Source organism: Pinus tabuliformis, chromosome 7, assembly GCF_031772625.1.
Source record: "Pinus tabuliformis cultivar Carrire ecotype Pingquan chromosome 7, CPIR1, whole genome shotgun sequence".
In the NCBI taxonomy this organism is placed as follows: domain Eukaryota; kingdom Viridiplantae; phylum Streptophyta; class Pinopsida; order Pinales; family Pinaceae; genus Pinus; species Pinus tabuliformis.
In genome coordinates this window covers 123,592,933-123,737,111 of record NC_142293.1, presented here as the reverse complement: position 1 = coordinate 123,737,111, position 144,179 = coordinate 123,592,933, and the positions used below count along the sequence as shown (strand labels likewise).

The 144,179-nt window shown below is 38.8% G+C and overlaps 5 pseudogenes; 4 read left to right on the top strand and 1 right to left on the bottom strand.

Moving 5' to 3' along the window:
* Nucleotides 1-76,841: 76,841 nt before the first annotated feature.
* On the top strand, nucleotides 76,842-76,960 carry LOC149246101 (5S ribosomal RNA; annotated as a pseudogene).
* Nucleotides 76,961-77,709: 749 nt separating this feature from the next.
* On the top strand, nucleotides 77,710-77,828 carry LOC149246100 (5S ribosomal RNA; annotated as a pseudogene).
* An 896-nt stretch (nucleotides 77,829-78,724) lies between these two features.
* On the top strand, nucleotides 78,725-78,842 carry LOC149246099 (5S ribosomal RNA; annotated as a pseudogene).
* Nucleotides 78,843-79,590: 748 nt separating this feature from the next.
* Nucleotides 79,591-79,709, top strand: LOC149246098 (5S ribosomal RNA; annotated as a pseudogene).
* A 32,285-nt stretch (nucleotides 79,710-111,994) lies between these two features.
* LOC149246097 (5.8S ribosomal RNA) lies at nucleotides 111,995-112,138 on the bottom strand (annotated as a pseudogene).
* Between the last annotated feature and the right edge of the window lie 32,041 nt (nucleotides 112,139-144,179).

Sequence of the window (144,179 nt, the reverse complement as noted above, 5' to 3'; positions counted from 1 at the left end):
CAATGAAAATCCTAGCTACTAAGGAAAAGAAAGACAGAATCTTTTCACAAAGAGCAAAGAGCACACTCTAAATGCACTTTCCTAAATCAAGCCAATCAGACTGTCTATATGAAAATGCACATGCATGTATTTGTTTTCGACCTTCTTAGTATATGAATGCTAAAAATAAAGTTGATGCACAAATCTGAATTTATTTTTCAAGCGACAAATATCAACAAGTTTCTTTTCGAAATCAAAAATGGAGACAATCACAACACCTTACGATTTTAAAATGAATACTTGTTCTTGTCACTAGAAAATTACAAATTCAGACCAAAAGCAATAGTAACAGGATAATCGACCATCAACAGCAATCAAACTCTTTCCTACGATTGAAAACGACACTTGCGACAGTTTCAAATCAAAGGACGATAGTACGATTATGCTACTTTTGCAAAGGAAAACTGTAAATGACTCAACAAACACACAAAAACATCTACAGTTATTTTGTACAAAGGAGGCAGAATAAAAGCAAAGAAAAGGGGTTTCAAACAGACATATACTGATCACAGGCAGCAAAATTCAGGAATAGAACTGGAAGGAATGAATCACAGAAACCAAAACTGCACAGGGCCTAGTCTGATCAGCGCACCTGTAACACAAAGAATTTGAAATGCAACAAAGCTTGTCCACTCGAGAAGTGCGCTGAAGTTCAGATTCTCTGAACAGTACCTGCGCTGGGCCAGAAATGAGACTCTGTTTGGGTTCCGGGTCACAGTTTGCAGTTCAGTTCTTGGGTTTTGGCCGAGAAAAAAGCAATCAGTAATGCAACAATCAAGGGTAGATCTAAGGAGGATCTAAGAGCTATCACAAGGGCAATCAGATAGTTTGTGAATCAGTTGTTTAACTCATAAACAGATCCAGTAGATGGATTGAAATAACAGTTATCTACTTTGCATTTGTTATGGCAAATGCAGTTCGAATGCTACTTGTAATTTTATGAAACAAACAACAAAGAATGATAAACAAACAAACTAATTATTTCCCTAGTGGAGTCGCCGCCATTTTGTTACAGGGAAAAGTGTTTATATAGAACTGCTCTATCCCACTAAGGTGTGACAGCTGCTTTAGAAACAAACAGAGAAAAGCTACTTTCGTTTTTCCTTTATGAATTATAGATAGAGAGGAACAGAAAGACCAACCTCTGTCTTGCGCTAATCTCCTGATTTGATTCCCCTCTTCTTTGATAGTCTTTAGCTACCTGCTCCCTTGCACGCCCAGCTTCACAAAGTACCTGTAAGATCACAGAAGCATAGCACTATACAAAGACATGGATCTATAATCATAAACAATCTAGGATCAGATGTAAATTGACCATACAAATGTAACAAGCATCAATGACACAAGAGCATGGAGGAAAACTTGAATAGCTTTTATTGATAAAACAAGAAAGAGCCAAGAGGAGTTACAACCAGTTGTTCTGACCCAGCATCAACCTCCCAGCAAAGAAGCCCCTCTTCACCTCAAACAAAGCTTAGATCACCCAACAATCTGATGTTTGTCTCAAGAAACCAACAACAATTCCTTACAATATGCAAAATTCCAGCCCCTGGATCTCTGGGATGAGGGATCCATATATAGATGTCTGTAATGGAGATGAGTCAGCTCATGATTTGATTAGTGTCTTCCCTCTGATAGTTCTTGCTTCCACTTGGAGATTGATGGTCTCTTACTCATCCTTGGTCGAATTCAGTGAGGCAAGTGTCACAGGAGAAGATTCTGGAAGCTTCCATTGCCTCTCCACCTCGCGGAATGACACTGCCATTTGTCATTTCTCGCCCATTGCACCCCACAGAAGGGATTTTTGAAATGCAACGCACCCACACAATGTATTTAGGTGAGATGCAACGCACTTGGCCAGTGGAGCAGCTAAAATGATCCCGTTTTGACCAATTCTGAGCAGTTTTTCATGGAGAACTTCTGGGAGAAGTTGTAATCTGTTGACCTTGTTCCTTTAGGGGTTAGAACAACACTTTTAGGGACTTAGGAGCCCTTGGTTTATGGACATTTCATGCTTGGGGTTGTAGGGCCCAAAAATGTCTATAACAATGTGCCAAGCAACGGTCTTAGCTACGTCGAACTTCACAAAAACCTTTATTGTGGAATGTGATGCCTCAAGCAATGGAATTCATGTTGTTTTAATCCAAGAAGAAAGACCCATTGATTTCAAAAGTCCTCCAATAAAAGGAAAGTATTTACACAAAGCTATTTATGAGAAGGAAATGTTGGCAATCCAACATTCACATAAGAAATGGTGACACTACTTAATGGGCAAACACTTCAAGGTAAAAATGGATCATGATAGTCTTAAATACTTTTTATAACAAATATTATCTTTAGAAGAGCAAAAAAAATGGGTCACAAATATATTGGGTTATGACTTTGAAATCATCTACAAAAAAGGGAAGAAAAATGTTGTGGCAGATACACTCCCAAGAAAGGATGAGGATGTGGAAGCATTTCTTTGCGCCATTTCTATTATCCAACCAGATTGGATAAACAAAGCAAGATATGAATGGAAGAACGATGAAGAAGTGTGGGCACTCATTCAAAAGTTACAACAAGATCCCAGTACATCTGATACATTTAGCTAGAAAAATGATTCGTTATTGTACAAAGATCGCTTATACCTATGTAAGAATTCCCAACTCAAACAAAATATTCTTACAGAATTTTGGACTTCTCCCTTAGGAGGGCACTCAGGATTTTTAAAAACTTACCACAGGGTTAAGAAGGAATTTTTTTGGGATGGCCTTAAATCGGATATTCAAAATTTTGTGGTGGAATGTTTGGTTTGCCAACAAAGTAAACTTGAAAGAATTAAGACCCTAGGTCTATTATAACCTTTATCCATTCCAAGCCAATGTTGGGAGGAGGTTTCAATGGATTTTATCATAGGTTTACCCAAGTCCAAAGGAAAGAGTGTCATCATGGTAGTAGTTGACAGACTTATGAAGTATGCACACTTTTGTGCATTATCTCATCCATTTAAAACCAGTATAGTTTCTACTACATTTATGGAAACAATTCAAAAGCTACATGGAAACCCAAAGATTATTGTAAGGGAGAGAGATCCCATTTTCACTAGAAATTTTTGGACAAAATTATTTTCTTGTCTCGATACTCAATTAGCTCATAGCTCATCTTATCATCCTCAATCTGATGGGAAAACTATGATAGTAAACAAATATTTGGAAGGATATCTTTGTTGATTTTCCTTTGATAAATAGACACAATGGGTCAAATGGTTTCCTCTAGCTGAATGGTGGTATAACACTTCCTTCTATACTGCAGTAAAAATGACCACATTTATGGCACTTTATGGATATCATCCACCATCCATCACATCATATTTAATAGAAAACTCTAAGGTTAAAGCAGTGGAAGATAACATCAAGCATCAACAACAAGTTCTCCAACTCTTTAAGGATAACCTCACTTTGGCACAAAATAGAATGAAACAACAAGCAGATCAACATCGCAATAAAAGAAGTTTTGATGTAGGTGACTGGGTATTCCTACAGCTACAACCATATAAACAAGTGTCCCTCAAGCAAGATAAGAAGGATAATAAATTATCACCAAAGTATTATGGTCCATACAAGGTGTTGAAAAATATTGGTACTATGGCATACAAATTGGAGCTTCCTGCAACTTCCCGAGTGCACCCAGTTTTCCATGTTTCATGTTTAAATAAGGTTATAGGTGACAAGCTCCCAGTGCAAACAATATTTCCAGAACTTGACGAGGAAGGAAAAGTCATATTGCAACTTGAAGTAGTCACAGAAAAAAGAACTCAACAGCTACGAAATCGATCAATTTCGGAGTATATCAACAAGTGGAAGAACTTACCTGCTGAAGATTACACATGGGAGGATGAGAATTTTATACAAAATCATCCAGAACTACTCAAGCATTGAGGACAACACTTTTTTGAAGGAGAGGGGCATGTTAGGTCCCTATAATACTAGTGATTCCCCCATTACTGTTGTCATTGTATCCCTTATTGTTATTATTGTGCCCATATTGTCCCATATTGTTATTATTGTGCCCCATAGAAGCCCACTATTGTTATTGTTGTGCCCTTATATTATTATTGTTATGTCAGCTTTGATTATATTGTGACCCCTTAGACTCCTATATATAGAAAGGAGGTTTAGTCATTTGTATCATTGAAGAATTGTTCATTTGAGTAATGTAAAGGAGGTTTACCCCTCGAAGAGGCTGATTTTTAAGTCGTTAACCTATCTTTTCTATCTTTTTGTGAGTTGGCTTCATAACAAATAATAAAATAATATTGACTACATACATGAAGGTGCATGAACTCACTAAGTATTGAGCGGTTGTTGAAAGTGGGCATGCAAAATATTAGCAAGTGTGGATTATTTTCCACATTATACAAATAATAAAAAAGGATAAATGTTTAGGATTGTTAATACACATAAGAATGCGGGAAAGTTACAAGGGAAAAATGTGTTATGCATTCCAAAAGTTGTAAATGGATTTTAAAACATAAGAATATGAGTACATAATGTAATCTAGGGTAAAATCATATAGGTCTATATTCATAAAAAATAAATAAATAAATAAATAAAAACATTGCATCAATCTATATTTTATCTTGATTCTTGGTTGAAGATCTCTCCTAGCTCCTTGTTCCAACTCCTCCTTCACCCTCACACAAAGATAAATGCTTTGATCTCTAAAGGTTACTATAGAAGAGTCTCTCTAAACTTTGGTAGCATAAGCCTATCATAAACTCTTCCTCATTTATCCCTTGGAATACCTTACATATATAGAGTCATGGAGGAGCATAAGGAAAATTTTCAAAAAATGTAGCTTGTGAAGAGCTTCTTGCTTGAAGACAACTTCTAAAGACCACTAAATAAAAGTGGGAAAAAATACCATATTATAATTTCATCTAATACATAAAAGTGAAATTCAAAATTGTTGTATTCTTCTAGTCTTAGAAATATGAATGAAATACTCCAGATATTATAGAAAAGTAGTGAATTATATTTTTTCTAATCTTATCCATAGACCTCATTATCGAGATAAGATTGTTGTTAGGATTAAGGAGACAAGTTGTTAATATATGCGAAACTAGTTTATATTTTTTCTAATCTTATCCATACACCTCGTTATCGAGATAAGATGGTTGTTAGGATTAATGAGACAAGTTGTTAAGATATGGGAAACTAGTTTATGGGATTGAGGAGAATACTTATCTCTCTCAAAGCATAAATTGGACAATATGGGAGAAGTTTAAACACAGATGAGAACATGTTAGATCAAAGATTTTTGTGATCCATAAAGTAGATATAAGTCTTCCGGATTAATCACATAGCTAGGATTTGGTAGATGTTTCAAACCAACTAATGTGGTTTATCCTCCGGACAAGGTGAGAAATCAATCGATCTAAAGCAATAAATAGCAAGAGTGCATCATTACCCAGGGTTAGCAGTTGACAATTGGCTGCTGGAAAATTAGTTAATGGGAAAAGTAATAAAATATATTTAAATTAAAATATATAATTTTAGTTTAATAATAAAATGCTATATATTTAAATTAAAAACTATTTATTATAGAGTATAAAATATTTTATTTCAATATTATTGATTTATATAATATAATTATTTATTAATATTTTTATATTGTTATTTGTCATGGGTTGACTTGCCCCATTTAGTTGAATTAAACTAGTTGTTGGGAATAATTTAATATGATTATTTATTAATATTTTCAATGATAATTTATCAGAGGTTAGCTTATTTCCTTTAAATAGAAATAGAGAAATGTTGAAATATATAAGCCGGAGTTTTAAGTAAAGAATTTTTAATATTAGTAAATTAGAAAGGATGTTACATCAAGATATATTGTTAGGGGTATACATATTTTTGTAGTATCAATACAATTAATAATAATGCAAAAATAATAAAGGAATGGGATGGTCCAAAATTTAGAGAGATGAAAGGTCAAGAGGGGAGATAAAACAAAAATCCAAAAATTTTAAGGGGCAACAAATAAAAAGGGTTGCTAAACGGATAAGCATAATTTAAAGAGAGGAAGTTAAACATACATAATTAAGGAATGTTAGTAAGGATAATAAGGGATAAATGATGAAACCGGACTGAGATAAAATCAGAGTAGGGATAAGAAAGGGTGGAAGAACCATGAAGAGAGAGCCGGAATCCAACTCTTACTCAATTTCCAACCATCGTCCCTATTCTATTTTTGGCATGCCTCTCAATATCAATCACATACCTAAGTTTCCTATGGTGGAAATGATCAAACCTAACAATGACCTTGGAATATTCAATTCAGACATGGTGTTTTGATTTCTCTGCATGCTCGGCTAGGGCTGATGTGCGGGATCGACTGTGTCTAATATCTGCAACATGTTCTTTGGTTCTCTGTTTAATAGACCTATCTGTTACTCCAATATAGGAAATACCACAGGAACAGGGAACAAGGTAAACACCTTTCATGTCCTTAGGGTCAATAGGGTCTTTAATAGACCTAGGATAATTTTTTAAAGGTGTTGAGAGGCTTGAACAAAGAAGAGACATTGATCTTCAAAGGATATGGGAAATCTTATCAGTGGTTCCTTAGATATATGGGAGATAAACCTCAGAGATAGGATCGACATGAACAAGTTTAACTCTTCGTGCTTTCCAGGCCTTGAGGCTTTGAGATCTGCTATATCCATTACTTTTAAAAACATCGAGAAGATGAGATTTCTCCTGCTCGAGGTGTCTATCATTAGAGATTCTTAGAGCACGGGTAGCAAGAGTGTTGAGAACATAGAGTTTATGAGCCGATAAATGATGAGGACTAGCATGGAGATATTGTTTCGTGTGCATTTTCTTTCGAAAAACTTGGTGACTTACGAAACCATCATCCATCCTATAGAGGAGAATGTCAAGAAAGGGAATGTGTCCATTCACCTCAATTTCCATCGTGAACTGGATGGATCCTGATTGATAATTTAGGTGGGTAAGAAACATATCCAACTTCTCACGACCATGAGGCCAAATGAGACAAGTAATATCAACAAACCTCTTCCATTTTTTAGGGTGAAATTGAGGTGTGGCTAAGGCCTTGGTCTTAAAATATTCAATAAATAAGTTAGCGACGATAGGGGAGAGAGGGGAACCCATCACGACACCACAAGTTTTCTCATAGAACTCACCTTGGAAACTGAAGAAAGTCGAGGTGAGGCAGAGGCCAACTAACTTGGTAGTGTCTTTGTTAGTGATGCAATTTATGATATCAATGGAATCTTGGATGGGGATTTTGGTATAAGGATACAATGTCAAAACTGACCAATAAATCTCCAGGTTCCAACTTGATATCTTTCCACTCTTGGAAAAAGGAGGTAGAGTCTTTAACAAAATATTTAGTGCAACCAAAGAGAGGTTTAAGCTTTTGAGCTAAGTATTTAGCAAGAAGATAGGTAGGCTCGCCTATTGTGTTAACAATAGGTCTTAAGGGAACCCTAGATTTATTAATATTCGAGAGGCCATAGATCTTAGGGGTAAGGGGATTTCTCTCAATGAGATTTCAGGAAAGAGGATTAAGAGACGGATTGAATTTAACAACGGCTTCTACTTCCTTAGAAATGGACTTCATGGGATTCTTCTTAAGCTTGATGTAACTCCCACTATTAGATAGATGATCTACCATTTTGTAGAGATAGTCATACTTATCAAGAATGACAATTTCTTTACATTTTTCCGCTCTAAGGACAGCAATGTCAGAGTTGTCCCTAAGGGAGTTAAGGGCACAAAACTCTACCTTGCTTAGGTTTTTCTTATGAGGGTTAGCCTTTCTAAGAAAAACTGCAAAATCTTGCCTAATAGTTTATATTTTATTATTAAATTAAAATTATATATTTTGATTTAAATACATTTTATTACTTTTCCCGTTAACTAATTTACCAACAGCTAATCCTCAACCGCTAACTCTATGTAATGATGCATCTTTGGTATTTATTCTTTTAGATCGACTGATTTCTCACCTTGTCTTGAGGATGAACCACATTAGTTGGTTCGAAACGTCGACCAAATCCTAGCTATGTGATTAATCTGGAAGACTTATATCTACACTATGGATAACAAAAATCTTAGATCTAACATTATTACCCTACACAGAAGGGAAATGGTTGATAAGGTTCGTCAATTTGAACGAGCTCAATTGCAAGTTATTAAGAAGAAATTTGATCTTACATTTCTCAAAAGATGTAGGGATGCATCATTAATTCTAGTGTTTTCTCGTATTTCTCATCCTCTTAATAGTTCTAAGAACAGGCACATTTTTCCTACATATAGTTTAGCTCTGGTTAGGTCTAAGATTGGCTTATTAATAAGGGATTTAGATCGGATGTCCCATAGGCTATTAGCTATCCATTTAAATCTGGGATCTCAGATGTTCTCTAGAAGGTGATTGATGGAAGTTCAGCTGGGAAAGCCCTCCGATTAGAAGAGAACTCCAAGAAAAATAACTCTACTAAATTTGACAAGATATTAAACGTTGGAACACGCATCTTTGGTTTTGAAGCTGACCTCGATTCGACCTTGAATCTATCATCAAGTGTGATTAATGAGGAACATGTTTTGGCATTGAACAACTGGGTTCACAGATAGGTTTCATATGCCATCCGATCTCGGTCCTTAGCACCATCAATCTCTCCCCTTTCACATGTTGCAGACTTCCCCTCTCTCGGTGCTCTTATTGTTCCATGGATTCAAGGTTTGATCTCACAGATTCACCTAACAATGGACCTCTGCACTTGATAGCCTACAACATGCAATCCGCCCTTGACTTCACTGTTGCACACTCCAAAGAATCTCCTCTCAGCTGCTTAAATGCATTACCTCCATCGAACCCCTCAGCATATCCTCTTTCGACCTAGCTTCACATTGCTTTGTCTTCGCATTCTCCTCCCTCTCCCATTATGATGACATCTTCATCCTCTATTGCCATCCCTACCCCTCTCCATTCCCCTATCATTGATTGTTGTATCTTCTCCAACTCCATTTCTCTATTGTCAAACCAGGAGACTATTGTCAAACCATATCTCCTATTTCATCTCGTCGGTGGACTCCAATTTAAATGGTAGTGCTTCCAATAATAATAATAATAATAATAAATCACCCTCGCTAATACTAACAAATATAATAATGATAGTAATATCTTATTTCTCTGGCACCCAATGAATAATATTAGACATTATAACAATATTAAGAATGATTTTAATAATAATAAATATAATAAGAATAATCATAACATAAATTCATCTTCTTTATTTAATAATATTAATAATAATGATGATGATAACAATGACCATAATAATAATAATAATTTTCTAATGTGTTTCAAGAATGTTATTAATCTTTCGAGCAAAAATTTCGATCCCTTTGTCTTTAGTCTTCTTAATAAAGGTCTCAATTTGGCCCTTGCCCCTATTAAGATTCCTACTCACGACATTATTTGTAACACTGAGTATGTTATCAAGGAACTTCCAGATAATGTCAAGGAAACTATTAGGCAATATTGTGCATTTGTTCTTAGAAAGGCTAAGCCTCCTAAGAAAAACCTAAGCAAGGTAGAGTTTCTTGCCCTTAAGACCCTTAAGGACAGCTCGACATCGTCATCCTTAGAGAAAACAGAGGCAGAGAAATTTTCATTCTTGATCAGTTTGATTATGTCTACAAAATGGTAGATCATCTATCTAATAGTGGGAGTTACATCAAGCTTAAGAAGAATCCCAATAAGTCCATTTCTAAGGAAGTAGCAACCGCTATTAAATCAAATTTGTCTCTTAATCCTCTTTCCCGAAAGCTCATTGAGAGCAATCCCCTTACCCGTAAGATCTATGGCCTCCTGAAGATTCATAAATCTGGGGCTCCCTTAAGGCCTATTGTTAGCACAATAGGTGGGCCTACCTATTTTCTTGCTAAATTCTTAGCTCAAAAGCTTAAACCTCTTATTGGTCGCGCTAAATATTTTGTTAAAGACTCTGCCTCCTCTATCCAAGAGTGGAAAGATGTCAAGTTAGAACCTAGAGATTTATTGGTTAGTTTTGACGTTGTATCCTTATACACCAAAATCCCCATCAAAGAGGCCATTGATATCATAAATCACATCACTTTCAAAGACACTTCCAAGTTAGTTTGCCTCTGCCTCACCTTGACTTTCTTCAGTTTCCAAGGTGAGTTCTGTGAGAAAACTTGTGGTGTTGCGATGGGTTCCCCTAAGTCCCCTATCATCGCTAACTTATTTACGGAAGATTTTGAGAACAAGGCCTTAGCCACAACTCAATTTCACCGTAAAAAATGGTAGAGGTTTGTTGATGATACTTGTGTCATCTGGCCTCATGGTTGTGAGAAGATGGATATGTTTCTTATCCACCTAAATTCTCAATCAGAATCCATCAAGTTCACGATGGAAATTGAGGTGAATGGACGCCATCACTTTCTTGACATTCTCCTCTCTATGATGGATGATGGTTCCTTAAGTCACCTAGTTTTTCGAAACAAAACACACACGAAACTATATCTCCATGCCAGTTCTCATCATTTCTGGGCTAAGACACTCGGGGTTCTCAGCACTCTTGCTACCCGTTCTCTAAGAATATTTGATGATAACCACCTGAAGCAGGAGAAATCTCATCTTCTCGATGCTTTTAAAAATAATGGATATAGCAGATCTCAAAGCCTCAAGGCCTTTCACAAGGCCTGCAAAGCACCAATAATTAAACCTACTCGTATCGATCCTATCTTCATGGTTTATCTCCCGTATATCCAAGGAACCACGAATATGATTGTCCATATCCTTAGGAAGATCAATGTCTCTTCTTTGTTCAAGCCTCTCAACACCATTAAAAATTCCCTTAGATCTGTTAAAAACCCCATTGACCCTAAGGACACGAAAGGTGTTTAACTTGTTCCCTACTCTTGTGGTATTCCCTATATTGGAGAAACATGTAGGTCTATTACATAGATAATCGAAGAACATGTTGCAGATATTAGACATAGTCAATCCTGCATATCATCCCTAGCCGAGCATGTAGAGAAATCAAAACACCATGTCTGCATTGAATTTTCCAAGGTCATTGCTAGGGTTGATCATTTCCAACACAGGAAACTTAGGGAAGCGATTGAGATTGAGAGGCATGCCAAAAATCTGAATAGGGTTGATGGTTAAAAATTGAGTAAGAGAAGGATTCTGAGTCTCTATCATGATTCTTCCACCCTTTCTTGTCCCTTCCCTACTTTTATTTCATTCTGGTTTCATCATTTATCCCTTATTATCCTTATTAACACTCTTTAATTACTTATGTTTAACTTCCTTTCTTTAAATTATGCTTATCCCTTTAGCAACCCTTTTTTTCTTGTTACCCCTTAAAAAATTTGGATTTTTGTTTTATCTCCCCTCCTGACCTTTCATCTCTTTGAATTTTGGACCATTCTCTTCCTTCTATTATTTTTGCATTATTATTAAGTGTATTGATACTACTAAAATATGTATACCCTAATAATATATCTTGATGTAACCTCCTTTCTAATTTACTAATATTAACAATTCTTTACCTAAAGCTCAGGCCTATATAATTCAACATTTCTCTATTTCTATTTAAAGGAAATAAGCTAACCTCTCACAATTTATCATTGAAAATATTAATAAACAATCATATTAAACTATTCCTAATAGCTAGTTTTCAACTAAATGGGGACAAGTCAACCCATAACAAATAAAAATATATAAATATTAATAAATAATTATATTATATAAATCAATAATATTGGAATAAAATATTTTATACTCTATAAAAACTAGTTTTTAATTTAAATATATAATATTTTATTATTAAATTAAAATTATATATTTTAATTTAAATATATCTTATTACTTTTCCCATTAACTAATTTACCAATAGCTAATTCTCAATGGCTAACTCTGGGTAATGATGCATCCTTGCTATTTATTCCTTTAGATCGATTTACTTCTCACATTTTCATGAGGATGAACCACATTAGTTGGTTCAAAACGTCGACCAAATCCTAGCTATGTGATTAATCCGGAAGATCTACATTATGGATCACAAAAGTCTTAGATCTAACATTATTACCCTACACGGAAGGGAAATGGCTGATAAGGCTCATGAATTTGAACGAGCTTGACTGGAAGTTGCTAAGAAGAAATTTGATCTTACGTTTCTTAAAAGATGTATGGATGCATCATTAATTCCAGGGTTCGCCCATATTCCTCATCCTCTTAATAATTCTATGAACGGGCTCATTTTTCTTAGATCTAGTTTAGCTCTAGTTAGGTTTGAGATTGGCTTATTAAGAAGGGATTTAGATCGGCTATCCCACAAGCTATTAGCTCTCCATTTAAATCTAGAAAATGGGATCTTAGATTTTCTCTAGAAGGCAATCGATGCAAGTTCAGCTATGAAATCCCTCTGGTTACAATAGAACTCCAAGAAAAATTACTCTACTAAATTTGACAAGCTATTGAATGCTAGAACACGCATCTTTGGGTTTGAAGTTGGCCCGGATCCAACCTTGAATCTGTCATCTAGTGTGATTAATGAGGAACAAGTTTTGGCATTAAACAATTGTGTTCACAGACAGGTTTCATATGTCGTATCATCTTGGTTCTTAACACTGGCAATCTCTCCCATTTACCATGTTGCAAACTTCTCCTCTCTCGGTGCTCTTGCTGGAAATTCCACGAATTGGGGGTTTGATCTGGAAGATTCACCTAACAATGGACCTCTACACTCAATAGCTTACAACAAGCAATCCGCCCTTGAATTCACTGCTGCACCCTCCTAAGAATCTCCTCTTAACCGTTTAAACGCATTACCTCCATCGAACCTATCAACTTCTCCTCTTTCACCCCAGCTTCATGCTGCTTTTTCTTCACATTCTCCTCCCTCTCCTATTATGATCCTGTCTTCATCCTCTATCACCATCCCTACCCCTCTTCATTCCCCTATCATGGATCGTTTTATCTTCTCCATTGTCAAACTAGATCTCCTATTATGTCTCCTCTGTGGAGTCTAATTTAAATGGTAGCGCTTCCAATAGTAATGATAGGTATAATAATAATAACATTATTATTGATAGCTATAATAATAATAACATTAATAATAATAATAATAATACCAATACCACCCTTCCTAATACTAATAAGAAAAACAATGATCGTAATATTTTATTTCCCTCGCACCCGATGAATAATATTAGACATTATAACAATATTAAGAATGATTTTAAAAATAATAAATATAAGAAGAATAATAATCACGTAAATTCATTTTCTTTATTTAATAATATTAATAATAAAAATGATAATAATAACAACCATAATAATAATAATAATAATTCACTAATATGTTTCAAGAATGATATTAATCTTTCCAGCGAAAATTTCGATCCCTCTGTCTTTAGTGTTCTTAATAAAAGTCTCAATTTTTCCCTTGCCCCTAATAAGATTCCTACTGATGACATTATTTGTAACATTGAGTATGGTATCAAGGACCTTCCAGATAATGTCAAGGAAACTATTAGGAAAGATTGTGTGGTTGTTCTTAGAAAGGCTAAGCCTCCTAAGAAAAACCTAAGCAAGGTAGAGTTTCTTGCCCTTAATTCCCCTATGGACAACTCTAACATTGTCATCCTTAGAGCAGACAAAGGCAGAGAAGTTTTCATTCTTGATAAGTCTGACTATGTCTATAAAATGGTAGATCATCTATCTAATAGTGGGAGTTACATCAAGCTTAAGAAGAATCCAATTAAGTCCATTTCTAAGGAAGTAGCAACTGCTATTAAATTGAATCTGTCTCTTAATCCTCTTTCGTGAAATATCATTGAGAGAAATCCCCTTACCCCTAGGATCTATGGCCTCCTGAAGATTCATAAATCTAGGGTTCCCTTAAGGCCTATTGTTAATGCAATAGGTGGGCCTACCTATCTTTTTGCTAAATTCTTATCTTAGAAGCTTAAACCTCTTCTTGGTTGCAGTGAATCTTTTGTTAAATACTAAGCCTCCTTTTTCCAAGAGTGGAAAGATATCAAGTTGGAACCCGAAGATTTATTGGTCAGTTTTGATGTTGTATCCTTATACACCAAAATCCCCATCCAAGAGGCCATTGATACCATAAATCGCATCACTGACAAAGACACTACCAAGTTAGTTGTCCTCTGCCTCACCTCAACTTTCTTTAGTTTTGAAGGTGAGTTCTATGAGAAAATTTGTGGTGTTGTGATGGGTTCCCCTATCTCCCCTATCATTGATAACTTATTTATGGAAGATTTTGAGACCAAGGCCTTACCCACAGCTCAAATTAACCCTAAAAAATGGAAGAGGTTTGTTGATGATACTTGTTTCATCTGGCCTCATGGTCATGAGAAGTTGGATATGTTTCTTAGCCACCTAAATTCTCAATCAAAATCCATGAATTTCTCGATGGAAATTGAGGTGAATGGAGGCCTTCCCTTTCTTGACATTCTCCTCTCTAGGATGGATGATGGTTTCGTAAGTCACTAAGTCTTTTGAAAGAAAAAGCACACATAACAATATCTCCATTCCAGTTTTCATCATTTCCTAGATAAGAAACTCGGGGTTCTTGTAAAATTTTCTCTACAAATCAGCTAGCTCACTGATATCATGTAGAAATTTCACTTGCATATCAAATTGATATATGCAATGTACTAAATCATAATACTAGATCTACATCTACCATAAACTTTGTCGAAGCTTAATTGAACATGAGCAACATCAATAAGAACACATATAACTAATATAGAGGAATCAAACACACATAACATAGAAGATATAGCCAGGGGAAAGCACCAGCCTAAAACCTCATCTCTGTATTATCATACAAGTGGAAATATGTCTGGATTACACAAAGCCTTAGCTCGGAAGCTATCTTGCTCTCAGTACAATCCCTCTGCTACTTATAGATAGTCAAAGGCTTCTCACAAACCTTCTCCTTTGCCCTCCAAGCCTCTTATTTCTATGAACAGTTTTTCCTGGGTCCTCCAGCTACAACCTGTGTGATTCTCACCTCACACACAACACTGACCTCTGAAATAACTGCACAAACCTGAAGGAGATAAATCCTCATCATGGATGAGCTTCCTTTATAGGAAAAATATTCATCCAACTCATAGTACAATGTCCCTTCTCTGATCTCAACTGGGTCTCTGTCTGAACTACCATGCATCAGTTATCAATGAGAGAATACTCAGTTATCTGAAAATAATAGTTGTCATATGCATGCAAGCATCAACAAACTTTATCTCATTAATTTAACAACTTGTTAAATTAATCTAACTGAACTTGACTAAGTTAAACTAAGTCAACTAATCCTCTAAATATAGAACTCATCCTTAATTCCTCAATTAGTGGAGAAAATCAAGGACACATTCCCCAATCAGTGGAGAAATCATTGCATGTTCTCACAAAGACTTCAAGTTTTATTTTCCTTAACCAATTAACTCATGGAGAATTAATTAATTAATATTCAAACTACTGGTAAGACCAAATTCGAATTTACTTCCTATAGATAGACCAAGGACTGCTATAAATAGGAAGGGACCCAGAAATGCTATTTTTAGATGATACTTTTCTTAGTAGTTTCACCTCTCACCCAAGGTGGCCAAAATGCTCATTGGCCAAACTGCTATTTTTAGAAGTGCTATTTTTAGTAGTTCTATTTTTAGCACTTCCTAAATTTAGCATTTCTTATTGCACACTTTTCAACTCTCCCTCTCAACAAGAAAGACTTCCTCTCGAACCCAATCCTGTAACCCTAGAATGTTCTGCATGCAACACATCTACCAAGTGTGGTTGCTCCAGCAACACTTGGAACAGAAAAACTCCCAACTGACCTCTCTGTTGGGCTAGAAACATACTCTAATGCTGAAGCTCTACCTGCTGCTGACAAGTGCTCCCTCTCTGACCTCTGCGCTACTGCAACATCTCCATGCATCTCGCACTGTTGCACCCTTCTTTGTGCTACCCTGCACTGTGCAACACACTTGTGCCTCTCGCATTGTTGCAGCATGCATGCTCTGCGCTGTCCTGGGATTCCTTGCACTGTAGCTCTCTCTGTCACTCCATCCGCATCTGTCTCTACCCAATCAGTCAGTTCTTGCCACTCCACATTAGGGCTACTGTAGCAAAGTTGAATCAAAGAGGTTGGGTACCTCAAGGATCCTGCCCCTCCTCCTTGGGACGATCACTCCAAATTGCCCCACCTCCTACCTGGAGGTATGACTGCATGTGATCCCTCTTCCCACCTAGCTCGAAGTTTCCCCCTATTGGAGGTCTCTGCATGAGTATATGTCTCTACTCGATTCCTCTCAGCTTCTCTAGTTGTGGCTACTCCACAACCTCCTAAAGCTGCTACACCAATCGTGGCTCCTCCACAATCGTCTGAGAATTCTTCTAGTGCTGCATGTTGAGAGGTAATTTACTCTCCCTCTCAACCACCAAGTATCTAACCTTTGCGCTTCTCCTCAAGGCTTTGCATGCATCTTTTACCTCAAGTGCATATAGGTTCTTGGCTAGCACACCAATCTGTTTCATATTTCCCGTCGTCACGAATTTTTTTAGAAAAAGAGTTGATTTTAAATCAGCGATATCTCCCTCCTCCGAACTCTGATTCAACCAATTTTTTTTTTGATTTTGGGTATTTTTCCGCAAGGAATCCAAATCTGCTATTTTTTTCTGAAAATTTTGTATACAAATTTTCAGATCTGCTCTACAAACGCTCGTCCCAAAACTCAAAACTTTGAAATCTCCTCTTCTTGAATATTGTTCTTACTTGATCACCTGTGCTCTGATACCATGTAGAATTTTGTAGAATTTTTCTACAAATTACCTAGCTCTAAAACCATGTAGAATTTTGTAGAATTTTTCTACACATCAACTAGCTCTGATACCATGTAGAATTTTCTCTACAAATCAGCTAGCTCACTGATATCATGTAGAAATTTCACCGATAGATCAAACTGATATATGCAATGTACTAAAGCATAATAATAGATCTACATCTACCATAAAATTTGTAGAAGCTTAATTGAACATGAGCAACATCAATAAGAACACATATAACTAATATGGAGAAATCAAACACACATAACATAGAAGATATAACCAAGGGAAAGCACCAGCCTAAAACCCCATCTATATATTATCATACAAGTGGAAATATGTCCAAGCCTTAGCTCGGAAGCTATCCAGCTCTCAGTACGTTCCCTCTTCTGCTCATAGACAGTCAATGGCTTCTCACAAACCTTCTCCTTTGCCCTCCAAGCGTCCTTTTCTATGCACAGTTTTTCTTGTTTCCTCCAATTGCAACCTGTGTGATTCTCACCTCACACACAACACTGACCTCTGAAATAACTGCACAAACCTGAAGGAGATAAATCCTCATCATGGATGAGCTTCCTTTATAGGAAAAATATTCATCCAACTCATAGTACACTGTCCCTTCTTTGATCTCAACTGGGTCTCTATCTGAACCGCCATGCATCAGTTATCCATGAGAGAATACTTAGTTATCTGAAAATAATAGTTGTCACATGCATGCAAGCATCGACAAACTATATCTCATTAATTTAACAACTTGTTAAATTAATCTAACTGAATTTGACTAAGTTAAACTAAGTCAACTGATCCTCTAAAATATAGAACTCATCCTTAATTCCTCAATCAGTGGAGCAAATCAAGGACACATTCCCCAACCAGTGGAGAAATTATTGCACGTTCTCACAAAGACTTCAAGTTTGATTTTCCTTAACTAATTAACTCATGGAGAATTAATTAATTAATATTCAAACTATTGGTAAGACCAAATTCGAATTTACTTCCTATAGATATACCAGGGACTGCTATAAATAGGAAGGGACCCAGAAATGTTATTTTTAGAATATGTTATTTTTAGCAGTTTCACCTCTCACCCAAGGTGGCCAAAATGCTCATTGGCCAAACTGCTATTTTCAGAAGTGCTATTTTTAGTAGTTTTATTTTTAGCACTTCCTAAATTTAGCATTTCTTGTTGCACACGTTTCAACGGTGCTCAACACTCCTGCTACTTGTGCTCTAAGAATATCTTATGATAGCCACGACGAGCAAGAGAAATCTCTTTTTCTCGATGTTTTTTAAAAATAATGGATATAGTAGATCTCAAAGCCTCAAGGCCTTTCACAAGGCTTGCAAAGCGCCAAGAGTTAAACCTGCTCATGCTGATCCTATCTCCAAGGTTTATCTCTCGTATATGCAAGGAACCACGAATAGGATTGCCCATATCCTTAGGAATATCAATGTCTCTTCTTCATTCGAGCCTCTCAACACCATTGAAAATTCTCTTAGGTTTGTTAAAGACCCTATTGACCCTAAGGACACAAAAGGCGTTTACCTTGTTCCATGCGCTTGTGGTATTCCCTATATTCGAGAAACATGTAGGTCTATTAAACAGAGAATCAAAGAACATGTTGCAGATATTAAACATAGTTGATCCCGCATATCAGCGTTAGCCGGCAAGACAGAAGTAGCTGAGGAGCGGAAGAGGCGGTTTTCCCAGGTTTCGATCTTGAGACCACCCATCGTCATGCATCAAAGCTTCGCTAAGGGTTTGGACGGCAGAACAAAATGCCGGCAGGGGTCTGCATCTCACCTCGCGGTCTTGGATCTGAAGGACTGGCTTTGCGACCGGATTAAAGCCCCCCTGCAGTTTCAGAGGACAGTCTCGGGCATCCGCCAGATCGCAGAAGACGTCCCTCCGTTTGCTGGCCGCGTAGGCTGGTACCCACAAAGCCATCGCTTGAGAGGGGGCAAAGGGGGTTTCGGCCCTATTCAGAGGGGCGCCGTCACTAAGGCCGGCCAGACGAAGACCAGCACTCTACAGTCGCTTCATGCATGCAAAGACGAAGGGTTGCATGGGGCAGACCCGCCTATGTACACATTTGCATGGCCCGATCCCTGTAGATCCAGGCCGGATCTCTCAAATATGAGCAAGATGCAAAACCTCGAGGAGCTCAGGCAGCTGATCGGTGGTTATATGCATCGATCCAACAGAGGGTTGGCGGATCGCGACAGGCAAAAGGTAGAATGCCTCAATAGAAGCTCAGATCTGGAAGATCTCCGACAGCCAGATCACAAGGCAACCAGCAACGTCACCGTTTCAGGCAGAGCAGAAACTCAGCTAAATTGCAGACATCAGGTAACAAAAACTCGTTTTCAGATTTTCATTAAAACCCCAGAGATGAAATCTTCTTTAGTATGGGTACATGCAGAAAGTACTGTGTTGCAGCTGAAGCAGCAAATCTGTGCATTGACTGGATACCCTAGCCAGATCCAACACTTAGTCAATGGCAGATGGTCTCTCCAAGACAACAGAACCATGGGAAGCTATGGGATTAGCCCAGGAGAAACCATTCTCTTGAACCTCAGACTGAGAGGAGGAGCCCCTCCTCAGGGTCAGACAAGCAGCTCAGGGGGAGACAAAAAATCCTCAGGAGGGGACAAGGGGAAAAAGACAGCATCTCAGCAGCAACCCAAAGGAGGTTCCTCCTACAAAAACATTCTTCAGGGTAACAAAGATACAGGGTCCTCTCCAGATCAAGGCAGGTATACTCCTAGGCCATACATAGTAGACCAGTTAGGGCAAACCCCAGCCCTAAACTTTGACTCTACAGGGCTTGATGTTTTCGTTAAGTCCTATGAAACGCAGGCCCTAATCTGTCGTTTTAACAGTTTCTGGCCAAAACCAATGGATCTATTCCATTGGATTTTCACCACTTGGACCATGGAATGTGATATACATTTATGCTCCAAGGGATTTTTTATAGTTAGATTCGCATCCTCGGAAGTCAGAGAAACAATCATCAGAGATGGGCCTTGGTTCTGGGGAACATCGGGGTTGTTCATGACCCCATGGTTCCCAGATTTCGATCCAAACAACATGACTGTATCCAAAGTGCCGGTTTGGGTCCGTCTATACAACCTTCCCCTTCACTTTTGGAGTGAATGAGTCTTGGAAGGAATTGGGAACAGCATAGGGAAATATATCAAAACAGATCTGGAGAGGTTTGATGAAAGGGTATACTCTTTTGCACGCATTTGTGTGGAAGTAGATCTAAGCAAAGGGTTGCCAGACAACATAAGGCTGATCTACAAACAACAAAACTGGCTGCAAGCACTAGACTATGAAAATACTGCTTTCAGATGCAAGCTCTGCAGGCAGACAGGACACCTGTAAAGTACATGCCCAGAAGCCAAAAAAGCAAACAGTAAAAAGAAGCAGAAAGGGAAGCAGAGGAAAGGATGGCAATTTCCCCCCCCTGACTCAAATGATGAAGAATCAGAAGCAGAAGAGGATGACACCCCCGCAGAGAATGCAGAAGTATCCCAAGAAATGGAGACTCAGAAGGAAACTACATCAGAAAACAAGATCACGAAGCTCCACCAAAATCAGGCAGAGAAGACAAGCGAGGATCAAAGCATGGGAGGAATCAAACGGCATCACCACTCAGATACTTCAGACTCAGACAAGGAAACAACCCCACAGAAAGCAGAAACACAGTTAGTCATAGCTTCGATCGAACCCACTCAAGGAGAGTGGCGCAAGGTCGAAAAGAAAAAGGGGAGAAAAACATGAAGTGTGAGTTTTTACTCACTGCCGGAATTCAGTTTTTTGCCTTTTTCTTCTCTCTCCTCTCTTCTCTTTTCTTTTTCTTTTTTATGCATGTTAGCCTTCTAACGTTGCGTGGGGTGCGATTGCACTCAAGCCCATATGGGCGGCTTATGGAAATGCTTCAATGCATCTGCTAGTGTAACTTTTCATTTTTTAAATAAAAGGTTACCGTTTTTTTTCCTTGGAAAAAAAAAATATCAGCGTTAGCCGAGCATTCAGAGAAATCGAAACACCATGTATGCATTGAAGTTTCCAAGGTCATTGCTAGGGTTGATCATTTCCACCACGGGAAACTTAGGGAAGTGATTGAGATTGAGAGGCATGCCAAAAATCTGAATAGGGACGATGGTTGGAAATTGAGTAAGAGTTGTATTCCAACGCTCTCTTCATGATTCTTCCACCCTTTCTTATTCCTTTTCTGCTTTTATTTCAGTTTGGTTTCATCATTTATCCCTAGTTATCCTTATTAACATTCTTTAATTACTTAGGTTTAACTTCCTCTCTTTAAATTATGCTTATCCCTTTAGCAACCCTTTTTTTTGTTACCCCTTACAAAATTTTGGACTTTTGTTTTATCTCCCCTGTTGACCTTTCATCTCTTTGAATTTTGAACCATCCTCTTCCTTTTATTATTTTTTCATTATTATTAAGTGTATTGATACTATTAAAATATGTATACCCCTAATAATATATCTTGATGTAACCTCCTTTCTAATTTACTAATATTAACAATTCTTTACCTAAAACTCCAGCTTATATAATTTAACATTTCTCTATTTCTATTTAAAGGAAATAAGCTAACCTCTCACAAATTATCATTGAAAATATTAATAAATAATCATATTAAATTATTCCCAACAATTAGTTTTCAACTAAATGGGGACAAGTCAACCCATAACAAATAAAAATATATAAATATTAATAAATATTATTAATAAATAATTATATTATATAAATCAATAATATTGAAATAAAATATTTTATACTTTATAACATCTAGTTTTTAATTTAAATATATAATATTTTATTATTAAATTAAAATTATATATTTTAATTTAAATATATTTTATTACTTTTCCTATTAACTAATTTACCAATAGCTAATTCTCAACAGCTAACTCTGGGTAATGATGCATCCTTGCTATTTATTCCTTTAGATTGATTGGTTTCTCACCTTGTCCTAAGGATGAACCACGTTAGTTGGTTCAAAATGTCGACCAAATCCTAACTATGTGATTAATCTAGAAGACTTATATCTACACATGAGAACACTTGAGAGAGGTAGAGACAAAAAGAATAAGGAGTGTGCATGTGAGAGGATAATGTGCATAGCCATTGTAGCAACGACGAGAAGGAATCCATATAGTAACAACATCATATAATTGCATATCCATTCTTCTACTTCAATAGGTTATACTTCTCTATCCTATATACTTATTTTTGTTTACCTTACAGCTTCTAAGTTACAACTGACTATGGAGGTACCTTATAAGCTTTTATCATTGGAATGCTAAGATGATTTGAAGGGGAAAGTCATTATGCATATGCATATTCATTTATTGCTTCCACTATTTATTTTCCAGCCATATAAGTGATTGTTACATGTTTAGAAATGTTCATTTCTATGAATAAATAAGAAAATGTACTTTTTATTTAATTAATAGAAACACAACAAAACACTCATACAGGGCATTTGGAAATTTTGACACAAAATATCTAGAACCCTAGAAATTAGTCAACTCTGGATCAAATACTACTTCCCAAGCTCATAATGTGAGGTATCAGACTCACCTAACACTAATATTATTAGAAAACGCCAATTCTAGAAGGCTCCAAGGGTGATTGCATGTAGCCAGTGATATAACAAGTGGCAAGTTTCACTGTACCCATGGTGCAAGGAATGGATGATTGCGCCTCGCTAATGGTGCAAGGAGAAACCACGCTTCAAAATTGAGAATTCAAGGGAGAAAAGACAACGTCTCAATAAGATGTCCACACTTGGGCCTCATTGAGCCTAAGGGATGGAAAATATAATGATAATAAAGAGAGGGAGGTTGAAGGGTACAAGGTAATGACATAGATCGCTAAAGAAATATTGAATAATTTAGTAATGTATCCACAGAAATGGTGAAGCACTTCAAAAATCTATAGAAGTAAAAGACTTGAATGAGGAGAAATCAACTTTACTAGGAGAAAATGCATATAACATAAAAATTATAAAATTAATGCATGAAATGTTTGATAAAGAATTACAATATTATATCTTGAAGAAAAATTGAAAGGGATAAATTACTCAAATATTAAGTCAAATCACTTCGTGATCTTACACACTACTATTTTGTTTGATTATCATGATATTTGTTGGATAAATCACTATAGCGATCCAAATGGAGAGTCATTGAGTTAAATTTGGTAGGATAGTTTCACCAATAAAATATTTTTATATACATGTATTATGTTCGAAAATACTTTGGTAAAAATTAACTTGGTTATATATTTCCATTGAAACATGATATATATATATATATATATATATATATATATATATATATATATATATATTTGTAAATTTTAATTTAATTATAGTTAACAAATTAAAAGAAAGAATGATTGAAAACATACTTTACATTTCACGCAAAAGTATGTATGTGTTAACGCGCATACACACTTTTACATCTGGTATTACTCTATAATATTGAGTTTCTTAGATCTAATTTATTCCTAATTTAGGAGGAGAGGTTGAGAGAAATTCTCAACCATCACCAACTTCTTAGATGCACCCTCTCTTAATGCTTACATTACATAAATTTATTGAAACCACAAATAGACACCAAAATACATAATCATTCTTTAAATGATTTACAACTTCCAGATCATGAACTCCATTAAATTCTTCATAACCCTCAGAAAGGTGTAGTTAGCAAGATGGGTTCTTGAGTTCCACTCTCAAACTCCCAAATCACGGATCTCCTGAAGTCAATTACTGAAAAATGTCCCAAGTTGTCGTATAACCTAACAAGAAGACCACTCCCATGTATTCAACAAATGGGGGATCCTTCCCTAAATCTACAACTGCCAAACTATATGGGCAACCATCAATGTTGAGCCTTTTCACTGAACTGTAGCTATTCTAAAAGAGTTTGAGAGGTTAAATTTTTTCATTGAATTCATCATCATCAGAATTCAATGAATATTCAGTTGTGGCTATATTCATTGATTATGTTACCTTCCCTTTTAACGAGTCGTTGAAATGGATTTTGCAATTCCACGATGTATGCCCAATTTTCCTGCAGTACTAGCATTCAAGTCCACTTTTATTTACAATTTTCTTTTTCATCCTCGTCTTTGAAAATAATGCATTTTCTAGTTGATAATCTCGTTTAGTATCCTCTCGTTTTAGGGTCTTTTCCTCTACCAAAAGTGTTGCAATTGTCTCCTCTAATGTATGTGAAGGCATTTGACTTAAGGTGAAGATGGCATTGCTAAAAATTGAAAGTAAACTATTAAATAAGATGCCTTTTACATCTTGTCTTCCACCTTAGCACCAACTTCAGTTAACTGTCTTATAAGAGACATTAAATTATTTATATGACTAGACATAGATGTCTCTTCACTCATTTTAAGTCTAAATAACTGCAACTTTATGGAAAAAAATCCATTTGTAGCCTTTGCACCAGACAAATGAATCAAGTATTCCCATATTTCTTTAGATGATTTAGTTAGATCAACATAATGTAACTATGAATCTGAAAAAGAAAGTACGATAATGAATTTAACTTTTTTATCTCTACTTTTCCATTCAAATAATTGTTTAACATAGGTACCACTAATGTACCATTCGCTGTATCCCACATTTTTTTTTCATTAATTGTATGTGTACTTTTACTTTCCATAAATGAAAATTTAGACCACTAAATTTTTCTAAAACCATGAACTCCCTAATTAAGGAAAATAAGTTAGCTCTTTAACCTTTAAAAAAATGCTTCAAATGCATCAAAGCCTCGTAGATCCTTTCTTTTGCCCAGCACATATTCCAAAATTTTCGGTTGCTACTCTAATTTCCCTCTGCAGATACAATCAATTTGATACAAGTGTTAATATTATGGATGAAAGGAATTATTTATCTTCTTACTGGATCTTACCTCTAGAGAACCTTACCACCAAGCAGCCTGCTGCAAACACACTTTGGAAAACTGTTAAATACTAAAGTCTTCCAATAGAAACGGGTCAATCAATTCGATATGGATAGGGTGGATTTTAATGTGCTACGTCGATCGATATGGATAGGGTGGATTTTAATGTGCTACGTAGACCACTAATAAATCTCACGCATTCACTTGAAATGCAGCCCCAACACTTGTTGTCCATAAGACTTTCTGAGGGAATGCAATGCATTGCATTCGACTCAACACCAATGGCCGACATAACCAAATTGGCGGATGTCCAGTACTCGCAGGCAAAACTATTTGGCGGAAGACCAATCTTCAGGTCAGGTTCCACTAATCAATGTCACTTTTTTACGCTCTTTCTCGTATAGTCGTCACAACCAAGTCCGGTCGACTCTTCGACTTACAATGTTTGACTGACAGATTCAAATACCTGTTACCAGTCATAGATGGGTCGCCAGTCTTCTGCAGATTACACGAATGGGCCAGATCGGGTTCACCAGTCTTCTACCAATTACATACAAGGTAGACTAATCCTAGTCGGCTTATTAGCTATGGAGAGGTTGACAACTGAGCCCTCTCCACAAAAACAGCACGTCGCTTCACACCAACTAAGCCCTCACCACATTTTCTTTGATACCAAGAAAGAATGATAACGCACAATTTTACGTAAAGTATTACTCTCTAATATTGAGTTTCTCATATCTAACTTATCTTATTTTTAATATTGAGTTTCTCCTATCTAACTTATTTTTAATATTTTTATTTTTAATATCGAGTTTCTCATATCTAACTTATGCAATTTTTTAGAAGTTTTTATAGTGGGTTTTTCTAGTGAAATTTTTGGAAAATCTGACAGGAATTAATTGAAATGAGTAATCTGCAATCCATATATACAGTCAAAAAACTAGTTTAAATAACACAAATCAAAATTTCACCTCAAACTTTTCCACTCACCAAAAAATCCAAATAATCACACTAAAAACAACTCCATTCTTAATTAAAGAAAAAAAAAAAAATTTCTTGACTATCACTAAAAACTCACAAACCAACCAATGAAATATAATATATAAACATTAAATCTAACTCTAAACTATTCAATTAAACCCTTTACAACAATTCTCTAAAAAGTTATTAATAGTCAAAGGGTTTGGTGTTAATGGATGGACTTATAATGTTGAATACTTTGTATGTATTATTAATTGTTATGTACTTGTTATTCATATTCAGGGCTATGTATATAATCAACCAAAATTTTGGCCACTAAACCCATAAATTAATAAATTATTTAAATTTCTATTTTCCTTTTCTATATGTTGGTATTTCCTATATTATTATTATAAGTTAAATGAGCTTAATTTATAAGTCAATGAATCTATTTATTAGCATGAGTAGAAATCATTTCTTTGTGTATTGAGAATTAATAACGACTTTGAAATTGAAAGGCTTCTCTATATTTTCATTTTAATAGTACTTGGAGTTATACTAATCACTTTGTTAGATTATATTTTGTTTTTACATTATGCGCATTATAAATGTTAATTTCAATATCTTAATAATTAAATTGTCTATGATTTTGTAAAATTGGAAATTCATTTAATATTTTTTTAAAATTCATTGTCATTTTCAGATACATTGTCATTTTCATTTAGAAATTCATTCCTATTTTATAAATACAAAATAATATTTATATTGAGATGAATTTTTTATTAAAAAGAAATTATTTTATTTTTTTAATAATTAATTTAATGATTCAATTAAATTCTATAGTTTGAGTTTTATTGTGTTAAGAGGCACTCTTCAACCTAGAATGGAAGAGATGTTGTAATGTATTATTTAATTATGTTTTGTCTTGTCCTATCATATTAAACATTTTGACTTGGTCAAATTACCTTAAAATAAAAATGAGAATAAAATAAAATTAAAAAGGATAAAATTAAATTAAAAAATAGACATTAGGTGTTTTTGGACTCTGGATTTTGACAACCTGTAATAACCCCCCTTTTAATCCCCTCCAATATAGAAGTTAGGAGGTGCATAGTTACTATGTTGACCCAAGATCTAAAGTAACATTATGGAAATGTGGTATAAAATATTTTATCTTTTCCAACCCATTCAAAATGTTGATTAGACATCATTGTTGCATTCATCTCAACGAGATGATTCTGGTGATATAAATTGTCTCAATTTGACTTCCATATTGAGAGACATGTCTCTTTGAAATATAGCTAATCATATGGTGTCACGTCATCAACCCACAATGTGGCGTCCATGTGGTGCCCACTTTTCTATCCTAGTTAGCCTCCCCATGTCACTTGGCATTGCTGTTTTAAATGTCGACTTGTTCATGGCATGGGTTCTCACATTTAAATGTGCAAATATATATTTATATAACATACCTATCCATTCGTGTATATCCATATATATATATGTGTGTATTTGATTAATGAACCATCAGATGTTGGAAATATTTGTGAAAATTACTTGAAATGCAACAACTGGAATTAATTATCCTAATTGATAATTCATTTTATTAATTTTTTGATTAATATCAAATTAATCACACTACAATTTCTTCAAAAATAAAATAAACATTGTGGAAATAAAAATACTAGAAACTAAGAAATGTTTGTACACACACAAAATTATGACACCATTATTTTTGGAAAAATGTCCCCAGAAAATCCTAATGTGGGAAAATTAGTGCAACAGTAAGGGATTTTATTATTATGCAATAGAAAAATTTATGAGTACAATAAAATGTTGTCAAACTAGTGATTCTACCCAAGAGAAATACTGGAAAAAATATACTGAGGGATTTTACCCTCTCTCCAAACAATGTTAGCACCTGGTTGCTTCTAAACCCAAGTCACCCACCCTACTCCACGTAGGCCATGTGTCACACCTACATAGACTACCAAATGCACATCTTGAAACTCCTACAAATCAAGTCATCCTACATAATACTAACTAGGAAACTATCTCTACAACACTCTAGAAAATATTCTAAGCCTGTAGAACTAAAAATGAGCTTCTCCTTGGCTAAATCTAATTGCTCAATTGTGGCTCTGTGTTGCCCCTATGCAACATCCTAGAGATAAATTTTGGCCTCCTCTTTCTAACTGTCTCGAACTGGAATCTCCTCCAAAATACTACTTTACCGGCCCTCTGCCACCTACTACTTGAGCTACTAGTTCAATTTCTCTTGTTGAATCACCTGCACTGGAAAATCAAACTGCCCAGACCACTAAGTGTCTCCACTAGTGTTTTCTCCATCTACCCATTGACCTCTTCTTATAATCTCCAATAAGGACTCCAATGACCATGATTAAAACTTAATCGATGGTCCAGATCATATCTAAGTTGATTTGTGTGATTTTTTAGAGAATTCTCACATTTCTCAATTAGTTACTATTAATTAACATTTTTTCCTAAGTTAGGCTTATGAAATTTTTAATGATGGTCAATTAATTTAATTGGCCTATCTCTAAGTGGAATTTCCATAAACGATTTCAAGGTTTTGGAGAAATCATGTGCTTTATCCTCTCCACAATGTTTCAAGACTAAAACACCATCTGATGTTACAATAACTAACACTCACTCTTAGCAAGGAAGGTGTTCTCTCCAACTAGTGTTGCACAAATGTCACAACACCATATCTCTACAACATCCTCCAACCACGCTATTGATGTTTGAAAATTGTAGCTACCTGCCATTTCCGACCAACTACAGTGCTCACTTTGATTCATCTGCTACTAAATGTAGATGAACCAAACTTTTTTTGACACTGCATTATACATCCTATATTGTTGCCAACTCCGCATCTACACTGCAACTCCCTCTTAACTGTTGCTATTGCTACTACAACTATTGTGACTAAGAAGCATCCAAAATATTTTTTCCCTACTACTGAAATGGGTTCTCCATTATACCTATATGTTCTCTGACATAGACGAACTTATATTTCCTTATAGCTTCCATAAGTATATTTTCAACTTGCTCTTCTGTGGGAACATATTGTAGCTGGAAGGCTCCAAGCTGCACACAATATCTAATGAAATGACATTGAATATCTATGTTGTAACCTATCATGAAGCACTAGATTCTTAGAGAGCTCGATGCAATTTTGATTATCACAGTAGACATGGGTCACCTCCATCCTCAGGCTGAATAAGCTTACCAACAGCTTTCGAAGCAATATAGCTTCGCACATAGTTATGCTAGCTACCATATACTATGACTTTGGAGAGCTTAGTGCTACTGAATTTTTCTTCCTACTTCATTAAGAAACCATCCCTAATCCAACGTTGAAGTAGTATCTAGAGGTACTTTTCTTATCCACTGAATTTCCTGTCCAATATGTATATGTGAACACACATAGTCTCACATTATCCCTCAGGTATATTTCAACCCATACTTTATTGTGCCACGCACATGCCTCAAAATGTGCCTCACTGCTAACTAATGCACTCTCTTCGGTTCGACAATAAACTGACTGAGATTATTGACTACGAAGTAGATATCTGACCTAGTGTTGACTAGATACATGAGAGAACCAATGCTATACAAGGTGGGGTAAAAATCCTTTTCATATGATGTATCTATCTTCTTCCAGTTGGTGATCATGAGCATAGACGTGGGTATACAATATTTCATTCTAAATCTGTTCAGAATATCTATATCATATCTCGCTTGACCAAGGTCGATATCCCCGCCCTTCTACCACACTTCCAATCCAAGGAAATAGTGCATCAACCCAAAATACTTCATATCAAACTTTGCTTCCAGGTTCCTCTTGCGGTCGTCTATGAGCCTTGATGGCACTGTCAAGAAGAGATCATCCACATAGAATACTAGGATGAGTGTCTCATCCTCTACCATCAAATAGTAAAGGTTGGGATTTGCATCACTCTCCACGAATCCCATCTACTACAAGTAGCTTTCAATCCCACCATACCATGCCCTGGGAGCCTGCTTGAGCCCATATATACCTTTTTTCATCCTGCACACATGTGTTTTCCTCTCATGAGTCTCAAATCCCTCTGGCTTCTCTATGTACACCTCCTCCTCTATCACCCGATTTAAGAATGTTATCATGACGTCCATTTTGTGAATTTTCCACCCCATCTTAGCTCCTAGGGATATAACTGACTAGATAAAATTGTATCTAGAAATTGGGGCGAAGGTCTCTTCATAATTTATCCCTTCTTTTTACACATACCCCTTTACCACGAATCTAGCCTTGTACTTCTCCATGCTACAATTTGCAGTGTACTTGATCTTTTAGATCTAACAAGAACCTACCACTAACCTTTCCTTAGGTATTCGCACCACCTCCCAAACATCATTCATCATGAAATAATTGTACTCATCTACCATGGAATCCACCCACACCTGATGTTGTGTAGCCTCCTAAAATCTGGAAGGTTCTGCAACTTGAGCCACCAATGCTTGGTACCTGTCAGGTTGTCTATGCTTTCTCGTGTTCATCCTAGGAGCTCCAACTAACTCCTCTACATCTCCCAATGTCTGATGAACTTCTTTGTTGGTTCAACCACTAGTGATGGGAGGTTCAACCAACTCCTCCTCATCCTTACTCTATTTCTTTGTCTCCTTTGAACTCACTGGATCCCCTACACCTAAGGAAATGCTAGTACTGGTCACTGTACTGGATCCCCGTGATTGTCCTATTGGTGGTCCCATTGGATGCCCCTATGGCTACCCCTGTTATTGGACCAATGGTGCTTCTGCTGACTCGCTCAGAATTCTTATTGGTATCTCAAGAGACTACTTAAAGGCTTTGTCCTCCATGAACTTCATGTCCCATTGCACTATGATCTTCCTGTTGCTAGGAAAATAAATCATGTATCCCTTTGAGGTTTCTTTATACCCACTGAGAAAACTATTCTATGTAGTCTAATCCAATTTGGTATGATTCTCATCTGGCACATAACAATAAGCTATGCTACAAAATATCCTGAAGTGACTTACCTCGTGATTCTTTCCAGAGAATACTTCTTATGGCATTATCTTCCCCAATTATTTATGAGGAATATTGTTCTAAATATACATTTTTGTGTTACATGCCGCTATCCACAGAAACCTAGGAAAATCCTAGTCATATAACATTGCTTTTGAAGCCTTGACTATAGATCTATTTTTCTGCTCTGTTGCCCCATTTTGTTGTGGATTGTATGGAGCTATCCACTTTCTTATGATGTCTTCCTTTGCATAGAAATATTTGAAGTCTTTATCTGTGTACTCTCCACCATTATCTGAACAAAGCACCTTGATCTTCTTCCTTGTTACATTCTCCACCAAAGCCTTAAACTCCTTGAAGCGATCAAAGAACTCATTCTTGGTCTTCAAGAAGTAGATCCAAGTTTTCATGGAATGGTCATTAATAAAAGTGGTGAAATACTCGACCACACTGAGAGATATAGTGGACATATGGCCATAAAGTCTGGATGTATCTATCCCAACACGCCATATTCTCTATTGTCACTTCTTGGAAATGTGGTCTTATCATATTTACCATGTACACACCCTCTACACACATCATTGCTTTTCGTGCCATAAGTGGTCCATGATGTAAATGTCCAGTTATCCTATGCCATATCTCATTCACATCTTTCCCATTGCTATTATCACTTCATACTAGTACCATTGGAGAATCAAGCTGCAACCTGTACAATATGTTGCTTCAAACTCCAATCTGTTTCACCCTCTTCTAACTTGATTGTTTGACAAACACCTTCTTCACTGCCAAGTGAACATCATATCTCTTATCTTGTAGCTAGGATATTGAAATCAAACTCATACCCAATCCTAACACATGCATTATATTTGCAGCACTGGTACTTTATCCTAAATCCATCTGAAAGTTGATGGTACCTCTCCCCACTAGAGTACACCTTATCTTGTTTACCATCATAATTTGGAAGTCTATCTACTCTTCATTGTAGTTAGAGAAATATTCTATAACCCCTATCATGTGAGTGGACATTTCACTATCTATATACAAGACACCATTTGAAGTTGAACCAGATAAGCAAGCAAATTTATCCTTCATCTAGAAGATAACTCTCAAGCTCCCTAGACATCAAATCTCTCCATGGCCATACTAGAGATATCTAAGGAATTTACTAAAGACATCCTGAGTATAATTTTGTGTTATTTCTCTTCCACCCGACATTGATTATGCTCTAGAAAACTACTGCAAAAACCTACTACACCCAGACAAGAGATCTACTCAGCGAAAATACTTATTTCCTTCACTGGAATTTCTTCTCGGCTTCACCACTTCCTGCTGGAAATTCTACTGGGCTCTACAAATTTTTCTTTCCAATTGCATTAGAAAAATCAAACCCTCTGCCCATCAATTCAAACTTCCTGGCCAGCCTCTGCGAAAATCTAGAAATCAATCTTCTAAACTCCTTCTGAATCTGGAAAATTTCTTCCTTATACCTTTGAGCTTCATGTCTGATCAAATATTCTCTAATACCATGTGAAAATTCCTTCAAATGCAACAACTGGAATTAATTCTTCTAATTGATTATTCAATTTATTAATTTTCTGATTAATATTGAATTAATCACACTACAATTTCTTCACAAATAAAATAAACATTATGGAAATAGAAATGCTAGAAACTGAGAAATGATAGCAGACACACAAATTATGACATTGTTATTTTTTGACAAATGTCCACAGAAAAACCCAATGTGGGAAAACTAGTCTAGCAATGAGGGTTTTTATTATTATGCAACAACCTAATTTTTTAGTACAATAAAATGTTGTTAAATTGGTGATTTTGCCTAAGAGAAATACTGGCAAAAATATACTGAGGGATTTTACCCTCTTAGAAAAATCCTGACACCTGACTGCCTCTAGAAAGAAATTCGTCCACCCTGCTCTGCATAGGCCCTATGTCACCCTTGCACAGGCTGCCAAATGCTCAGCCCAAAACTCCTGCAAATCAAGTCGTCTTTCTTGTTGCTAATGTTGGAAATAATACTAAGAGGGGGGGTGTGAATCAGTATTATCAAATCAATATAACTTTTTCATTTCCATACTCAGATTCATGTACTTCAATTAAGGATACCCGCGTATATACGCAACTATGTTTAAAGCAACTAGCGTATATCCAATAAACATATGATTCAGTTAGTAGATCTTCAATGAGTGCATCAAAACATTATTAGCCATATTAATAGTAAATAGGTGCAATAAAACAGAACAGATCATCACACATAAGGAGCACACATGAACACCATGATATAAGGTGGAAACCCAATGTGAGTAAAAACCACCTGCTACAATTCGTCTCTATATTCTTTTAATTAGAAACTTCTTTTTACAATGGTTATGTACTGGTGCAGTCTTATACCATTACGCAGGCTGCTACCTACAGAAGGCTAGAACCTTCTCTCGTTCTCCAGCTTCTCCTGGAAGGGAGCTACAACCCCCTTAGCTCTTGTACTAGCTGAGGTACTAGTACGTAGGTGCTGGCCTACAGAAGGCTACAAACTTCTCTTTTCTTCCAGGGACCACGTTTCATAAATTTTCAGACTGGATCCATGAATATCAATCAAACATCAAGTATATCTGCATTAACCAAACTCCTTTGTACAAACAAATACTGAATCAACCAATAACTTCTCAGAATGCTGAAACCAGAAAATAGTACTAGTAACCAAACACCAATTCTGAACTTAGAACACTACAGCAATAAAGATAAGCAGCTAAAACATATTTCATGAGATATACGTTACTTCAATATGTGGAACCTGCGTGCATATGCTTCTGTATCAAGGCCATCCTGCGTATACGCTGTTTTAAGTTAGTGAACCAGTGTGTATATGTGCCTCTCCTGCGCTGAACTTGTGTACAGATCTATAAAAGATAATTTATCCTTTTTACTTATTCAGACATTAGTTATAATTTATCCTTTTTACTTATTCAGACATTAGTTATACCCAGATTATCATATTTATAGATCACGTCATGCGCCAAATATAACAGATCAAAAATTACACAAAGATACTTCTCTTCAAACCGCCTTAAGATCTTGACCCATCAATAGAACTTATCCTTCTCCTTGCGCTCAGGTTCCTCCTTAATTCAGATCTAGTTATGCACCATAATCCAATGACAGTATTCTAGATCTTGCTCTTCATAAGATATTCAATGCTTCAGTTGATGCCTTGCCAAATGATCTCCTTCCATTTTTATAGACTTAGGCCTTACTCAAACCATGGTCCAAAACCATGAAGAACCAATACCTTGGACCCAATACTTGGGGTCAATACTTCGGACCAAATACCACAGACCAATACCGAAATACCATGGACCAAATACCACAGACCAAAACTTAGTTTTCCAACATGTACGCGCCTTTCCTTCTGAGAACCTGCGTGTGTACATATACGTGCCTTTTGTTCTTCTCACCCACATGTATATGCAATTTCATCAAGGTTAACCTGTGTATATCTCTCTCTTGACCTGCTGTACTAAGATCTGTCCTCTAATTGAGTTGCCACCAAGGATAACACTTGTATCATACCTTTGAGTGAGTTTCCATCAAGGACAACACCTATATCATAGTGCCAACAATCTCCCCCTTTGGACTTGATGGCAACCACCACACCAAGTCACTCTCCCCCTTTGACATGAAGGGCAAAGGGTGGACCAAGATATTCTCTTCCATGATATTCATTCTGCTGTCCATACTCCCCTTGAGTACTTGCTGCAATCTCTGATTGAGGTCCCCCTTAGTTCATGCCAAGATGTACCAATCCATCCATGCTCCCCCTAAGCACATGCAAGGTCTTTATAATAAAGACCATCAATCTATTCACAACCATGATAGTCATTAACCACTATCATATGATCTGCACCATCAGCATCTAGTTCTGTAACCTGCAATACCATTCTATTGATCAACCAGCATGATGTATCATTTAACCATATAAGCATCATTACCAAAGACTTCTAACCATAATGCTAATAATGCATTATTTGAAGTATATCCTCCCCCTGAGCCTGTGCCAACCATCATATAGCATGACCGAACCATTTCTTGAGTCTGTTTCGCTGCCTTTCTCTTCTGAGCTCCATATACACGACTCTGCAGCCTCTAGTTCACGTATATACGTGACTTATCTTCATTATATCAATGTATGCAAGATGGAATACTGAAAGTCTACACTTTCAGTTTCCCCTGTATCTGTTATGTCAGCTAACTGAGTTATGTCACACCTTTCTATCTCTAATTCTGTCTTCTTCAATGCCTGGAATTGTGATGATGTATGATCCTCTTGCTTTGGAGTTTGAATTTTGCTCCTACATTCCCTTGCTTTATGTCCAAACTTGTTACATTCATAACATATTACATGTTTCATGTTCCTTCTATTGCAATCAATTGCTTTGTGGCCAAACATATTGCAAGAAAAACAATATCCTTTGAAGTACCTGGAATGTGATGATCTTGTGTGACGGTCTTGAACCATTCTACTTCTGCATCTGGCTGCAACATGTCCAAGATTATGACATACATAACATTCAACATTATTCAATGGAGGAAATAATCGTCTATCACTTCCATAGTTAGGAGTAAAGGATTTTCTTTGAGGAATTTCTTTCCTTGGCTGTTGATGAGGTTGTCCTCTCATCTCCTTGTTGAGCATTTCAGAATTCTCATTAGAGTTCCTTGCCTCACCTTGTGAGCTAGATTCACCTTCAATAGATTCATGAAATCCAAGACCAGTTTTGATAGTAGGGGATCTTTGACTACCAAGAATGTCATCCAAAATATTAGTACTATCTTGAAATCGTAACATTTTATCCTTTTCTTCTAATTTGCTTTTTAAGATATTTACCTCAACCTGATGATGTTCTTCCTTTTCCAGATACTTCTTCCTTATGTTTTCTTCGGCTTTTCTTCCTTCTTCCACTTGTTGCCTTAATTCGATCACTTCATGTTCTTGTTCTTCAAGAGCTTCTTCATTCTGCTTCTTTGATTCTTTAAGATCTTCTTTTAGAGAGAGGATCTTCAATTTAAGTCTCTGAATTATTATGCTTTGATCTTTTACTATATCCTTCAATTGCTCCCTTACTTTGGTTACTGACTCCAATTGTTCTTTTAATCTGGTAACTTCTTCTGGTTCTACATCCTTATTTTCATATGCCATGAGAAGTCTAATGTCTTCAGCACTATTGGATGATTCATTACTTTTATCATGGGTATAATAACTTCTATTACCTTCTTCAGACATCTTTCCTTTGTTATGAGGGCATCTAGCAGCGTAGTGACCAACTCTACCACATGAAAAGCATTTGAAAGGTAGCTTACCTTTGAACCTTCCAAATCCCCGTTCAAGATTCTTGACAAAATTTACCTCATCTTCACCTTCTGAAATGTATCTTGATTCATTTGCTGACACTTCAAATGCGGCTTCTGTCATATCCGATGGTCCTCCTTTTCTCATCTCAAAAGCAGTTAAGATTCCGTGAAGCTACGTCATAGTGATTTTCTGAAGATCCTCCTTTTCTTCTATGGCAAAAACTTTGGAATCAAATTTAGCAGACAAGGATCTTAAAACCTTTTCAACTAAGACAACTTCCTTAAATTCTTCACCCAGATTCCTCATACAATTGACAATCTCATCTATACGCAGGAAGTAATTAGCTATGCTTTCATTACTATGCATCTTAAGATTTTCATACCGTATTCTAAGAGTTTGAAGCTTTGCTCGTTTTACCTGTTCATCTCCTTCGTAGCTTAGAATGATTTTGTCCCATATTTCTTTGGCTGATTTGAACTGCATGACCTTGACAAATTCTGATTGTGACAAACTTCCCAATAAGACAGTAACCACTTTGGCATTGAGTTCATATTGCTTTCTCTCTGCTGTATCTGTAGGAATTGCTGATGGATATGTGTATCCTCCTTCCACGATTCCCCAAACATCCATTCCAAGCGACTGTAGATATGCTATGGTTCTTATCTTCCAGTAGACAAAGTTGCTTCCATCAAAGATTGGTGGCCTGATAGATGCCTCTCTTTCTTGATTACCCATTCTTATGGATCTTTCCTTCAAGCGATCAAGCTTCTTCTAAAGGACCTGCTCTGATACCAATTGTTGGAAATAATATTGAAAGGGGGGGGGGGGGGGTGAATCAGTATTATCAAATCAATATAACTTTTTCATTTCCATACACAGATTCATATACTCTACTTCAGTTAAGGATACCTGCGTATATACGCAACTGTGTTTAAAACAACTAGAGTATATCTAATAAACTTATGATTCAGTTAGTAGATCTTCAATGAGTGCATCAGAACATTATTAGCCATATTAATAGTAAACAGGTGCAGTAAAGCAGAACAGATCATCACACATAAGGATCACACGTGGACACCATGATATAAGGTGGAAAACCAATGTGGGTGAAAACCACCTGCTGCAATTCATCTCTATCTTCTTTTACTTAGAAACTTCTTTTTACAATGGTTATGTACTGGTGCAGTCTTATACCAGTACGCAGGCTGCTACCTACAGAAGGATACAACCTTCTCTCGTTCTCCAGCTTCTCCTGGAAGGGAGCTACAACCCCCTTAGCTCTTGTACTAGCTGAGGTACTAGTACGTAGGTGCTGGCCTACAGAAGGCTACAACCTTCTCTTTTCTTCCAGGGACCACGTTTCATAAATTTTCAGACTGGATCCATGAATATCAATCAAACATCAAGTATATCTACACTAACCAAACTCCCTTGTACAAACAAATACTGAATCAACCAATAACTTCTCAGAATGTTGAAACCAGAAAACAGTACCAGTAACCAAACACCAATTCTGAACTCAGAACACTGCAGCAATAAACAGAAGTAGCTAAAATATATTTCATGAGATATACACTACTTCAATATGTGGAACCTGCATGCATACACTTTTGTATCAAGGCCATCCTACGTATACGCTATTTTAAGTTAGTGAACCAGCGTGTATATGCACCTCTCCTGTGCTGAACCTACGTACAGATCTATAAAAGATAATTTATCTTTTTTACTTATTCAGACATTAGTTATACCTAGATTATCATATTTATAGATCATGTCATGCGCCAAATATAACAGATCAAAAATTACACAAAGATACTTCTCTTCAAACCGCCTTAAGATCTTGACCCATCAATAGAACTTATCCTTCTCCTTGCGCTCAGGTTCCTCCTTAATTCAGATCTAGTTATGCACCATAACCCAATGATAGTATTCTAGATCTTGCTCTTCATAAGATATTCAATGTTTCAGTTGATGCCTTGCCAAATGATCTCCTTCCCTTTTTATAGACTTAGGCCTTACTCAAACCATGGTCCAAAACCATGTAGAACCAATACCTTGGACCCAATACCTGGGGTCAATACTTCAGACCAAATACCACGGACCAATACTGAAATACCATGGACCAAATACCACAGACCAAAACTTAGTTTTCCAACATGTACGCGCCTTTCCTTTTGAGAACCTGCGTGTGTATGTATACGCACCTTCTGTTCTTCTCACCCGCGTGTATACACAATTTCATCAAGGTTAACCTGTGTATATCTCTCTCTTGACCTGTTGTACTAAGATCTGTCCTCTGATTGGGTTGCCACCAAGGATGACACCTATATCATACCTCTGAGTGAGTTGCCATCAAGGACAACACCTGTATCACAATGCCAACAGCTAATAGGGAAATTATAGCTCTAACACTATGGAAAATGTTCTTGGCCTCTAAAACTAAAAATGAGCTCTCCTCAACTAAATCGAACTGCTCAATTTAGGCTTTGTGTTGCCCCTGTGCAGTCTCCTGGAGATAACTTTCAGCCTCCTCTTTCCAAGTCTCAAAAATTGGAATCTCCTCCAGAATATTGCTCTACTTCCCCTCTGCCACTTGTTACTCAATATTCTGGCTCGAATTCTCTTGTTGAATCACCTGCACTAGAAAATTAAACTGCCCAAACTGTTGATTATCTGCGCTGGTGCATTCTCCATCTACCCATAGACCTCTTCTTATAATCTCTAGTTGAGACTCTCATAGCCATGATTAAAACTTAATTGACATTTGAGATAATTTCCAAGTCGATTCATGTGAGTTTCTAGAGAATTCTCACCATTCTCAATTAATTACTATTAATTAACCATTTTTCTTAAGTTAGACTTTGGAAATTTTCAATAATGGTCAATTTATTTAGTTGAGCTATCTCTAGGTGGAATTATTAGAAACGATTTCTAGTTTTTGGAGAAATCATGTGTTTTAGCCTCTCCAAAAGGTTTCAAGACTATAACACCATCTGATGCTACAAAAAACTAACAATATCCTCGTTCCTTAGGTCTCATTACTGCAACCCTTCTCACTTTGAATTTTCTCGAGTTGCTCTAGGGACAGTGTTCTAGGATGACAAGTAACATGGGTCCACCCTACACTAATACCATGACAATTGAGATCACATATATTGCACTATGTACTGGTGTCGACTCACCCCGTGACTTTATAAATACACCCCACCTTTAAAACTATCAATGGCCAACCTTTAGGCTTACGAATTTGGTGGGTCTACACCTCTATGATGCTAGCTCCTCCTGATTGTTCTATAGCTTCACTGCATGCCAAGATGCCCCGCATTGGATCATCTTAGTTCTTTCATAATTTTTGCACGAAGTCCACATCCCGGGAGACAAACTCTAGGATGGGAATTTTCTCATATTTGTCATGCCCACTCCCCGTCTATGTGGACTCTGCCTCAATCCTTCTAATGATGCGATAAGAGATCCTACCTGGTGATTTTTTCTCTTGATGTCCAATGCGAGGGCTCTAAGTCACACTTTCCTTTTCCATGGTATCATCTCTGCTAGGTCATCTCGGTCCTAGTCATCCTAGACTTTCCCTTCATGTAGTTTGTTATCAACTTCCTAAGACGTGACCTCTAGGACACGTCATTCCAAACTCTTTCCATATGGCATTTTAAAGATGGTTTACGATACGATTTTAAACAAAAACAAGGGTGAATCCACCAACATGCTCTAACCCCGGCTCTATGTAAGGTTTCAATGCAATAATTACTTCAAAGTCCAATATATAAGCATGGCACCTATGTCAAGGATTATGGGGATTATACCAAGGTTGACATGGCACATTGTTTTCATAACACTGTGTTATAGACATTTTTGGGCACTGCAACCCCAATCATAAATTTCCATAAACCAAGGGCTCTTAAGTCCCTAAAAGTGTTGTTCCAACGCCTAAAAGAACAAGGTCAGCTGATTACATCATCTCCTAGAAGTTCTTCATGAAAAACTACTCAGAACTGGTCAAAATTGGACCATCTCACCTGCTCCATGGTCAAAGTGCGCTGCATCCCACCTAAATGCACACGGGAGGTGCGATTCATACTAAAAATCCCTTCTATCGAGTGCAATGGGCAAGAGTGGAAAAATGGCAGGGTCAATCTTCAAGGTGGAGGATCATGGAATCTTCCAGAAACTTCTTCTATGACACTTGCCTCTCTACATTCGCCTAGGGATGAGTAAGAGATCATCAATCTCCAAGTGGAATCAAGAACTATTAGAGAGAGGACACTAATCAAATCTCAAAATCTAACTCACCCCCTTGCAAACATCTATATATGGATCCCTCATCCTAGAGATCCAGAGGCTGGAATTTTGTATCTTGTAAGGAAGTGCTGCTGGTTTCTTGGTGTAACATCATAGTGTTGGGTGATCTAAGCTTTTCATGAGGTGAAGAAGGGCTTTCTTGCTGAGAGGATGACACTGGGTCAGAAAAAATGGTTGTAATCCTCTTTGCTATTCTTGATTATTAATAAATCTATTCAAGTTTTCCTCCACATTCTTGTATGATTGATGATATATACATTTGTTTCGTCAATATATATTTGGTCCTATATTGTTTATGATAGTAGATCTCTGTTCTTGGATAGTATTATGCTGCTTTGATTCTACAGGTGCTCTTTGAATCTAGGTAGACAAGGAAGCGAGTGGCAAAGATCTATCAGAAGGGAGAGGAATCAAGCAAGGAACCAAGCGCAAGACAGAGGTTGGTCTCCTTTATTCCCCTCTTATCTACTTCTCATAAAGGAAAACGAAAGTGGTTTTAGTTTGTTTGTTTCTAAGGTAGCTACCAACCTTAGTGGGACTAGCAGCTCTGCATAGACACTAGATTTCCTGATAAAAAAATGGCGACTCCACTAGGGAGTGAATAGATTGTTTGTTTGTCTATATTTGTTTGCTTTATAAACTTACAGACAGAGCCTGAAGTCAAGCCAGCTAGCCTTCGAACTGCATTTGCTATGCAATTGCAAAGTAGATCAATGTTGCTTCAGTCTATCTCCGGGTTTTGTTTATGAACTGAACAATTGATTTACAAACTCTCTAATTGCCCTTGTGGTGGCTCTAGTAACCTCTTTAGATCTACCCCTGTGATTTATTTACTGATTACCACTTGCTCGGCCTAAATCCATGAACTGTGCTGCAAACTGTGATCAAGAACTGGATCAAAAGTCTCACACTGTACCATCACACCCTCTCTTCAAGGATCTCAGTATGCATCGCACTTCCCGTGTGCTGTAGGTGGGATGCATACTAGAATCCCTATGTAACAGGTGCCCTGATCAGAAAGGGCTAATTTTGCCTCCAGACTTTGGTTTTTTCACTCTTTTCAACTCTATTCAGGAGTTTTGCTGTCTGTAGTTAGTATACCTCTATTGGAAACCCCCTTCCTTGCCATAATTCCGCCTCCATTGTGCAAAGAAATGTAAATGTTTTTATGTATTGTGAGCCATTTTCAGTTCTCTTTTACAAAGAAGTAGCGTAATTGAACTGTCTTTTCTTGATCTGGAAGTGTCGCAAGTGTCATTTTCAGTCATAGAAGAGAATCCGATTGTTCTTGATAGTCGATTACACTGTTACTATTGTATTTGATTTGAATTAGTAGTTTTTCAAGTGTCGAAAGCAAGTTTTCAATTCCAAATAACAAAGTGTCGTCTTTGTCTTCATTTTGTCTTGAAAAAGAAACTTGTTAGTAATGTCGCTTTGAAAAATAATTCAGATTTGTGCTTATCTTTCTTTTTATCATTCACACATTAAGAAGGATGAAAACAAATACATGCATGTGCATTTGCATTTAGACTGTTTGTTGGTTTGATTTAGGACAGTGCATATAGTGTGTGCTCTCTGCTCTATGTTGAAAGAATATCGTCTCTCTTTCCTTCGTAGATAGGATTTTCATTACAGAAAGAAGATTAAATGATTGTTTATCATCTTAGATTGCATTTTAGGAATTGTATATCTACATCATGCGGTGAACCTGAAAGGAAAATTTCTTAAGCAAGATCAACTGTAAAATAAATTTAATGAATCTAAAAACGCTTTGGAACCTAACGCACAACATTTAGAAGTCTAAGCTAGAGACGTATTCCGGCGTCGTAAAGCCTGGTAACTGTTGTTTTCATTGTTGGTTGGGTGATTCCTCCACTTTGAGACGATAAGTGCCAGTACGGACTTGTGCTCCCACGTACCATCGAGTATATATTGGGAGACCACAATAGGCTTTATCCTTTATCCATAGGAAGCCGTGTCTGTCGCCCTATCAATCGCAATGCACTGAACACAGCATTCGGGAAGATTGACTGTTGTACCGTAAAAAATATTCTGTAGTTTTGCGATTGGTTTGGTAATCCCTCTATCTAGATTTCCAGAGTAGTCTCTTTCATTCCTTTTTAGACTCCTTAAAGGGAAAGGTCCATATGAGCACTTGTCACTTCAGGCTCATTAAAAATCGAAGGCGACTAGAGTCATCTTTTGCTTTTTCTCGACTCTTAAAAATTGAAAAAAACAAGTTGTGTCAAAGCATCTAAAATTTATTTTAATCGAAATAAACATCACCTTTCTTACGTTGGTCTTAGGTTGAGAAAAATGGAGTCCACCAACCAAGGATTTCCCCTTGGAGGAAATCCTAGTCCTTTCTCCTCTTGGAGAGATGTTGGTGCACCCCATATGGCCACATTGTCGCTCCCAGGATTGAGAATCAGCTTGCCCGTATGGCTCTTCTTGACCTCTGTCATTCAAAACACCATGATTCCTAAACAATCAAGTCAGCAACTAAACGATACCAAAGTTACTCCCCAACCTTCTACTTCGTCCAATTCTCCCTCTCCTCCTTCCTCTTCACTTGATAAAGCTGCTAAAGCCAAAAATCAAGTAACTGAGAAGAAGAAGGAGAAGAAGAAGAAAGAGAAGAAGAAGAAGGAGCCAAAGGCGAAAAGGGGAAACCAGGCATCGTCTAGTGAAAATCCACACACTGCACCGTCCAGGCCTAAATTTCCATGTGTCATTTGCAAAGGAGACCATTATCATCAAGATTGTCCTTGCATCCCTCGGATCTTAAGGGACTGGTCTCCTCGTTTGCACAATCCGGTGGCATCAACCTCTGATGATCATTTTGAGAATACACCGTCAACTAGTGAAAGTGAAGCCCCTAGACAAAAAGGAAAATGTAAATTTCCTTGTAAATTGTGTGAAGGCGATCACGCCATCCACCATTGTCCCTTCTTAGATGAGGCTAAAAGAGTTTTGGACGACCGTCCGATTTCATCGTTACGACTTCCTCCTGGATATAAGAAACTCTTGCCGAGTCTGTCACTAGTTGAAAATCCGGCTGACACACCATTATGGTTGGGTGAAGCGTCTATCATTGAAGATGAACCCTCTGAATCCACACCAGATGAAATTCAAAAGGTCGAAGTGGCAATTGACCCGGTCTTTCCTTCATAAGGTCCATCTCCAGATGATACAGTCACCAGAGAGAACAAGAATGACACCGTCCAAATTCTCTTCGTAAGCACAGACTTTTATGAACATGGGGGCAGTCTACCCATTCCTTTACCGCAAGAAGGAAGTTCGTCAGAGTCATATCCAACCATCTATTCAGTCCCACCTCCAAGCAACCTAGTTGTTTCCTTCGATTGGAATCTACTAGGCAAACCCCGCTTACTGGCTAATGTACCATTTCGAATCATTGCTCAAATATATAGAATGGTCATGGCCGGTACCATCATAGATGAAGGGGCTTCTGTGAGTATCCTTTCCTCAACTGCTTGGAAAGCGCTTGGTTCGCCATCGCTTTTGCCTAAAATGAGAAATCTAACAGGCTTTGACAAAGGAACCAGTCGACCGTTAGGGATCCTTCCCAATGTGATGATAACATTGAGAAAGAAAACCATTCACATGAACGTAATGGTAGTGCAAGGACCCTTGGATTATAATCTACTTCTTGGACGTGACTATATTTATTGCATGGGAGCCATTGTCTCCTCACTCTTTAGAGTAATGTGTTTTCCGCATGAAGGAAGATTGGTCAAGCTTGTAGACCAGCTTTCATTCCACGGTTCACACATAGCAAATAGTCAAATACCATCCTTGAATGGTCTTTTCACGCAAGGAATGTCTCATCAATCCCCAGTCCGTCCACCTGATGAGCGCAAGTGATTCGGAGGACATGACTGAAACCCAGGGGGCATGCACCCTAGTCTGTTTCGACAGGAAAACCTTGGGTATAGGGTAGGTTTCCGTGAAGGATATATGACTGGTTTATGAAATTAGACTGGAATAAGATTCCTTTGTTAAAGTTATGTGAATGGAGCCAGTTGCGCCACTCACCTTTGTTTATTTTGGTAGACATCGCCGAGGAAGTGTTTTGTCTTAGGTGTAGATAGAACAATCTTTGGTAACCTGGAAATTTTTCGCTATACCTGGGGGCATGCAAACCTTTTGGCGTGCAAGCGAAGAGCGACAATTTATTTTTTAAATTTGTAGGTCCTCTAACCCTTTAAACTCGTAGGATTGGTCATTTCCTAACTTGCATAAAGAAAGGATGTGAGGCAAAGCTTTGAAAAAGTGCCGTTTTAAATGAGACATCCTTATTATACAACTGGATCAAGCAGTTTTAATGCGGAATTCAAGCTCGTTAAAAAATAAACATAAGCAATGAGAAAATGTTCCCCCAGAGTTTAAGGTCATTAAAAATTGAACCAATTTCCGGTAAATAACCATCGTGAATGTATTATCATCAGCCTTTGAAACCTTGGTCGTGTTCTCATCATCACCTCCACTCTATTTTGGCCGATCATTCACCTCCATTTGATTGTTTACCCTTGTTGAGGAATAGCTGCGAAGAGTGATCCTGTTAGCCATCCTTGTGACACTGTCGTGATTAGAAAATTCCAAACCTTGCTTGGAATTAGCTGCTACCCAAATTTATCACGCGTTCCTCAAAAAATGAGTCTCCTTTAAGCTCTTTTCAATTGACTCGTAAAATATGAAAAGATTGCCGAGTAATTAGCCTCTCCAGCTCGTTAAAGTGACCGGAAGTGCTATCCCTCCTTTAGATTTTAATCTTTTTGGACTTGAGGGATTATTACACAAAAAGATCAAGCGCTTGTTTTGTTCGGCTCGTTAAAAGTACCGAAAATTCATCCCTTTTGTATTGTTTTATACTTTTTCGGACTCAAGGGATTATATGATGAAAAAGGATTATTGGAGTTTTTTTTACGTCCCTTTTCAAACATTAAAATTGAAAAGTACCGAGTTATCTTTATCGTTAAACTCGTTAAAACCGAATAGCAACAAACTTGTCCATACAAACAAGAATGAGTTTCACTATCGCTAGGCTCGTTAAAACATAGCGATGGGTTTGCCCGAAGGGTAAATTATAGAACAAGCATATGTTATCCTCCTCAAGCTTGACAAAAATAAAGAGGTACTGGTCAGCAATGACTGGGGAAAAATTGGGAAGAAAACTTGAAAAAACTTTACTGGTAGCAAGTCGCTCTTGAACATGACACTTTCACTCCGCATCCAAGTCAGGTTGGGTTGTTCCGTTCACTGGTCATATCACCATTGGTCCATCACACCATCCACATTTGGGGTTAACGCTACCAATCCATCATGTCAATGTCGCCGATATGTTCAAGAGAAGTCGCTCAGAGAATTCACCTGTGTCTCATCCACTGCAATACATTTACGCTCCATTCTTTCATGACCGCCACCCTGAACCTTATATCATCAAATCGTTTTCACCTCCATTAAAATCATTTGCTCCGTTCCGTGTCATTGATGTGGGATTCACTAAGGCCCTTCTATGACAGATCGCTTCTTGTCGACATCAGCTCATTATCCAGAAAGTCGATCTAGGAACAACCCTTTCAGTTGCATGCCTCAATAGCAAGTTTCTCACTTCCGGCGACAGGTTTACATCAATGGCCTTCAACTGAAAGATTTTGCGTGGTGTTCGACGCCAAGTCCCTTATTCACACCACATGAATTGTACTGTAGTACCTTGAGGGTCATCATCATTATCGGTGATTCCTCTCGCGCCTGTTAACAACTTACATCATTGGCTGGTAATCAGGCGATGTCTTTCCATGTTCGACTCCAGAACATCTCTCACATGGATCGACTTGTACTTTGAGTGAAGATAGAACGAGATTGAAGACCCCGGATCTAGTTTCATCCATCCGGGCTGCAATATATATTCAGGAAAATAAAGACATCAAATGTACATCATTACTGCACAGATAATCATCCAACCTAAGGGATGATGGCTCTACCAGAATCATCAGTCTGGACACAGACGATTGTCTGTCTTATGTACATGAAAATGAATTTATAAAGCTGAGCATGGGAATGCCCACCTCAGCTAGATCATGAAAAATATTATGACGATAATGTATTGTATTGTATCTTATCACAGGTCACCTTCCAACTTGAAAAAACTTAGGATCCTCATGATAAAGCATTTCACCTGACATAAAAAAAGATTAACGACCTCATGCTTTAGGGGGCAACTGTTATAGACATTTTTGGGCACTGCAACCCCAATCATAAATGTCCATAAACCAAGGGCTCTTAATTCCCTAAAAGTGTTGTTCCAACCCCTAAAAGAACAAGGTCAGCTGATTACATCATATCCCAGAAGTTCTCCATGAAAAACTACTCAGAACTGGTCAAAATTGGACCATCTCACCTGCTCCATGGTCAAAGTGCGCTGCATCCCACCTAAATGCACACGGGAGGTGTGATGCATACTGAAAATCCCTTCTATGGGGTGCGATGGGCGAGAGTGGACAAATGGTAGGGTCAATCTGCAAGGTGGAGGATCATGGAATCTTCCAGAAACTTCTCCTATGACACTTGCCTCTCTGCATTCGCCTAGGGATGAGTAAGAGATCATCAATCTCCAAGTGGAATCAAGAACTATCAGAGAGAGGACACTAATCAAATCTCAAAAGCTGACTCACCCCCTTGCAAACATCTATATATGGATCCCTCATCCCAGAGATCCAGAGGCTGGAATTTTGTATCATGTAAGGAAGTGATGTTGGTTTCTTGGTGTAACATCATAGTGTTGGGTGATCTAAGCTTTTCATGAGGTGAAGAAAGGCTTTCTTGCTGAGAGGATGACGCTGGGTCAGAACAATTGGTTGTAATCCTCTTTGCTATTCTTGATTATTAATAAAGCTATTCAAGTTTTCCTCCACATTCTTGTATGATTGATGATATATACATTTGTGTGGTCAATATATATCTGGTCCTATATTGTTTATGATAGTAGATCTCTGTTCTTGGATAGTATTATGCTGCTTTGATTCTACAGGTGCTCTTTGAAGCTGGGTAGATGAGGAAGCGAGTGGCAAAGATCTATCAGAAGGGAGAGGAATCAAGCAAGGAACCAAGCGCAAGACAGAGGTTGGTCTCCTTTATTCCCCTCTTATCTACTTCTCATAAAGGAAAACGAAAGTGGTTTTAGTTTGTTTGTTTCTAAGGTAGCTACCAGCCGTAGTGGGACTAGCAGCTCTGCATAGACACTAGATTTCCCGATAACACACTGCAATACATATACAATGTCTATGCTCATGAGAAAATAAAATATTTACAAAAGGATTGGTTTGGGCGCAAAAACACTTCAATAAGGCATGCACTTATTCTCTATTCTAATCTTCCTATTGTGCTCTTCCCATTTGATATATTTTGTATATACAAGCCTGTAGTAGGCTATTCCTCCTAATATTTATAGGTAATCACCACCCCGATGACCAATCTATCCTTGGCACAAACACTCATTCAATTAACATAGATTATTCGATCTCCTCTTGACATAGCCAAATAGACTAAACTGAAGATTTATGAGACTACAAGAGTAACCCACTCTTAATATTTAACTCAAGAAATTAGTAGCGTTGTGGCCAATTGATATGAATAGAACTAAGGACATGCAAATGAATTAGTACATCCATCCCCAGGTATCAGCCATCCCTCATCACCATTCTCTTGAGAGAGTGTTATCATTGTAGAGAGTCATCCACCTCTTTAATAGTCGTGAATTTACCAAGTTCACACATTCATCACATATAAGTCATTTAAACTTCAATTATAGCCAAATCACACAGGAGTTCATACTAGGATACATTCATGTCTTCTCCACTAATATATGTGTGTGTGTGTGTCCTTACATATTAAATGTTAGTATGGAACAATAGACACAAGGAGCTATTTATTAACGACCTTATGTTATAATAAATCAACAATTCATTCTTATAATCACCAGGAAACCATGAACCTTTCATGCAACTAATACAAGATTTAGTTAACAGTATAAAATAGAATTCATACCAAAGGATACACATAAATACACTTATCTCAAATTGTAATTGGGAAATTGAGTTTGGGACAACAACTCTCCACCCAAACATAGATAGACCGCAACTAGTTCTGACTTGTAGCTATCACCACCGAGCTAGATTCTAGAGACTAAGGTGGTTTTACTCAAGGTATTAAACATCAATGGATAATTGAAATAGGAACTCTAGAGGTCCTCCCACCTCCACCCCCCAATAAAATAGTAGTCAACAAAATCCACAAGGAATCGAGAGGCCTACTTCCTCCACCTGTTATCTATTTAACAATAAATAAACTCGAGGGGCTCCAGAGGCTTCACTGCCACTCTGAAACATAAAACACATTGTTCCACCCATTGAAAGGAATCTAGAACCCGTTGTAAAGAAAACATAGTAAGAAATGGTTCAAAAGTCCTCCTTTCAAGAATCTAAGGAACAATCCTTCCACCCTAGGCTTCAAGGGACTCTAGAGAAAGCCATCTCCACCCTCTAGCTGAAAAGGAATCAAGAGGCCATTGTACTCACTTGAGAGAACTACTCATCTGAATCTTGCCAACCGAAATAATTTATTCAAGGTGCTCCTTATTAGTTGTAATCTTCAAGATTCTTGTATACTACCAATCTCTTCAGAGACTCCTTCATTTAAACAACACAAAGATCCTCCCTTTATTTCCACACACTAGGTATGCCTACTTTCCTCCAGCTAACCTCCACCACTGAACTTTAGCTTAAACGAGATTTTGTAGCAGGGACCTATGTGTTAGGTGTGAGACAAATAAAATTCATTTTTTTCCAAACCCATGTTATTCATAACCAATGGTATTAGGCCCATGGTATTGAAATGAAATCTATATTTTAAAGGTTTTAAGTAAAAAGGTAATGAGTGAAAAAGAAATAGGAAGCAGGGGATTGTTGGCTCCTAGGCCAAACAATCCTTCCTCTAATAAAGGAAATCCAATGAGGGGGTGTGGGTATAACCTTGCTTGCTTCTACCTACTTTGATTCCCATGTTTATTAAAATTCTTCCCGTTCGATGGTCCAACTGCTCTATTTGGGGTGTTCTACATAAATCTTGTGTATACTATATGAGTTAAATGTTTTAGTTAAATCTTGTGTCCATTGAGTTAAAATATATATATATATATATATATTCCAAGTCAAGTTTTTCTAAACCACCCAAACATTGTGTTTACACACTATCATTCATAGTGAAGGTAATTTATTGTGTATTTCTTGGTTGTTATGTGTCCTGAAAATTGATAACATTATGGATTCAGCCAGATATTTATACAAGGCTAGAATGCTCATGGAGGATGAACGAAGGTTCCTAATTTGATTAGTGTGACGTATAAGTACAACTAGTCACACACAAATAAATAAGCTCACACAATCGTATTTCCAACCCAATATTTCAAGAAAATTGTTGATTAATAATAATATTTAACCCTTTATGGGATCTGCAAGGGGTAACTTGGAAACATTTTGAAGTGGAATCATATTTAATAAATATTCAATCAAAGTAAGTTGGTTATCATACAAAGATAAATAGACTCACAAAATCATATTTACAACCCGATATTTGAAAAACAATGGTTGAGTAGTCATAAGATGGATCTGCAAGGGGCAACTTGGAAAAAGTTTGAAGTGAAATCATAACTAATAAATATTCAACGAAAGTCTACAATGTGATCATAATTGACATAGGCTCAACCACTTTAATTAGGGTGCATGAGGTACCCTTAGAGTTACATATACATGTTGAGGTTAATTTGATTTTTAGAGGTAATTTTTTTTGTTTTTAAATAATAAATTTTATGGAATTTTTAAATATTTATTTAATAGTTTTAATTGATATGAGGAAAATTTCAATGATTCTTATACAACCTTTTATTATTATTTTTTTTTAATGAAGATTCTTTTATTGAATTATTATTTCTCATTTTCATTTTACAGGAAAGAAGTCATAACATTTTGTATTCTACATGAGAAGAAGTAAGAGAGTTACTAAAGTCCGCATCAACCTTAAATTAATTGGTAAAGTGGATATAATTGGAAAAAAAACACAAAAAATAAATTAACCTAATATTGTTGACTATCATCATAAACATATCTTTATAAATTATCTTCTTAAATTACTAATCTTACATTGTAATTAGTTATTTTGACTAGAATAAAAGATAACTTTACAATTGAACATTTAACAAAATAAAAACTATGAAATAAGTCTTTATATAAATGTTTATATAATTAGAGTTAATATCTATGGAAAATCATAAATATTTTAATAATTGATCCGTAAATTGTTGTGGATATTCCATTAGACAGTTCGTCACAACAGATCTAATAATATTATATTAAAACACTGAAAATTCTACACTATTACAACTTATGAAACTTCAAGATCTGAGGATTTAACTGTAATTAGTGCATGCATGCAAATATAAATTATGCAGAAAAGTAGAGAACAAAGAAAATAAACACACACACACACAAGGCACAAGATATGTTCTCTGGGAAACCCTTTCGAAAGAAAACCCAGCTAGAAGGTGAGGTCACTTCGCTCTCTTTCTCTATTTTAAAATATGGCTGCAAATACAAAAACGTAATGCCAATGGCCTGTGGCCTACTACAATGCACAAATCCTCTTTGTGTGCTCTACCTCCTATCTCTCCTGGCTATCTTTTCTCAAGTATGGAACAAAATTCTCTCGAAAGAATCGAATGCTTCTTCCTCCTATTGGCCCAGTTATAACACAGTCTGGTAGCCTACTAATGTTTAAGTTTGACTACATCAACTCTTAATTAGAGTTACAAAATAGAATTTTCTGAGTCTTTTACATCAAAAACACATGGCTAGCCCCTTTTCCATGAATAATGGGGGCTGACAAGACATCCTCCCGAACTATAGGTGTGAAAACTAGGAGGTCAACTTCTGAGTGACATAATTTTTGCATACAAACTCTGATTGATGCACATCTTGTGTCATTGGAAAGGTCTATGTGTGTAGAATAGCATGAAAATATGTGGCGCTAAAGCAGCAAAGTTTTACCCCCAAAAAATGTCGTTTGATGCCTCAAAACGCTCTCGGAAGGTTTCAGACCCTGTTTTACCAAACTCAGTCCCACTGATAAAAACAACCCCGTGAACCGATTCCTCCACTTTTTCCACTCCAAATGCATCGAGATGGATGAAAAACAATATAATGATCCAATTCAGATCAATAACTAGGTTAGATTCATCTTAACTCCAAATCTACCAAGCATCGAGAATGATCAAATCTCTTTTCACTCTAAAAGAGATTTGCACCTCAAGAGATTTGATCCCTCTCAAAGCTTGTAAATCCAGAGTTAAGATGGATCTAAGCTAGTTTAGCCAAATATATTACCATTATCATGATGCAAAGCTAGAATTTCTTGAAAAGTCACCCATACAAGTGTTATTTTAAAACAAAAACTCTTAACTATAAATTTTCCATAAAATTTAATGCATTAACACCAATATAATTTCACCTGACTTTAAATCACTATCTTTGACTATTTTTATTTTTTAATCATGTTAAATAAAATTATGTTCTTATTATACAAATTTTAAATTTACAAAATACTCTTCCATTAATAATAAAGCATGAAATACATCTAACGTACTTTATATAAATAAAAATCTAAAATCTAAAATATATAATCAATTTAAAAGACACTACTTTAAAAATTGTGTACTTCTTTCTATTTAAATTTCAAGTTAATTACATTAAAATATTCTTACATATTTCAAATAGTTCAATCATATATCAACTCATTTATTTTCTATAGAATTTCAATAAATTAAAAATAACATTTATTTTCCTTTTTATATTTATTTTTAGTTTAATTTTCAATCTACAATATTAAAACTTAATTTATAATTTACAAAATATGAAATATTTAATATATTTTAAAATTAAACAAAATATTTCAAAAAATAAATAAATTTTGATATACCCAACAATCTCCAATGCCTTTTTTTTAGAGAGAAAATCATCATAGATTATATTAAGAAAATATAAAGTTCTGAATACATACAAAGAGACCGTCCCATCCTGGAACAGAGTTCAGAAAAGATCGAGCAGCAGATTATACAGATACCCCACATAGGAGAAGAAAAAACTATGACAGTCCAGATAGCTTACAGATTTTTCATTTTAGAAGCAATAAAACATCTTCCATAATGCATAGAGATAATATCAAAGATGAAGACTCCCACAAAAAGCCGAGAAAACCAATGAAGGCCAGATAAACAGATTTAAAGAAACCATAGGCCGGAGTTATCCAGAAGGGTCGAGATATGCCGATATGTGAAACAGAATGGAGGCAAGGGGCACCCTGGAATCTTGAAAGATATGTGCATTCCTCCATTTCCACAAAAACCAGCATGCAAGGATAAATAAGGTTCGCCAAGATGGACACTGTTCGCTCCACCATTTGAAACCATCCTGTACAGATGAGAAAAACCGGTGAGGAAAACCATAAGACAAAGACAGTTCATACCAGATATGAGTAGTTGAAGCGCATTGAAAGAACATATGAGCATTTGTTTCAGCCGCAAACTGACACATAGGACATCTGCCCGGACCCTGCCATCCCTTCCTTTGAAGGACCTCCCATGTAAGATTCCTGTTTGAAAAAACCAACCATGAAAATAAAATCATTTTGAGCGGACATGTCGCTTTCCAAAACCTAGGAGGAAAGATCGTATCGGAGTGAGACGGAAGGCCTGTTGACATTGCTGTATATAAGTCCTTTACACGTATAGGCTGAGAAGAATTCTGCAGAGACCACGCCAGCACATCCATTGAACCAGATCGCTTGATTCCTTTGCCGGTAAGATTTTGAACAGCAGACAACCATATGGGCCGCAATGAAAGAGGCAAAGATAAATCTTCCCCGTCCATCCATACTGGAGATGAGAAAGACCAAGATTTTATCAACTTGTTCCACGTAAAAATGCCCTTTGAGTGGAAAAAGGAGATCAGTCCAGGAGAGAGCAATGATTCCAAACCATTTACAATTGAGTCGATACCGATAAAGATGCTTGAGCCCGAAAAAAATCTCCACCTTAAGTTTCCCATGAAAAAAAACTGAATTTTCCTGAAACTTTGCCAGATAGCTGATCCTCTTTTAATGCCCAGAGATTTTCTTCTGTACCAGAAAACCATGCTCCTGCCTTTTAGATATTTTCGATTGATGACTTTGCTCCACGGTCCCTCACCATAGATGCCTCTGTGAAGAGATTTGCATAGAAGGGCTTTCCCAAAAGTTCTCATGTGCATAAGGCCCCATCCGCCCGCCTTCTTCGATTTTGAGATAGAATCCATCTTTACTAAATGGAACTTGGACTGATAAGATCTTCCACCCCATAAAAAATTGGCAGCTAAAGAAACCATTTTGCTTATAACAGAAGCAGGAAGAAGATATAGGTGGGCCCAATAAACCGCCAATTGAGATAGAACCGCCTGCACCAAGATGTACCTGCCCGCCAAAGATAGGAATCTCATCTCCCAGCTTGATATTTTTTTGTAGAAGCGATCTATCAGCCATTGCCAGTCCTGTTTGCGATTTCCTTTTGCTTTCAGGATGAAACCCAAATATTTAAAGCCCTCCTTAATCGTTGCCTGGTTGATGCCGAACAGTGCTGCAATCCATTGAACTATCTCCAGATTAGACTCATTGTGATACAGCAGAGATTTGTCCCTGTTTATGACCATGCCGGATGCAGACTGAAACTTTTGAAAGATCTCGTTTAGGCAGTACCATGTTGACTTACATAGCATGGCGAAAATGAGAATATCATCAACAAAAAGATTATGGGATAGGAATATATCCTTGCAGATCTTTATCGGCCTGCATCTTCGATCAGTCACAGCTTTATTGATCTGAGTGCTGAGAGAGTTCATCACTAGGATAAAGAGCAGAGGGGAGAGGGGGCAACCCTGGCGGAGTCCCCTCTCCGCTTGGAAAAAAGATGATGGAATACCATTTATAATAACTGAATATTTAACGTTTTCGACACACGCCATTATCCAGTTAATACCTTGTGACCTCAACCCAATTTTGGCCAGCAGGATTCTAAGGAATCCCCAATCCACACAATCATACGCTTTTTTCAAATCTATCTTTAGAATGGCCGCATCAATATTATTTGACAATATTGAAAATAAACATTCCTGAGTCATAGCAACCGCGTCCAGTATGTTCCTATCTTTTAAAAACGCATGCTGGTCCCTTGTGATAAAAGAGTTTAGAACAGGCTTCATCCTTTCCGCTATAATTTTAGAGATGATTTTAAACAGAATATTGCATAAGGCAATAGGCCTGTAGTCCTTAAATGAATCTGTTTGGTCCTTTTTCGGAATAAGTGCTAAGAATGTGGAAGTTAAAGCACTGTTAATGTTCCCAGACATACGGGAAGCCTCCACCATCCGCAGCATGTCAACCTTGAACATATCATAGAAATGAGAAAAGAATTCAATTGGCCAACCATCTGGCCCAGGACTTTTGTCCTTTTTGAAGGTCTTGATAACAGCTTGGAGTTCCTCTTCCGTAATAGGCTTAAAAAACTCATCATTTGCAGCCTCGTCGTACATTACAGGCACTAAATCCACAGCCCATAAGATGTCATTTATATTACCCTGTTGCCTCATATATTGTTTCTGAAAGAACCTTGTAGCTTCAGCAGATATGTCATGCTGAGAGAAATAGAATCCCCCATTACCGTCTTCAATCTTCCAGATAGAGTTTTTTCTCCTTCTAGCATTTGCGAAATTATGAAAAAACTTTGAATTCCGATCCCCCTCCCTGAGCCAGGTCGCTCTGCTTTTTAGCCTCCAGGAAGCTTCTTCCTTTTGCAGCAGCGTTTGTTTCTTTTTTTCCAAATTTCTGATAAAATTCTTTTGCTCAAAAGTCAAGCAATCAAAATTTGTTGAGTTTGCAAAAATGCCTATCTCCTTTTTAATGTCATTCAGCTCCTGTTTATCCCTCTTCCTCCTTTGAATTTGCCAGTCCTTTGCAACATCCCTTAGAGATTGAATCTTTTCCCGAAAGGTGGAAAAGAGAGCCATTTCAGATTCTTGAAGATCCTTCCACTTTTTTGTTATGACATCATTAAAGGATTTGTCTTCTAAAAAGATTCTGTTAAATTTAAAGGAGTAACCCAACCTGTAGTCCTTTTCCTTCCATTCAAGAAAGATAGGTCTGTGATCCGAGGTAAAATCATTCCCAGTACTTGCAACAGGCATCCCCCATTTAGCAATGATGCTGGCATTTATAATAAAACGATCAATTCTTTTTGCAATGAAGGCATGACCCGACCTGTTGTTATCCCAAGTTGGAATCATTCTTTCAGGAATGATATCTACAAGATTCCTATTCAGAAATTCCTGTCGGAGTCTGTCAGCCAAAGGGTCTTTCTTCCTGCAATTACCCCAACACTCATCAGATTTTAAAGTCACGTTTAGATCTCCTGCTATCAATAACGACTCAATATCTAGGATTTCCGAGGCAAACAAATTATCCCAAAAAGAGGATCTATTCCTGTAAGGAGCATAAACATTCAAGATGTTGAGGATCAAAGGCCGGCCTCTGATTGATGCCGAGATAAGAATCCCAGCGCAGCATTTAAAAGCTTTTGCTTTTATCCATGCAGGATCCCACAGTACTGCCAGACCACCAGACATACCATCTACTTCAGTGGCAACCATATGCCAGGACGGAAACATTCTTCTAAAGAAAGCCAAGGATACTATACTTGAATGCATAGTTTCCTGTATGAAGATAATTTGTGGACGAGCCGGAAAAAAGATTTCTTTTAGCGCCAAAAATTTTGGGAGGGCGCCCAATCCCCTGATATTCATTGAGATTAAGAATGTCATTTTGAAGACTCTCCAGCCATACATGCTCTAAGAGGCTGAGAATCTGTTGAGTCCAGGATTGGTACATCAACAAGGGACAAGTTTGTGACACCAAGATCAGGAACAGTTGATCTACCTCTGAAATGATGACTGCCACCCCTTTGCTTCTTTCTGATGGTAATATTTTTTGCGGAATTTGGACTGATAGAAGGATAGAGAGGGAAAGAGGGTTTATGAATGGTTAATGGTTCAAGAACCGAGGGGTTCCTCTGTAGGAAAAGATCTAAGTCACTATCGGATTTGTTTACAGGAGATTCAGTAGGGGAGTTGAAAGGGGTAGGCGAGAGCATAAGTTCCTTTCCTTTTGACAAGCCAGTTGAAGGATTAGCAGAAGAGGGCGACGAAGAAGCAATCAGGATGGGATGGGACCCCACCACAAAATCCCCCTGATTCATAGCAGGAGGAGAGGGCACCGTTTTCTCCTCAAAAGGCTCGGGAATAGGAGGACATTCAAAAACCGTCGTATTTTGAGCTTCTGACTGTTCTTGAGGATTTTGCTGAGAGCAGAGGAGATCCGAGTCCTGTATATTTAATTGATTCTCATGATTGCTTACATCTTCAGAAAGAGAATCAGATCCGGAATTTCTGCCCCGATAAAGACTATGCCTCTTTGGCCTGCGATTAAAACGAAGACTGCAACTTTTGATGAGATGTCCAGTTCGATGACACAGAGAACATCGGAAGGGAATACCCCAAAAATCAAGTCTTTGGCTGATTTTGACACCCTCCCAGGTTATCTCGATATGGTCCGGATAACCACCTTTATAAGGTTTTTCAATCAGAATCCACGCGATCCTTTTATCCTTCTCTCCTCTGACCCAGGGATCCACATAAATAAATTTGCCAACGGAGTTACCAATCTCAGTAAGGGTTTCTATCGACCATAATTCCAGAGGTAAGTTAGGAAGTTTTACCCATATCATGCAATTTGATGGCGTATTCTTAAGAGGGTCAAAACCCATGTACCATCGAGATAATGACAGAAAACTTCTGCCATAAACCCATGGTCTATTAAGGACGATTTCCAAGTCAGATACTTTCAGAAAGTGAAAGGAGAACCAGTCTTTCATTAGACGAGATATGACAGGAGTGTATCCGATCAGAGGAGTCCATTTATTTGCCAGCCATTTCCTCATATCTTCCTTAGCCATCTCCGGAAAATGCCACTTCCCAATCAGTGCCAACTTTTGCAGACTATCAATACGTTCGGACAGTGTAGCACTGACCACGGATACAGCCTTTGGTGGAGGGGTCGTTTTGACCGGATTTCTTGATTTGTTAAAGTGCTGAGCATGGGCTTGGGTTCTACCTTTTCTAGAAAGGTCCACCCCAATTTTCGGATGAGCCAATTCCGGTACCGGCCGAGCAGGGATGGACTGTTCCCGAAAGTCAGGGAGTAGCATTTCTTCCACCGTGGCATGCCAGCTATTGCCATGATTGGCATTTTCACGTGCAGATTCAGCCTCAATTGCGGCTCTAAAAAGGGCTTGCGTGGCAGGGGAGTCACATCCATCCGACATCTTGAACAATGAGAAAGCTCAGAAGGTGCTGGAAAGGAGGTACAGCACGAATCTAGAGCAAAATCCAGCCAAAGAGATCCTTCTGCAACAAAAGCCTGGATAGAATAACTACTGAAAAGGAAAGCAACGGGAAAAAGTACAATAGGAAGTCTTTCCCGTTAGATCCTGTCAGTATCTAAGGACAAGGCTAGATATGGAATTAAAAGAGCAACTGGAAAAGGATCACAGAACCTCGAAAAGGAGGATTCGAGGACAAGGAAAGAATAAATTTCGATACTCCAGATCAGCAGCTCACATGATGTGAGTAGACAGGTGAGGAGGATATCCAACCGTCAAAATGTCAACTATGGGAGGGAAAGAAATTCGAAGCTGAGGATGACGGAGATTTTTGATCTGTGGTACTTCAGGACGTTCAGAAATCTTAATGATAGCCCAAGGGATCGCCGGAAAAGAGTTTTAAGAAAAACTCCGTCAATGGGAGACCTGCCGAAAAATCTAAAATCCAGGGAGGTTCGAACCAGAGGAACCAGAGAGCTGAAAACCAGGAGTTACTAGAGAAATACTATTCAGCTGGCTGATTATGACAATCAATACAACAACAATAGATTTGTAAAATACACCACCACCTCCCAATTCTAAAACGGATGTCTGAGCAAGGGCTATAGATGAAGATAGACGCCTTAATCTTGTTAATGAAAGATTTCAACATATTTTGCCAGAGGTCAAGACCAAGCAAGTTATGCAGTAATCCACATTTAAACCATCCTTAAATATTGTCTATCCTCACAGACTCAGAAGAAAAACAAGCATGGAAAATTTCCTAAGTAAAACATTCCGAGCCCATAGACAAATCATGACATTCTACTATTTGAGATAAACATCATAATAAGGAGAAAACGATAGATACTAACCGGCGATGGAGGCCGCAAGCAGGTCGAAACCGAGAGAGCCTTGTCAAAAAACCGAATGCAAGAGCGTCCAAGCATGAAGGGACCAGATTGTAAACTCAAAAATCCGTTCGGATAAACCAAAAGGATCCAAGAGAAACACAAATTTGGGGATCAGATAGCAAAAAGTTCAGTCCTATGAAATGGTTCCTCCTACAACCATTGCCTCCGGCCAGGAAGGCCAGAGGGGAAACCGATTACTGCACACCAGAGTCGATACTTATAGAAAGAAACGGAGGCAGAGTGGCAAGGCGGAAGACCATACCAGGTGTCACCCTGCATGCATGGGGGACCAACCAATTTTCCTGCGAAGAAAAACCGAGAACGTGTCCGGATAATGGTTTAGGTGGCCATGCAAAGAGAGATATGTTGACGCCTGTGTGAGAAGAAGGTAAAACGCCTGATTGGTAAAGACTCGAGGCTCATGCTAGTTGGCTGAGTATGCAGCTGCTCACTGAACAAGGCCCTCCCGTGTCCCGACGCGCCCTCCAGATCAGCGAATGTGCTCTGTTGAAAAAAAAAATCAAAAAATAAAAATAAAAATAAAAATAAAAAAATCAAAAATCAAAATCAAAATAAAAATAATAAAATAATAAAAAAAAATATAAAAAATAAAAAATGTGCAGGTCAATTCTTAAACATTAATAAAAGGAGTCACAATACTCATAATTATGTATCTGCTCGTTACGAAGGTGACACTTCGACTAACATTCACCCCTCAACTACATTATTGAGTGTCTTCTATGCCAAATTTTCCTTGGGTTCTCTTTTTCTATTGTATAAATGGATAGCTCTCAATTTCATCTTCGACGACATCAGAGGTATTCTATCCGCATATGATTGGTTTTACTAAGGTAACTCGAATGACCACTTTTTCTTCTCATAAGTGGTGTACTTTGCATATACTTAATATAGACTAAGTGAATTTCATTAGAGCACCTCCATATAGATGAAACCTTATGCTTATTTCAGCGAGAATAATAATTGCACTTGCATTTACATTATTTATCATAGTAATAATAAGAGGCAAAGTCATGGGAGCTTTAATGGATTGTTTATCCTTAGCAAATGCTAACCAATAGCAAATTTGTACTTCACAAAGCGTGGAAAGGCATGTGTGCAGATTTGATGACACCTTTCATTCATACAACGTGTACTTATAACGACTTCTCCTTTCTTACCTATATCGTTGTAAAATATCTCGAGAATAAGAGATTTTATCTCCAACCTTATTTTCTTTGCTCGATATGATGGCCATTTATTAAAATGTTTGAAATGTTATCGTGTAATAATTTTATACTTGTGAAACAAATTATTTCTTATTTATATTTTAATATGATATATATTTTTGTCTAAATGGAATAAACATTACATTATTGCTGGTTATCATTGTGATTTTGAAAGGAAAAAGATGCAACTTTCTCTTAGTTATGACCTTTTTTTTTATGACAGCTGTGTGAGATGATAAAATATCATCAGAAAGTACATAAAAAGCATGTAATAAGTAATATTTTCAATTTTTATAAAGTTAATTTATTTTGAGAGAGTAAAAATAATAGGTAAAATGAGTTGACTTTCGTTTATGAAAACCAATTATAAAATAAAATATCGAATAATTTGAATGATGATGAAGAGTTTGTTTGTAATGATGTTTTTAAAAAATATAAATATCTCTATTACATTTTTTATATTAAAAATATTAAAAAATAGAAATTAAAGTAAATATTTTTTATTATAAAAATACATAATAAAAGGGGAAATAATTTTAAATAAAGATATAAAATTATTATTTATTAAATGGAGTGATAGGGATAAGATTTTTGTTAAGACATGACATTCAAGAGTCTCCCTTCCTCTTGAGTATTGACAAGCCGAACAACTTCATTGTTCTTCTATATTATGCATGTTCTAATGGCTATGGGTATGAATAATCTCGGAGTAATTACCATAATGAAACACTCAATAATTACTATAATGAATCCTTGAGTGATGACAACTTGTATAGTACCATGTTGGTTTTTTATATATTAGCCATCTCTTTTTGCTATGATCCCTTGATGAATTAATGTGTGGAGTGGATGGGTGGTCTTCATTAGGTTATCAAGCCATTGTAAACCTCTTCTTGGTAATATAATTATAATTGGTCTTGTTGGGCGGTTGCTCAAGGATCTACCATCTAGTCCAAGGTTATTCTCTGTGTCGTAGTTTATTGGGTAGTTTTTATGTTAGGATCACTAAATTGAGAGAAGTTGTGGTGTTTAAATACATCGTTGCTTGGTATCCCAATGGCAACTAAGGAGAATTTTACTTGAAGACTTTTTTCCTTTAAATAGGCTATGTTCCACATGAATACCATGGGAGAAACCATGGGTTCTCATAAACCTTGAGCTCGAAAATTGTTGGCAACTTGACCGAATCAAGTTTACTTGAACCCCCCAAATAACCCCCCTCTTAAATTTGACTCTCAAAGACTAACTTGGTCACACTCACTTTCTATTGAAATCTATATAAAATGTTACCATCTACTAGAATACATGGCCACTGTAACACCTTACTTCGAACAAAACCCTTGGGGTGTTCACACACCACTCCTCTCTCGTCACATGTTGGCCCATTCACTAAAATTCAAACCATTAACTCTATCTATGTTTTCTCATCTGTGCCACCTCTCTCTTGCTATATCTTGTGTGATCCATCCTTGACCCACCCTTTCAACACTACTTGCACTCACATGGCCGAATTCTCAAATCTCTCCTTAAATAATCTTATTGTCATTTAACAACTTCATCACTTGCCACAACATTCTTAGAGATGCCATGAAGGCCATCTATAATATATCTTTGTTTTCTTTCCATTTTTATTTTACTAGCCCATCTCTGATACCACTTGTTAGGATTAAAAAAACCAAGAGTAGTGGAGGTGTGTAAAGACATCGTTGTTTGTGATGCCAGTGACCATGAAGGACAAATTTACCTAGAGTCTTCCTTCTTTTAATTAAGCTATATTCCACATGAATGTCATGGGAAAAACCATGGGTTCTCATAAACTTGAAGCTCGAAAATTGTTAGTAACTTAACTAAGTGAAGTTTACCTAAATGACCTTAATATGGTGTCTTATCCCTCACGGTATGTGCACTTATTGGTCTTCTTTTTGGCCCTAAATATTTAGGATTGTCATTTCTCAACCTCAATGTCATGGATCAAGGTGTTACTAGTTGCATGGGATGAAGAAGTAGACACAAAATACCAATCACCCATCCTCAACAGGGATTCGAGTCATCCAAAAAGGTCTTTTTGATGGAAACTTCACCTAAGGCTAGAGAAGAAATAGATTTCGTAAAGGCACCAAGCAAGACTAGAATGCAAGTTCATGTAATAATTAGCCCTTGGGTTCCAAACAACAACACTACCAAGATTAAGGATACCAAATGCTACAAAATTGTAAACTTGTATGCACAAATCATATATATTGCTAGAAACGTTTTAGAGGAGAGAAGTGAAGCTTATCATGAAATCTTACTTCAAAGGAATGCCATGTGACTTTAGATTAAGGAAATATACCACAAGGTTATAGTTCTGTGCAAGAAGACAATGGAATTAGAGTTCACAAAGTCAAAGGATAATGATATTGTCAATATTCCCTTTACTTAAAGTTTTAATATGTATTGGTCATTGATTTTTTTTTTTAACCAATATAATAGAAAAGTTTTAATATGTATTCGTCATTGATTTTTTTTTAACCAATATAATAGAAGAAACCCTCTCGTGTCCTCTCAATCTATCACCAACTTAATAAACATGCTTTTTTATAGTTATTGTCCCTCTTATTATGGTACATGATGTAGCTCTACATCTTAGACATTATGGACAAAACTTCTTTTCTTTTGCTATTGATTTGGTTAATGTAGTAACAGATAAATAATATTATTCATGTATACTTTTCTCCCTAATTAATATAAAAAAAAATTATGCTAACTTTTGATGTATAAATATGAATAATGATATACCTCACTAAAATAGTATTTGAATTAAATCATAATTACATAGACTCAAATTTTAATAAACACATTCAAATGAAATAAAATTTACGATAATATTTAGACACACTTATGGTTATCTAAGAAGTTAATTTATCATTTCCAAAATGCTTTAGGTCGACTTAAGCACGTTCTTGGACAAGGTTACTTCATGGAGTGTGCTTACCATAGGGTTACTCAATTATATATTACTATTTCATAATAATAGAGTTACACGTAAATGCCATGTTATAGAAAAATAGGTTTGCATTTATAAGGTCCAGTTGTCCAACAACTTCCAATTTTTTAATGAACAAAAAAAATCATAAATGAAATACGCCTATCTGGTATGAATTGATAATCAAGCATGATTCGAAATATTTTCAACCCTGGTTTTTGTTTTTTACTTAGTTTTTGATTTATGGTTTTGTAATGTATTTAATTATTAACTTGTGTCTCTATTTTTTGGTTTTGCAATGTTGATTTAGCACGAACTTATTTAACATGAATAATTTATAAAGAAATATAAGTGTGAAGACATAAAGTATAAAAGAAAATAAAATTAATTCAATACAATATAATTTTTGTAGTGATAATTTTAAAAGAGCGAACAATATTTATGAGTATTTTTAAAACTGAATTTTTGAGCTAAGCTGAATTTCAATATAATCAAATATTGTTGATTTAATTTAAAGATTTTATAAATAGTTTTTTTAATAATAATTATTTGTGATCTTATTATTCATTTAGTGGGACTTATTAAATAAGATGTTTATTTTACATTATGTAACTACCTACTAATTATCTAATAAGTTTTACTAAAAGAAGATTGTGTTGTATGCTAATTGACAACTTCATAAGAACACTGAAATAGGGAGGTGGTCATCGTTGTTGAAGGTATGAAAATTATTGTAAAATCATTGTTGGTTCCCAAGTGGCATCCACATATCCTTCCAGTGGATCAAGACTTTCTAGGGAACATGTTGCCATAGTTAACATTTTATAGTGGTGAGGACTACTTTTTCTTGTCACCAAATGGATCTTTCTTTATCAAGTTCTAGAAGGTTAACTAGTAGTTCAAGCTTGGAAATTCAACCCTAAAACCTTCAAGTATGACACATGTAAAATTAGATGGATTTTATAGTTGGTTATAAGTGACAATTTGTAGGCAACTTGTCCAATGCATTCGAGGATTTAATAAGGTCCACAGAACTTCGATGCTAGTGTTTGGTGTCCTTTGTCTTTGAGAGAGGTATACTTATAGGTTTGAAGATAGAGAAACACTTGGTCCCCTTTTGCAAAAGAATGCTTGGAGTGAACTTGGTGAGCATATTGCTTCATTTGATTTTGAGTGAGAATCATATTATCCTTATGTGTGTAGAGAATGGCCTCTCTATTGTGAAGTGCATGATCCACTTCTTGAACCTTGGATGTGCTTAGTAAATTTGAAGCCATTAAGGGGAGTTTTGGTCATAAAAATTCTCATATGATAATATTTTGATAATGATTTATAAATTGATGTGGATATTCCACTAGATAGCTCATTAAAACAAATCTGTGAAAATAAACAAAAATCTATATTATGAAGGGTTAATTCCTTTTAAATTTCAAATTTGTTAATATTAATTTTTTTATGCATGCACTAAGATAATATGTGGAAAATATAGGAAAGGTAAATATAATCACTCGTAAACCACAATGAATGCTTGGGCATGCTTTATGAAACCCTTTTCGAAGAAAACCTAGCTACAAGGTGATGTTGTTCTACCCTCTTTTGTCTAGAATAGAAATGATGCAAGTACAAAGGAGAAGACACTCTCTATGAGGTTTCCTAGGGCCTATGGCCCATGGGATGCTATAGAACACAAGGTCCCTCTATTATTCTCTCTCTCTCTTTGTCCACACTCAACTACTTTACTCTTCTATGGAACAAAATGTAATCAAAATAGAAAGGAACCCCCTTTTCCTCCTATTCAGCTGGTTATAATTAGTCTGATAGCTAGAGAGGGGTTAAATACAACCCATTCAACTCTAAAAATGAGTTACAACTCAACCATTATAGAATATTATTCATAGTCCCCACATCCCTATTCCCTTTTCCATGAGTAACAAGGATTGATGTGGCATCCTCCTAAATTATGGCGGTCAATCATGATAGGTCAACCTCTCGGAGCCATTACTTTTGCATTTGAACTCTGGCTGTCATGATTCTTGTATGGTTGGAATGGTATTCAAGTGTAAAAAATTGTGTTAACGGTTCATTTTTAGGATGTAATTTTAACGAAAATAAATATCACTTATTGCTTAAAATTTTCCTTCCAAGGTTTTAGACTCTAATTCTCCAAAGTGGATTCCATAGATAAAACTACTCTTGTAAGTTCATTCCTTCAATTTTTCCACTCTCAAAGCATCGATATGGATGAAAAATTATATCTCAGGTCTAATTTAGATCATACCTCACCATTTTGGGAGGATTTTTCTCCACAACATCTTTACTAAATGAGGTGAGGAAATGTTTTTCTGCCTTCTCTCTAAAGTACCATTTAGTAGTAACCTAATTTCAGGTGAAATCGAGGAAGGAATTAAAGGAGAGAAAGGGTACCTGTTATTACTTGAAGAAACTCTCCTAGGTTGTAGCTCGGAGATGCCTGGTAACATATAAAATAAACTATTTTTGCAGAAATTTATTAGAAGGGATGATGGTTTGGTTCAAGCCAGATAACCACTTCTACTCTGTTTTCACTCCAGACATGCATGAACACCCTCAAACTACAAGGCTTTAGACCAATAATGCTCAATAGTTTGGGAATTAGGCAAATATGGAGAATATTGACCACACCAGCAGATACACACAACCATGTGATGGTTGGCTGCAACCAATAAAGAAACTTGTAGATCTAATCTATCAATGCAAAGACAATATGACAGTTGTTTTGCATCAGACACAGAAGAAACCTAAGTGGCCTACTCACCGATACATTCAATATTTCAATACAAAGATATGATGACAGTTATCAAATATTAAACATGGAAGAAATCATGAATACAATGCCACAGGCACAATCTTAGAACAGAGAAGAAATGGACAGTGAGCATGTAACAGCAAAAGAAGCTTGCATTACTGAAAATGAAGATGAGACACTGCAAGTTATAGAGTGTCTATAGTCTCCAGAAGTTGAACCTTACATCAAATTCCAACCTTGATTACATATTTCCTTTGGCTATTTATAATCTATAATTGCAATGGCTCTTAGCCATTTAGGGATGTAGGGGTCTTAATTGGCCACCAACTACCATTAACTGTCTGATAGCATCTTTGAAGTAGTTGCTTTCTCCACTACGAAAACCTAATCGGTTCTGGTACTGTGCTGTTCTTCAGGCGGTTGGATTGATCATGGCAGAGGAGTGCCATAACTATTTAATTCAATTGTTGACTCGTGTTGTTTCCTTTTCTCAATTTGGCCATGCTCTCTATTTAATTCGGTTGTTGGGGTTAGACTGGTTATGGGGATGGAGTGCATGGGTAGATGAACGGTGAGGGTGGTCATGGTTGGTGGCTGTCGGATCAAGGAGATGTGTGGTGGAGATCAATTTACAGAGGCTATCAGTCATGGTGAGAGCAGGACCTATCTGGGCCGTTGCATATTCAATGGGTAAATTGGATGGTTATCGGGTGGCGGAGATGTCTGGGTGATAACGGGCGGGGTGGTTTAGCTTGGGAGGTAATGGTTTTCATCACATGGACATCGGGCGGTAAATGGTAAGTGTTAGAAGTTGTGTGATTCCATTCAGCGGTTGACACGTAGTGGCAGATGAGAGAGAAAAAAACTGCCCATATCACGCGGGTATTGTCCGTGCTAGCTGTCCTCACGATATGTGCGAGGACCGTTAGATCTAGCGGAGGTGATCTGATGGTGGATGTCGATCGGGCAGGTTGCCTTTATTGGGCACAATTTGGGCCATTGGATTGGCGGGAGAATATCAACGGCGTGAATGCAATGAGGTGTTTTATACGCGTGCAAGGGCGTATGGTCTGGTTTTATGGGTACTTTGGCTTTGCGCTTGGTGCTAAGGCCAAAAGGGAGTATTTTGTCAGGGTTAGAGGGTTAACGAAGGAAATGGGAAGGCTAGCAATTGAGCGGGTAAGAGGAGAAAACAGAAAAATGACCCAGGTGGGCCCCCTTTGAGAACAGTAGACCAGACCGAGCCCCTCTTTGACCTTCCAAAATTCAGCACTACATCTTAGGGCTAACACTGGCTCCTTCTAGGGATGAAATCCTCCCTATGAGGTTTCAAGAACCATAGACCATTACCTTTTTCATAAAAAGCAAGATCAACAATATTGTCTAGTATTCCATTGGGCATGGAGTCTATATAAGAGTACACTAAACTTTGAAAAATAACATATTTACGATATTGAGGCTTGAAAGCCTTAAACAAAATAAACTTTGAAAGACTGCCCATTGATTGGGCCATCGAAAACTGCTTCTCCTTCCAAACTCTGTAGCACGAAAGTGTTGTTCCCTTGGACCTTAGAGATTATAAAATTTCTTGTCCATAGAGCATCGAATTTACCATGGTTGCCTTTCTTTTCCTTTATTACATCCCATTTGAGAACCCAATCCCCAACTTGAAAATTGTCCATCTTTGCCTTTCTATCAAAAGCTTCCTTGATTTTCCTTTAATGTACTGCAGACCTCTCAATCAATTGATCTCTGATCTGATGAACTTTAGCTAAGTCACTAATCCTCGTTGCCATGTCATTTTCCTCATTCTACTCTTCTTGCAAGAACTTGGCCACAGGGAGGGTCAATTGGATTGGGAATACAGCCTCAGTTCCATATACCAAATTGAATGGAGAATTCCCTGTGGATTTCTTGGTGGTAACCAACCCATAATGCAAACTTCAGTTTGGAATCCCAACTCCTTTTATTTTCTTCCAACAGCTTTTTTATTATCCTTACTAGGCTCTTATTGGATGATTCTGCTAGGTCATTACCCTGAGGATAATATGAGGTGGAATGCACTAATTTAATTCCCATTGAGTCACACATGTCCACCAATTCTTTCGCCCTGAAGGTTGCTGCATTGTCTATAACCAATTTGTTCGGGCAACCAAACCTGGTGAAATTTTTTTCTGTTAAGAACTTCATGACAACTTGATGATCAACTTTCTTAGTGGGGATGGCCTCAATCCATTTGGTAAAATAATCAGTGGCTACTAAAATCCATCTATGCTGGCCACTGGAATGTGGATTAATCTCCCCTATGAAATCTAAACCCCACTACTGGAAAGGGCCACTGGCATGTATTGGCTTCAGGGGAAATGATTTCAGCTGATGTCTTCCTGCAAACCTCTGGCACTCATCACAAGATCTCACAAATGAAAACACATCAGAGAATAGGGTGGGCCAATAATACCCAGCTCTCAGAATCTTGTGGGTTGTGGTTTTCCAATAATGATGTCCTCCACAGATGCTAGAATGGAACTGCTATGTGACTTCCACAGATTGCTCTTTGTCTAAACACCTTAAGAGGATTCCAGTTGGATCTCTCCAACAAAGTAGGCTCTCATTGATGAAAAACTTAGCGGCTTTGAGCTTAATGGTCCTGGCTTAGCTTGAACTAAGGCCTGGAGGAACTTCTAGCTTCAAGAGGAAGTGAGCTATACTGGAATACCAATCACAAGAAGCCAAATTCTCAGCTAAAGATTGGTTCTGCCCTCGTTCCACTGTTGCCTCCTCTACTTGTTCAACCTCTGAATCTGCACCTATGCAATTTATGCCCAACAAATTGCAATTTTCCTCAGCCATCAGCTGAGCAAGGCCTTGGCCTTTGACAAGCTTGGTGGGCTTCAATTCTATGTTGAACTCAATGAGCTTTGCAATCCATTTAGCCCTTCTTCCATCAACATCTGGCTATGTTAGGACATCCTTTACTGAGGTAGAGGGTACATAGGCATTAACCTTGGAGTGCAGAATGTAAATTCGAAATGCCTTCAAAGACCTAATAAGAGCATAAGCCCGTTTCTCAATAATGTCATACATTAATTCAGCATCCCTTAGCATTTTCCTGAAAAAGGCCACTGGGTGCTCTGTACCTTCATCATCTTTCTGCAACAAGACTACTGCAAGGGTGTCACAGGAAGCAAAGGAGAAGATATGGAATTCTTTGTTATAGTCTGGGCTGATCAGAGTGGGAGCTTCCATAATAGCTCTTTTGATGTCTTCAAAGGATTTTCTTGCTGCATCGGTCCATTTAATCTCTGATCCCCTTTTCAGCATGGAGGTGATATGTTTCACTAGTTCTGCAAAATTGGGAATAAACCTCCTCACAAAGTTTATCTTACCCAAAAAGGATTGAATGTCCTTCTTTGACCTTGGAATAGACAATGTTTGTATTTCTTTAACTCTTTTTGGGTCAATCTTGACACCTGTAGCAAAAACAATGTGCCTGAAAGTTTTCCTTCTTCTAAAGCAAACTGTGAATTCTTAGGATTTACCGAAATCCCAAACCTTTTGCACTTCAGAAACACTTTCTTTAGATGCTGCAAATGAACCAGATGACTACTGGAGTAAACTGTTATATCATCTAGGTAAACTAGGACAAACTTTTCCTTATCACCTACAAGAGCTATATCCATGGCCCTTTGAAAGGTGGCCCCAACATTCATCAGTCCAAAGGGCATCTTGGAGTACATAAAAGTGCCCCAAGGAGTGGTGAAAGTAGTCTTTTCTTGGTCCTCTGGATGTACAACCACTTGATTATAACCTGAAAATCCATCCAAGAAAGACATAACTTTAGCCCCTGAAACCTTCTACAGCAGATGTTCCATTTTGGGCAGGGGATAGTTATCTTTCTTAGAGAATTTATTCAGGTTTCTGAAGTCAACACATAGCCTGATTTCCCCACTCTTCTTCCTCACAACTACCAGGTTGGCTACCCACTTTGAATACCTCAGGGGAACTATGATTTTGGCAGCCAACAATTTCTTAATTTCCTTTTCAATCAAAGGGAGAAGTAGAGGGCTTATGGGTCTCAGTTTCTGTTTGAAAGGAATGGTGTCTTTCTCCAGTGGGATCTTATGTTGAATGATGCTTTTGTCGTAAGTCTTGAGGTCACTGTACTCCTAGGCGAAGATATCAGCAAATTGCTTCATTAAGGTGCAGTATTCATAACTTTGGGTAGCAAACAAATGGGTGGACAGGTTTACAAACTTTGGATGATCTAGGCTCCCTATGTTATGTTTATGGACTGCAAACTCATTTTCTTTTTGGGTAGCTTGGTAAGGCACATCATTATGGTCAAACAACTTCTCTAAAGGCACCAACCCTTTAGGTATATAGTTACTGGGTAATTGCACAATGTTGTCCTGACCAATTTTGTTTCTCAACTGGGACTAAGGACATTCCTCCATGGCTTCGTTCTCTTGATCAATTTGCATTTCAGAGAATTCATCAATGACTTGCAGAAACCTATTGAATTCATCATTATCCTCAAAAGCTTTCCAGTATTTGACATTATCATGCAGAGATGGTCTATATTTTACCTGAACCTCATAAGCCAATCTAGGGGGCATGGGAGGGATGAACATGCTAGCAGACACATCAAGTGAATCGACAAGATGATTTTTAACTCTAGGAATATATGAGATACAAAAGCTATTGAAAGAATCTTTGAGCCTCCATACCTCATCTCTGTACGCTTTCAGCCTTGGGTGTTTTGCTTGAAACGTTTTGTTTAGTTGTTGAATGATGAGATCAGCATCTGCAAACAATGTTATGTCTCTGATTCTCATTTCTTTAGCAACATTTAAGCCCAATATCAAAGCCCCATACTCTGCTATATTGTTTGTGACCTGAAAAGTCAACTTGAAAGACAGATGTATGCATTCCTATGTTGGGGATATCAGCACTACACCTGCTCCTGCAGCTTACCTAGAGAAAGCTCCATCAAAAAACATATCCCAAATTTGTGGCCCTTCTTCCTCCATGATCTTGCATACTAGTTTCTTGAGCTGCAATGAGGCCAACTGGGATTCTTCAATTTGGAGAATACATATTCCAAAATCAGTGTCCACAACATAGATGGGATGATTAGTGGGATGCTTCTCATCACTAATGATATAGGCCAGCTGGGCTTCCCTGTACATTCTTCTGCTTTCTCCCCCAAAAATCGGGACAGTGACATAAGACAAATTATTCTACAATGTCCCACCTAATCTCTTAATCCATCCTCTGGAAAGTAACATGCCAAACTTAGGTGGGACATCTGCTACCACAATATCCATCATCATGCTCTTCATGGGCAGCTGAGATAAGGTGATGGCTAGATCTTTGATTAACCCCAAACATTTCACCTTTCTTGAGTCAAAAGAGAACAAGTCATGATAGGGTCTAGTGATGTCAAGGCCTAACTCATCCATGACAGCCTTTGGAATTAGATTATGGCTGGCACCTGTGTCCAATAGACAATTGTGAAGGGTTTTGTCATGAATAGTCAAGGAGACATAGAACGATGGGGGATTGTCATCAGTAGGTTTAGTCATTGGGCTAAGCACAACTGCAGGGTTGTCATCTTGCAAATTGACACAGTCATTTGATGCTTGTGTGGCTTTAAGCTCAAGGGCTTCAAGGATGGGTCTCTTAAAGGCTTCATTCTTTACTAGTTCTATCAGAGGTACATATATTTTTAGCTTTTGGACTTCTGATTCAAAACTGAAAGGGGAAGGGGACTTGTCAGGACCTCTTACCTCTTGAGCTGGTGCTTTGAGGCTGATGGGATCAGCTATTGGTCACTTTTTCTTGCTAATTTGCTGCTCTGTTGGGACAATAACTCTTTGGATAGGGCTTTCTTTGACATCACTCGTCCATGACCTCAGGTTATATCTCTGCTAATCTTCAGTCTTCAGAACAGCTTCTCTGTCCCACTCTTGGTTGGTATGATCCTTGAGTAATGAATCTTCATAGGCAGCAAGTGTCAAAAAGTTAGCACTTCCTTTGTCTTCCATGTAGTGGATCTCATCCTCTTCATCCAACTGCTCCTCCTCCATGACTACATTCTAGAAAGGAGTCTTCACCTTCTATTCTTCACTGGTCTCTTTTCACCTTTGCAAGCTCTGCAATTATTCATTTGCTCTCCTTTATGGATTCGAATTTATAGGAGCAAATGCATTAGGGACCCTTCCTTTCCCTGGATGTTGCTCAACCTTCAGCTTGGAGATTTCAGAGGCCAATGACTCTATCATCTTGGTCATTTTGTCTATATTGGGGTCTGAAGATGAAGAAGATTCACCCATCTATCTCCTTTGGTCAATATTCCCCTTGAGTTTCTCTGCAGCCATGATTTTAGACTCTACCTCCAAAGCTGCATCCTACATCTCAGCTAGAGAAGCACATCTTCTTTCTCTCAATAACAGGAAGAAGTCAGAATCAAATGCATTGGCATAAGTGAGCTTGGCAGAGGTGGGGATAGGTTTCACTTCAGCTGGTATCTTGTTGTACATGCAGTTAAACCTTTTATTGAAATGAGACAATGACTCCCCATTCTCCCCTTTTAGGTTTCCAAACTCGGTATGATAGTAGATAAGATCTTTCTTATCCCCCCAATGCTTTAGGAACACATCATCTAAGGCCTCAATGTCTGTTATAGACCTGGGGGTTAATTATCTGAACCATTTTCTAGCCTCTACATCTAGGCTTTGAACAAATACGCTCATCCACACATCATATTCACTAATTTCTAGATTATTAGCATAGCTATAAAAAGACTCAAGATGTTCTTCTATTGTGACTCCTTCTATCCTAGTGAACTTAGGCATGTGTTTCTGATATTCTCCAGCAGGCATTGCATTCAAAGGAGTGGGCAGTACCAAGGGCCCATACCTAGCAGCTATGATTATTTCCATTTTGGTGGGTGCTTGTGGGCCTACCATGACTGGGGTAGACGAAAGAATCTTGGTAGTATGAATGGTAGAAAGTTGAGGGGTGACTGACAGGGCTAAAGGAATATGGTGGACTGGAGGGGAGGTTTCCTTTATGCTGAAATCTAAAGGAGGACCTAAAGAATAAGAAGCTTTATGAATCTCTGAAATTTTTTCCTCACTGCTAGTGCTATAGGCTATATTCTCAATATGTATGTGCTCTATTACAAGCCTCTCTTGCAGAGATTCATAAGATTGTTTAGGCTTACCTGATCCTAATGCTCCCTTTTGTGATGTCTTTCTTTCCTTGATAATCTTCTCAGGGTCAGGTACTGAGTCAGCTGGTGACTTCTGAGGATTTCTCCGAGTATGCCTCACAAACTGAGCTAGAACTATGATGTGGAGTCGCCAAAAGTTTTAGCCTCCAGTAGAGTCACCAGATAGATGATTACAACCAAAAACTGTGTCCAGACTTTGTCTATCATCAAAGTTGGATCTGTGTCATTCTCTCATGGAAGTTGAGCTTCAATCTCCTCTCCCCGGCAACAGTGCTAAAAATGTTAGTACTCCAAGAAGCTCTCCTAGATTGTAGCTTGGAGATGCCTGGTAACATATAAATTAAACTATTTTTGCAGAAGTTTATTGGAAGGGATGATGGTTTGGTTCAAGCCAGATAACCACTTCTACTCTGTTTTCACTCCAGACATGCATGAACACCCTCAGACTACAAGGATTTAGACCACCAATGCTCAACCATTTGGAAATTAGGTGAATATGGAGAATACTGACCATACAAACAGATACACATAACCATGTGATGGCCGGCTGCAACCAGTAAAGAAACTTGTGGATCTAATCTACCAATGCAAAGGCAATATGACAGTTGTTTTGCATCAGAAATGGAAGGAACCTGAGTGGCCTACTCACTGATACATTCAATATTTCAATATAGAGCTAAGATGACAGTTATCTAGTATTAAACATGGAAGAAATCATGAATACAGCACCACAGGCACAAGCTTAGAACATTGAAGAAATGGAGAGTGAGCATGTAATAGCAAAAGAAGCTTGCATTGCTAAAAATGAAGATGAGACGCTGCAAGTTACAGAGTGTCTATAGTCTCCAGAAGTTGAACCTTACATCAAATGCTAACCTTGATTGCATCTTTATTCTGGCTATTTATAATCTATCATTACAATGGATCTTAGTCGTTTAGGGATGGAGGGGTATTAATTGGCCACCAACTACCATTAGCTGTCTGATAACATCTTTGAACATAGTTGCTTTCTCTGCTACGAAAACCTAATCAGTTCTGGTATTGTGTTGTTCTTCAGGCGGTTGGATTTCACGGCAGAGGAGTGCCAAAACTATTTAATTCGGTTGCTGAGTCGTGCCATGTCCTTTTCTCCATTTGGCCATGCTCTCTATTTAATTTAGTTGTTGGGGTCAGACTGGTCATGGGGATGGAGTGCATGGGTCGATGAACGGTGAGGGTGGTTGTGGATGGTGGCTATTGGATCAAGGATATGTGTGGAAGAGATCAATTTATAGAGGCTATTGGTCATGGTGATAGAGGGACCTATCCAGGCCATTGGATCTTCAATGGGTAAATCGGATGGTTATCGGGTGGCGGAGATGTGCGGGCGATAACGGGTAGGGTGGCTTAGCTTGGGCGGCAATGGTTTTCATCGTGCAGACATCTGGCGGTAAATGGTAAGTGTCAAAAGTCGCGCGATTGCATTCAGCGGCTGACACGTAATGGTGGATGAGAGAGAAAAAAACCGCCCATATTGCACAGGTATTGTCCGTGCTAGCTGTCCTCGCGATATGTGCGAGGACCATTAGATCTAGCAGAGGTGATCTGACAGTGGAGGCCAATCGAGCAAGTTGCCTTTATCGGGCGCAATATGGACCGTTGGATTGGTAGGAGAAGACCAACGGCATGAATGCGGTGAGGTGTTTTATATGCGCGCAAAGGTGTATGGTCGGGTTTTATGGGTACTTTGGCTTTGTGCTTGAGGCTAAGGCCAAAAGGGAGTATATTTCAGGGTTAGAGGGTGAACGAAAGAAATGGGAAGGCTAGCAATTGAGTGGGTAAGAGGAGAAAAGGGAAAAATGACCTAGGTGGGCCCCTTTGAGAACAACAAACCAGACTGAGCCCCTCTCTGTCCTTCCAAAAGTTAGCATTGCATCTCAGGGCTAATAGTACTTGTGAAATTATTTTCTTAGGCTCTTGAAAGAAGACCAAGGCTTCTGATCCTTCCATCGTGGTCCAAATTTGCCCAATGAAAATAGATCCATGTTTTGTGAGCAAGCCATTGAAGAGATCCTCCTCAATATTATTTCTCAATGCATCCAAATTCAACCATGAAACAATAACTACCAGGGAATTACTACAACATTTCATGTGAAAATTTAAAAAAAAATTGCAAATCAATTCTAAGAATGGTCATCCATCTAGAAACCCCAAAAATTGATCCAACGATCTGTACCAATTTCCATATAGCCATAGATCAGATTGTACTGTGCCCATGGTTTTTTTTTTTTTTTTTTTTTTCAGTTACTCCACATACATTTCATGTGAAAATATAAAACAAATTTGCAAATCAATTCTAAGAATGGCCATCGATCTAGAAACCCTAAAGATTGATCCAGTGTACCTGTTTCCATATAGCCACAGATCATATTGTACTGTGCCCATGGTCTTTCCTTTTTTTTTCAACTACTCAACATTCATTCGAATATACTAAGGCAGAGAAGAAAACTTGTTCTGGTCTTTCCTTTTTTTTCAACTACTCAATATTCATTAGAATACTATAAGGCCGGGAAGAAAATGTGACATAATGGTCTTTCCTCTTTCTTCAACTACTCACTTCATTCGAATAAGGCGGGGAAGAAAACACGGCAAAATGGTCTTTCCTTTTTTTTCAACTACTCAACATTCATTCGAATACACTAAGGCGAGAAAGAAAATGTGCCAGAAATTAAATTTTTAATTTGGACGATCCTTAAATTTTTTTAATTATAATTATTTAATTTTTTATAAATTTTAAAAACATTATATTTTATGAAATATCAAAATGTATGGAATGTATATTTTCTTATCTTATTGTATACTCATTTCAAAAAATTATATTTTTTTATTTTTCAAAATTACAAAATAATTAACCATGTTGTAAGTTGTAATTTTAAACAAATTCAGATTTGGATTTTATATAATTAAACAAAAAAACTATAAATATTTTTTATTAATGTTTAAGTATCTAATACTAATTTTATGGGTTTCCATGTTATTTAAAACTGAGGGAAATAGCGACTCGCTTAAGGCTACTCCAAGGGAAATTTAGAACAAGGCAACAATTGTTTTCCTAGTCGGAAGTCACAAGCAGGATTACAGTGCAATGGAGGCAACATATTGTGGCAGTGGGTGATGAATCTAGGATCATTCGCATCATTGTAGCAAATATGACACGAGGAGAGTAGGTAAGAGGTTTAAATCATATATACTTTTGTAGGAATTTGAATTTTGGAAGAACTGTGGATTGTTCACGGAAAGGCCGCACAAACTCCATGTAGCATCGTCAGTGGTCAAAGAACTTACACCTTTTTCTTTTCTCTCTCTTTCTTCTTCTCTTCTTTTCTTTTTCTTTTTTTTCCCCTTCGTTCTTTCACTAGTTCGTTGGCTCCCCGTGGGGCAGGAGGTGCCGCAAAGTCAGGGAAGAGGGTGAGCTCTTGCATTGAACCGTTTCGAATCAAGGGCCATGGATGGGCCCCGTGCCCTGCCCATGGCTCAGTGGTCTCCCTTAAAGAGAGGGAAGGGGTGAAATCTTTGAGGGTGTGATCATACTAGCATTAATGCACTGGATCCCATCAGAACTCTACAATTAAGTGCGCTTAGGCTAGAGTAATATTGGGATGGGCGACCTCCCAGGAAGTCCTAGTGTTGCACCACCCCCCCCTTTTTTGTGCAGCTCGACAGAGCTAGTTGAAGTGATCATTGTGGGTGCGATCGTGCCGGTGTTAATGTGGAACTCCGCGGATAGGCGTGCTCGATGGTGAATTGGATTATGTTGTGTGTTTATCTCATTTTGTGACATGGGGCTACTTATATATTGATTTATAATGGAATCTCGCAAATGAAGAGATCTCTTGAGAATTAAGGGGGAAGGGGGAGCCTAACTGAGGGAAATAATGACTTTCTTAAGATTGCTCTAAGGGAAATTCGAGAACAGGGCAGCGATCGTTTTTCCTAGCTGGAAGTGACAAGCGAGATTACAATGCATTGGAGGCGACGTATTGTGGCAGTGGCTGATGAATCTAAGATCGTTTACATCACTGTAGAAAATATGACACAAGGAGAGTAGGTAAGAGGTTTAAATCATATATACTTTTGTAGGAATTCGAATTTTGGAAGAACCGTGGATCATTCACAGAAAGGCCGCGCGAGCTCCACGCAGCGTCGTCAGTGGTCGCGGAACTTACGCCTTTTTCTTCTCTCTCTCTCTCTTTTTTGTTTTTGCCCAGGCCTTCATTTTTCCCATGGTTTGTTGGCTCCCCGCAGGGCGGGAGATGCCACCAAGTCGGGGAAGAGGGTGAGCTCCTGCGCTGAACCATTTCGGATCGAGGACCATGGATGGGCCCCATGTCCTACTTATGGTTGGGCAGTCTCCCTTAAAGAGGGGGAGGGGGCAAGATCTATGCGAGTGCGATCATACCAACGATAATGCACTGGATCCCATTAGAACTCCACAATTAAGTGCGCTTGGGCTATAGCAATACTGGGATGGGTGACCTCTCGGGAAGTCCTAGTGTTTCACCCTCCCCCTTTTTTGTACAGCTCGACGTAGCCAGTGGAAGTGATCCTTATGGGTGCGTTCGCACCGATGTTAATGCGGAACTCTGCGGATAGGAACACTCAATGGTGAATTAGATTATGTTGCGCGTTTATCTCATTTTGCGATGTGGGTGTACTTATATATTGATTTATCATGGAATCCCGCGAATGAAGAGATCACTTGAGAATTAAGGGGGAAGGGGGAGCCTAACTAAGGGAAACAAAGACTCGCTTAAGACTGCTCCAAAGGAAATTCGAGAACAGGGCACCGATTGTTTTTCCTAGTCGGAAGTCACAAGTGGGATTACAATGCATTGGAGGTGACGTATTGTGGTAGTGGGCACTGAATCTAGGATTGTTCACATCATTGTAGAAAATATGACACGAGGAGATTAGGTAAGCTGTTTAGATCATATATACTTTTGTAGGAATTCAAATTTTGGAATAATCGTGGATCATTCACGGAAAGGCTGCACAAGCTCCATGCAATGTTGTCGGTCTCATGGAACTTATGCTCTCTCTCTCTCTCTCTCTCTCTCTTTTTGCCCCTTCATTCTTCTCTCTCTCTCTCTTTTTGCCCCTTCGTTCTTCTCTCTCTCTCTCTCTCTCTCTCTCTCTTTTTGCCCCTTCGTTCTTCTCTCTCTCTCTCTTTTTGCCCCTTCGTTCTCTCTCTCTCTCTCTCTCTCTCTCTCTTTCTTTTTTTGCCCCTTCGTTCTTCCCATGGTTCACTGGCTCCCTGCGGGGCGGGAGGCACTGCCAAGTTAGGGAACAGGGCGAGCTCCTGCGCTAAACCGTTTCAGATCGAGGGCCATGGATGGACCCCGTGCCCTTCCCGTGGCTCGACGGTCTCCCTTGGAGAGGGGGAGGTGGTGAAATCTTTGCGAGTGTGATCATACCAGAGTTAATGCACCAGATCCCATCAAAACTCTGCAATTAAGCGTGCTTGGGCTAGAGCAGTACTAGGATGGGTGACCTCTGGGAAGTCCTAGTGTTGCACCCTCCCCCCTTTTTTGTGTGGGTTGGCGAGGCTAGTGGAAGTGATCCTTACGGTGCGATCGCGCCAGCGTTAATGCGGAACTCCACATATAGGCGCGCTTGATGGTGAATTGGATTATGTTGCATGTTTCTCTCGTTTTGCGATGTGGGGCTACTTATATATTGATTTATAATGGAATCCCACAAATGAAGAGATCACTCGAGCATTAAGGGGGAAGGGGGAACCTAACTGAGGGAAATAACAACTCGCTTAAGACTTATCCAAGGGAAATTCGAGAACAGGGCACCAATTTTTTTTCCTAGTCAAAAGTCACAAGTGAGATTACAGTGCAACGGAGGTGACATATTGTGGCAATGGGCGATGAATCTAGGATCGTTCACATCACTGTAGTAAACATGACACGAGGAGAGTAGGTAAGAGGTTTTTCTCATATATAATTTTGTAGGAATTCGAATTTTCGAAGAACTGCGGATCATGCACGGAAAGACTGCACGAGCTCCTCGCAATGTCGTTGGTGGTCGCGAAAATTATGCCTCTTTCTTTTCTCTCTCTCTCTCTTCTTTTTTCTTTTTTCCCCTTCGTTCTTCCCCTGGTTCGTTGGCTCCTCATGGGGCAGGAGGCGCCGCCAAGTTAGGGAAGAAGGCGAGCTCCTGCACTGAACCGTTTTGGATCGAGGGCCATAGATGGGCCCCGTGCCCTGCCCGTGGCTCAGTGGTCTCCCTTGAAGAGGGGGAGGGGGCGATATCTTTGCGGGTGCAATCATACCAGTGTTAATGCACCAGATCCCATTAGAACTCCGCAATTAAGCATGCTTGGGCTAGAGTAGTATTAGGATGGGTGACCTCTCGGGAATTCCTAGTGTTGCACTCTCCCCCATTTTTTGTGCGGCTCAGTGAAGCCAGTGGAAGTGATCCTAGTGGGAGCAATAGTGTCGATGTTAATGCAAAACTCTGTGGATATGCGCGCTCGACGATGAATTGGATTATGTTCTGCATTTATCTCGTTTTGCGATGTGGGGCTACTTATATATTGATTTATAATGGAATCCCATGAATGAAGAGATCGCTCGAGCATTAAGGGGGGAAGGGGGAGCCTAACTGAGGGAAACGACGACTCGCTTAAGATTGCTCCAAGGGAAGCTGAAGCTAAGGCACATGAGTGAAAAGGAGATGTAGATTCTCCACTCAAGGAAATTACTTTCAAATTTGAATAAAGTTTTTTTATACTTATGTGAGCAACATGTTTATAGAAAACAAAAAAAGAGTTAGATTTTTCAAAGTTGGCAAGAAAACGAAGAGTGAGAAGTTAGAGCCTGTGCATAAAATGTATGGAGAGATACCCAAGTATCATCTCTTGGTAGCTCTTCTTTATGCTACTTGTATTAATGATGCAAATACAAAAACTTGGGTTTATTGAATTATAAACAAATTTGATGTCTTTAATACTTTTAAGAAATGGAAGGATTTGGTTAAGATTGATATAGAAAATAATTTGAAGTGCCTCAGATTATATAATAGAGGTGAATATTGTAGTAAGGAGTTTGATATTTATTGTTCATACAATGGGATTTTTAGAGACAAGATAGTGCCAAGATTACCACAAGAACATGTTGCGTTAGGAAAAGATGAATAAGACAATCATGGAGCATGTGAGTATGAGATTGCATGCAATATTTTCCTTACAGTTTTGGGAAGATATTGTTGAAATTTTATTTCTTTAATAAATAGAGGGCCTTTAATTTCCTTAAATGGTGGAATTCCAAAGGATGCATTGATAGGAAAAAAAAATAAACTACACATTTCTGAAAACTTTTGTTTGTGAAGCATTTATCCATATTGATAGAGAAAATAGAACAAAGCTCAAGGCTAAATTCAAGAAGTGTACCTTTATTAGATATGGAATTAATTATTTTGAATATTACTTTTAGGATATTATAAAAAACAATAAATCATTATGAGTAGACATGTGGTATTTAGGGAGAAGGTCATGTAGAAATATCAGCTATAGAGAAAGAAACAAGAAAAGGAAAACACATAATACACATTGCATGATGAAATCACAGAAAAGGAAATTCCAAAGGTGCTAGAGAATCAATATGTCAACATCAACAACAATAGCAGGTACCTCAGACTCCTACAATTTTTGTTAGGAAATCAACTAGGTTAACTAGAACATTTAAATGACACTCTCCTTCACTGTATTATGTATTGCTAACTGATTTTAATGAATTAGAAAGATATGGAGAAGCAATGTAGTAGAAACTAGAAAGAAATGGAAGCAAGGTATGGAAGAAGAGATGGACTCTTTGGTACATAGCCATACTTGGGACTTGGTTCCATTACTGTTACCGGGAAAAGTGTCTATTTAGAACTGCTCTATCCCACTAAGGTGTGACAGCTGCCTTAGAAACAAACAGAGAAAAACTACTTTTGTATTTCCTTTATGAACTATAGATAGAGAGGAATAGAAAGAACCAACCTGTGTCTTGCGCTAATCCTTTGATCCAATCCCTCTCTTCTTTGACAGCCTCCAGCTACCTGCTCCCTTACTTGCCCAGCTTCACCAAGTACCTGTAAGATCACAGAAGAAGAACACTATACAAAGACATAGATCTATATTCATAAACAACTTAGGATCAGATTTAAGTTAACCATACAAATGTAACAAGCATCAATGATACAAAAGCATGGAGGAAAAACTCAAATAGTTTTTATTGATAAACAAGAAAAGATCCAGGAGGAGTTACAACCAATGGTTCCTGACCCAGCATCAACCTCCCAGCAAAGAAGCCCCTCTTCACCTCCAACAAAGCATAGATCACCCAATACTCTGATGTTTGTCTCAAAACCAACAACAATTCCTTACAATGTGCAAAATTCCAGCCTCTGGATCTCTGGGATGAGGGATCCACATATAGATATGTGTAAGGAGGATGAGTCAGCTTGTGATTTGATTAGTGTCTTCTCTCTGTCAGTTCTTGCTTCCACTTGGAGACTGAAGGCCTCTTACTCATCCTTGGTCGAATTCAGTGAGGCAAGTGTCACAGGAGAAGATTCTGGAAGCTTCCATTGTCTCTCCACCTCGCGGAATGACACTGCCATTTGTCATTTCTCGCCCAACGCACCCTCACAGTGTATTTAGGTGCATTTCAACGCACCTAGCCAGTGTATTTAGGTGCAATGCAACGCACCTAGCCAGTGGAGCAGCTGAAATGATCCTGTTTTGACTTATTCTGAGCAGTTTCTGGTGGAGAACTTCTGGGAGAAGCTGTAATCTGTTGACCTTGTTCCTTTAGGGGTTAGAACAACACTTTTAGGGACTTAGGAGCCCTTGGTTTATGGACATTTCATGCTTGGAGTTGTAAGGCACAAAAATGTCTATAACAGTTGCCCCCTAAAGTATGAGGCCGTTAACCTTTTGGTGTCGGGTGAAATGATTTATTATGAGGATCCGAAGTTCTTTCAATGCTGGGAGGAGACCTGTAATAAGATACAACACAATACATTATCTTCATACTGTTTTTCATGATCTAGCTGAGGCGGGCATTCCCATGCTCAGCTTTATAAATTCATTTTCATGTACATAGGACAGACAATCGTCTGAGTGTAGACTGATGATTCTGATAGAGCCATCATCCTTTTGGTAGGATGATTATCTGTGCTGCAGTGCTTGTACATTTAATGTCTTTATTTCCCTGAATATATATCGCAGCCCGGATGGATGAAACTAGATCCGGGGTCTTCAATCTCGTCCGATCTTCACTCGAAGTACAAGTCGATCCATGTGAGAAATGTTTTGAAGTCGAACATGGAAAGACATCGCTTGATTACCAGTCAATGATGTAAACTGTTAACAAGCGCGAGAGGAATCACCGATAATGATAATGACCCTCAAGGTACTACAGTACAATTCACGTGGTGTGAATAAAGGACTTGGCGTCGAACACCACGCAAAATCTTTCGGTCGAAGGCCATTGATGTAAACCTGTCGCCGGAAGTGAGAAACTTGCCATTAAGGCATGCAAGCTTCAAAGTACTAAATGGAGTGTTCCTAGATCAACTTCTTGGATAATGAGCTGATGTCGACAAGAAGTGATCCGTCAAAGGAGGGCCTTAATGAATCCCACATCAATGACACGGAACGGAGCAAATGATTTTGATGGAGGTGAAAACGATCTGATGATATACGGTTCAGGGTGGCGGTCATGAAAGAATGGAGTATAATGTATGGTAGTGGGTGAGACACAGGTGGCTTCTCTGGATGACTTCTCTTGAACATGTCGGCGACACTGATGTGATGGATTGGTAGAATTAACCCCAAATGTGGATGGTATGGTGTGACCATGGCGATGTGACCGGTGAATGAAACAACCCAACCCGACTCGAACACAAAGTGGAAGTGTCATGTTCAAGAGCGACTTGCTACCAATAAATATTCTTTGAGTTTTCTTCCCAATTTTTCTCCAGTCATTGTTGACCAGTACCTCTTTATTTTTTTCAAGCTTGAGGAGGATAACATATGCCTGTTCTATAATTTGCCCTTCGGGCAAACCCATCACTATGTTTTAACGAGCCTAGCGATAGTGAAACTCATTCTCGTCTAAAGACAAGTTTGTCGCTATTAATCTTTTTAACGAGTTTAACGACAAAGATAACTCGGTCCTTTTCAATTTTAGAGTGTCTGAAAAGGTACGTAAAGGTAACTCCAAAATTCCTTTTTCGTCATCTAATCCCTTAAATCTGAAAAAGTATAAAACAATACAGAAGGGATGAATTTTCGATAGTTTTAACGAGCCGAACAAAACAAGCGCTCGATCTTTTTGTGAAATAATCCCTCAAGTCCAAAAAGATTAAAATCTAGATGAGGGATGGCACTTCCTGTCCCTTTAACGAGCTGGAAGGCCAAGGACTCAGCAATCTTTTCATATTTTACTAGTCAGTTGAAAAGAGCTTAAAGAAGACTCATCTTTTGAGGAACGAGTGATAAAACGGGTAGCAGTTGATTCCAGGTAAGGTTTGGAATTTTCCAATCACGGTAGTGTCACAAGGATGGCTAGTGAAATCACTCTTCGCAGCTGTTCCTCAAAATGGGTAAACAATCAAATGGAGGTGAATGATCGGCCAATGAAAAAGTGGAGGTGATGGTGCAAACACGACCAAGGCTTTAATGGCTGAAGTACTTCATTCACGATGGTTATTTACCGAGGAATAGTTCATTTTTTAATGAGATTAAACGCGGGTGGAAACATTTGCTCATGTCTTATGTTTATTTTTTAACGAGCTTGAACTATGTGCTAAAACTGCTCGATTAATCCAGTCGTGTGATAAGAATGTCTCATATAAAACGGAAACTTTTAGAGTTTTGCCCCACATCCTTTCTTTATGCAAGTTAGGAAACGACCAATCCAAAAAATAGATAAATGATCACTCTTTGCTTGCACTCCAAAAGGTTTGCATGCCCCCAGGTATAAATTAGAGTTTCAAGGTTACCCCTACTTCTTTCCGATAAAACATTGTTTTACCGAGAGAGGCCTACCTCTTACAGGTTACCCAAAGATTGCTTTATTCATAGCGCAAAAAAAACACTTCTTCGGCGATGTTTACTGAAATAGACAAAGGTGAGTGAAGGAGGCTACTCCACTCACATAACTTTGACAAGAGAATCTTGTTCTAGAATAACCCTCTTTTCCACTCACGGACGGGGTACAGACTAGTCATATTCTCCCATGGAAACCTACCCTATACCCGAAGTTTTCTTGCCGAAGCAAACCAGGGTGCATGCCCCCTGGGTTTCAGTCATATCCTTCCGAATTACTCGCGCTCATCGGGAGGACGGACTGGATATTGAGACATTTCTTGCGTGAAAAGACCATTCAGGGATGGTATATGACTATTTTCTCTGTATGATCTGGGAAATGAAAGCTGGTCCACGAGCTTGACCACTCTTCCTTCGTGTGGAAAACACATTACTCTAAAGAGTGAGGAGACAATTGCTCCCATGCAATAAATATAGTCTCATCCAAGGAGTATATTATAATCCAGGGGTCCTTGAACTACCATTACGTTCATGTGAACTGTTTTCCTTCTCAATGTTATGGGCACATCGGGAAGGATCCCTAACGGTCGACTGGTTCCTTTATCAAAGCCTGTCAGATTTCTCATCTCAGGCAAAAGCGATGGTGAACCAAGCGCTTTCCAAGCAGTTGAGGAAAGGATACTCACAGAAGCCCCCTCATCTATGATGGTATTAGCCATAACCATTCTATATATTTGAACGATAATTCGGAATGGTACGCTTGCTGGTAAACGGGGTCTGCCTAGTTGATTCCAGTCGAAGGAGACAACTAGGTTGCTTAGAGGTGGGACCGAATAGACGGCTGGGTACGGCTCTGACGAACTTCCTTCCTGCGGTAAAGGAACGGGTAAATTGCCCCCTTGTTCGTCGGAGTCTGTGTTTATGAAGAGAATTTGGACGGTGTCATCCTTGTTCTCTTCAGTGACTGTATCATCTGAAGATGAAACCTCTGAAGGCAAGACTGGGTCAACTGCCGCCTCGACCTTTTGACTTTCGTCTGGTATGGATCTAGATGGATTATCTTCAATGATAGGTTCTTCAGCCGACCACCTGAGCGGGCCAGCCGGATTTTCAACTAGTGACGGACTCAGCAAGAGTTTTTTATATCCAGGAGGAAGTCGTAACGGTGAAACCGGACGATCATCCAAAACTCTTTTAGCTTTGTCTAAGAAGGGACAACGGTGGACGGCATGATCGCCTTCGCACAGTTTACAAGGAAATCTACATTTCCCTTTTTGTCCTGGGGCTTCACTTTCACTAGTTGACGATGTGCTTTCAACATGATCATCAGAGGTTGAAGACACCGGGTTGTGCAAATGAGGAGACCAGTCCCTTAAGATCCGAGGGATGCAAGAACAATCTCTGTGAAAGTGGTCTCCTTTGCAAATGACACATGGCGATTTAGGCCTGGTCGGTGCAGTGTGTGGATTTTCGTTAGACGACACTCGTTTTCCCCCATTCGCCTTTGGCTCCTTCTTCTTCTTCTCTTTCTTCTTCTTTTCCTTCTTCTCCTTAGGAACTTGACTTTTGGCTTTACCAGCCCCATCAAGCGAAGAGGAAGGAGGAGAGGCAGAATTAGAGGAAGTAGAAGGTTGGTGGGCAACTCTGGACTCGTCTAATTGCTGATTCGATTGTTTAGGAATAGTGGTGTTCTGAACGACAGAGGTTGAGAAGAGCCATACAGGCAAACCAATTGTCAGCCCTGGAAGCGACAATGTAGCCATATGGGGTGCACCAACATCTCCCCAAGAGGAGAAGGGACTAGGATTTCCTCCAAGGGGAATTCCTTGGTTGGTAGACTCCATTTTCTCAACCCAAGATCAACGTAGGAAAGGGTAATGAATATTCCGTTTAAAATAAATTTTTATACGCTTTGACACAACTTGTTTTTTCAGTTTTTAAGAGTCGAGAAAAAACAAAAGATGACTCTAGTCTCCTTCGATTTTTAATGAGCCTGAAGTGACAAGTGCTCAGATGGACCTTTTCCGTTAAGGAGTCTGAAAAGGAACGAAAGGGACTGCTCTGGAGGTCTAGGTAGAGGGAGTACCAAACCAATCGCAAAACTGCAGAATACTTTTTACGGTACGGTAGTCAATCTTCCCGAATGCTGTGTTCAGTGCATTGCGATCGATAGGGCGGCAGACACGGCTTCCTATGGATAAAGGATTTAAGCCTATAGGGGTCTCCCAAAATATACTCGACAGTACGTGGGAGCACAAGTCCGTACTGGCACTTATCGTCTCAAAGTGGAGGAATCACCCAACCATCAGTGAGGACAACAGTTACCAGGCTTTACGACGCCGGAATACGTCTCTAGCCTAGACCTCTAAATGTTGTGCGTTAAGTTCCAAAGCGTTGTTAGATTCATTGAATTTATTTTAAGTTGATCTTGCTTATGAAGTTTGTCTTTTGGGTTCACCACGAGATGTAGATGTAATTCCTAAAATGCAATCTAAAGATGATAAAAAAACTTTTATCTCTTTTGTGCAATGAAAATCCTAGCTACTAGAGGAAAAGAAAGACACAATCTTTTCACAAAGAGCAAAGAGCACACTGTAAATGCACTTTCCTAAATCAAGCCAAACAGACTGTCTATATGCAAATGCAGATACATGTATTTGTTTTCGACTTTCTTAGTATTGATGCTTAAAGAAAGTTGATGTACAAATCTGAATTTCTTTTCAAACGACAAATATAAACAAGTTCTTTTTCGAAATAAAAAATAGAGATGATTACAACACCTTGCGATTTTGAAATGAACACTTGTACTTGACACTAGAAAATCACAAATTCAGACCAAAGGCAATAGTAACAGTATAATCGACCATCAACAACTATCAAACTTTCTCCTATGATCGAAATCGACACTTGCGACAGATCCAAATCAAAGGATGACAGTACGACTATTCTACTTTTGCAATGGAAAACTGTAAACGACTCAACAAACACACAAAAACATCTACAGTTATTTTGTACAAAGGAGGCGGAATAACAGCAAGGAAAAGGGGTTTTAAACAGACATATACTGATCACAGGCAGCAAAATTCAGAGATAAAACTGGAAAGAATGAAGCAAAAGAACCACAGCTACACGGGGCTAGTCTGATCAGCGCACCTGTAACACAGAGAAACTGAAATGCAGCGCAGGTTGCCCTTTCGGGAAGTGCGCTGAAATTCAGGATCTCTTAACAGTACCTGCGCTGGGCCAGAAACGAGAATCTGTCCGGGTTCCGGGTCACAGTTTGCAGTTCAGTCTTTGGTTTTTGGCCGAGTAAAAGCAATCAGTAATGCACAATCAGGGGTAGATCTAAGGAGGATCTAAGAGCTATCACAAGGGCAATCAGATAGTTTGTGAATCAGCTGTTCAAATCATAAACAGATCTAGTGAATGGATTGAAGCAGCAGATGTCTACTTTGCATTTATTTTGGCAAATGCAGTTCGAATGCTAATTTTAAGTTTATGAAACAAACAACAAAGAATGATACACAAACAAACTAATTAGACATTCCCCAGCGGAGTCGCCATTTTGTTACCGGGAAAAGTGTCTATTTAGAACTGCTCTATCCCACTAAGGTGTGACAGCTGCCTTAGAAACAAACAGAGAAAAACTACTTTTGTATTTCCTTTATGAACTATAGATAGAGAGGAATAGAAAGAACCAACCTGTGTCTTGCGCTAATCCTTTGATCCAATCCCTCTCTTCTTTGACAGCCTCCAGCTACCTGCTCCCTTACTTGCCCAGCTTCACCAAGTACCTGTAAGATCACAGAAGAAGAACACTATACAAAGACATAGATCTATATTCATAAACAACTTAGGATCAGATTTAAGTTAACCATACAAATGTAACAAGCATCAATGATACAAAAGCATGGAGGAAAAACTCAAATAGTTTTTATTGATAAACAAGAAAAGATCCAGGAGGAGTTACAACCGATGGTTCCTGACCCAACATCAACCTCCTAGCAAAGAAGCCCCTCTTCACCTCCAACAAAGCATAGATCACCCAATACTTTGATGTTTGTCTCAAAACCAACAGCAATTCCTTACAATGTGCAAAATTCCAGCCTCTAGATCTCTGGGATGAGGGATCCATATATAGCTATGTGTAAGGAGGATGAGTCAGCTTGTGATTTGATTAGTGTCTTCTCTCTGTCAGTTCTTGCTTCCACTTGGAGACTAAAGGCCTCTTACTCATCCTTGGTCAAATTCAGTGAGGCAAGTGTCACAGCAGAAGATTCTGGAAGCTTCCATTGTCTCTCGACCTCGCGGAATGACACTGCCATTTGTCATTTCTCGCCCAATGCACCCTCAAGTGTATTTAGGTGCATTGCAACACACCTAGCTAGTGTATTTAGGTGCAATGAAACGCACCTAGCCAGTGGAGCAGCTGAAATGATCCTGTTTTGACTTATTCTGAGCAGTTTCTGGTGGAGAACTTCTGGGAGAAGCTGTAATCTGTTGACCTTGTTCCTTTAGGGGTTAGAACAACACTTTTAGGGACTTAGGAGCCCTTGGTTTATGGACATTTCATGCTTGGAGTTGTAAGGCACAAAAATGTCTATAACAATTACCTATAGGTAAAATCACATTGCAAAATAAATGGGTTTATAAGTGAAGGAAGACGATGGAGGAAAAAATGAGGTACAAGGGCAAACTTCTTGTAAAGTAGTTTGCATAGAAGAAAAATATAGATTTTGATGAAATATTTTCTCTTATTATAAAAATTACTTCAATTAGAACAATTTTAACTTAAGTGGCTGTAGAATATTTGCATCTTGAGCATTTAAATGTAAAGACAACTTTTCTCCATGGGGATTTGGACGAATATTCTTATATGCAACAATGAAAATGATATGAGGTCAAAGGGAAGGAGAACTTAGTATGGAGATTGAAGAAGAGCTTGTATGGTTTAAAGCAAGATCCAAGATAGTGGCATTTGAAGTTTGGCAGGTTTATGGCAAAATAAGGTTATAGTAAATTCCAATTTGACGTTGTGTTTATTTTAAGAGACTAGATAATGACAACTATATTATCTTGTTATTATATATAGATGACATGTTTGTTGTGGAGTCTCCTTGGTATGAGAATGATCAGAGATAGGAAAAATCATAAGTTAACATTATTGTAGAGTGAGTACATAGAATAAGTGTTGGGAATATTTAAAATGAAAGATGAAAAACCAATTAATACACCTTTGGTTAGTCATTTGAAATTGATTAAGGAGATGTGTTCTAAGACGTACTAAGAGATACACTACATGTCCAAAATTCCATATTCATTAACAATTGGTAGCTCGATATATGAGACAGTGTGCACACGGCATTATATTGCACATGTAGTGGGAGTTGTGAGTAGGTATATAAATAATCCAGATAAAGAGCATTGTAAGACATTAAAGTGAATTATCAGGTATTTGAGAGGTGGTATTACTAAATAATTAAGCTTTGGAGTTTCAAACATTGTTATATAAGAATATGTTGACTCATATATGACAAGTGATATAGATAACAAGAGGAGCACCAAAGGGTATGTTTTTACTATAAGTTGAACAACAGTGGGTTGGATTTTGATATTGCAAAGGGTTATTGCACTTTCAACAATAGGAGCAATGTATATTTCTACTACAGAGACTAGTAAAAATATGATTAGGTTATAGAGTTTTGTGGATAAATAGAGAAAGAAATAGGAAAATAACAAGATGTATAGTGATCACAAGAGTGCCATTCATCTTGCAAAGAACTCAACCTTTCATTCTAATATTAAACATATATAGCTCATGTACCATTTTATATGATCGATTTTGAAAAAGGGACAATTGAAGACGGAAAAGATACATACTAGCCAGAAACCTTTAAATTTATTAACAAAGGTAGTAGCCAAAGAGAAACAAAGTTTCTTCTTATTTTCAATTGGTCTTCATGAAGATGAGAAACTAGCCAGGTCTAAAGTTGAAGCATAATCCAACAAGTGCAGTGGTAATGGAGTTGTTGTAATCGATCTCCAAGCGAGAGATTGTTGGTTATCAACTCTGATTATCTTCCTAATTCATAGGTCTTATTTTTTAACCATATTTGGACCCAGTTCTTGAGGGTGGTGTAGGGGGCTTGCCTCACTCTTATTGTCACCACGGGTTCCAAGGGGGTCAACTAAAATTATTTGGAACCCGCCTTGGAAGGGTTCAAGGGAAGCGTCTTCAATGAGAAACTTTCGGAAAAAACAACTTTGTAAAAATATTATAACTTTTCATAGTCAAACTGGATAATTTAAGTTATTAAGTCATAGATTTAAGGGTAAATGTTATGTTAGAGTTTTTCTCTTGAAGAAGAAAATCCCTTTACTCTCATTTTTATAATAAAAATATTATAATTGAGACAAAGGAAATAAGTTATAATTGCTTTGTTAGATTGAATGAAAAGAAAGATTGACCGTTCTGAGTGGATGTAGCCCAAATCTCATGAACCATGTATATTTGGGAAGAGTTGAAAAATCCCTAAAACACACGTTAGTTTTGTCAATCAATCTTGTGATTCTAATAAATTTCTACTAAATATCTAACAAATTTAACCCAAAAAATATGCCCCAAAAACCTTCGAAAATAAGAACAGTTCCACTTCTGTGGAAAGGCTCACCAAAGCTAGATTTCTGGACGAGTATATGAGATACTTCATGGCCGCCAGTAGCCGATCTTCTGCCGCTTTAAAATTGATTTTGTAATAACGATTCTGTTTGTTTTAATAATGGGAAAAATATTTACGTACGCGACATGTGGAGCCAATCCACGGTGTGATGGAGACAAATACACCGAAGCAATGTGAGGCTAAGTACGTCGTCGTCTGTATGCATGACGGAAGGAGCCGACAGCGCAGAAATAGAAGCGAGGACGTCTCTCTCACCGTCGGTGTACGAGAGCTGAGTCGTCACTTTTCTCCAGGTGTGATGGAAGGCTGTGCGGGGGAAAAGTTGCTTTCGATCGCGATACTCTCCAACCCATTCAAAACTTTAAAATAATTAAAGAACTCCCGGATCCGATTTGAGGCCTCCCTCTCTGAAAACGAAATTTCTATTAGAAATGAAGGGGACCCTATAGACGCAGACATGCCATTGCTTTTATATTTGAGGTCCTACGGCCTATTATTTCTCTCTTATCATTCTTGTTTCATCAATTCATTCACATATTCCCTCGCTCATTCGTTATTTTACGCAAATCTATTATATACAGATGCAGGGGTCATTATCTTCATCCTTTTTTTCTGTAGGCCCTGCTAGACATGCCATTATGGCCTTCCATGTGATCATCCTGTACCCCCCATGGCCGTCTTAGCTCATTTCTTTCGCTCACAGTGCCATTTAATGTTTGTTTCTCTCCGCCTCTGGCCCAGGAGCAATTGCTGCCCTATCCCAAACGTGACCACCGTCGTCTGATTCCCGGCCTCCTCCTTTTTTCCACCGTCGCTGACAAAACAGAATCATTAACTTGAAGCTCTTTGTCTCTTGTGAAAAAGAGACTTTCTGCTTTTCAGAATATCATATGCACATACTTTTCCATGAATTCTAAAAAAACGTATCACTCTGATTCATCGTGCTTACTTTTCGAAAGCGAAACAGACCTGTCATGCCATGCAATGCCCTTCGATAGTTACTCGTGCAATGTCTATGGACTTCCGTACATCAATAATTTGAAGTTGGAAAGACAGACTCCGGCGCTAAAGAGAGTCCGATTGCTTCGTCACCCTTTCTTTCTAAAATCCATATAAACCTAGTTGAGATGCACCTATGGCCAGCAACCTACAATTTCAAGTATTAAAAGTGATTATAAAATGAAATACATATTTCAAGTATTTACATATACAATTTGTATTTTTTTTTTCCAATGGAGAAGATGGTCCCAAAGAAGTAGGCTTTCATTCTTACTATATGTCTTAAGTTGTCAAAGTAAAATGGTGACAACTATAGCTAACTATGATGCACTAATCAAAAATCAAAATAATAATAAAGACAACTATCACCATTACATTTCACTGATAAAAAAACGAAAAAAACTTTCACCAGTAAAAAAATAAACCTTCATTCCTTCTACATTCTAATCATGTGCCATTACCCAAAAATAACCCAATTTTATACATAAATGTTTTATAGGTATGTTATTCCAAATTTATTATTATAAGAAAAGATATTATATTTAATCAAGTTATACCGTTCCATTCACATGAACGTGAAACACAAAAAGTAAACCGCTATTTCCAATAAAAGTTAGAAACTGGGCACATGTTCAATGCAAAAGCCTGACATCAAGAAATGTGCCAATTGTGCAAAACGTTTAAAAATAATACATTAAATGCCAAACTTGTAAGAGTGAATATCTGTGTATGGATAGATGCCTGATCCAATATGGATAATAAAATGTCCCCAATAATTTTCGCTCCAATGTTCTGTAAACGAAACAATAATTTTCGCTCCATTGTTCTGTAAACGAAAGAGCCAGCGCTGCTGCATCAATTGGACAATCATTCGTAGACGCGCTGCTTCTACCCCGATGTGGTTAAACCGTTTGTCGATGTAATGACGTTACTCCGGAGCTCAAAGATAATATAATTATTTGGGCAAAGTGGGAGTTTAACGTGGGAGTTAATGAGTCGATGACCCTTAGTGCATTTCAGCGTGTATGGAGTATGAAGAGACGCCCCATATGCCTCCTCACAAGTGGCATAGCAAAATTAGAAATTTAATTGAATAAGTGATAACGGGTTTAATGGACGTGTGTATTTAAGGGCCATAATCATTGTGGCTTTGGTTAAAAGGTTATAAGATATTTTAAGCATTAATGAATTGAGAGGTGTAAAAGGGAGATGCCTAATTCCTTACCTACGACTTTGATATTTTTTTAAGTATAATTGAAGTAATTATTAAATGAAGAAATTTGTTAATATATATATATTTTATTTAATTAACTTTAATTAAAAGTATTATGAATGGTTGATCTTATAATCTTGTATAAAAGAGAGGTGTGATTTATTTATTTTTTATAACAAAAAAATTATTTTAGGGTCACTCATAATTTGAGAGTGAAATATTTAATAATAAAAATTAAGTTTCATTGTATTTTTGTGTTCTAGATATAAATTTGTGTTTTATTTTGTTCTTTTTATAAATTTGGATCAGTGATATCATAGTGGTTTTTTCTTTATCTGTTTTTCTATGCATGTCTCCATTGAGCTCGAGGTATAAAGAGTTGGGACTCAAGTTGTTTGAGTCATTGCAAGACCATCCTCACTGATCCCGGCAACCTCTCATGGCAGAAGAAAAGAAAAACGAGGGCGCAGGAGATCCTATTAAATTATTGTTCAAGAAAGCCCTTGTATGACAAAGGAATGAGATAATGGATAATTTTGCCCAGATCCTATGACAGATGCCAATAGTGTACACATCATCAAATGGCCACTTTGGAGCCCCATCCCCTTTAAAGTACAAGTTAATTTTGATATTTCTATATTTTAAGGGTAGATAGATGTAAAAGCTCTAGAAAAATAGTTAAATCTGCCAGAAGGGTATTTTTCATCCACAATTTTTCTGATAGAGAAAATATTAACTTTGCTCTCTTTAAGGCTACTGCCCATGCCAAGGATTGGTGGGAGACTTACTATGAGGAAAAGGCAACAAAGAAATCCATAATGTTAGAATCGCACCCGCTTGAGGTTCTTTTAGGGATGTTGTGAAGGAACAATATTGCCATGTTAGAAGTTATGAAGACCAATACATGAGATAGATGACACTACGGGAGGGACCAAACAATGCAAGATTTCACAAATATCTTCCATACCTTGGGGACCAAGTTGGGTATCAAAGACTTCGAGCGACATCTGGTGCTCAAGTACCATGACAGTTTACACGAATACATCCATACATAAATGGAGATTTTGGATATCTCCTCACTTGGCACAACATATTGATATGTTCTCAAAATTAAGCAAAAATTTAAACAAATGAAGTGATACTTTGGATCTACGAATCCCTCACAACCAAAGTAGGGCAAGGGAATCCTAAACTCATAGAACAAAGGACAAATCTAGGGTGGACCACCCTAGGACAATCCATCTAAGCTGCAAACAAAGAATGGTAATGGGAAGATGAAGAAAGATGTGGAAAAGTGGTGTGAGTTCCACAAGGGCCCCTCTGATAACATTGATGAATGTTGCATAAGGAAACCATCAATGGCAGAGTTGAAAGCCTCTGAGTTAAATATAGGTTTTGACTCTGAATCAAACCTAGACAAGGGGTAGCAAATCATTGATGCAGAATCCAGTGCCATCGTTGCCACAACCAAGGTCCAACAAAGTGAGCTCGAAGATCTAGGGGAAGGTGAGTGCCTCTTTCACTCCCAAATGCGGGTGAACAATGATCCATTGCATTTCATTGTCAATATTGAAAATCAAAAGAACCTCGTCTCAATAGAGGGTGTCAAGTGGTTGGACGTGTCGACAACACCACACCCACAACCATACACCATCGAGTGGATGTTTCAAGGGTGAGATCTCCACGTCAACCAATAATATTATTTGTCCTATGGCATGAAGCCCTTCAAGGATGAGATAATCTATGATATTTCTCCCCTTGATGTTTGTGATGTTCTTTTAGGCCAACCATACTTGTGGAAGTGTCATGTTGTATATGAGTCTACACCTCCTAGTGTTATTATTACTTTGGGTAGACAACTATACAAGATACCAAAGTTAGCTTCACTTATTGCCATTTTTTTAATCTATGCTAATCAATGTTGTAAGTTCATCTCCGAGACTGAAAAAACTGTCTTCTTCCTAATTTTCTCTCGAAGTAATGGGAAGATTGTGGCCAAATCCATGGCCTCCACACAAGGCCCCTCCACACAGCAGAAGTGAGTAGACAAGGTTGAGGAATAATACAAAGACATTTTCTCCTCATCCACTAACGTACCTCTGCACTGTCAGGTCAAGATTTCAATCAATCTAACCCCTGACACACGTCTAACCAATGGTCCAATCTATTGTTGCTTTCTTATGGAAAATGAGGAAATTAAGCACCAAGTCCAAGAGTTTCTCCAAAAAGGGCACATCCAATTGATTTCTTCACCATGTGAAAGCCCAATTATACTGGTACAGAAGAAACAGAAGACATGGAAAATTTGCATTGATTATTGAGCCCTAAACAAAATCACATTTAGGAATTGGTACTTGATTTCTCGGATTGATGACCTCCTTGACTAGCTTTTAGTAAGATTGATTTGAAGTACAATTGCAATATTCATGCCATGAATTTTAGATATTTGTGTTATGATTTTTTTATTTTTAACCTTAGCAGAAAAACCACTCAAAATTAAATGAATTTTGGATATTTGTGCAATATTTTTTATTATTATTAACCTTAGCAAAAAAACACTCAAAATTAAAATCCTTAAAAATAGATCACACTCAAGTAAATAGCATATTTACCATCATTACTTTCCACCATAATTTAAGCAAGTTTTTGCATAAAAATGGATGACAATAAATTGTAAATAAATATGCTTACTAGCAGTTACTTCCCATCATTATTTATTTTTTCCTCAACACTTCAATAAGTAGGAGTAAAAATGTAAATGTGCACATTTACTTGTAGTTACTACCCACTAAAATTTATGCAAATCCTTGTTCCTTAGTTACAATTAATTTATAGTATTGACCACTATTACTTAGACTTCCCATCATTATTTATGTGTTCCTCAACACTTTAATAAGTAGGAGTAAAAATGTAAATGTGCACATTTACTAGTGGTTACTAGCCACTAAAATTTATGCAAGTCCTTGTTACTTAGTATACAATTAATTTATCAATGTTGACCACTATTATTTTTAGCATATACCAGGGCAAGACAATACAATTTGTCAAAAAAAAATTGCAGCACTATTAACACATCCATTTCAGAGTTCCAATATCCATTTCCCCTAACTCTGTCAAAATCTTATCAATTATAGCTCAAGTTTAACAACTTGTCAAATGATTTTGAGTTAATTTGGACACAACGATGTTATATACAATTCTTTTGACATAATTTCTAACTTAAATGACAATGACTAAACTTCCCTAAAAACACTCGTTAGACTAATTCTTTAATAATATCAATCAATCTTACAACCTTTAACACACTCCTATTGCATATAATATTAACATCACACAAACATAGATACATAGAAAAATTGTAAATACATAATATATATATATATATATATATATATATATATATATATATATATATATATATTATGTATTTACAATTTTTCTATGTATCTATGTTTGTGTGATGTTAATATTATATATATATATATATATATATATATATATATTATTTTATTTTATTTTATTTTATTTATTTATTTATTTTATTTATTTATTTATTTTTTCTTTCAGATGAAAAAAACAATGGTTTATATAAGCCATAAAACATGTCATCTATATGCCTTTATACATAATGGATTCATACCATTTGGATCTACAAACACTGTATGCCCCAGCAAAGTTCAAAAAACATCCAAAATAATATTTTATCACAACAAATATACATCATCATGAAAGTTTTGCTAACACTTAGAAAGCCAAAAAAGCTAGATACTAAGGCAATTTAATGTGACCTTCTCTGATTTGATTATCTTCCATATATATGTAAAACATGTTACCTGAAGCATCTGATAGTCCCTTCTTCGATAGAGCATCCACAACAGTATTGGCTTCCCTAAAAATGTGTTGGAAGGTGATCTGATGAAAGGAGAGCAATCCAACCACTTAGACAAGGAAGCATGAATGAGGTGTTGGCTATAATCCCATCAATAAGTGATTTTGAATCTCCATATATATGTATGTTATCAATGGCCAGTCTTTTGGAGAACCAAAGTAGCACCCAAAAAACCATACCTGTGCCCACATATTCTTGCCAACACCATGATATTTTATAATGTAATCTATGATCCATCCTTAACCATGCTCCGCAACCACAACATCCTTGTTGTGCTGCTCCATCAAAATAACCTGCCAGAAAAATAATCAGAAGAAGAAAATTTTAGATTGAAAAATCCTTTAACTCTCACTGACACCTCCAAGTGTGTCCAACCATATACCAACCTCGTAAATAATTATGAAAATGTCAATCTCATAATTCTAAAAAAATAAACCATTCTTTGGCTTCCATATTATATCTATATACAAATTAGTCTTCGGTGGTGCTGAATCTGACGTATTAACAACTCATTTTAATATATAAATTGGTTTTTATAGCTTACAATCTAACAAATAAACTTAGATTTTGGCGATGGAACAAGCGGGAGCCGCTTTGAGGTTATACGCTTCACGTAGTGCAAATTCATTTAGAGTGAGTATCAACCATAAAATTGCAAATACATAGTAAAATTACGTCATTATAAAATATTTTTACATTTCGCAATAAATAAATACAAAGAAAAAACCAATAGGAAATATCTTTTTCTAATTAATCTAGATCTAATATAAACTTATCACATCATTAGACATGGTAAGGTAAAAGTCGAAAGGGGGAGCTCTATATATAGTAAAAGAGTGTGATGATCAAAATGTAATTGTTATTCATAATCTCCATAATGATCATTGAACTCAAGTTTATTGTTTGTTTGAAGGTTTGTTACCATAGTTGCTTGCTTGAAATTTGGTAACCAATATTGACTTAATCAATGATAAATTTGGATTTTTTCCATAAGTATAAATTAGCATATTCATTTTACAATTTTTTCATAATATATCATGATGTTCTTTGGATTTTTTCCATAAGTATAAATTAGCATATTCATTTTACATTTTTTTCATAATATATCATGATGTTAAGATATTGCTTAACGTACTTTACTTTTTCATATGTTATTTTTTTCCATAATTTAAGCGTTTAACCAACCCCTTTACCAAACAACAAGATGTACCATCGAAATGAATTTCCTTTGCACATAGATTTTTCATTGTATGTTTTAACATTAATAATATATTATATCTAATGCACTTGTGACCACATCTTCCTAAGATTATTTATCATGTTTCTAACATTAATAATATATTATACCCGATGAACTTGTGGCCCCATTTTCATAAGATTCTTCACCATGTGGACATACCCAAGTACCAAACTGCACAAATTATCATTAATTTCATGATGCAATGATTTGACACCATCAAATAAAACATAAGTGGCGTATACATTACCCAATTTTCAATATTGTTTGAATGGAAAAGATTAATGTTTGAAATTTAGGGAGATAATTTATGTGTAAAATGTTGAAATGTTTAAATATTTTGAGTGTACATTTTATTTTTTAGGAATAAATATATTTGAAAAATTAATAAAAAAATATTAATGTTTGAATTTTATAGAGATAATTTATGTGTTAAATATTGAAACATTCAATATTTTGAGTGGACATTATCTATCAAGAATAAATATATTTGAAAAAATATAAAAATAGTATGAGGATTAAAATCTTAAAGCTTAAATAAGTTTGGTAAAAAAAATGAGTAAAACCATTTATAAATTCATTAGGAAATAATAATTTTATTAATATTATCAACCAGAAAAATAAATAAAAGTTAATTTTAGTGATAAGAAAAATAAACAAAATAAAGTAAAATGAGAGCAGTAAAGGAAAAAACAACTTAAATTCAAATATTTAGAGAAGGTATTAGTTAAGCTAGAACATTTGCGGGAGGAAGGGGTTACGAGTAAGAGGGATACCAAAAGGGATGAGAATAGAAGCAATAAAGAGTTGTAATTATCTCTTTTAATAAATGTTGGGATCTTGGATACTAGTGTTCCAATATTCGATAAGTTTGTAGCCATCACTACGGTTAAAATTATTAGGATCTTTTCAATTTCAATCACTTCCTAAATGATATAATAAGATTGATAGGGTGTACATGTAAGGATTTAAATTTTTTCAAAGAAAATAAGGTGTTCAAAATTGTTGGAGTGTTCAATGATACATGAGTTGGAGATGTGGTTGCAAAATGCGTCAACTATATGTTTCTCAAGATGGGATTTGAAAGATCTACTAGTTTAGCCAATGTATGATTTTCCATAAAAGTATGGAGTTTGGTAATAAAATAATTGAACACGGGGTTTTGAAGAGCTATATTATAGCCATGCTGAGCACATGGAAGGTTGCCATCCCATGTATGTGGATGTTTGACCTGGAAGTTTAGAGGCACTCTTGTAGGTGAGGTGAATATGTCTCTAGACCCTTCTACATGCTTGTCCACTTGCTTGTGTTTCGTAGAGAGAGCTTGTGTTGAAGTTGTGATGGTTATAATGACTTCTTGTCCACCCTCTAACTTAATTATAAAGATGACAAACTTGGAAGTATGAGAGACTACATTTTAGCATTATTTTTCCAAGATTAATGAATTTATTATAGTTGAAAATACCTCTAGTATCTTTTAGAGCTCATTTCCTAGAGTAAAAATGACACTACTAGGTTGACACTCATAATTTCCACATGTAAAGCTATTCTAGAAGATCATCTCAAAATTTGAGTGGGGAAACATCATAGTATGTCATCTTTGAAGGGCTTGATGTCATAATACAAGTCACATTGCTAGCTAACACAAATGTCTCATCCATAGCTCAACCAACCAATGTTGTATGGTTGGGGGTGTGGCATTGCCAGTAACTTCAATCTCTTGACGACCTTGGTTTAGATCAAGTTCTTCTAGCTCCCACTATCAACAATGAAATGTAGTGGGGTCTGCTTCACCCACATCTATGAAGAGAAGACATACTCCCCCTCCTCAGGGTCCTTTGACTCCTTGTTGGATATTTGCCCTCATAATGGTAGTATTGGGTTTCGCATCAATGGTCAACTTTCCTTTATCCTCTTTTGAATCAAAACATAAGCTAAAGCCTATTTTTTCCTCTTTAAGCTCAAGAAAAAATAATTGTTTCAAGTGACATTCATCAGTGATGTACCATGGGATTTTGTGGAACTCACACCACTTTCTAGTGTCCTTGTTTAACTTCCCATTATCCTTCTTTGACTATAGTTTGGGCTACTTATATTTAGGTTGACTCTCCTCACTTTGTCCATTTTTCTATGAATTGACGCCTCCTTTTCCAATATTTTGTTGTAATGGATTTGCAAACACAAACTCCCACTTATTCCTTTGCTTCAATTTTTTCTCTAGTTTGACAACATATCAATAAGGTCTCATGGTGAGGAAATGTCTAGGAAATGCATCTCCAATTGGATGTACCTATGTAGGACACTATGATACTTCAAAAGTAGGTTCCAATCAAAGTCTTTGATACCCAACTTTGGGTGTAAGGTATGGAAAATATTGGTGTACTTTGGCATTGTCTAGTTTTTCTCTTATCATAGAGTTGTCCATCTCATGTATTGGTCATCATAGTTCCCTAGAGGTAGAATTCCTCCTTATGAACATCATAAAAAATGACTCAACTATGGATTGCATTAAATATCCTAGCCTTATCTTCATTATGTCTTTCCCAGAACATTTCCACCCATAATTGACATGGGGAGGGACTTTTTGGAGTGTGAAGGTGATATCCACATTGCCCGATTTTTTTTGTATAGAGTAGTATCCCAATCACATATTCAATAATTTATCCAAAGCATCTACATAATTTTTCCTATGAATAAAGGGACATCAAAGTTAGCTTGTACCTTGAATGGTGTCAAACCTCCAATTTTTTTTCTTGTTGATGGTTCCATAACTATTGTTGGTAGCCATCAAAGGATATGAGAAAAATTGTCCATCACCTCATTCCTATATCGTGTGAATGCTTCCTTGAGAAAAACCTTGATAGGATCTCCTACTCCATCATTTTTCTTTTCTTCCACCATGGGAGGTCATTTGGGCTAGTGAGAGTGGTTGTCTTCAAGTGAAACTAGCTTGATATTCAACTCTCTATACCCTGACCTCATTGAGGACATGCACTATGAAACAACAAGGAATAGATTTCTCTAACACCATTGGTATGGGATGTTCAAGGAATGAGACAAAATATTGACAATAAAATATTGTACAAGTGCATAAAAGAAATAAGAGGAAAAATCATATGAGAAGAGCATAATTATTTTTATTAAATGGTAAAATGTCATTAAACTACATCATAAGAAAATTCATGGATTTTACAATGGTAAATACTTTTATTTATATTATTTATGGGTGCCTTTTCACCTAGAGTAATGCATTTTCATTATATTTCAAATACCATGGGTGAATACCGTAAACCACTATGGTAAAAACTTATGAATGGTTGTATATGGTAAAAGATAATCATTCAATTATATTTTTATTTTGTTTTATTCCACCTCTCAAATACCATGGATTGATATCATTGTTTACCAAAACCATGGGCTTCTAAAATCCTAATGGTAGAAAACAATTATTAGCCATGGTGATTCACCGACATCCACCTGGATTAGTTGACAAGAGATGATAGCATCCAGAAAGGGAAGAGAGTTTCCCTTTTGAATTTCCATAATGAATTATACATGGGATTGAATGCTATTAATATCACTAAACAAATAATTAGAGGGACATCCATGGAGATAAATAATGAAGTTTTGTTAACAAATCTAAACCAAAATTTGGGCTTTAAATGGAGGTTGTTTAAGGATAAATCCTTAAATTGTTCTAGAAAACTATTGACATCCATTTGGGATAAGGATGACCCCATGGTTGTAATTTTTTTTTTCTCATAGAAAATCCCTTTAAAGGTGAATAAAGTTGGTGCAACGAGAAGGCCAAAAGGAGAATTAGATACCAAGACAGTCTAAAATACCTTTTTATTATCATTCACTACAAAATAATTTCACAACATCACAGGTCTCTGCTTGAGCGGATCTACAATCTTCTTGACATTTCAATCAACTCGCTTGGTATTGGTTTTTCTGCGGCTCCAGGTCTCCGCGTCTTTCTGCGGCTGCGGCTCCAGGTCTCTGCATGAGCGGATCTACAGGAATTCTCACTGTAATCGCGAACCTCCTGCACTTCTCCCGCCGATCTGATCTACAGTATCTTCTCGCCTCTACTTTGTGGTGGGTCGTATTTAAATTCTGTTTTTCAATACGACCTCACGTGGGATCAATGGCCGAGTGTATGAACGGTGATTCCTCTGTTTTATAAAGTAACTCCTCCACAGGTGCGTCATCCAGAGCGATCTAGCAGCCCATTTGCGCAGACATTCCAACATTATCGCAGTAGCGGAATTCACAAAGCAGAAGAAATTGAAATATGGAAAGCGGCTCTGTTCAGAATTTCTGATTTGTCAGGCTAGACACTCGACCACACAAACAGATATGAAGCGGCGTTGGTAAAGCGTGTAGTTTTGGACGTGCGCGAACATTGCAAAAGAAATTAGCCGAAGGATTAATAATTACGAATCGCTCAACTTGTGTGGTTACTACAGAATCTTGGTCCAGTAGTATTTTTGTAGTATTTTTTAAGGCTGGGTTCTACGGGCAAGTAAAATATGGCTCCGACCTTCGCAAAAATCACTGGTGGCTCATCCGCTTCTGGAGGGCAATCTCCTACCCATATCGTCAATGAAGCCCCAGCTCCCACTATCCAAGTGGTCCAGGCCTCACTCGATGAATCTTTGAAGTTTTCCGAAAGTGCCCTAATTTGCCGGTTCAATGGTTTTTGGCTGCGGCTGATAGCACTCCACAATTGGATTTTAGAGGTATGGAAGCCTGTCATTTCGGATGAAATTAATATCTACCCCTGTGCTAAGGGTTTCTTTATAGTAGATTTTGAAAATCCTGAAAGCAGACAATGTATTCTAGATTCCGGCCCTTGGTTTTGGGAAAAATCAGGCCTATTCATGAAGCCATGGGACCCATCATTCGATCCCTCTACAGCAGTGATAACCTCAGCACCAGTTTGGGTGAGATTGCCAAGCCTACCCTTGCATCTCTGGAATCTCTCCTCACTAAAAGCCATCGGAAATGCAATTGGGAAATTTTACTGCAGGTGCCCAGAAACAGAGGAATATGCCAGAACCACCTATACACGCATCTGTGTGGAAATGGACTTCAGCACCGGATTCCCAGCTGAAATAAACCTAACAAGTAAAGACTATGTGTGGAACCAGAAACTTGATTATGAAAGTGTCCTCTTCAGATGTCGATCCTGCTTTGAGACAGGGCATCTAGCCAAAAATTGCCCAAAAGCCTCTGAGAAAAATTTTGCTAGAAAAAACCACCACAGATCTACATGGTGGGAAGGAGCACAAAAAGAACACTACACTGTCATCAAAGAAGAATATTCTAGAGAAAACTCTGAGTCACAAGAAAGCAGGGAAGAAAGAAAAAACTCTCAAGACAAGCAAGGAGAAATCCCGCCCCAACAAATCAACAGTTATGAGGATTTGAATACCGCAGAAAATAAATCTTCATTTAACAGCAAAGCAGATCTCCCAGACCAAACTTCTTCTCCGACTATCTTCAAAAGAACGAACACAATAGATCGCGAAGCTAAGACACCAATGTCCCAAGAACTAGAAGAGATGAAGGAGATGCAAGATAAAGGAAGTTGGAAGACCGTAGAGAAAAAAAGAAAGCTACAACACCAATCTCGCCAAGAAAGACGAGGAGCCAGACAAGTAAAAAATAAGAAAATTGTAGGTCCGATAGACCAATTTGATCTCAGTGGACGTTAACCACCACCATAATCATCATCATCAAAATTCATTGCCCAGTCACTATAGAATAATTTCTTAGCATCGTTCATGTTCTTTCTCTGAGAGACAATGACTGGGTTGAGGAGAAGGGTCCATGCCTAGGACATCCTAGAGTCTCTTGTAGATAAAAAATTATTTCTCAAGAGTTGAAAATATATCTAGCTCGATAATCGTACTCAAAGATCAGACACATTACACACATAATGACAACATTTTGTTCCAAAGAAGTAAAGTTCGATCATTGTGGCCTACACAAAAATAGTGAAGTTTCTTAAGTTGTTCTACTATAGGTGAGGGAAGAGATAAATAAATAAATCTTTTGCAGAGGGCTAGAAATAGATGTAGAAATTAATGTGTATATTCAAAAGTGCTCATGAAATTTACTAAATCACAGGAATTGAAGCTACTCTACTGATCTTCAAAATTTAATTCACCATATAGAACACCAATCATAGACATGCAAAAGGAAACATCACACATGCACAAATATTTATCTAGCGGAAAACAACTACTCAAAACCCCTTCCTATATATATTGCATTAATCAAAGAATAAAGATGAAATACATATGCTTGCTCAAGCCTGAGCACACCTTGAAAGTGTATAGTTTATCCCTTTGACTGACTGACTGACTCTGGCCAACACTTAGCCAATTTTCAAGCCCTCCAAGCTCTTATTTCCTTGTAATGTTCCTCCAGGAAATTGGCCCCTATTATTTAGGAATTTCCCACTATTGAATTATGCAATTCCTCTAGGTCCTTCCTCTCACTAGATGCATCACCTATACACATGATAATATGCTACTATTGGGATAGGGTCCTCTAGGGTCAGTTTTGCGTCAAAAATCCCAAGTTTTGTTGTATAGAATGTATAGTATCTGCAAGTTGTGGTCGCGGAGCGCATAGATAGTAAATTGTCATAAAGAGTTTCACTCTTCTTTTATGTAAGTTGAGTCATCTTTTGAAGATCTACCCATGGCCCGAGGACCATGGGATTGTATAAAAAGGCGTGTCTTAGGATTTATAAGGTAGGAGTATCGATGATGAAGATGAATGTAATGGGTCAGTATAGGAAATGTAGAAATTTTGAATAATAACCACTTATTCACAGAGATTATCCCGATTATACACTATTGCGGAATACATGCATAGTACATAACCTCCTCTATGTTGATCATCAACTTGACAACATTAAAAACAATGAAACATCAATCACATGCGCACATTAACACAGCATGTAACCCGGGGAAAGCATACAGCTGAAAACCCCACACTATCTGTATATTATAATGATTGAGAACACGTAACAATACATGGTACAATACTCCTCACAAGTACTCAGTACTATCTCCACCTGTTACACACAAAACTAGCTCAGATCCAAACAAGTCACAGGTTCAAATCTCGTCCGCTGCTTTGCCTGCCTCCACTGCACAATCCTGCAAGAGAATCACGTGAGCATAAGCTACAATTGCCTTGATATTGGCCCACACTGTGCAATCCTCATTAGCATTACTCAATCCATGCATTGTGAAAATCTAATGCACAACTAATAGTCACAACTCACCCTTTCACTTACCTCTAACACCTGTCTCTGTTGAACTCTCCATGCACTGAGTTAACTGATGTATTCTTTAGTTTCTTTATGAGTTAATAATTAGTGAATTAATTAATATTTAATTCACACAACTCATCACTAGTGTATTCTTTAGTTAGACTAAAAATACAACTAGTTCAACTAAGTCAAACTGAACACAACTCCATCAACTCCATATCCAACTCCACAGAACTCACATGCATGAGTTCTAACTGAAGTCCTCCATGCAATAGCTCAACTAACACATAAGAAACCACATGATTCCTTTTTTCAGCTGCATGTGCCACATCCGTAGCTCGAACTGAAGTGCTCCAAGAGAATAAGATAATGTTTAGATTCCAAATATTACTAAGGGCTAATAATATTTGACTATTTCTATTTTTAACCCGACAGTCTAAAAATAGACTCTGATCACTCTGTTGTGAACCAAAAATAGAAGTCCATCTATTTTTTCCAACATGACCAATCATCCATAAACAACATCCTGCAACTCATAGACCATGATCCATATGTCTAAAAATAGACATAGTCAAAAAATAGACTTTGTGCCAAAATAGCCTGCGGGCCCACTTAGTGAAGGCGATTTCTTTCCACTAAGGTCCATCATCTTGTTGCATTTTCAACACTCCCTCTCAACAAGATATGGATTATCTGCAACCCCTATTCTGCAACTCTGGAATGTTCTGCATGCAACACATTTGCCCGGTCCACTTGCTCCACCAACACTTGGAACAAAAACACTACCAACTGACCACTCTGTTGGGCTAGGAACATACTCTGATGATGAAGCTCTACCTGCTGCTGACAAGTGCTCCCTCTCTGAAATCTGCGCTACTGCAACATATCCATGCATCTTGCACCATTGCACACCTCTGTGTGCCACCTAGCACCGTGCAAAACACTTGTGCCTCTCGCATTGCTGCAGTCTACTAGCTATGTGTTGTCCTAGGATTCCCTAAACTGTCGCTCTATCTGCTGCCCCATCTGCATCTATCTCTACCCAATCAGTCAGTTCCTACTACTCCACATCGGGGCTCCCGTAGCAAGGTCTCATCCAAGAGGTTGGGTACCTCAAGGATCCTGCCCCTCCTCCTTGGGACGATCAATCCACATCACCCCACCTCCTACCTGGAGGTATGGCTGCATGCGATCCCTCTGCCCACCTGGCTCGAAGTTTCCCCCTATTGGAGGTCTCTGCATGAGTAGATGTCTCTACTCGATCTCCTCTCAGCTTCCCTTGTTGTGGCTGCTCCACAACCTCCTGAAGCTGCTGCACCAATCGTGGCTCCTCCACAATTGTCTGAGACTTCTTCTGGCTCTGCATGTTGAGAGGTAATATACGCTCCCTCTCAACCACCAAGTCTCCATCAGTTGCCTCACTGCTCAAGGCTTTGCATGCATCTTGAGCCTCAAGATCATACAGGTTCTTGACCCGTGAACCAATCTACTTCACCTGTCTAGTGATGATGTGTCTAAGGAAAACCTTTCCCTTACTGAAGACTACAGCACAACCTCTGTCTTCCAGCATCGCGATCGACACCAAGTTTCTCTTCAGTCCTGGTACATACTTGAAATCGGTTAAGGTAAGGCGAGCTCCATGCTCCCTCTGAAAAATAACCGTTCCTACACCTGAGACACTATACTTCTCATCATTACCCATCGCTATGTGTATTTGGAGATCTTTCTCCTCCAAAGTACTGAACAAACTTTTGTCACCGATCATGTGGAAAGAAGCTCCACTGTCAAGAAACCAACCACTTCCCACCATGGATGAAACCATGCATGCGAAGAGTGTGAAGTCCAACTCAAACTGTGAAGCAAGTGCCTCACCTTCAGATCCTTCCCTGGATCCCTTCTTGGATTTCTTCTTTGGGCAATTACTAGCATAATGGCCCAACTCATGACAACGAAAGCATCTCACCTCCGACTTGTCAACCTTCTTCCCATTATTGGAAGCACTGGATTTGGATAGAGAACCCTTCTCCTTCCCCTTATTTTCTTTGGCAGCCAAATCACAATTCTCTTCATCAGATGCCTTTGATGAAGATCCATCCCTGGTATTCCGCATGATCTCCTCCTGCACAAGATCTGACCAAAGTCTCTCCCATCCTGGAAATTTCTCCCGACCATTGACAGAGTCTTGATAGGAATGCCAACTCTTAGGAAGACCAAGGAGAGCCAAGCTCACCAATTCCTCATCATCAACAGCCACCCCCACACTTCCCAGCTCATCCCAGCACTGGGTGAGCTTCGTGAGATACCTGGGCATACTGTCTCCATTCTCACACATAATGTTTCTGAGTTTATCCTTGAGCACCAGCTTCCTCTGATCGCTCTTGTTTTGGAATAGATCTGTCAATGCTTTCCACATCAAGTATGGAGAAGCCTTTCCATGTAGGCTGGACACAATGTGATCCTTCACGCCCTCCAACAGAATCCTTCGACACTTTGCAGTCTTCTTTTGCCAAGCATCAACTTGCGCAGTATCAGTAGGCTTTGGGACCTTAACCTCTATGAAATCCTTCAGCCCATTATCATCCAACACCACCTCCATCCTGTCCTTCCATGAAATATAGTTCAAGCTACCCTCAAGAGCATACTCCATTTGCAATCCGTTGAAAGACATTGCAACGTTGACACCAAGAGAACACTGCTGCAAATTCGAATTCCACCAGCTCCAAACTCAACCGCCTCTGATCTAAGATTTGTGAGAACAAAGTATTTCTCGTACATAGATTGACTATATGGGCTTTTATCAGATATCTCACCTTCCAAAGGAAGGATGAATCCAGAGGTTACCTGGCCCGACTACAGACTCTGCCTAAAGAAATAGAATGTAAACACTTCCTAAATAGTAGATCTGATGATCAACAGCTCCAATACCATGTATAAATTTTGAATAATAACTACTTATTCACAGAGATTATCCTGATTATACATTATTTCAGAATACATGCATAATACATAACCTCCTCTACGTTGATCATCAATTTAATAGCATCAAAAACAATGAAACATCAATCGCATGCACACATTAACACTGTATATAACCCAGGGAAAGAATACAGCTGAAAACCCCACACTATCTGTATATTATAATGATTGAGAACATGTAACAATACATAGTACAATACTCCTCACAAGTACTCAGTACTATCTCCACTTGTTACACACAAAACTAGCTCAGATCCGAACAAGTCACAAGTTCAAATCTTGTCCACTGCTTTGCCTGCCTCCACTGCACAATCCTACAAGAGAATCACGTGAGCACAAGCTACAATTGCCTTGATATTGGCCCACACTATGCAATCCTCATTGGAATTACTCAATCCATGCATTGTGCAAATCTCATGCACAACTGATAGTCACAACTCACCCTTTCACTTACCTCTAACACCTGTCTCCGTTGAACTGTCCATGCATTGAGTTAACTGATGTATTCTTTATGAGTTAATAATTAGTGAATTAATTAATATTTAATTCACACAACTCATCACTAGTGTATTCTTTAGTTAGACTAAAAATACAACTAGTTCAACTAAGTCAAACTGAACACAACTCCATCAATTCCATATCCAACTCCACATAACTCACATGCATGAGTTCTAACTGAAGTCCTCCATGCAATAGCTCAACCAACACATAAGAAACCACATGATTCCTTTTTTTAGCTGCATGTGCCACATCCGTAGCTTGAATTGAAGTGCTCCAAGAGAATAAGATAATGTTTAGAGTCCAAATATTACTAAGGGCTAATAATATTTGACTGTTTCTATTTTTAGCCTAGTAGTCTAAAAATAGACTCTGATCACTCCGCTGTGAACCAAAAATAGAAGTCCATCTATTTTTCCCAACATGACCAATCATCCATAAACAACATCCTGCAACTCATATACCATGATCCATATGTCTAAAAATAGACATAGTCTAAAAATAGACTTTGCACCAAAATAGCCTGCAGGCCCACTTAGTGAAGGCGACTTCTTTCCACTAAGCTCCATCATCTTGTTGAATTTTCAACAGGAAAGAGTGAATAAGTCTTAGAGTAGAAGAGGTTCTGCAACTATGTGCGCAAAGGCCTAGAGTAGAGTCCACAGCTGAGTGTGTGGACCCTTGCAGCTGAGTGTGCAGGGAAGTCTTGAGTCTATAAGCAGAAATAAAGTATTAATAAAGATATTATTCCAGAAATTCCCGTGTTTGTCCATTTACTTCTGTTATGAATGAATGTGATCTAAATAGAAAATGGCATCAACCCATGGTATTCATCCACCCATGGAATTTACCCATGGTATTGTAAGTGGCATCTGCCCATGGTATTTGCCCATGGGTTAATGAGTACCATGGGTGGATGTCACAATACCATGGGAAAATACCATTGGTGAATGAATACCATGGGTGGATAAATACCATGGGTGGATTCCACTTACAATACCATGGGTGGATGAATAACATGGGCAGATGAATACCATGGGTTGATGCCATTTTCTATTCAGATTAGAATGCGCTTTTATGCTGTAATGAATGATGGGTTTATGAAGTAATGCTGTATTGATGCGTGACTTTACATAATTGATGTTGTTATATGAACACACTTACTATTAACTGTTTACATGAAGCATATCGCATTTCATGTTAAAGTTCTCAATGCTTAGGCTAATCTGGGTAACACGGGATTAAGAGTAATCACAAAGGCACGTAAGTGGTTTATTCACCTGTTTAGGGTTTGTGAAAGAAAATCATAGAACTTCATGAAAGTCTAGAGGTTGATTAAAGGAAGTTATATCGATAAGCACTAAAGGGTTATCAATTTGCGTGAAGGCATGTTTAGGGCATAAAATGAAATTTCACTATCTTTGGGAGCGAAAACTTCGTTCCAAAATCCCCCCATACTGCTTCAAGTGAGACTTCAGTCTACACTCATCAGATTGATGCCAAAAGGGCTAGTAGTGTAGGGATTTGTTTGGAAAAACTAACTCTGAACCTATGTCTCGACCCACTAAGCCAACAAATGGTTCGGTTGTCGGGACCAAGATCTGCATAAGGAGATGTGTGATGTCGCATCACTGGAATCCAAATAAGAAGGAAATTGAGGAGTGGTTGGATAGAAAGATCCACGAATTCGCGACGTAAGAAAAAAGAAATCCATGTATGACAAAATAATAGTGGTTGGAGAGATACCTGTACACAGAGATACACATAATTTTCTTATGTTCCTTCCCGATCGAACTATACGAGTGGATCGCTAAATTGACAAACAACCAAGGAAGGTGGAGGCTTGACGATCCAATAGTGTGGACCTTAGAGCTAGTGCGAAGATTTGAAGCCTCTGAAGATAAGATCACGCGCTCTATCAATCATTGGCTTGATCCCATCATAGGAGGATTTGTGACAGATTTTGCGGTTGATACCTCAATAGCTACAACGAAGTAGAGCGACACTTCTTCAAGGGACCGTGAGGTAAGTATTTAAGATCTTTGAATACTTGGATTAATATGCTCTTTTGTGAAAAGAGGGTTATGCCATTACCTTGATGTTTGGAGCTATGCAAAGTGGAAATTTATTTAGGAATAGAGGGAGGACAGGCCCTGAATATAGCCCACTGATTGAACCTCCTTTGAGTGACGACGAAGGAGTAGCATAGGCTTCACCACAGAGTGTTGTCCAGTTAATAAGGAAAGGGTTTTCACAAATACCTCATCCATCCACACCACCTCCACCTTCACCTCCACAGCATACACCTTTGCCCACACCACCACCACCTTTGCCACCATTCAATATGTCAAATACAATGAAATTTCCCATTTTCAAGGGATTGGGAAATGAGGACCCAGACCAATTTTGGTTTGTTACGAAGGCTGTATGGACAACCCAGAATATCATAAATGATCCTATGAAGAAAGCACAATTGGTTACTACTCTACAAGATCCCGCGTTGACGTGGTACATTAAGTACTGCACTGATAACCCGATGGCATCATTGGCGATCACTGAGACCGCGTTGAATAAGGAATTGAGTAGGCCTAAGTTGGAATCACAATCAGTCGTTGGATTCAAGGAAATCATGATGAGGCATGGTGAAACACCCTGGGAGATGGATTAGAGACTGAAGTGCCAGATCCGCGAAGCTAACATGAATCTCACAGATGGGCAGCACCGTGAATGGTTTGTAGCTTCTCTCCCGCCCTACCTAGGGTTGCCTTATCATAGCAGAAGATTGGGACCCAGGCAGAAGCCTTGGAAACTGCCGAGAGTATTTTCTTATGCAATACCCAGATAGATGTGCCCTCGACTGAGGCCTCAGGTGCAAATTGCGTTTAAAAGATTGATGATTCACGGGATTCTGCAATTCACACTAAGTATCACATTTTGCTACGTTCTTCATTGTAACAAGAGAATTGCGATGAGGTTGCATGAGACACCGATTCAAGATGTTTTTTTTGGAGTTTAGCAGATTCATGTGGAGCTGTAGAATATTTTCCTAGAGTTTAAAAGCCTGAAGAAGTATAGAGCAGCTCGACCAGAGGTGCACGAAGAAGTTTGGTGTCTGAAATGTAAGAGCCAGGGGCATGATAAAGATCACTACCTTGTCTTCGTGAATTATGTTGTAGGAGGAGGGCCAATGCCTCTGAGGTTGGAAGCTCAAGCAGGGCCAAGTATAGGGCCCACGCTGTGGTGTGTTAACTGTCAGGTAGCTGGAAACATGTAACAATCAATTGTCACTTTCTACAGAAATTTGTGCAGACACTACAAGAACTCTTCTGCAAATTTTGGAAATTGGTGGGCCACGATGAGTGTAACTGCCATAGCTATGAGCTAATGATGGAGAAAATGGCCGCGTATTGAATGTAGATAGAGACTCAACCTCCAGATCAAGGCACTAGGGGAGTGCGCAGAGGATATCAAGGGTGAAGACGAGGCCAAGGAGGAGGAGGACCTCGTAGAGGTTGGGGACAAGTTATTTGTTACAATTGTGAAGTGATAGGACACTATGCACGAGAGTGTATGAGCCTGGTGCGCCTGTCATCTCGATACTATACTTAGTTTGATCACGCAATAGAAGAATGCTCTGTATTGATAGCTAATATGTAGTAGAAGAGGGTGCAACCTCAGCAGCTTGCCTAGAACCTATAGATGATCAGGGCTAAACCTCGTGAAGAATATGGTGCTGCGAAGTGGAATGACGACTGGTGAGGATAAAGGAAAACAATCTGAAGAAAGTGAGTGGGTCCTCAAGGCTCCAAGAAAATAGGTTTGGTTTGATTTGTTGCACATTAAAGAAACGTTCATGGAAGCAAATAAAAACTTCGCTGAGGCCTCTACCTCAGGAAGTTAGGATAAGTTGTCTGAATAAATGGACCCCTCCATGCTTACTACGTTCTTAGATACTTGTATGAAGCTACTACGTGATAGCAAGGCCGTGAAAGGATTACAGGAGTTGATAAAGAAATGCGTTGGTAAAGAAAATTCTCCTGAAGGACATGGCATAGTCAGAAAAATTGGTAAGCATAAGGCAAGAACTGGGTGTGAGATGAGGCTCACCGCCCAAATAGGAGAATATGAAATGGACCAAGTTATTTTGGATATTGGGTCGGATGTGAATGTTTTTCCTAAACAGACATGGGAGAGAATGGGGAGACCTGCGCTGCAGTGGTCTCCGATTCAATTGAGGATGGAAAATCAATAGAAGATTATCCCCATGGGAAGATTGTAGGGAGTGACACTAGACATTGAAGGCGCAAGCACGTTGGTCGATTTTGAAGTGATAGAGATTGTGGATGACAAAAATCCATACCCCGTGCTCCTTTGGATTGATTAGGTTATTGACATGAATTGAGTAATCAATCTGAAGAAGTGGACGATGTCATTTGAAAGAAAATCGCTCCACATGGTAGTACCTTTGGTCCCTGCAGAAGGATCGCGCTATACTAAACATGTCCGCAATTATGAGGAAAGCAATGATGATCTGGACCAGATCTATAAAATAAAAATTCAAGATCAAGATTGGGTTAATCCGATAGCTGATGGGCACATTGCATGGGAATGCAAAAGTTCCTTTACATCATATTCAGATGAAGAGTTGGAGCACTAACAGAATAGGTTGCATGAAGTATCTATGCTACGTTGTAACATGATGACTAAATTGTTGTGCTATGTATTGTCGGAGGTAAGAACTTTGCCTTATTATGATGGTCTAATTGACGTAGATAAATTTTTGGATGAATTTGAAAGGGAAGTACTAGAGAAGCATCACTTCCAAGCCTTGGATTTGGCGATGCATGCTACACCCACAAGGTGGTGGGGTACGCATAAAGACAATTTTGATGGATGGTGTGAATACAAAAAACTGATGAGGTTATGGTTTGATCACCCAAAATTTTGTCTAACAGAGAAATATGATGGAAGGCATGATCCACACAATCATTTGGCAAAATGGACTGAGGTTTACGCAATGGAGCCACAACCTAAGTGGGTGCATTTATTCTATCACACTTTGGATGTAATATCAATGAATTGGTACTTGGAAACAGAGCTCCACCATGACACTGAAGAATGGGACATTTTGAGATAGGGATTCTTGATGACATTCATCTTTGAAGATGGGTTTGAATGTATTGATGAGGTGCTGCAGGAGATCAAGGTAACGATCTTCCTAATACCACAAGATCCCTTGGATTTTATTCAACCAGATTGTTGCACCTAGCTGCGCCATGTGCTGGAATGCTACAATGTGACTACTAAAGAAGAAGATGAGGATCCAAGGAACATTAACATCCCAGAGGCAGAAGGCCACCACGGAGTGGACGGATCACAAATAGAGAATCTAGATATCACCGTGCCATTGAAGACTAGACAAGTGAACATTGGCATAGAAGCAGAGCTGAAGTTTACAAAGATTGGGGACTATTGGGATGATGCCACAGTGGATAAGGTCAATGAGTTTCTCCACAAATATTAGGATTTTTTTCCCACAAAATTTTCAGACTTGAAACGCATCATCGACAATTTAGGAGTAATGAAAATAACTTTAAAACCAGATGCGAAGCCTATTAAGTAGAGACCATATCGCCTTAATCCCAAATACAAGTGTTGGAGAGGCAAATCCCCTCTACGGGTAGAGGCGATCCCTACTAGCCCAGAATGGGTCTAGCAACAATCAGTCAATGCTACTATGCAAGTTCCTAATTGCAATTAAAAGGTAGGCAGAGAACACCTACTTGGATTCCAACGCTATTGTTTGATGAAGAGATGCCACCTTCGCTCCTTCGCTCTGGCTGGTCACGATCCTCCGCGATCTCCGCGAATAGATACCTGCACACACGAAGAGAAAACAAACACAAGCATGAAATCTAATAAAAGCAACCATACATCAGTCAGAAAGGATGTAATTCACATTAACCATTACGGAGACAAATGAGAATGGAACCATAATAGTAGTCATCTATTATTAATCAATAACAGAGAAGAGTACAACCAAGTGTTCTGACGTCAATATCTTCTCAGGAGGGGCCAGTCAGCAAGTCTCTTAAGCATTCACCTTTGGGAATGATTCCCCCAAAACAAGAAACTCTCTCTCTCACACAAGCAACACAACACAACCTTCCCTAAGCTATCAAACACTTCCACACTTATCACACCAACTACCTATAGTAGCAGCAATCTGAGCACTATAAGCTCCACACAATCCAAGCCATTCCAAACTAGCTGCTCATGGTAATGGTAGAGGTTTATATAGGAGAAGGAATCTCCTTGAATGGTGGAAGGATGAGCTTATCTTCAAGGGAAGTAGTTGCAAAGGGTCGAACAGACATGCCATAGAAGGGAGGCGATACTCACAAGGCCAACAACCAAGTATGGAGTTATTTGGAAGGCTGGCTGTTCGAACAAATTCGCCCAAACTGGATCAGCACGGGTGCATAACTGGTCTGGCGCACTGACGTCGCAAGGCAATAACGGTCAAGCTGTTGTCAGCGCGGGTTAATACCAACAGAGGCTGCGCTGGTCATGAAATTCGATCAGCGCGGAAAAGTCGTGCGCTTCCGCGCTGGCAGCGCACGCGGTCTGTTATGAAGCGCCAGTCAGCGCGGGTATTTTAGAAACAGACGCGCTGATGAGGAAAACTTTAGAAAAGTCGGTTTTTGGCCATTTCAGAAGGCATGAACTTGATTATTGTGAACTCCTGACATAGTAGGGTGACTGAAAGGGAGACAGTGACAAATTACTATGTAACAGATGCCCCCTAAAGCATGAAGACCGAGAGAGTGGGAGGGGTGAAATGCTTTACAAAACTCGCCAAACTGGAATACCACCAGGAAGGACCGAATATCTCTGATAATCAAGTACATGCAGTCTAGGCATGGGCGCAGCCATCCGAAAGACGTGCGAAAGGTCTGTGGAATGGACGCAGCCACCCAGCTAAAGAGACCAGAATAATGATAAGGTATGGTCGCAGCCATCCATGAAAACTCAGGTATGGGCGCAGCCATCCATCAATGAGTCATGTAATGATTATCCACAAAATCGTAGCCTGGACCGTAACAGACAGAGATCCAGGGTCTTGCGCTCTGTCCCGACCCGAACAAAGTACAAGTCCAAGCCTGTGAATGCATGAGCTGAAGTTGAACATGCATGAACATCGTCTGATTACCAGTCAATGATGAAAACTATTAACAGACGCGAGAGGTACCACCAATAATGACAATGGTCCTCAAGGTACTATAGGTACAATCTGCGGTGTGTGAATCAATGAGCTGGTGTCGAACACCCGCAGAATCATCTGATCGAAGGCCAATGATGAAAACCTCGTGTCAAACACGAAGAACCTGCCATTGAGGCATGCAGATTCCAATGCACCTGAAGGGAGTCTCTAAGTCGCCTTCCTGGATAATGAGTTGAAGTCGACAGGAAGTGACCTTGATCGAAGGTGGGCCATAATGTTTCCCACATCATCGACATGAGACAGAGGTAAAATGATTTGTGTGAGATAGCAGATGAGGTTGTATTATTGCAGAGGTCAACTTCTCTTGAACATATCGGCGACACGACAGTGGATTTGGCAGTATTTGACATCAAATGAGCAGAGGGTATGATGACGAGGCAATGAGCAAATGAGAGGTCAAATAGGATAACCCATACCCACGGAGGTCAGTTGTGAAACAAAATGAGAAATTCCCACCCGACACGAATGCAGACCAGTGCCATGTTCAAGAGCGACATACTGCCGACACGACAATTACAGTTCCATTTTCCCCACCATTTCTGGCAGGTACCCCAGTTATTTTTGGATGAAAAGCTTGACGGGGATAGCATATGCTTGGAGAGTGTCATTTCAACGATGCCTGATGTCATCAAGTGTTTAACGAGCCTGACAAAGGAAAAACTCGGCGTCTTTTCTTGTTTAGAGAGTCTGAAAAGACAGCGGAAAAGGAAACTTCAGGGGGGTCCTTTTTCGTAAAGTTGTGTCTCTCAAGCCCGAAAAAGTATAAAACAATGCTCGAAAGAACCGCTCGACCATTACGATCGAGGAGTACTTTTCGTAAATAGTGCCTTCGACCCAAAAAAGTAAAAAAGCGGTCAGAAGCACGTCGTTTTAGAGCCAATAACGAGTGCGAAACGACAAACACTTGGCAATCTTTTTAAGTTAAACGGTCGAAAAAGAGCTTAAAACGACCGCCTCTCGTTCCTTTTAACGAGTCGAAAGGAAGATCGGCAATATTTTCTTGATTCATGTCGGAAAAGAGCTCAAAGACGACATTTTTTTGGGACCAAGTACACGAAAGACTGCTATGACCACGCCGGTTACCTGAACCCGCACAAGACCACCACCCGCATAAATCATTGTTACCATTTTGGGTCGTGAAGAATGTTGAGGAGCTGCAAGGTTGACGGAGCGATTTCCAGCCCGTGCGGACACCATTCATCCGGCAACTTCTTCCAGGTAGGTTCTCCTCTCCCTGCGTTTCATTTTGAGTCTTTTTCATAGCAATTCCATGGTGGAATCTGGCCATTTGGGCAAATTCTTTGAGCGTTGGTGTGCTCTCGGTCAGCGCGGATTTCCCGCTCGGGTCCGCGCTGATCGATTTATATTTACACGTACCACCTCTTGGGTCAGCACGGAAAACATGTGTGCTTCCGTGCTGACCCAAGGAAAAAATAAAGGGGCGCCATTTTCAGCGTGACTGTTTTAAAAACAGTCGCGCTGGCGCGGAAAAATTTGGTTTTTAATAAAATGAACGTTCAAACTTCCACAATTAGCACTCTAATGTTTTTTCATGGTCTTGCAGGGTAAAATGGATTTCGTTTGGCAAGAGAGAGCCCATGATGATGAGGATATAGCCGCGTATGAACTTTCCGAATGCCGAAATGCAATGCGGGCATGCAGTTTCTTGAAATTCTTCCTGACTCCGCGCCTGAGGGCGCAACCTGACTTACTGGAGTTCCTAATTAGAGCTTGGAACCCAGTAGATGCAAAATTCACAATCCGTGGTCAGGATATCGAGTTTGACTCCATGGACATCTACTTTTTGACTGGATTGTCACGCCGGGGTCAGATGCCCATCCTGGAGGGGCAGCGACCCAGCGGTGAGACTTTGGACCAGCTGATGGCTCGAGTATGCCCAGGAGCCGTCAAAACACGGAGCGGGAAGGTGGGTATCCCGACAGTACGAGACATGCCTCTTCGCACTATACTCTTCCTAGTGACACGAGCAGCGGGTTCTTTGGCCAATCATGAGGCCTCGAAGAACCAACTACTACTAGCTTTGGAGTGCCTACAGCCCACCATTTTCAACTGGGCGACAGCTGTGACTACCAGCATGAAGAGGCAACTAATCAACTGTCATCGCGAAGAGACGAAGCAGTTTGCGTACGGGTCGCTTCTTCTTCCTCTCATGCTGGAGCGGGTGCTGGCTCTACAGTTACAGACGATGGCTATGGATCCACCTAGAGGTCCCCCGGGAGACGAGGGCCAGCCGATGGGCCCGCGTCATGCCACGTGGAGGTGGCGGCCACCCAGTGGCTTGGGGGGTGTATTTCCAAGAGTGGCTGGATCGCCAGGTTGTCATCGTGGAGGACTGGCCATATGCTGGCATGGACTTCCGCAATGATCCTGACATGCTACTGCCCGCAGGAGAGCATTGGGACGATGGAGGTATGACACTTGATCTCTTTTCAATATTTTTTGATGTTTTTGATTTTTCATGTACATGTCTTAATAAATGTCACGGTGTGCAGATGTGGGACCCGTGAGACCCATTGGCCTAGCCCCAACGGCACGGAGGGAGGGGCAAGGAGCTGGAGCCCTGGCCTTAGTTCCTCCAGGAGTTGACACAACGGAGACTATAGCTCGCAACCTTGAGGGTTTGCTGGAGGGGGTACCGGATTACCAGGGGGTCGAGGAGGTCCCCATAGATCATCAGATCCACACAGTGGGGGTGGCACCCAGGATGCACCGCCTTTTGAGGCGGGTGGCACGAGCAGCTGTATGCTACAGAGAGCATAACCCAGCACAGTAGTCGCCTAGGTTTACTTCCACTGATGTTTTGAGAGACATATGTCTCGAATGTATTGAGGACAGTGATTCCATTTTTGACATATACACTTATTTTTGAGCGCCTTAGTGCGCCACACGATATATATATATACATACCGATTTTTTGGATGGATCCTGTTACATCTGATGATGTTTTGTTTATGTTATGCAAATGTTCAGTACAAACGTAACCTTATGTATGAATTGCATAACACATGATCCATTTTTATTTTTGATGCAAGCTTAAAGGAACGTATATACATGCAAACTATGCTTGATGGAAAAGGAAACGGGCATGCCCCCAGCATCGTGTCTCAATTCGAGGTACATGCCCCCCAAGCTTCAGTCCATTGAAAATGGGTTGAAGGTTGACATAACGGTTATTGCGCTCGAATTGCACGAGCTCATGTTTCATTGTTTTAACGAGGTTGACACAGGTAAAAGAACTATCCTCGGAACGCCTTGTTTCATTTTTTAGCGAGCTTGACACAAGACAAGGAACTGTGCTCCAATCAGACTTCATCATAATGAACAGGAAGTGGAGGTCTCCAAGACATCTTGGAAATCAGGACCTAATGCCCCCAGGACACTATGCACGATGGTGTCATCACTGGGTACGGGCACGGGGAGGTAGCCACGTAGTTGATTTGCGGTGAGGCAGATGCAACATGTGGATGAAAGCCAGGAGGGAAGGAAAAGTGCACCGGAGGGGCTTGTGGACGAACGAACGATAATTGATCGAACGTCATGATTCTTCCATCGTGTGGAAAGGAAACCACATGGAAAAGTGAGGAAACAAGAGCTCCCATGGCATACACATAGTCGCGACCAAGGAGAAGACTAAAGTCTAAAGAACCTTGGGTTACCGAGACATCTATATAGACAGTCTTGCCCCCCAAAGTAATAGGAAACTTTGGAAGGATCCCTAATGGTTGACTTGTCCCTCTGTCAAACACGGTGAGATGCGGTGCGATAGGTACAAGTGATGGGGAACCCAAAGCTCGCCAAGTAGTAACGGGCATGAGACTAACCGATGCTCCCTCATCTAACACAGTGCCAGGCAGCGCCTTATTGCACGCATAGGCGGTGACCCAGAAAGGCACATGGGATGGAAGGGGAGGGGCAGTCAAACGACTCCAATCAAAGGAAACGACCGAACTACTTGGTGGGGGGACCATATGGTTGCCCCCACGCTCGGAGAGAACCGACTCTGAATCCTCTGGAGAGGTTAGGGTGGGAACACCATTATCAGGCTCCGGAGAATTTGACGAGACGAGAAGAACATGAGAATTTTTCTCTTCCGAAACAGAGTGCTTGAGAGGAGGTGAACTCGAATCAACACCCTTTCCGACCAACGGCAGGTCTGGAACAGGCTGGGGACAGCCAGGTTCGGGAAGAGGGGCCTGGATAAGAGAGGAATCTGAAGCAATTTCTTTGTCAACAGGGGCGCGATCTACAGCTGTAGAAAGACACTGATAACCAACGGGAAATTGGTTTGAAGGAGCCATAAAACTTTCCAAGACAACAGAGGCTTCATCCATTAGTGGACAAAGGTGAAGGGGATGATTGCCTTCACAAAGTTTGCAGGGGATTCGAAGCTTCCCTTTCTCCTTGCCATTCCCAATTGATGAGGTAGCATCGCCATGATCGTTAGCGGACGATGAAGGTCAGGCCGGATCGTGATACCAGACTTCTAATACCCTGGGAATGCCAGGACAATCATGAAGCAGATGGTCTTCCTTGCATAATCGGCAAGGAAACTTAACCTTCCGTGGAGGAGCAGGAGGTGGCCCTATCTCAAATGTAGTAAAGGGGGTAGCTGGATTTGAGGAGGGGACGGCGCGTGTGAGCTCTCCCTTAGAGGACTTCTTCTTCTTGGTCTTCTTCTTCTTCGTCTTAGCCACCTGGTTACTTACATTGAGAGTTTCACCAGGCGAAGTACAAGAGGAAGACGTAGAAGTAGGCATCGAAGGGGAGAGATCCACCTTAAGATCAACATGACGTTGTTCAGGTGGAGGGACTGATGGACTAACAGCCGATACGGTAGGGACCAAAGAGGTTGAAAACAACCAAACAGGCAACCCAACAGTTAACCCTGGTAGGGACAACGTTGCCATATACGGAGCACCAACATTCCTAAGAGGAGGGAATTGACCGGGATTCCCATCAGGCGGGGAACCTGGGTTAGTGAACCCTGGAAAAGTTGCCATTACAAATGAAAAGAAACCTACTCAAGCTAACGCACACAAGATCTAACCAGGTAATGTTATCGTGGCCGAATAAATTTTTAAGACACAGGAACTGAACTTGACCTTTTCATGTTTCAAGAGGCGAGAAAAGGACGAAAAGATGACTCCAGTCTCCGAATGTTTAATGAGCACGAAGTGACAAGACGCTCACTGGCACCTTTTCATTTAGGGAGTCTGAAAAGGATCAAAAGTGACTGCTCTGGAGACTCTAGGTAAAGGGTTTACCAAGCGATCCGTAAAACTGCTTATACACCTTAGCAATCATATGAGAGCCAAGGACTTTCCGTACTGCAGTCAATCTTCCCGAATGCTGTGTTCGGTGCGTTACGGTTCACAAGGCGGCAGACTCGGCTTCCTATGGATCAAGGATAAAAGCCTAGTAGGGTCTCCCTATATACGCGACGGTACGTGGGAGCACAGTCCGTGTTAGACCACTATCGAGTCACAGAAGGAGGAATCACCCAACTGTAATGTGAAACAATAGTGACTATGTTTAAAGACGCCGTAACACGTCTCTAACCTAGATCTCTAGATGTTTGCGTTTAGTTCCAATGCGTTTTTAGGTTAATTCAGTTCATTTTATGGTTGATCTTGAATTTAAGTTTCGATTTCAGGCCCTGTCGTGTGATCTCTCACAATTACCTAGATGCAAGCTATATGCCAAAGAACATCATTTCGTTCGATGAATTCTAACTATGAGAAGGTTAAGAGCTTTCAATAAAAAAAAACGAACTCAATCAATCAAACAATCTAATGCAGCTAATGACAAAGAAATGAGACTTTTCTTTTGAGAACGCAAATCAACAAAATGCTCTTTCCTTTGATTAACTATTGAATGCGAAAGATATTAGTTCGATTTCCTTTTCAATGGCACAATGCACTTACAATGAATTTTGAGAGACAGCAACACTGAGTAAAGAAAACAAAAATCACTCAATGGAACACACAACAAGCGTGAAAAGAGTTGGTTGAACCCAAGCAATTGTAATCTATGTCTGGGTGGCGAAGAGTAGCCGAAACAACTGAAGGACTGGTTCGAGGACAATCACCTAAACATCCACGCAAAGAAAGCGAAAAGGAAGGTTTACACAGTAGCAAAGGCAAGCAGCAACGAACTTTTGCGAACAAGTGAACAAGCGAACAAAACAAGGTTGGTCCAGTGGAAACTGGATGATGGCACTAGGTCACGGGACGCAAAAAAGAAATTCGTTCGACAAGGCTTTGCAAGCAAGTGTGCAACAGTTCAAACAATGAATATCAAGTCACAAACCAAGTAGAAAGAGCTGGAGATAGCCAAACCAACAGGCTCAGGAGGTAAAACTGAGACAAATTCAATTTTACAGGATCAGCGCGGGTAGCGTTCAGCAACTGTGCGCTGACACTAGGTCACGCGTAGCAACTTGGCGCTGTCAGCGCGGAAGGACACGGATTAAGCGCGCTGGTTCGATTTCAGAACCGTCGCGACTATTTTACGTACAAGCGCGATGACAACAGGTTTAAAGAAACAGCTATGCGCTGTCAGCGCAACTGTTTTGATATAAACCGCGCTGAGGTTAAAAAAGAGGCAAAATCAAGCCAAGAACTCCCAAACCAAGGCCAGAACTCTTTAAACAATTCATACACCTCCCAGACTGACCCAGGAAGTCTAAAAGCAGAGAACTAATCCCCAATTTTGAAAAGAGAGAACAATCAAACTCAAACACAAAAATGGACACAAGAGACAAAAGGCTGAACTCCCCAGCGGAGTCGCCAAATTGTTGGAGAGGCAAATCCCCTCTACGGGTAGAGGCGATCCCTACTAGCCCAGAATGGGTCTAGCAACAATCAGTCAATGCTACTATGCAAGTTCCTAATTGCAATTAAAAGGTAGGCAGAGAACACCTACTTGGATTCCAACGCTATTGTTTGATGAAGAGATGCCACCTTCGCTCCTTCGCTCTGGCTGGTCACGATCCTCCGCGATCTCCACGAATAGATACCTGCACACACGAAGAGAAAACAAACACAAGCGTGAAATCTAATAAAAGCAACCATACATCAGTCAGAAAGGATGTAATTCACATTAACCATTACGGAGACAAATGAGAATGGAACCATAATAGTAGTCATCTATTATTAATCAATAACAGAGAAGAGTACAACCAAGTGTTCTGACGTCGATATCCTTCTCAGGAGGGGCCAGTCAGCAAGTCTCTTAAGCATTCACCTTTGGAAATGATTCCCCCAAAACAAGAAACTCTCTCTCTCACACAAGCAACACAACACAACCTTCCCTAAGCTATCAAACACTTCCACACTTATCACACCAACTACCTATAGTAGCAGCAATCTGAGCACTATAAGCTCCACACAATCCAAGCCATTCCAAACTAGCTGCTCATGGTAATGGTAGAGGTTTATATAGGAGAAGGAGTCTCCTTGAATGGTGGAAGGATGAGCTTATCTTCAAGGGAAGTAGTTGCAAAGGGTCGAACAGACATGCCATAGAAGGGAGGCGATACTCACAAGGCCAACAACCAAGTCTGGAGTTATCTGGAAGGCTGGCTGTTGGAACAAATTCGCCCAAACTGGATCAGCGCGGGTGCATAACTGGTCTGGCGCGTTGACGTCGCAAGGCAATAACGGTCAAGCTGTTGTCAGCGCGGGTTAATACAAACAGAGGCTGCGCTGGTCATGAAATTCGATCAGCGCGGAAAAGTCGTGTGCTTCCGTGCTGGCAGCGCACGCGGTCTGTTATGAAGCGCCAGTCAGCGCGGGTATTCTATAAACAGACGCGCTGATGATGAAAACTTTAGAAAAGTGGGTTTTTAGCCAGTTCAGAAGGCATGAACTTGATTATTGTGAATTCCTGACACAGTAGGGTGACTGACAGGGAGACAGTGACAAATTACTGTGTAACAACAAGGAAAGGGCCCGTTTGGAGTTGGACAAGATGCTTGCAGGAGGTATTATTGAACCGGTGGAGGAATCTGATTGGGTGAGTCCAATGGTAGTTCAGGAAAAGAAGAAAAAGGATGAAATCAAGGTTTGCGTAGATCTCAAGAAGCTCAACGATGCCTACATTCATGATCCTTTTCCAAATCCATTCACAGTTGAAGTATTGGATAATGTTAGCAGGCATGAGGCCTATTCATTCACTGATGGGTTTTCTGGATACAATCAGATAAAGATCACGCCAGAAGATAGGAGTAAGATGACCTTCGCGACTGAGTGGGTATGCTTTCAGTATATAGTAATGCCTTTGGGCTTAAAAATGTGTCGACGATCTTTTCGCGCATAGTCATCCCAGCATTCAAAGAGTTCATTCACAAATTTTTGGAGGTATATTTTGATGATTGGACAATTTTTGGACTAGTAAAGCACCATGTAGCTAGTTTGTGCTTGATGCTGGATACATGCTGAAGGCATCAGATCACACTAAACTTGAAGAAATGCTTATTTTGCATCCCTTTCAAAATCTTGCTGGGTCATGTGGTTTGCAGACAAGGATTAATGGTGCACCCTACTAAGATCACGGTTATAATTAGTTTGGAGGCACCAAGAAGTGTTAAACAATTGCATGCAACATTGGTTCATACTAGATACTATCGGAAGTTCATCAAGAGTTATGCCCAGATTACTGCGCCAATGGAAAAGATACTAAAGAAGGAAGCTACATTCTGTTGGGATGAATAATGTCAGTGGAGTTTGGATGTATTGAAGGAGGAAATGGTCACCGCACTGACCCTAGTCTTCCCAAATGGGAAGAAGGAATTTCATGTGCCTGCGAAGGCTTCATGTATTATGCTAGGAGTAGTGCTGACACAGGCCAGTGAAGGGTAATTGGATCACCCTATAGCATTTGCAAGCAGGAAGTTGTCTAAGGCTAAAAATAATTATTCGATGACTGAGTGCAAAGGGTTGGCTATGGTGTACGTGCTGAAGAAGTTTATACATTACCTTGTAGGCAGACACTTTAAGATGTATACAAACCACTCTGCATTAAGTACCTAGTCAACAAGCCTATTTTCGAGGGGAAAATATGCCAGTGGTTACTATTGTTTCAGGGGTATGATTTCGAGGTAATTGTGAAGCCAGGATGATTGAATGTAGGGCTAGACCATCTGTCGCACATTGAAACAAGAGAGGAGCCCATCAGTTTGGAGGAGGGGCTTCTTGATTCATAACTCTTTGGAGTGCGCATAGTAGATAATCACTTTGCAGGCATTATCCACTTCTTGACTAGGGGAACACCTCCCAAAGGATACACGAGTCAATAGAAGAAGGTATTGGTGGTATGTGTGACAAACTTTTCTGTTATTGCAGGCCACTTGTATAAGATGGGGTCAGATGAGATACTGCGATGCTATGTGCCTAATTTTGAATGAAACAGTGACCTAGCTGAATTTCATGGAGGATCTGTGGGAGGCCATTATGCAGGAAAAGCAACAACTCAAAAGATTTTACGTGTTGGGTTGTGGTGGCCAACGTTGCGTGGTATATCATCACCGTGACCGAGTATTTGACCAGATGGGTGGAGGCACAACCCATGAAGGACTATAAATGGGAAAAAACAATGAAGTTCTTATTTGAATATGTGTTGACCAAGTTTGGTTGTCAAAATATTTTAATGAGTGATCGCGGTACACATTTCCTCAATGAAACAATCAACACACTAACAGAAGAATTGTAAGTTTATCATCAGAAAAGTACACCATATCATCCTCAGGCCAATGGGATGATTGGGGCATTTAATAAAATATTGGAGGGTGCGCTAGCAAAGGTTTGCAATGCGTAGAGGAATGATTGGGACGGCTCGTACTAGCAATATTATGGGCTTATAGAACTACTTGTAAGAAGCTTACTAGTCAGATGCCTTTTAGGCTCGTCTATGGCATAGAGGTTGTGATTCCTATGGAGTAAATTGTGCCTAGTTTATGCATAGCAACTTTTACAGGAATGGCAGACCACGGATCCTTGGAAGAAAGGCTTGCGAAGCTAGCAGAGCTCAAGGAAGATAGATTTTTGGCTGGATTCCATCTGCAGGTTCAGAAGGAACGCGAAAAGGCATGTCACGATCGACACATGGAAATGCGCACCTTCAAGGTAAATGATTTAGTTTTTTTATATGGTAGTAAGTTTGATAAGTTTCTAGGAAAATTTCAGATGCATTGGCTAGGGCCATATGTTATTAAAGATATTACTGATGGTGGAGCAGTTCAACTTGTGAAATTGAATGAAGATATATTTCTAGGAAAGGTAAATGGAAGCCGATTAAAGCCACACACTAGGGATTTGGCCCAATGAGTAAAAGATGATAGCACAGTCTTAGGACTCCAGGCAGCTGCAAGGAGGCACGGGACTATAAACTACACTGCCTGATTTGTAGAGCTACGCAAAAGGGCTCTACAGGAAACATAAGGGTGTCACAGTACCAAACGAAGTGCGAAGAGAGCTGTGTTATAGGGGGGATACCATGCAACGCAACCAGAAAGTGACCGCTACCATAACTATCCATGATTTGACAGTGAGGAGAAGGTTAAGAGGAGGGAGGGTGGGGGGGGGGGGGGCGTGACATTTAAGGCTGAATTTAAGAATGAAGTCTTTGAAAATCTGCCGCTAATCTAGAATTTATGAATGGATTTTGGGGGGAATGGTCGAATTTGAATTTGAATTTACCTATAAATTACGTGTGGCCATCCAACGAGAAACACTTTGCATTATGAGAATTTCTAAGTTGAGCTGTTGAGTGTTTATGAATCCTCATCTTTACACGGATTTGGTCATTGCCTCTGTGTTTGAGAAGTTATCTGAAGACACTCAACGGTTTATTCTTAGCACAATGTCCAGACCAGCCGAGACCACTAGTACTGGGGAAGCTATCGCCTCTAAGGGAGATGCTCCAAAGGTTGTGAGAATGGAGGTTCCAAATATAGTGCCTATGACGCCGAGGTCGCCTAGGCTGAAGCCTATGCTAGTGAGGGAGGTCCCAAAACCAAAGAAAGATAAGAAAAAGAAGCCTGTGCCAGTGTGCGAGTCAACAAGGAAGCATGCCACTACACAGGCCTAGAGGAAAGAAAATCTGAGCACAAAGGAGAAGGGGAAAGTGGTGGATCCGAAGGCTTAGGAGGGCGTGGAAGATATAGACAATGAGGGGGTGGACCCTATATCTAGGTTTCTGGAGTATATCCCTCTGTGCAAGGGCAAAGTGAAGGTCTCGAAGGACCGAGATGTAGGACAATTCCTCCTCAACACACCCCTGTTACTGGAGAACATCACCTTTGAAGGTCCCTGCTTGGTGGGGATCCCACACTTAAAGCTTGAAGATTGGGATTTGATGGCCCACAAGCAGTTCCCCCACCTTGCTACCGACACTTTCATGCAGAGGGTATCCTATAAAGAGTCTGGTGTCACTGCGTTGGAGCCTATGGAATGGATTCATGGAGTAAACATGTCATAGTTGTCGAACCTATTGTGGGCGACCCACTATCATTGCTCAAATATAAACTTGACCTTCATTAAGTAGTTGATGTGCCTGGTGCATGACATGAGCTTGTGGTTGAACGCGTTGATCCCCATCACCGATATGTTGATCTATCGAATCACACTATTGCCACACTTCGGATTAAATCTAGCCAAGACGTTTGGCGGAAAGAAGAGCGAGTGTGGCCTCGTTGATAAGATGTAGGACAAGTTTAAACTAATGAAGAAGCCACACGGGTACTTGATTACTTAAATTATTGACCCCGTAGTAAAGGTTTCCATGTAGATTTTGGCTAGCAAGGTTATGAGAAAGTGTCACACGGACGAGTTGCCGACACCAGTGGTTTCATTGATAGCACAATGCGTGGAGGGCGTATAGTTGAACTGGGCATTCTACCTGCGTAGTGATTTTCTAGTGAACTGCAGAGAAGCACTGGATGCGAGTAAGACATTCCACTATTCATGGTTGTTGCTCTTGATAGTGCTCATCACATGGGATTTTCCAGAGGACAACCAATTTCCTCTAGTGAAGATAGATTTACCAAAAGCCGCGAAATTTGCATCTCTCTGGGCCACGAAAGAGGCTACGCGGGTCATATAGAGAAAATTCTTTTAGGTACTAATGGAGGTGAGCATTTGCATGACCATCGACCAGAAGCCGCGGTTGTCACCAACAGATGGCAACCTGGATGAATTTGGAGACGAGGTGTGGGATAGTACAGTAGAACTGCTGTAGCAGTTTGAGCAGTAGCAAAAGTAGGCATTGAGCATCATCCAGATGGGTTTGCATGAGTTGCAAATCCAGACGATAGAATCCAAGTAGGTGTAGGATAGAGCAGCGTTGCATCAACAAGTTTGGCATCGGGAACCACGCAAGCCACAGAGATGGTTTAGTCATTGGACCTTTGGGTAGTTTCACTCCTTGATGGAGCTTTGAGCATGGAGGCAGTCGCTGACAAGGATATTGTCAGCTCTTTGAAGAATATTTCCCTCAACCTGGGTGCACTCCCTAGTGATTTCTTCACACACTACAGGTAGGTGTGATAACTGAGGTTAAGGCCCAAGAGCAGCACATGCTGAGCCTGACAAGCGAGTACAAAGTCAACAATGAATAGATGTTCATGGAGAAATCAACAACGCTTGAGGCCCAGAAGAAATTTCAGGCGCAGAATGACAAACTTTCACCCGTGGTGGCCGATGCATGCAAAATAGTTCCAGAACTACATATCCTAAAGGAAGCGCTATTGGAGGTGAAGATCAGGAAGTTGGATGCAAATGTATGCAACGCCAAGAAATAAGTGGTCAAGGTTCAGTTTGAACTAAATCTGAAAATCATAGAGTTAGAGTTGAAGTCGCAACCTTCAACTCCACTAGAGGTTAGAGAACAACATGAAGCTGCTTTAAAGGATGGATTCACAGTAGTGGATGCCGTGGTGGTGGATTACACAACGCTCTTTGAGCAATCCATGGAGGTAGTCATGGCTCTGCAGGAAGATCCTAATCTGCAAAGGTTAAATACAGAAGCCCATCAATTGTAGCAGCAGTATGATGAATCAAGAGTCATAAGCACACCGTCGCTATAGAAAGATGATTGGCTAAGCTGCAGGAGGTGAAACAACTGCTTGAATAGGTGGAAGTAGTGCAAAGGAAAGAGGCAGTCCTCAAGGCCAGATTGGGGCCTTGGCTGGATGAGTGATTTGATAATGAGATCTAAGACAAATAATAAGGTATTACAGACTCATGTGCATGGATTTGCCTATGCTATTTTATGCAATGGTTCGATCAGATTGCAAAATACATAGACTATGAAGTAGTAAAAGACTAGAATAGACAAACACATATAAACACAAGTAGTTTAATAAGGAGTTCACCCAATACTCCTGGGCTACATATCCTCGTCTAGCATTCAATGGTGGCCTCTATATTATGTCTTCAAAACAAAGTTTTACAACAGTGAGAGCTCAATTTGAGACTCAACACACCACAGATACAACAACAAGAGTTTACTTGAACCTCTCTGTTATCACTCAGAAGTCTTCCCTAGAAGTTATAAAAAGAAGGAATAATCCGAGGTAACCACAAACCTAATCTTTTAGACTTGGGTTCTAGCCAACCTAAGTCCAGGGAGGGCTCTCTCTTTATAATTTAACTTTTTTTTTAGTAGGATTTTAGGCTAGTTCTTAGTGCTCATGATGTTTTGGTTTTGATTGGGTGGTGGACATAATAAAATAGATGAGAAGAACAAGTATTCAGGCCATTGGGCAATGGAGTCAATCAAAGAGTGGCTTAACTAGATTAGATCAATTACTAAAGGAGGAGTTCACAAGGCAGGCTAGCACAACAAAAAGAAATCTGTAGGTTCAAAGGGATGAAGTAGTCCTAACCAGGGTAAAAGGGCAATAAAGAATCCTTAAATTGGGATCAAGATGAAGAAAATAAGGATGATCAATAGCAAAGGGCAACTAAGAATCCTTTGCTATGGACCAAGGGGGGGAAACTACGGAATTAAGGGAACAATTAAGAATTCCTAGACCAAGATAGTTTAGTAGAAAACAATGAGAAAGTAAACAATCAAGACAGAGAGCATTAAAGCTAATTGTGAAATATCATTCCTTATTTACTGTTCAGATTTCATAGAGAAAACATGTGAATATTTATAACATGCTGAGAAAACAATAATTAAACATGAAGAGATAATACTTATTTGGTTCCAACTGTGTACAAGAATCCAGTGAAATGTCTTTAGCTTTATTTCATGACCCAGCAAAACTAGTCCAGTCTTGATTACAATAGATCCTTAGCTTGATATAAAATGTCTACATAAATGTATTTTAATCCACCCTAATTACTTAAAAATGTGAAGTATTTATACAAAAAATATTACAAAATATCTCATAACAATATGAGAATTATTCTAGGAAACCAAAAATATCTTCAAGCATGAAGATAGGGACGGATGGAGAACTACCTTCTTGTTGTCCCTTTTATTGTGATTGTGCAGGTTATTGTAATTCAAATTTGGGTCTTTCGGTTGCTTTATAGCTATGTGCTAGAATCACTTTATGTCATTAATCTACTGATACTCTTTACCTGTTACACTTTGACTCTATTTCATCTGTTTTACCTGGTTGCCATATAGATTTACTACAGTAACTTTATAGTAAATATTTTAATTTCATCCACCATTCACCTTCAGGTAATTTCATCTTTAGCATTTTTCTATATATCTCATCAGCCTCAGTATACTTGGAAAAATTTGGCTTGTTAACGAACAGGTGCTTTATCTCATGCTCTAGAAAAAAACAGATTTTCAAAATTATCATATAATACTTTTCCTGTGGGCAGAGCTTTTACCCTTGAAGTACTAGCTTGGCTGCTAGCCAACTTGTTTAGTCTTCCAATGTAATCATCTTGGGTCATAAGCTTTTCATGTATTACCATAGGACTGGGGAGTCCTTTTTCCCTTAAAATACTAAACTTTGTCATAAATCTATCGATATTAGCTTGGATGCTTTGGCATCTTTTCTCAAGATTGAGCATATGGTTCCTTTTGGTGAGAATCTTCTTGATTTCTATGATGGTCCCTATCCCATATTCTATTCCTAGTTCATCCAGCTAATACCTATTCTTGTTGTTCAAGAGTGTTATCAATTGGTCGGCCTCTTCAGGCTTGTCTCCCAGCACTTCTCTTATCTTATGAATTGCTTCGGTGACCACTTTTACCAGTTCAATTTGCTCAAAAATTACTTGAATAGATGGCCAAACATCATTGACAGAGTCAATGATGTTGGCCCAGAGCATTTCCTTCATATCTACTAGTGGCTGTTGCAATGTCAAGTCCTTTTCAAGGACTTTTATCCTTTCTCCCATTCTTTGACTCTTCTGAGCTTCTTCCTTCTGTTGTATTTGTGAAAGTTTACAATCAGGTTCCAAACTTGACACTTTTTCTCTAATATTTTTAAGCTCAGTAGCCTAGATGGTCATTTCCTCCATGGCTTTTACCAATTCAGCTGTATTTTCTATGGATGTCCCTACGCTTGTAGATGTACCTGTGACTGGCATAGTTGTAGCTGGTGGAACTGTTGGTGCTAAGGAAGCAACCAATCTGGAGGGCACTATTGTAGAGACTGTAGGAATGACAATCTGTGGAGTGGTGGCCAACTCACTCTGTTTAGACTGAAATAAGTTATCCAATTCTTTCTCTATTTCTTTTAGTTGATTATTCAGCTTAAGGACTAGGTCCATAAGCTGTTCTTCCTTTCATGTTTCTAATACTCCAGCTACTTGTGGATGATGCAGAGGAGGGATTTTCAGTTGCTTTTTCAATGCAACTATGTCATCATTTTTCTTTTTAATTATCTTTTATGCAACCTTTATATCCTTGGAATCATGCCCCATCTCTATGATTAAGTCCTCTAAGGACTTTATCTTGGTATTCTTGGCCTGTGAAGAGGCCTTCTCTAACTGGAATTGCACTGATATATTATTCAACGAATTTTGGAGTTGATGTGCTGCAATGGCCTTGTTGGTCAATGTAGAATAGACCATTTCCCCGGTCTGTTTGTGTAATTCTATTTGGTTGATAGGATGTATATCCTTCACCAACACCTCAAAATCTATCTTCAAGTAATCTGCTATAGGCCTGTGCTGTTGTGTGGTAGGCTTCATGAAAGTCATTTGCATCTTACCTTCTTTTACATCAAAGGCTAACATTAGCCTTGTTTGATTAGTGGGAGCCATTTTAAGGTATTGTGCATAACTTTGGGCCTTCAATATTTCATTTATGGCCTTTATTTCTTTGTATTTCTCTCTAATGTCCTGGTTCTGGCATGTTGGATCCCTGAATGAAGATACTTCCATGCTCTGTTGTCTCTCTAGCATTTGAGCATGTAAAGTGGAAGGTTCTTGTGTACCTCCAGAGGGAGTGATCTGCCTGCTTTTTGCTCTTTTTGTACTTGTGGTTCTAGCTGTTTCCTCTGTGAACGCTTGTTCTAAAAAAGGATTTAACCTTTGCCTCTTGACATAAGTCTATGCAATAGGTCTGCTAGAAGGAGTGGCCTCCTCTCTATCTCTTTTGGGATTCTTCTCCTCATTTAGAGGAGTCTGTATTATAGGAGGATTACTCATGATGTGTTCTGGCTGAGCCAACACTTCTGATATGTCTGGTTGCTCTAATTCTTCTTGCTCTTGAGGTTCTTCTTCTGCTAGTTGCTCACTGTGTTCTTGTGTTTCCCTTTGGGATTGGGATTCTCTTGGCACCTATACAAAGGAATCCTCATCAAGTATTCTTTATAGATCAATCAACACATTATTGAAAACAATTTATGTGCTATCCTTTTCTACTAGAGTGTTCTCCACCCGTTCCAGTTGATTTGCATATTGTTCTATTTTAGGAATTCGGTGGTGGATGTAGGGAGACAATTTGTTTTTCTGTCTTCTATTATAGATGACATCAAAGGGGTCATATCTCCAAATGAAGATTTCTTTTAGTTTGAGTCCTTGAAGGATTTCCTCTGCAACTCTTCCAGCTTCTCTATTGTTACACACAAAGGGGCCTAGATGGTCTTTTATTCGGAGTTGTGCCTTTTTCTTGGCCTTCACAAAATGTACCTCGCTAGAGTTGATTATTTGCCTCTAGTACTCCAGGGCAAATAATCTCATTGGGAGGTATCTTGGCAATTTGTAAGGTGCCAATTCACAGCCATATATTCTGATTTCAGTGTGATTTTTGTACAAGTACCAATCTCCCACTTTGTACTATTTGGACAGCTGTAGGACCCTCCTGATATTTGCACTGATTCTTGGAGGAGGACTTCCTACTAGCATGGTCTCTACTAGATGCACAAATAGATCTATAAAATATGTATAGGTGTATGGAGATTCATATTTGTGGATTCAAGGGGTCGAGAAGACTACTGATCTAGGATTGCCTCTGGTGTCAAGCTTCTGAATAGTGAAGGGAAAATTGTCAGCTTGATAGAATAGAAAGAGATGAAACAACAATAATGAGTACTTGAATACTCTCTCATTTTCCAATCGCATGAACTAATCATGCATTTTATCTTAGATTATTTTTGCATAGTCAAACATGATGGTAGGGGGCTGCCCAAGAGTGAACATGGACATGTAGGCAAGAATAATTTCATCTACATACTCACTAGTAGTATAGCCTAAAACACAGGATATCATTGATATGATGTCTTTGCAAACTTGAGAAAAATAGGATGACACGTATGGAGGGGGATCCTTTGGTATGTGTTTTTCTTCCACAATGAAAGTATGGAATAATTGAGCAATTTTGGAAAGGGGGATTTTAGGGAATTTTTCAAGAAAGTCTCCAATAGAAAGGGAAGTAAGATTTTCACCAGGTTGCAACTGCAGCATTTCATTTGTGGATTTAGCGGTGATGGTGAAAAGTATTGTCTGGTCGAGGGACATCACCGCTCTTAAGGTGGGATTGTAGTTCGCATGACATCAGTGAACAATTTCGGGGAAGATATGGATGCTGGGGAATTGGTACTTGGGCAGGTTTGATTACCAAAGACCTATATTTTCTACATGGTTGTTATTGGGAAATCTAGTGTCCACTCGGACTTGCTAGTCGCACTAAGACTGGTAGCTATCTTAGAAACAAACAAACTAAAACTACTTTCATTTTCCTTTATGAGAAGTATATAAGAGTGGAACGAAGGGCACCAACCTCAGTCTTGCGCTTGGTTCCTTGCTCGATTCCTCTCCCTTCTGACAGATCCTTGCTGCTTCTCCTTCGTCTACCCAGCTTCAAAGAGCACTTGTGGAATCAAAGCAGCATAATAATATCGAAGAATAGAGATCTACAATCATAAACAATATAGGACCAGATGTATATTGACCATACAAATGGATATATCTTCAAACATACAAGAATGTGGAGGAAAACTTGAATAGCTTTATTAATATCAAGAATAGAAAAGAGGATTAAAACTAATTGTTCTGACCCAGCATCATCCTCCAGCATGAAAGCCCTTCTTTCACCTCATGAAAATCTTAGATCACCCAACACTATGATGTTCCAACAAGAAACCAACAACACTTCCTTACAAGATACAAAATTCCAGCCTCTGGATCTCTGGGATGAGGGATCCATATATAGATGATTGCATGGGTTGAGTCAGCTTCTGGGATTTTGATTAGTGTCCTCTGTTTGATAGTTCTTGGTTCCACTTGGAGATTGATTATCTCTTACTCATCCCTGGGCGAATTCAGAGAGGCAAGTGTCAGAGGAGAAGTTTCTGGAAGATTCCATGATCATCCACCCACAAACTGTCTTTTCCATTTGTCCACTCTCGCCCATTGCACCCTACAGAAGGGCTTTTCAGTATGCATCACACCCTTTTCATTGGGCAGGTACGATGCATCACACCCTTAGCACTGAGCAACCTGTATGGTCCAGTTTTGACCAGTTCTGAGCAGTTTCCTGTGGAGAACTTCTGGGAGATGATGTAATCACCTGACCTTGTCCATTTAGGGTATGAAACAACACTTTTAGGGACTTAGGAGCCCTTGGTTTATGGACATGTTTTATTGGGGTTGCAGTGCCCAAAAATGTCTATAACAGTTGCCCCCTAAAGCATGAGGTCGTTAATCTTTTGATGTCGGTTGAAATGCTTTATCATGAGGATCCGAAGTTTTTTTGAGCTGGAAGGTGACCTGTAATAAGATACAACACAATACTTTATCTTCATAGTATTTTTCATGATCTAGCTGAGGCGGACATTCCCATGCTCAGCTTTATAAATTCATTTTCATGTACATAAGATAGACAACCGTCTATGCAGGAGACTGATGATTCTAATAGAGTCGTCATCCTTTGATTCAGATGATCATCTGTGCAGCAACAATGTACATTTGATGTCTTTATTTTCTTGAATATATCGCAGCCCGGATGGATGAAACTAGATTCGGGGTCTTCAAACTCGTTCAGTCTTCACTCAGAGTACAAGTCGATCCATGTGAAATATTTTTTGGAGTCGAACATGGAAAGACATCACCTGATTACCAAGCAATGATGTAAGTTGTTAACAGGCACAAGAGGAATCACCGATAATGATGATGACCCTCAAGGTACTACAGTACAATTTATGTGGTGTGAATAAGGGACTTGGCGTTGAACACTGCACAAAATCTTTCGGTCGAAGGCCATTGATGTAAATCTGTCACCGGAAGTGAGAAACTTGCCATTGAGGCATGCAAGCTTCAAAGTACTGAAAGGGTTGTTCCTAAGTCGACTTCTTGGATAATAAGCTGATGTTGACAAGAAGCAAACCGCCGTAGGAGGGCCTTAATGAATCCCACATCTATGACATGTAATGGAGTAAATGATTTTAGAGGTGAAAAAGATCTGATGATATAGGGTTCAGGGTGGCGGTCATGAAAAAATGGAGCATGAATATATTGCAACGGATGAGACACAGGTGAATTCTCTAAGCGACTTCTCTTGAACATACTGGCGACACTAACATGGATTGGTAGCGTTAACCCTAAATATGGATGGTGTGATGGACCAATGGTGATATGACCAGTGAATGGAACAACCCAACCTGACTCGGATGTGGAATGAATGTGTCATGTTCAAGAGCGACTTGCTACCAATAAAGTTTCTTTAAGTTTTCTTCCCAATTTTTCCCTAGTCATTGCTGACCAGTACCTCTTTATTTTTGTCAAGCTTGAGGAGGATAACATATGCTTGTTCTATAATTTTCCCTTCGGGCAAACCCGTTGCTATATTTTAATGAGCCTAGCGACAGTGAAACTCGTTCTTGTCTGTATGGACAAGTTTGTCGCTATTCGGTTTTAACGAGTTTAATGACAAAGATAACTCGATCCTTTTCAATTTTAGAGAGTCTGAAAGGGACGTAAAGGAAACTCCAATAATCCTTTTTCGTCATATAATCCCTTAAGTCCGAAAAAGTATAAAATAATAAGAAAGGGATGAATTCTCGGTAATTTTAATGAGCCGAAAAAGACAAGCACTATATATTTTTGTGTAATAATCCCTCAGGTCCAAAAATATTAAAATCTAGAGGAGGGGTAGCAGTTCCGGTCACTTTAACAAGCCGGAGAGGCCAATCGCTCGGAAATATTTTCATATTTTATGAGTCAGGTGAAAAGAGCTTAAAGGAGACTCGTTTTTGAGGAACGAGTGATAATTTCAGGTAGCAGCTGGTTCCAGGTAAGGTTTGGAATTTTCCAGTCATGGAAGTGTCACAAGGATGGCTAACAGGATCACTCTTCACAGCTGTTCCTGAAAATGGGTAAACAATCAAATGGAGGTGAATCATTGGCTAAAACAGAGTGGAGGTGATGATGAGAACACGACCAGGGCTCAAAAGCTGATGATAATGCATTCACAATGGTTATTTACCGGAAATTGGTTCATTTTTTAATGAGCTTAAACTCTGGGGGAACGTTTGCTCATTGCTTATGTTTAATTTTTAACGAGCTTGAACTCCACATAAAAACTACTCGTGATAATGGTCATCGATTTAATTTTACCGTTAATCACTTTGTTCCTTCAAAGGTTGTATTTCCTGTTCAATTGCTTCATCAAACTGATTAGAAATGAACAATATATGTTTCAAAATGAGTTAAAACAATAATATTTTACTCGAATTATGTGAAAAGTAATTTAAAAGTGGTTTTTTACCCCTCATTTTACCATTTCATTTGAACTTTGGTTTGTTGGAGCTCTGGAGGTGCTTTTCCCCCTTGATTTTCACCAGCCAATTTCGGGAGATTTTGTGGACGATTCTCGGCGTCGTCTGGACCAGGTAGGAGCTAAACCTGAGCTCTTCAGTTGCATTCCTTCCTTTTCTAATTCTGTGCATGTTTCCCTATTTTTCTGAGCCTCTTTTCGAGTGGTTCAACCGTCAGGAGAAGGTTTTTTCCAAGTATCCATATGCTAGTATGGATTTCCAGGGTGACCCGGATCTGGTGTTGCCGACTAGTGAGCAATGGGGTGCTATCAGTAAATTCTCTAACCATATCTTTGTTCATCATTTCGTTTTATAATGTTCTTGTGTTTTCTTCTATCAAGACTAATCAAAACTCATGTTCTCATGCAGATATTGGACCAGTTTGGCCAGTAGTACATCAGAGAGTACCAGCTGCCGCTCCAGCAGGAGAGGCTGTGGGGAGGGCTATCCTTCACGACCTTGATGTGGCCGAGACTCTTTCAGCATTACAGGATCAGGTCGAGGGCCTCACTCTTGGTATTCCAGACATGAGGATTGATAAGCTGCCCCTGAGGTTGCAACGACATACTACTGGTGTGCCGAGTCGATGGGCTAGGGTTTTACGCATGATTGCAAAGGCGGTGACTTGTTATCACTAGCATCATTAGACTAGGGTGCCCCCTAGCATTTTGAGTTTTGGTTCATTTGACAGATTTTGTCCTGGTTACAGAACATTATGTATGAAACATAAATAGTTATATATATATTTTTGATTTTCAGAGCTTTATTTTGGTTGGGTTACGTGATCTTGATGCAAATATTTGATGAAATGCTTCTTTTATAAACGTTACAAATGTCTATCAAACACATAATTTTCCAATCAGTCTGTTAATGTGTTTAATTTTATAGAAATATGCTACTATTGAATAGAATCAAACTGCCTTTCCAAAATCTTGACCCTTAGGAACATGCGATAGATAGCTGGATTCCGTACAGAGTAGATACCAGAGAGTTGTAGGATGATGAGTTGTGAGTCTAGCCCGACGACTCACGTATGCCATGCGTAATGGCATCAGAGAGGAGCTCTATCAATGCGTTGTATTCAGCAATATTGTTTGTTGACCGACCAATACATACTCCTCTGAAACTCACTAACTCGCTGCTTGGATCGAAGATGGCCCAAGCTGTAGAAGATAGGTTCCGCGAACTATGAATCGCTCCGTCGGCATATCCAACAAATGATTCCAATAGGTCTGACATCTACAACAAATGTAAAATAGGATCACTTAACCAAAACAATTACCCTTAGCGAAAACAAAAATGTAACAAAAGCATAGGGGTTATTATCTTGAGTCAAGCATAGTAACGCTTAAGGTACAACCCGTTGCGAGGTTGCGCCAGTGGAATCCCATCATAATCTACTAACTCATAGGCTCCTTTTGCTAATACATGTTTAACAATATAGGGGCCCATCCATAAGGATTTGAACTTACCTGCTCCCAATTTGTCGGATTCCTGGTCGTAAAGTAAGACCAGGTCACCTTCTGAGAAGACACGGGGTTTGACATTCTTGTCGAACTGTACCTTGACTCATTTATTATGGGCTTCGTTAGCCAAAGCGGCATCACAATGGGTTTCATCCAATTGGATTAGTTCCAATAAATGAGACTCTTCTTCTGAAGTTTTGGGGAGAAGGTTGACTGCGAGTTTGAGGGACGAGATTTCACACTGAACTGGTAAGATTGCTTCCAGGCCATACACCAATTGAAAGGGTGTAAACCCGATTGCATTCCTCACCGATGTCCAGTATGCCCACAAGGCTGAGTACAGGATCAGGTGCCAACTCCTTCTGTGGACTCCAATCATCCTTTGCAGCATCCGCTTCAGGACCTTGTTGATTACCTCGACTTGTCCGTTAGCCTATGGATAATACGGAGTAGAGCTGTCGTGGGACAGCCCTAACTTGGCAGCCAACTCAACCATCATGTGATTGCGAAAATGCGATCTATGATCTGTGACTATGGCCTGTGGAACATCGAATCTGGAGACTACATGATTGAAAAAGAAGAGGGCAACCTTTTCGCCGCTGTTGTTTAATGTAGGCATCGCCTCAACCCATTTGGTAAAATAGTCTACTGTGACTATGATATACCCATGCCCCCCGGCCGAGGTGGGGTTACATTTCATGAAATATATGCCCCATTTGGCAAATGGCCCAACAGCAACTACTAGTTGCAGAGGTGCGAGTGGTATTCTGGTTTTTCGATCAAAGATTTGACATGCATGGCAACTTCTGACTGTGGTTATGCAATCTTTAAACATTGTTGGCTAGAAGTATCCTACTCGTAAAATCTTTTGTGCCATAGCGTAACCAGATTGGTGCCCCCCACACGTGCCTGAATGGAAATCATTCAGGACTTTTTCAGCCTCCTCGTGGGTGAGGCACCTCCTCAGAATTGTATCGACACCACGACGGTAAAGTGTATCACCAACGATCATGTAGTCTTTTTCTTGGTATCAAATGCGTCGTTGTTCCGAGCAGGAGGTATTAGGCCTATATGTTTGGGTTTGGAGATAGATTATTATGTTTCCATACCACGGATTGCTTGAAGATATCAGAAACAAAGATTTGTCCATGATTGCTTCTTCTGATGTTACATTGTTGGACGACGATGGGAGATCGCATAGTAACTCCGCGAAAACCAGGGATTTCTTCAATTTGGATTTTATAAATTCTAGATCAAACTCTTGTAGAATTTCTATCCATTTTAAATATTTCCCCCCCAGCAATTGTTGCGACAATATAAAAGTCATGGGGTTGCAATCTGACAGAATGGTAGTTTTTTGAAAGAGGATATAGTGTCGAAATCTCTATATCGCTTGAACAACTACGAGAGCTAGATTTTCAACATAGGAGTACTTGCTTTCTGTATCACTTAAGTTTCTACTTAAATAATATATATGATGTTCAATTCCATTGTCTTCTTGAACTAAAACCATTGCGATGGTTGTATCCGCTGCAGCTAGATACAGGTTAAAGTCTTTTTGATAATCAGGAGGGTACATTAATCATGCTTTTATTAGGGATTCTTTTAAAGCATCAAAGGAAGATTGCGTGACCTGATCCCAGAAGAAGGGTACTTCTTTTTTCAATAGACGAGTATAAACTTTAGCAAGTTCGGCGTAATTTGGAATGAACCTCCTCAGAAATTTTTCTTTCCCTTGGAGTTTCTGAATCTGAAGCAAATTTGAAGGTGGAGGAAAATTAATGATTGCCTAAACCTTACATGGGTCGAGACGAATCCCATCCTTTGAGACCACAAAGCCATGTAATGACCAGAACTGACACAGAATACACATTTGTGTGGATTGAGTCGTATCTTGTAGTGTCGACAACGAAGAAATATCGCTCTCAAATGCTGCGGATGATCAGTCCGATTTTTCTAATGAGCCAGAAGATCATCGAGATATGGTTGAACGATGTTTTTGATGTCATGGAAGGCATAATTCATTGCCCTCTGAAATGTTGCCCCTGCATTCTTGAAACCAAAGGGCAGCTTGCGATATGAAAATGTGCCCCATGGACAAATAAATGCAGTCTTTGACTGGTCCTGTGGGCAGATATTTATTTGATTATACCTGGAAAATCCATCCATAAATGAGAAGATTTCACATCTGGCACATTCATCAATTATCTAGTCAATGAAAGGTGTAGGCTAGTTGTCTTTCGGACAAGCTTGATTTACATCCCTATAATTGACGCAAACTCTAATCGTTCCTTGTTTTTTCGTTACAAGAACAATATTCGATACCCAATTGGTTAGAGGAACCAGGTAAATAAAACCAGCATGGATAAGTTTTTCAACTTCTGCCTTGATGGCAACAACTTTCTTGGGGTGCACCTGCCATAGTTGTTGTCGTACTGGTTTGACATCTGGATACATCTTAATTTCATGTTCAACTATGCTCGAGTCAATGCCTGGCATTTCATCATACAACCAAGCAAAGACATATCTAAATTCGTGAAAAAGAGCGTTATATATTTCCAGTTCTGAAGGAGAACAAGATTTGCCGACATGAATATTCTCTACAACATCTGTTTTGGTCGAGATATTTATGGCGATAGTCTCTTCAATATTGGACAAGTTTCGCTTGGAATCCACCGTGTTTACAGTATTTGATAGAAAATAAAAAGTTGAGGGATGATGAAGGTCACTAGGAGTATCTTCTTTGTAATCGAGAAGATGGTAACGATGGTGGTAATCTTCCCATGGTGCCCCATCAATCATCATTGACTGAACAATTCCTTCGTCTATATAATGTACTTGCAACCAAGGATCTGAAGGGGTACCATATTCCTTAGACCTATCTATCCAAATGCTTGATGAGCATTGATTTGGGTTTTCCTCCCATGTCGAAAACATTGATTGCTACAAGATTTATATTGGGCTTGGAGGCAATACCTGCAGATGATCCATTTTAATATCATTTTTAGAGATCTTTTGAATAGAAGATATCATATTGCAGGTTCCCACTGTTGCCACGTCCGCCAGATTGATTGGAGACGGTAGGGCAAAAGTCCCCATTAATATAGGGTCTTTTAGTAGGCCTACTCTAATATTTTGAAGCGAGTGAGGGCTTCCGTGGATCATTGGAATGCTTCTCATAACTTGTGAACTGTTGGGGAGGAATGTCTATTGGTCGACGATTGTAATTCCTCCTTGAAAGGGAAATGCAATCTTCCTAAAGTAGGTCGACACAATGGCTGCCATAGCATAGATCCAGGGCCTTCCCAGTAGGATGTTGTAATCGAGGTTTCCGTCGATTACTTCAACATCTATTTCTACTATTTTTCCCCCCAGTTTGACTTGCAGGTTACTTAAAATCCCATATGGGGTGTATGTTCGTCCATCAAATGCTTTTAATGTTGTCGAAGATCGCGACAAGGGTGGAGATCCTAAAGTTTTCGAGCAACTCATCGACATAATACATGTAGATGCCCCCTCATCAATAATTTTTCGATGAACAGTTTTGTTGAGGGCTTTCACTTGAATAAGGAAAGCTAGTTGAGCTGGTAATTGAGGGTCATATCCTTTGTGATTAAAGGACACAATATTGGAATCCGTTGGGTCAATCCCACCTATCGTTGATAATAAAGCCTGTTTTTGAGAGGGGCAATTTTGCAGTATCTCAAGTGTCGACATAGCGGATGGAGATTGGGCCAGATCCTCCACTATATTATAATGTTGTGCTGCTCTGGCATGAAGATTAAATGTCGATTTGTGTACTACTCCCTTTGGTGGCTTTATCGTTAGTTCAGGAATGATGGGTGGCACAACTTCGGTTGAAGTTGTTATCAAACTACTGGGTTGATCATTGGCCTTGTTGTCTGATAGCTGTGGATTCTCGTAATCTTTATTCCTTATTGATATCAGAGCATCGTTTTGCTGCTTTGAAATCAACAACATTAGCACTTGGGACGGGGAAGCATTGTCACTAACAACCAGATTTGTTCCTAGATTTGGAAATGGATCAATCAATACTGCCGAGGTTTTTGAATTCTTGAAGAATTTTCTAAGCTAAGCTTTATAGGGACATTCTCTCATCCAATGATCCTCATCACATATTAGGCAAGGACGATTTGGTTTCTTATCTCCAGAAGGGTTTGCAGAAGATTTTTCAGTGGACGACTCTTCCTGTTTCTTCTTCTTCCCTCTCTTTTTCTTCTTGCCTCGTGATTGCTTGGTTTCTTTGCCTTTTTCAGTCGATACGGCATTTACTTCTGAGGCGAGAAGTTCTTCATTTGCATTTTGACCTAAACCTTATGGGCTTTCTTCAACTTAACCTTTACGGTTTTCGTGCTGGTTGTTCCTATCACGCCATCCCTGACATGAGAGTCTTTGTTTGATTTAGGAGATGGAGGACGGAAAATTCCGGTCTAGGAGCATCAGGGATTTTATCGTAGAGCATGCGAGACTGAGTATAGATTAAGTCTAAATATTGAGCACGAGCAATTACTTGCTCTTCAGTGATGACTCCTCCCTTTTCCACATCTTCCGTAATAGAAGGTAACAATGACTTAATAAACCATTCAGCCAACAACTGATTAGGAACATATGTTTTTACCATTCCACGATGACGTCGCCACTCATGAATATGATCGGATATGTGAGTGGTCGTCGTTTGCTTGAAATTGGTAAGAAGCTCTGTTCCCGTTTCATACCTTATGGGTAACTGAAAATGGGTTAAAAAGGTTGTGGCTAGGGTACTGAAGTTATCAAATGAAGCTATAGGAAATTCGATATACCATTTTGCTGCTAGACTAGTTAACGTTCGCTAAAAAAGTCGAAGCCTAATTGAATCATCATTTAGAGTGTTAGATGAACACCACAGGTGAAAGGTCATCACATGATTCAACGGGTCTTCACCTGGATTTCCATTAAATTTAGGAATATCTTACGAAAGTTTATGAGGAATCGCTGGCCACCAAGGGGCG